At 38.7% G+C, this 144179-nt stretch overlaps 3 protein-coding genes and 2 pseudogenes across 6 annotated transcripts; 3 read left to right on the forward strand and 2 right to left on the reverse strand.

Moving 5' to 3' along the window:
* Positions 1 to 6587: 6587 nt before the first annotated feature.
* On the reverse strand, positions 6588 to 83234 carry LOC112615765 (putative G antigen family E member 3). 3 transcript variants are annotated; one of them, XM_025372634.1, is made up of 5 exons: positions 16066 to 16130; positions 14737 to 14828; positions 14314 to 14422; positions 13442 to 13567; positions 6588 to 6707 (listed from the first exon to the last, which is right to left on the reverse strand). In XM_025372634.1, exons 2-5 carry the CDS (start codon positions 14818 to 14820, stop codon positions 6691 to 6693), a joined length of 336 nt encoding a protein of 111 aa, XP_025228419.1. In that variant the 5' UTR covers positions 14821 to 14828; positions 16066 to 16130; the 3' UTR covers positions 6588 to 6690. The 3 variants fall into 3 exon arrangements, with proteins under 3 accessions (XP_025228419.1, XP_025228417.1, XP_025228418.1); XM_025372632.1 differs by lacking the exons at positions 6588 to 6707; positions 16066 to 16130 and adding exons at positions 12017 to 12139; positions 83113 to 83234; XM_025372633.1 differs by lacking the exon at positions 6588 to 6707 and adding an exon at positions 12017 to 12139 and having other exon boundaries at positions 16066 to 16128.
* LOC112615406 lies at positions 9197 to 9985 on the forward strand (annotated as a pseudogene).
* On the forward strand, positions 27191 to 32565 carry PAGE3 (PAGE family member 3). Its single transcript, XM_025373233.1, has 4 exons — positions 27191 to 27274; positions 27736 to 27844; positions 30431 to 30556; positions 32543 to 32565. Exons 1-4 carry the CDS (start codon positions 27191 to 27193, stop codon positions 32563 to 32565), a joined length of 342 nt encoding a protein of 113 aa, XP_025229018.1.
* Positions 79465 to 83200, reverse strand: LOC112615766 (P antigen family member 5). 2 transcript variants are annotated; one of them, XM_025372635.1, is made up of 5 exons: positions 82923 to 83200; positions 82116 to 82207; positions 81696 to 81804; positions 80833 to 80958; positions 79465 to 79587 (listed from the first exon to the last, which is right to left on the reverse strand). In XM_025372635.1, exons 1-5 carry the CDS (start codon positions 82972 to 82974, stop codon positions 79571 to 79573), a joined length of 396 nt encoding a protein of 131 aa, XP_025228420.1. In that variant the 5' UTR covers positions 82975 to 83200; the 3' UTR covers positions 79465 to 79570. The 2 variants fall into 2 exon arrangements, with proteins under 2 accessions (XP_025228420.1, XP_025228421.1); XM_025372636.1 differs by having other exon boundaries at positions 83113 to 83157.
* A 43117-nt stretch (positions 83235 to 126351) lies between the features above and the next one.
* LOC112616277 lies at positions 126352 to 127161 on the forward strand (annotated as a pseudogene).
* The last annotated feature ends 17018 nt before the right edge of the window (positions 127162 to 144179 follow it).

Genomic DNA, 144179 nt, shown 5'->3' on the forward strand with positions numbered 1-144179 from the left:
ATAATAAGAGCTATTTATTTCAAATGCATAGCCAATATCATAGTGAATGGGCAAATGCTGGAAGCATTCCCTTTGAAAACCAGCACAAGGAAGCCCTCTCTCACCACTCCTATTCAACATAGTATTGGAAGTTCTGGCTAGGGCAATCGGGCAAGAAAATGGGTATTCAAATAGGAAGGGAGGAGATCAAATTGTCTCTTGTTGCAGATGACATGATTGTATATTTAGAAAACCCCATCGTCTCACCCCCAAACTCCTCAAGCTGATAAGCAACTTCAGCAAAGCCTCAGGATACAACATCCATGTGCTTAAATCACAAGCATTGCTATCCACCAATAATAGACAAGCAGAGAGCCAAATCATGAGTGAACTCCCATTCACAATCACTACAAAGATAATAAAATACCTAGGAATACAACTTACAAGGGACATGAAGGACCTCTTAAAGGAGAACTACAAACCACTGCTTAAGGAAATGAGAGAGGACACAACCAAATGGAAAAACACTCAATGCTAATGGATAGAAAGAAATAATATCGTGAAAATGGCCATCCTGCCCAAAGAAATTTATAGATTCAATGCTATTCCCATCAAGCTACCATTGGCTTTCTTCACAGAACCAGAAAAAAAAACTATTTTAAATTTCACATAGAACCAAAAAAGAGCTCGTAGAGCCAAGACAATCCAAGGCAAAAAGAACAAAGCTGGAGGCATCACACTACTTGACTTGAAACTATACTACAAAGCTACAGAAACCAAAACAGCATGGCACTGGTACCAAAACAGATATATAGACCAATGGAACAGAACAGAGGCCTCAGAAATAACACCACACATCTACAACCATCTGATCTTCAACAAACCTGACAAAAACAAGCAATGAGAGGATTCCCTATTTAATAAATGGTGTTGAGAAAACTGTCTAGCCATATGCAGAAAACAGAAACTGGACTCCTCCCTTATGCCTTATTCAAAAATTAACTCAAGATGGATTAATGACTTAAACGTAAAACCAAAAACCCTGGAAGAAAACCTAGGCAATACCATTCAGGACACAGGCATGGGCAAAGACTTTGTGACTAAAATAACAAGCAATTGCAACAAAAGCCAAAATTGACAAATGGGATCTAACTAAAGAGCTTCTGCATGGCAAAAGAAACTATCATCAGAGTGAACATGCAACCTACAGAATGGGAGAAATTTTTTGCAATGTAGCCATCTGACAAAGATCTAATATTCAGAATGTAAAAGGAACATAAATTTACAAGAAAAAAACAAACAACCCCATCAAAAAGTGGGTGAAGGATATGAACACACGCTTCTGAAAAGAAGACATTTATGCGGCCAACAAACATATGAAAAAAAGCTCATCATCACTGGTCATTAGAGAAATGTAAATCAAAACCACAATGAGATACCATTTCACGCCAATTAAAATGGCAATCATTAAAAAGTCAGGAAACAACAGATGCTGGAGAGGATGTGGAGAAATAGGAATGCTTTTACACTGTTGGTGGGAGTGTAAATTAGTTCAACCATTGTGGAAGACAGTATGGCAATTCCTCAAGGAAGTAGAACCAGAAATACCATTTGACCCAGCCATCCCATTACTGGGTATATACCTAAAGTATTATAAATCATTCTACTATAAAGACTCATGCACACGTATGTTTAATGCAGCACTATTTACAATAGAAAAGACTTAGAACCAACCCAAATGCCCATCAATGATAGACTGCATAAAGAAAATGTGGCACATATACACCATGGAATACTATGCAGCAATAAAAAAGAATGAGTTCATGTCTTTTGCAGGAACACGGATGAAGCTGGAAACCATCATTCTCAGCAAACTAACACAGGAATGGAAAACCAAACACCGCATATTCTCATAAGTGGGAGTTGAACAATGAGAAAACATGGAGACAGGGAGGGGAACATCACACACCCATGCCTGTCAGGAGGTGGGGGGCAAGGGGAGGGAGAGCATTAGGACAAATACCTAGTGTATGCAGGGCTTAAAACCTAGATGACGGGTTGATACATGTAGCAAATCACCATGGCACATGTATTCCTATATAAGAAACCTGCAGGTTCTGCACATTTATCCCAGAACTTAAAGTAAAATTTTAAAAAAGAAAAGAAAAAAAACTAAAAGAAAAAATTCATATGGAATCAAAAAAGAGCCTGAATAGCCAAGGCAATCCTAAGCAAAATGAACAAAGCCAGAGGCATCATATTACCTCATTTTATATTACACTATAAGGCTACAATAAGCAAAACCGCATGGTACTGATGGCAAAACAGACACATAGACCAATGAAATAGAATACACAGTCCAGAAATAATGCTGCACACTTCACACCTATTATCATCTGATCTTCAACAAAGTTGACAAAAACAAGCAATGTAGAAAGGACTCCCTATTCAACAAATGGTGCTGGGATAACTGGCTAACTATATGCAAAAGATTGAAACTGGACCACTTCTTATACAAAAATTAATCAAAGATGGATTAAGAACTTAAATGTAAAACCCAAAACTATAAAAATCCTGGAAGATGACCTAGGCAGTATCATTCTGGACACAGGAAAGGACAAAGATTTCATACCAAAGATGCCAAAATCAATTGCAATAAAAGCAAATATTGACAAATAGGATCTAATAAAACTAAAGAGCTTCTGCACAGCAAAGAAACTATCCAGAGAGTGAACACACAACACATAGAATGGGAGAAAATTATGGCAAACTGTGCATCTGTTTAAAGTCTAGTATCCAGCCTCTATAAGGAACTTAAACAAATTTACAAACAAACAAACAAAAACTACAGGCCAGGCGCAGTGGTTCACACCTGTAATCCCAGCACTTTGGAAGGCCGAGGCGGGCAGATCTACTTAAGGCCAGGAGTTCGAGACCAGCCTGGCCAACGTGGCAGAACCTCGTCTCTCCCAAAAACACAAAAATCAGATGGGTGTGGTGGTGCACACCTGTAATCCCAGCTACTAGGGGGGCTGAGGCAGTAGAATCGCTTGAACATGGGAGGCAGAGGTTGCAGTGAGTGGAGATCGCACCACTGCACTCCAACCTGGGCAACAGTCTGAGATTCTGTCTCAAAAAACAAAGCAAAAAAAAAAAAAACACAAACAAACAATACGTTTAAAAAGTGGGCCAAGGATATGAACAGACACTTTCAAAAGAAGACATACATGCAGCCAACAAGCATGTGAAATAAAACTCAACATCACTGATCATTAGAGAAATGCAATTCAAACCACAGTGAGATATCATCTCACATGAGTCAGAATGGCTATCGTTAAAAAGTAAAAAAGAAAAAAAAAATAACAGATGCTGGTGATGTTATGGAGAAAAAGAAACACTTATTCACTGTTGGTGGAAGTGGAATTAGTTCAACCATGGTGGGAGACAGTGTGGTAATTCCCCAAAGACCTGAAAACAGAACTACCATTCGATCCAGCAATCCCATTACTGGGTATATAGCCAAAGGAATATAAATTGTTCTATCATAAAGACACATGCACATGTGTTTTCACTGCAGCACTATTAACAATACCAAAAACATGGAATCAACCTAAAAGCTCATCAATGGTAGACTGGATAAAAAAAAATGTAGCACACATATACCACTGAATAGTATGCAGCCATAAAAATGAATGACATTATATCTATTGATGGAACATGGATGGAGTCGGAGGTCATTATACTTAGCAAAGTAATGCAGGAACAGAAGACTAAATATTGCATGTTCTCACTTATAAGTGGGAGCTAAAAATGAGAAAAAATGGACACACAGAGGAGAATGACAGGCACTGAGGCCTACCAAAGAGTGGAGGATGGGAGGAAGGAGAGGATCAGGAAAAATAGCTCATGAGTGCCAGGCTTAATACCTAGGTGACAAAATAACCTGTACAACAAACCCATGACACAAGTTCACCTGTATAACAAACCTGCATCTGAACTTAATGTATGTATGCCTGAACTTAATATAAAAGATAAAAAAAGAATAAAGAAAAAAATAGATTTCAAAACGAAAACTTTGAGAGGAGGCAAAAAGTCACTATATATAATAATAAAGGAGTCAATTCATCAAAGGAATGTAACAATTTTAAACATATATGCACCCAACACTGGAGCACCCAGATATATAAAACAAATACTATTAGAGCGAGAGATAGGCTGCAATACAACAATAGAGACTTCAGTACCCCACATTCAGCATTGGACAGATCTTCCAGACAGAAACTCAACAACGACAACAAAAAACCAGACTTAATCTGCACCATAGACCACATGGATCTAACAGATATTTACAGAACATTTCATCCAACAGTTACAGAATACACATTCTTTTCCTCAGCACATGGATCATTCTCAGGGACAGACCATATGTTAGGTGACAAAACATTTTAAAAATTGAAATAATATCAAGCTTCTTGTCAGACCACAATGGAATAAAACTAGAAATGAGTAACAAGAGAAATTTTGGAAACTATACAAATACATGAAAACTCAACAGTCTGCTTCTGAATGATTAATGGGTCAATGAAGAAGTTAAGAAGGAAATTTAAAAATTTATTGAAACAAATGATAATGGAAACACAACATACCAAAACCTATGGGATACAGCAAAAGCAGTACTAAGAAAGAGGTTTATAGCTATAAGTGCCAACATCAAAAAAAGTAAAAACTTCAAATAATCTAATTATGCATCTTAAAGAGCTGCAAAGAAAGAGGAAACCAAACCAAAAATTAGTAGAAGAATAAAGAGCAGAGCAGAAATAAAAGAAATTGAAATGAAAAAAAAACTAGAAAAGAGCAATAAAACAAAAGTTGTTTTTTAATAACCAAAATTGACAAACCATTAGCCAGACTAAGAAAAAAAGAGAAAATCCAAATAAATAAAATCAGAAATAAAAAAACTATTTGGGAGGCTGAGGCAGGCAGATCACTTGAGGCCAGGAGCTCAAGACCAGGCTGGTCAACATGACAAAATCCCATCTCTACTAAAAATACAAAAATTAGCCAGGCATGGTGGCAGGTGCATGTAAGCCCAGCTACTAGGGTGGCTGAGGCAAGAAAATTGCTTGATCCCAGGAAATGGAGGTTCTAGTGAGCTTAAGACTGCGCCACTGCACTCCAGCCTAGGCGACAGAGCGCAATTCTGTGAAGAAAAAAAAAAAAAAGAAAAAAGAAATGAACAAGGAGACGTTAAAACTGATGCTGCAGAAAGTCAAAGGATCATTACTGGCTCCTATGAGCAAATATATGCCTATAAATTGAAAAATCTAGACCAAATGGACTAATTCCTAGATACCTACAACCTCTCAAGACTGAAGCAGGAAGAAACCATAACCTGAACAGACCAATAACAAGTAACAACATCAAAGCCATAATAAAAGTCTTCTAGTAAAGAAAAGCCTGGGACTTTTCTTCACTGCTGAATTCACTGGCTTCACTGCTGAATTCTACCCAACATTAAAAGAAAAACCAATACCAATCCTACTCAAACTATTTTGAAAAATAGAGGAAGATGGAATATTTTCAAACTAATTCTATGAGGCCAGTATTGCCCTCATACCAAAACCAAAGACACATCAAAAAAAGAAAGCTACAGGCCAAAAATCACTGATGAACAATGATGCAGAAATCCTCAACAAAATACCAGCAAATCAAATTCAACAATATATTAGAAAGAATATTCATCATGACCAAGTGAGATTTATCCCTGGGATACAAGGATGAGTCAACATACACAAATTAATGTATGTGATAAATCATATCAACAGAATGAAGAATAAAAAAACATATGATCATTTCAATTGATGCTGAAGAAGCATTTAATAAAACTCAGCATTGTCATCATGATATAAACCCTCAAAACACTGGCGATAGAAAGAACATGCTTCACTGTAATAAAAGTCACATACAACAGATCCACAGCTAGCACTGAAATGGCCACATGGTCTGGGGTAACACTGAGAGTTCTTGATCTCACAGACAAGGAAATCAAGGACACGGACACACAAAGAATGAGGTTTAGAGCAGAAATTTATTAGGAGAAAGAAAGAAAACTTTCTGCTACAGAGAGGGGTCCCGAAAAAAGGGTTGCCATCCTGCAGTGAAATGCAGGGGTTTTTATAGATAAGCTAGTAGGGAGACAGTATCTGATACATAGGGTACAAACAACCGGATAGGACCAGGTGTACCATCTGCATAGGGCATGAATCTCTGGCAGCCCCCACCCCAAACTTTTATTATACAGGCAGGTCCTCAGCCTGAGTTACTCCATGTTGCTCATTTCTTTCTTACTGTGCATGTGCTAAAAAAAGGGAAGTGGAACCCTCATGGTGGACATGCCTGGCCCCATGTGGCCTTTTCTATCTGTGCAGCTGCTGGCATCCCCCTATGAAGGTTTCCAGCTTCCTATCTATGTATGATAGAAAATCAATGTACCAACATTTTATCTTTATATACTATCTCAAGCACAGGATTTAAACTTTCATAAAATATACAGTTATCAGGAGTATTAAAAATCTAGAAATAAATTTAACAATAATGTGAAAGAATTATTTGCAGAAAACTGTAAAACTTTATTAAGAGAATGTTAGCAGTCAAATTTCCAGCATAAGAACAACATTCTTGGTTTCAGTCTTCATTTGTCTTGGTTTAAACCTAAGGTTGCCCATCACCTATAATATAAATATAAAATTAGAACACGTTACTCAGCAGATTTTTATTTAGATGACACGAGAGGTATACAAATACTGTAAAATCAGAACCCTAAGGGTGACCCTTTAGCTTACATCCAGTTAGCCTCTGAATAAACTCTGAAGGTAGTTAACATTTTTAATTCACGCCACATTTTCTAGTACAAAAAGGAAAGAAAAAGACAGTTCGAGTTCAGAATGAATGAAATCAAGTGAATCTATTTTATATGTATAAGAGGAAAGCAAAAAACGCATATACCTTCAGTAAAAATTCAACCAAATAAAAACACAGAGACAGATACACTAGATAAAAAGTCAAGACTCATTGGTGTGATAGATGCAGAAGACCCATCTCACGTACAAAGAACACACAGGCTCAAAATCTCAAAATAAAGGGATGGAGGAATATTGACCAAGAAAATGGAAAGCAAAAAAATAAAAAAGCAGGGATTGCAATCCTACTCTTGGACAAAACCGGCTTTAAACCAACAAAATACAAATTAGCTTGGTATGGTGGTGCATGCCTGTAATCCCAGATACTAGGGTGGCTGAGGCAGGAGAATCACTTCAAACTGGGAGGCAGAGGTTGCAGTGAGCAGAAACCGTGCAACTGCACTCCAGCCTGGGCAACAGACTAAGACTCTGTCTCAGAAAATAAAACAAAACAAAAAATAATACCATTAAAAAGTGGCCCAAGGACATGAAGAAACACTTTCAAAAGAGGACATGCATGTGGCCAACAAGCATATGAAATAAAACTCAAAGCCACTGATAATTGGAGAAGTGCAATTCAAACCACAATGAGATATCGCCTCACACCAGTCAGAATGGCTATTATTAAAAAGTAAAAAATAAAATAAAATAAAATAACAGATGCTGGTGACGTTGTTGAGAAAAAAGAAACACTTATTCACTGTTGGTGGAAGTGTACATTAGTTCAACTATTGTGGGAAACAGTGTGCTGATTCCCCAGAGACCTAAAAACAGAACCACCATTCGATCCAGGAATCCCATTACTGGGTAGACAGCCAAAGGGATATAAACTGTTCTATCATAAAGACACATGTACGCATATGTTCACTGCAGCACTATTCACAATACCAAAGACATGGAATCAACCAAAAAGCCCATCAATGGTAGACTGGATAAAGAAAATGTAGTACATATATACCATGAAATAGCATACAGCCATAAACACTAATAACATTATCTCTGTGGCCAGAACATGGATGGAGCTGGAGGTCATTATACTTAGCAAAGTAATGCAGGAACAGAAAACTAAATATTGCATGTTGTCACTTATAAGTGGGAGCTAAAAATGAGAAAAAAATCAACACACAGAGGAGAACAACAGACACTGGGGCCTACCGAAGAACAGAGGATGGAAGGAGAGAGAGGATCAGGAAAAATAGCTCATGAGTACCAGGTTTAATGCCTGGGTAACAAAATAATCTCTACAACAAACCCCCATAACACAAGTTCACCTGTATAACAAACCTGCACCACATGTATGCCTGAACTTAAAAGATACAAAAATAAGAAAAAAAAGATTTCAAAGCAAAACTTTGAGAAGAGACTAAAAGGTCACTATGTAATAATAAAGCAGTCAATTCATCAAGAGGATATTAACAATTTTAAATATATATGCACGCAACACTTGGGCACCCAGATATATAAAACAAAAGCTATTAGAGCTAAAAAGAGAGATAGGTCCTAATAAAATAATAGATGGAGACTTCAGCATCCCATATTCAGTATTGGACAGATCTGCCAAACAGAAACTCAACAACAACAAAACAGATTTAATCAGCACTACAGACACATGGATCTAATAGATATTTACAGAACATTTCATCCAACGGCCACAGAATACACATTCTTTTCCTCAGCACATGGATCATTCTCAAGGACAAGACCATATGTTAGGTCTCAAAACATTAAAAAAAAACCTGAAATAATATCATGGATCTTGTCAGACCACAATGGCATAAAACTAGAAATTAATAACAAGAGGAATTTTGGAAACTATACAAATACATGAAAACTAAATAATCTGCTCCTGAATGAATAATGGGTCAATGAAGAAGCTAAGAAGGAAATTTAAAAATTTATTGAAACAAATGATAATGGAAACACAACATACCAAAACCGATGAGATACAGCAAAAGCAGTACTCAGAAAGAGGTTTATAGCTATTAAGTGCCTACAACAAAACAGGTTAAAAACTTCAAATAAACAATCTAATGATGCATCTTAAAGAGCTGCAAAGAAAGAGCAAACCAAACCAAAAATTAGAAGAAAAGAAATAATAAAGATCCCAATGGAAATAAACAAAATTGAAATGAAAAAACCCTACAGTCAGCAGCTCGGGTGGCGGGAGGAGTGGCAGCGGCCAGGCAGCCCAGTTTCGCGAAGGCTCTAGGCGCGCCGTGGCCCACAGGCACCTGGCACGCGCCTTCCCCGCCGCCAGGATGCCCAAGAGGAAGGTCAGCTCCGCTGAAGGGGCCGCCAAGGAAGAGCCCAAGAGGAGATCAGCGCAGTTGTCAGCTGATAAATCTTCAGACAAAAAAGTGCAAACAAAAGGGAAAAGGGGAGCAAAGGGAAAACAGGCCAAAGTGGCTAACCAAGAAACTAAAGAAGATTTACCTGCAGAAAACGGGGAAACGAAAACTGAGGAGAGTCCAGCCTCTGATGAAGCAGGAGAGAAAGAAGCCAAGACGTATGTACCATGTCTTACCAGTGGTCCCTGTCTCCCTTCTTGTACAATCCAGAGGAATATTTTTATCAACTATTTTGTAAATGCAAGTCTTTTAGTAGCTGTAGAAACATTTTTTAAGAAGGAGAGAATACCACCTCATCCCATTTTTTTTAAGTGTAAATGCTTTTTTTTAAGAGGTGAAATCATTTGCTGGTTGTTTATTTTTTGGTACAACCAGAAAATAGCGTAGGATATTGAATTATGGGAGGCTTTGACTGTCTCGGGTGTCGGCTTAACATTCCATAGATGGGGGGTTAGTTTTATGTCCTATAATACAAAGCACATTAAATGGCAATATGGAGTCAGTCCTGCATTTAATGTCTTGAACATTTTATTTTACTTCTATTCTCATGTTTTTTAGTAGAATTGTTTCCTAAAGAAAACCACTCCTTGTTCATGGCGCTCCCTGTCAGAATTGTGTGCACTCTGTAACATCTTTGGTTGTGGTAGTCCTGTTTTTCTAATAACTTTGTTGCTGTGCTGTGAAAGATTACAGATTTGAATATGTAGTGCACATGCTATTCAGTTGTGAACTGGTGGGCCATACGTAACAGCTGAGCAACAGATTTGAATATGTAGTGCACATGCTACTCAGTTGTGAACTGGTGGGCCATATGTAACAGCTGACCAACATGTGAAGATACTGGTATTTGATAGCCTCTTAAGGAAAATTTGCTTCCAAATTTTAAGCTGGAAAGTCACTGGAATAACTTTAAAAAAGAATTACAACACGTGGCTTTTTAGAATTTCGTTACATATGTTAAGAATTGTCTACAGATTGAAATGTCTGTACTGATCCTCAACCAATAAAATCTCAATTATGAAAAAAAAAGAAAAAACCCTACAAAAGAGCAATAATGCAAAAGTTTCCTTTTTTAATAAGTTAACCAAAATTGACAAACCTTTAGCCAAACTAAGAAAAAAAGAGAGAAACCCAAATAAATAAATCAGAAATGAAAAAGGATTTGGGAGGCTGAGGCAGGTGGACCACCTGAGGCCAGGACCTCAAGACCAACCTGGCCAACATGGCAAAACTCCATCTCTACTAAAAATACAAAAATTAACCAGGCGTGGTGGTAGGCACCTGTAATCCCATCTACTAGGGTGGCTGAGGCAAGAGAATTGCTTGAACCCTGGAGGTGGAGGTTCTAGTGAGTTGAGACTGTGCCACTGCACTCCAGCCTGACGACAAAAGGAGACTCTGTCTCGAGGAAAAAAAAAAAAAAAAAAAGGAAAAGAAGAGAAAAAAAAGAAAGAAATGAAAAAGGAGACATTACAAAACTGATGCTGCAAAAATTCAAAGGATCATAACTGGCTCCTATGAGAAACTCCATGCCTATAAATTGGAAAATCTAGAAAAAAATGGACTAATTCCTAGACACATACAACCTCCCAAGATTGAATCACGAATCCATAACCCGAACAGACCAATAACAAGCAACGAGATCAAAGCCATATTAAAAGTCTTCCAGTAAAGAACACCCAGAACTGATGGCTTCACTATTGAATTCTACCCAACATTTAAAAAAGGACTAATACCAATCCTACTCAAACTATTTTGAAAAATAGAGGAGGAGGGAATAATTCCAAACTCATTCTATGAGGCCAGTATTACCCTGATACCAAAATCAGACAAAGACACATCAAAAAAAGAAAACTACAGGGCAAAACCGCTGATGAATATTGATGCAGAAATTCTCAACAGACTAGTAGCAATCAAATTCAACAATACATTAGAAAGAATCATCATCATGACCAAGTGAGATTTATCTCTGGGATGGAAGGATGGTTCAACATACGCAAATCAACTGATGTGATAAATCATATCAACGGAAAGAAGGTTACAAACCATATAATCATTTCAATTGTTGCTGAAAAGCATGTAATAAAACTCAGTATGTCATCATGATACAAACCCTCAAAACACCGGGGAAAGAAAGAACACACTTCAATGTAATAAAAGCCATATACCACAGACCCACAGCTAGTATTGAAGTGGCCTCGTTGTCTGGGGTAACACCTGGAGTTCTTGGTCTCACAGACAAGGAAATCAAGGACATGGGCACAACAAAAGTGAGGTTTAGAGCAGAAAGTTAATAGAAGAAACAAAGAGAATAGCTTTCTACTACAGACAGGGGTCCCAGAAAAAACGTTTGCCATCCTGCAGTGAAATGCAGGGGGTTTTATGGATGAACTAGTGGGGAGGCAGTATCTGATCATCTACATAGGGTACAAACAACCAGTTAGGACCACGTGTACCATCTACATAGGGCGTGAATCTCTCCCAGGCCCCACCCTAATCTTTTATTATGCAGGCAAGTCCTCAGCTTGAGCTACTCCTTTTCTATCTGTGCAGCTGTTGGCATCCCCCTATGAAAGCTTCCAGCTTCCTATCTATCTATGATAGAAAATCAATGTACCAACATTTTATCTCCATGTACCATCTCAAACACAGGATTTAAATTTTCAAAAAAGATAAAATTCTCAAGAGTATTAAAGATCCAGAAATAAATTTAACAAAAACATGCAAGGATTCTTTGCAGAAAACTATAAAACTTTATTAAGAGAATGTTATCAGTCAAATTTCCAGATTAAGAATAACATTCTTGGTTTCAGTCTTCATTTGTCTTGGTGTAAACCTATGGTTGCGCATCACCTATAACATAAATATAAAACTAGGGCCCGTTACTCAGGAGATTTTTATTCATATGACACTAGAGGCATACAACTACCGTGTTGATGAACTAATATCATAACCCTGAGGGTGACCCTTTAGCTTACATCCAGTTAGCCTCTGAATAAACTCTGAAGGTAGACTTCCAGGCATATTAACAATATTTTTAATTCATGCCACTTTTTCTAGTAGAATAAGGAAACAAAGAGACTGTTCAAGTTCAGAATGAATTAAATCAAGTGAGTCTGTTTTGTATATATAAGTGGAAAGCAAAAAAAAAAAAAAAGCACATATACTTTCAATGAAAATTCAACGAAACAAAATCCTAAGGGAAAAAGATATTTTCAAATTATCATTCAAATATTTTGATATGAAATAACACTCTGAATATAGAACATGCTCAGAACTCCGTAAGTGAAGGAAATAGAATAGTATTACATTTGTTTTGTGTCTCTTACGAAAAAGTGTAAAAACGTTACTTTGGACTAGTTTAGCCATTATGTACTTGCTTTAAGTAGGGCGAACATTTGTCACTATTTTCACCGGAATTCTTGCCTCTTTACATGCCTAAAAGCAGTTCAGTTTATACAGTAAACTGAACACCCGCGCTAGCTTTAAGTCGTTACCATCACAGTTAACACTGCAATATTATATTGATGCTTATTATATATATAATATTTATATATATAAATATATATATGATGCTTATTATAAACATCTTACATAGTTGTTAAAAACAGGCCTCTATAAAAATATCTGAAAATTATTGGCTGTTGGTTAAATGACTTACATTCAAAAGTCAGAACACGTTTTCATATCTTTTTTTAAAAATGACACATAAAATCATATATATTTATCATGCATAACATGATGCTTTAAAATATATATACACATTGTGAAATGGCTATATCAAGCTAATTAATATCTGCATTACTTTACATAGCTGTGAAGACACTCGATATCCTCTCTTAGCATGTTTCATATCTTTCATATCGTAATCCAATTAGCTTTGACCCAATTTTTCTCCATCTCTTGAAGTCCTGGCCTCAAGTGATCCTTCTGCCTTGGCCTTCAAAGTGCTGGAATTAAAAACATGAGCCAGCATACCTGACCCTCTCTCTCTGATAGTGTGTGAGGCAGCCATCTGGGATCTGAACTACCTTCAAAGAATCTTTAGACGTGAAGTATGATATTAAAGTAGCAGTAATTTTACCTCTGTGTCACAAAAATATAATATTGTGAAAACAGACACCCTATAGTTTGCATCTTAATTGAACAACATACCTGCTTCCAGCACTTTAGTGGGATCAAAAGTGGGCAGAGTCCCCTCCCTGACATCAGGACCATCTCCAGGCTCATCCTCTATCTTAAGCAGAGCCAATTCCTGTTGAAAAGCTTCCACGTCAGGCCCTTAAAAGATAAAAAGGTCATCAGTTTACAAATTAAAACATGAACTATGAACAAGGAAATGATAATGTTTATTCCCTCATCATTATGAAATAAAAACCTGTAGGTTAATCATTTAAGGAGTCTGTTGCCAGGAAAACAGGAAAGCAGTGATGTTCAAACATTGCCCTTTCCTTTCCCAAGGCTGGCCCTAGACAACTTGCCCCTTTTGTACTCATTTGCTCTTATTCTTATCACATTAAATCAGTGATTTGTTTGAGTCAGTCTGACTAGACTATGAGCTTTAGGCAAAAATTTGGCACTGACATCTCCAGCACTTAGTATATTACGCAGCATGAGAAAGCATTAATAAATCTGCGTTAAACAGTTTCTTAAAAAATACATGAGATGTCCGCAGATGGCAGACTAGGAAGCTGCAAGCTGCCATTCTTCCACAGAAACATAAAACAAAACAAAGCTAAACAAAAAACAGAATATGGCTGAACAAACCATACAGGAGCTCCGGAAAACACTCAAAGGTTTACAGCAACCATGCAAATACCCAATCAATAAAAAGCCTCTATCAAAATGGCAGGAAAGTTTTGTGACTTTTTATGTATCCTTGTCCCACCCCTCCCCACAGCAGCAGCAGGAAATGTTTAGGATCCCTTCCTAATGTTTTCTGTCCTCCTGTTACTGGTATGTCATAAAATATAAGGCATAAATATACCTCCACCACCCATAAGCATTATTCTCCACTCTCCCTTCACCTTGAACAGCAGGTGTTCCTTCATTTTCAATCTCCCCACTAGGTGCAATACCCTGATTTTCATTTGGTGGTTCCTCTTCTTGACGTTTTTCCTCAGCGGGCTGCTGGACCTAAGGGTGTAAGTGTGTGTGCGAATAAAAAGTCAATAACATAAATACACAAGTGCATATGTGCATCGAATCATAAATCTAAAGGCATATATATATATATATATAGAGAGAGAGAGAGAGGAAGAGAGAGAAATATCCATATCCATACAGGTAACACCAGAATATAATATTCCTGAACCAAAGTTTCCTTCATGAGATGCCATCATCATTTTTTATCAGCATGGAACATCTGTATCAGTGCATGTACACTAGCTCAAAAACATTTTTAAAAATAAACTGTGTTAATAGAAAACATCAAATGTTAAAGGACTCACAATCACAGATTCAACCGGCTGGGAAGACTCTCGGTCATTTCCTCTTTCTGAGGATTGGGATCTTGTTCTTACATGCTCACTCATATTTCCCACTGAAAATAGAATATTGTTATTTGAAAAAAGTGTGTAGCTTAGCTATATATATGAATATTCCATGGCAAAATGGTGATTTGTACTTTTTTAATTTTGAAAATATTTTCAAAATAATTCACAGAGCAATGATAAGTACGCATGTTTTCCAATCAAACTACGGACAGATTTGTTTGTGTCATAGTCGAAGAAGCACAGAAATCACCTTAACGCCATAGCAAAACACAGAGGACTTAGATTCTGAGTTTTGGTTTCACAATGAGACTCTCCATCATGAAGACATTTAGGAAAAAACGGACAGAGAATTCAAACCGAAATGACTACTGCTTTCGTCCCACTTTGATTTACTAGGCGCATTTCCCCCCCTACATACCCCCTACCAAAATCAAGTTTTGTTGGAACGCACAGCCTCACCCATTCCTTCCCATGACGTCCACGGCGGAGGTGAGAAATCGTTAAACAGAGTGAATGTTTTTTTTTTTTTTTTTTTTTTTTTGAGACGGAGTCTCGCTCTGTCGCCCAGGCTGGAGTGCAGTGGCCGGATCTCAGCTCACTGCAAGCTCCGCCTCCTGGGTTTACGCCATTCTCCTGCCTCAGCCTCCCGAGTAGCTGGGACTACAGGCGCCCGCCACCGCGCCCGGCTAGTTTTTTTTTTTGTACTATTTAGTAGAGACGGGGTTTCACCGTGTTCGCCAGGATGGTCTCGATCTCTTGACCTCGTGATCCGCCCGTCTCGGCCTCCCAAAGTGCTGGGATTACAGGCTTGAGCCACCGCGCCCGGCCCCTCAGAGTGAATGTTATGCTCCTCAATGGACACCTCTGCCAGGCACTCTACAGACCTCAGGCCGCAGTCACCAGCCCACAGCGTTCCCAGTTCCCAGGCCCCTTCCTTACGGACCACGCCGTCCTTCCCTCATCCCTACCGAGGAGTCTGGAAACTGTCCTCTCTCAGATGGTTCCAGTTTTAGGGACTCAGATACCTCTAACAGCACCCCCAGCACTCGCCCCACCTTCACATGATCCCTCCCCTCCGCGGCCCACCTTCATCCCTCCTTCCAGCCCAGCCACTATGTCAAGACCCATAGCAGCATCGCGACTTGGGAGGAACCGGACGACGACCGCGAGTCCCCTTTCACTCAGAAGCTACAGACTGTGCCGCAGGACCTGTTCAAAGCCCGCTGGCTCCTCCTCACATTCACTCACAACTAAATTCCCAGGAAGACCGCTCTGAGGACCTACCTGCTGAGCCCCAGTCAGTGAGAAACAATCAAAATGGCGGAAAGAAAGAAAACACAGCCTCTCCTCGCAAAGCTCTGCGTGGACAGCAGGTAGGCAACAAGGCGCATGCGTAACAACAGTCATGCGTAGCAACAGAAATCCACAGCAACAGATCTGTGTAGCGTGTGCACTGAGTGAGGCATTCACCACGTGACTGAAGTTTTCCTGCCTCTGTGGAGAACCTAGACTACAAGCTCTCCTGACACCAAAATTGAACTTACAAAACATTTTTCTTTTTCCCCCTGCCCAACCTTTCTTTCACTTCCAATGGCTTTGGAGAATATGAGCCCCAGGTTACTCTAAGGGAAGAATGTGTTTCAGAAAAATTCACCATCATAGAAATAAATATTAAATATTTTAATACCTATTTTATATCTGCTATCATAAATCATTTTCTTGCCTCCTTCATGAGTCTGCTGTCATGTTTGCAATGAACTTACCCACTCCAATACGATAAGACATTCATAGTTTTTGGTTGCATTATTGTACATTCAAAATCATTGATCCATCTGAACAAAATTAATGTGATAGGGACTCAACATTTTTATTGAATCCCTGTTTCACTCAGTGTTTTGAAATGGCTCTTTTATCGTCACCTACATCCCCACTCAATTTGGTGTGTAACTCTCTACTTTTAATTTTCTTCTATTGAGTTGTTTATAACTGCACCACTACTATATTTTTTAATTGCTGTAGCTTGATTATATTTGAAATGTCAAATAATGCTTGCCCTCCCTCATTCCTTTCTCTTTTTCTATCTATTCTGACACATTTGTCTTTCACATGAACTTCAGAACCATTTGATCAGGTGCTAAAATATTCCTGTTGAGATACTAGCTATTATTTTTAAATTACATCTTAGGGACAATAACTATCTTTCTATTTTAGAATCTCTCTATCCAAGAAAAAGCCACTACTCAATTCCTCAAGTCTTTTTACGTATCCCTCGCAATGATTGTTATTTACTTCATATTCGTTCTTCACATTCAAATTAAATTTATTCTTGGGCACTTTTATTGTTCCATTCCATTGCTGACAGGTGATTGCTTTCACCCCACTATGTTTTTCACAGAAGTCAAACAATCTCTGTTTGCAAACAATATGATTCTATACCTAGACAATCCTAGACTCTCTGCCCAAAAGCTCCTTGATCTAATAAACAACCTCAAGAAAGTTTCAGGATACAAAATGAATGTACAAAACCCAGGAGTATTTCTATATACCAACAACCTTCTAAGCTCAAAGTCAATTCAGAAACACAATCCCATTCACAAATACCACAAAAAGAATAAAATACCTACGAATACAGCTACCTAGGGAGGAGAAAAATCTCTTCTATGAGAACTACAAAACACTACTCAAAGAAATCAGAGATGACACAAACAAATGGAAAAACATTCCATGCTCATGAACAGGAAAAACAATAATGTCAAAATGGCCAAACTGACCAAAGCAATTTATACACTCAATGATATTCCTCCTAAACCACCAATGACATTCTTCACAGATTTAGAAAAAAAAAAAAAAAAAAACTATTTTCAAATTTATATGGGATGGTTGGGGGGGATCTGGCAAGATGGCCAAATAGGAACAGCTGCGGTCTGCAGCTCCCAGAAAGACCAACACAGAAGGCGGGGGACTTCTGCATTTCCATCTGAGGTACTGAGTTCATCTCACTGAGACTGGTTAGGCAGTGGGTGCAGCCCCTGGAGGGCGAACAGAAGCAGGGTGGGGCATTGCTCCACCTGGGAAGTGCAAGGAGCGAGGGTTCTCCCTCTCCCAGCCAAGGGAAGCCATGAGGGACTGTGCTGTACTGCCCAGATACTATGCTTCTCCCACGGTTTTTGCAGTCCACAGACCAGGAGATTCCCTCACGTGCTAACACCATCAGTGCCCTGGGTTTCAAACACGAAACTGAGCAGCTGTTTGGGCAGACACTGAGCTAGCTGCAGGAGTTTTATTTATTTATTCATTTATTTATTTATTTTATTTCATACCCCAGTGGCACCTGGAACCTCAGCATGACAGAACCCTTCACTCCCCTGGAAAGGAGTCTGAAGCCAGGGAGCCAAGTAGTGTCACTCAGTGGGTCCCACTCCCATGGAGCCCAAGAAGCTATGAAACACTGGCTTGAATGTGTCACTGCCAGCACAGCAGTCTGAAGTCAACCTGGGACGATGGAGCTTGGTGGGGCAAGGGGCATCCACCATTACTGAGGCTTGAGTAGGCAATTTTCCCCTGACAGTGTTAAGGAAGCTGGGAAGTTCAGACTGGGTGTAACTCACTACAGGGCAGCAAAGTGGCTGTGGCCAGACTGCCTCCCTAGATTTTTCCTCACTGGGCAGGGAGGGCATCTGTGAAAGAAAGAAGGTTAACAGCCCCAGTCAGGGTCTTATAGATAAAACTCTCATCTCCCTGGGACAGAGCACCTCAGGGAAGGGGCAGCTGTGGGCACAGCTTCAGTGGACTTAAATGTTCTTGCCTGCCAGCTCTGAAGAGAGCAGTGCATACTGAAAAGGTTTTGCAGCACAGCGCTCGAGCTCTGCTAAGGGACAGACTGCCTCCTCAAGTGGATCCCTGACCCCCCTGCCTCCTGACTGGCAGAGACCTCCCAGCAGGGGTCGATCGACATCTCATACAGGAGAGTTCTGGCTGGCATCAGGCCGCTGCTCCTCTGGGACAAAGCTTCCAGAAGAAGGAGCAGGCAGCAATCTTTGCTGTTCTGCAGCCTCTACTGGTGATACCCAGGCAAATAGGGTCTTCAGCAGACCTCCAGAAAACTGCAGCAGATCTACAGAAGAGGGGCCTGACTGTTAGAAGAAAAGGTAACAAAGAGAAAGCAATAACATCAACACCAACATAAAGGACCACTACACAAAAACCACATCCAAGGGGAGGGAGAGCATTAGGACAAATACGTAATGCATGTGGAGCTTAAAGCCGAGATGATGGGTTGATAGGTGCAGCAAACTACCATGGCATATGTATACCCATGTAACAAACCTGCATATTTTGCACATGTATGCCAGAACTTAAAGTACAATAAAAAAGAAAAACAAAAAAGAACAGTGCCCAGTTTATCACATTACAAGAAATGTTAAGAGACATCTTTCTTATAGAAGGAAAATAAAAACAGGTAGAAATTTTGATCTAAACAAAGGAATTAAGAGCACCAAAAATGGTAATAATGTTTAGTATGTAAGATTATTTTCTTCTAATTAAGGGTTGTACTCACGTATGGATGTTTCTGCACTTGGTTTTTTTTTTTTTTTCCCCAAAGTGAAAGCAAGTTGATAAGTTGATTAACAAAGTAAAGGAATAAAAGAATGGCTACTCCATAGATAGCGCAGCCTCAAGGGGTGCTGTTGCCCACTTTTATGGTTATTTCTTGTTGATATGCTAAACAAGGGGTGGATTATTCATGCCCCCCCCCCTTTTTAGACCATATAGAGTAACTTCCTGACAGTGCCATGGCATTTGTAAACTATCATAGTGCCGATGGGAATGAAGCAGTGAGGATGACCAGAGGTCATTCTCATTGCCATTTTGGTATTGGTGGGTTTTGGCTCGCTCCTTAACTGCAACCTGTTTTATCAGCAAGGTCTTTATGACTTGTATTTTGTGCTGACTTCCTATCTCTTCCCGTGACTTAGAATGCCTTAACTGTCTGGGAATGCAGCCTAGTAAGTTTAAGTCTCATTTCACCCAGCTCCTATTTAAAATGGAGTTGCTCTGGTTCACACACCGCTGATGAAGATCCATCTTCTGTAACTTCCTCAGACAGAATAGGGCCTATGATATTCCTGCCTAACCGTGAGGATTTCTTGCATTCAAGGTAGAGAGGAGCTCAGTCAGAAAGCACCAGTATAGTAAGGTCCACTCATAACTCTTGAGTTTCAACAAAAGGTGATATCTGGAAGATTAATAGGTGTTTAAGAAAACATTCAGTAAGCTTGTCCTATATTCCTACACAAAGAATATAACAGCAATATATTCCACAAGAGTGAAGCAAAATAAGTACAGTTATTCCAAATAAACTAAATTAGAAGGCTTTTCATGAACTGGGCAACTGTTGGAACTAAGCTGGTGTGGAGTTGTTAGCTGATTACAATGTGTAATTAGAATACTGATCCAGTATTCTAATTACTGATTAGAATACTGATCCAGATTTTTATATTACCCATCCCTCTTGTTTCTGCTGAGCAACAGTCAGAGACCACTGGTTTGGTTCACAAGAATAAGCAGGGCTACCCTAAATTGCAGAAATAAACTTAAAAACAACTGATGAGACTAGAATCTAACAAGTATACCATAGCTTTTGAAACATAATATTTCCTCTCCAGTTTCCCATTTTTACTAAAGACAAATCATGGTAAGACAGATTTGCTTTATTATACTTGGCATGATTATTTGTATAAAGTGCAGCAAAAATAATTATTTTTCACTTAAGCTCTTTTTAAATTGGCATTGATGGAACTCTGTTCCATAGAAGGAATTTCAGATAAGACTTTTTTAAAGCCGAGCCCAACCATGGGTTTGTACCCTTAAATACCTATGAGTTGGGTAATTTTTTCCTCTCGAGGTCCCAAGATAACTTGGGGCTTCTGGACCTGTCAGAAAGTGACATTCTTTACTCACTACTGGTCAGAAACCCTGCACAGGGACTGTTGTAGGCAAGGTATGAGGCCAGTTCCCCACAGGGCTTTTATTGGCTCTATAAGTCAAGAAATTCCCTAAAGGAAAACACACCATTCTAGTCAAAACCTTGGTAAAATAATCAATTTCTCCAACTGTTTCCTGTTACAAAAGAAAACAGATTCTTACTGCACTTATGCAAATAACAATATTGCCATAAGTTAAGAACACTCACGACTAGTTTCCAAATTCTGGCAAAATCGGGCAGACAGAAACAAATATGCTACAAATTTTGTTCACAGGAGTATATTTTACTCAACTTCTAAAAGCCGTGAATAGCGCAAAAGAAAAGTTTCCTTGACTCTGAAAAACAAAACAAAGGATCAGCAGCATTTTAAGCAAAGTTAAAATATTACTTCAGTTTTTCATTGGTTCAGTGAATTTAGTTAACTCCTGTTTTGGTTTTGCTTGATATTCATGAACATTTTAGCTCTTCATGAGAGTTCTGAAAGTTGTTTCCCGTATTTTAATGCTACAATTTCCAAAGTTATCAGAAAGCTGCATTTAAGAATCCTTGCTAGAGTTCTATAGTGGATTATAAACCACCTTCTAAAGAAAATTAAAACAAGACAACAATTTTCTGTGGATAATAAAGTTTTAGGGCAGCCACTAGTAAAGCCACAATTGATAAGGAAATTTGTTACCTCTGTGGTATACAATGATTTATGTAACAATTATAATTATTAATAACATACATTAAGTCATATTAGAATTATAGGGGTTTCCCATAACTTTGGAACATATACCAATAACATATTTATGCAAATTTAGTCCAAAGAAAGCAAAACACTTTTTCACATTTGATAATGCTTCCTGTATGAATATAAAATAAAAACATTTTTATAAAATAAAAGTATAAAATAAAAACATCCCTCCTTTTAAACAACCAGTCATTTTACTTTAGGACAAGAATTTATCATACAAGATCCTTTTGCATATAAAATAACTTTCTTTATAATCTTCTTTGTATAGCTAGAGGGCATGGCTAATTCCACATGTCCTGAGACCTCATCTAGAATCTAATGGCTTTGAGGTAGGTAAATTGAACAATTATTAAATGTTAAAGAAGCAGTTTATGACTTTAAAGCATTTAACAAACTTAATATCTGACCTGCATAATTTAGACTAAATGTTTTTATCAGTAATTTTTAAAACTGCTTTTATTTCCCAAAGGTTACTAAAGTTACATAAACTAAAAGGCATTACACTTTTTATTTTGCTTTTAAAATATTTGATTTAAATGCTTATTGTTAAGCCAATTAATTAGAGCTCTTTTATATAAATGTTACACGCAACACATATATAGCTACACAGAAAGACAGAAGATGATTACTGCAGTAGTTGTAAGATTTTTCATTTGCCAGTTTTTAAGTTTCTTAATTGGATTACTGGCTTTAGGGTGGAGCCCTTGGAAGAACAGGGCCAGGAAAGGGGTCTCTGGTGCCTCCTGTTTTTCCCAAGGAGTCCTGGCTATTAGAGCTTGAACATCTGCTTTTAGCATGTTTTAATAAAGTCCTTTTAGTATTTCTTATGCCAAACGGCCGATATTTCTGGCTTTTGAACTTTATTAAAGTTAACCTCTCAGGCGTTTAGAGAAAGGAAAATTTAAGACAGTCTGTGGAGAAGAAGATAATTGACAAAGTTACGCAACATTAAACCAGAAACGACTTACTTCCTAGGTGAGGAATATGAACTCAGACCACCACTGCAAAAGTCCCATACCTTAGCTAGTGAGCTACAGCCCGCAGCAGTCTTCAGCTTCTTTCCCAGAAGGAGTCTAGAGTAGTTAATTTTGAGCTTGCAAAGGCTTTTAACTATTCAGTATGAGTTTTAGAACTAACTATGACATGAACCCTAAAATTCCTGTTCCCTGAAGGCAGAGACCGAAAGAAAGTACGGCCACGTGGTTAAAAGGTCAAACTCCCAAGGATGTAAAACGATGTGGATACTTAATCCGTTTTTGTTTGTTTGTTTGTTTCAGGGACCTGCAGCCAAAGTAGTTACTGACCAGCTTGCTGGGTCGTCTTGAAAAGCGGGCTTACAAGTGTTCTAAGCCCATGTTTTATGCTGAAGTACCCCTCAACACAGAAAAATGAATTCATAGAACAAAATACACCAGCTTAAGACTAGTCTTAGAACTAATTCTTTTTCGCATTAATCAAAACTTTACAGAGGAGATAAACACTGATTTTTTTTCAATTCATTCGATCGTTTACAGAGAGAGAGATAAGCCAGAAATCTGACTGGTAAGAAATTCTTACCCTTTTGTCAGCATGCCAGGCTTTTGGGTTCTCTTTCCTTGAGCAGCCCTAGTGATCTGGTTTGCAGCACCATCACCCTGGGGGCCAAGCTGCATCATAAAGGAAAATTATTTTTTTTGTTGTTCTGGCTGGAGCAAACTACGTGTGATAAAACAGAGACATTAGCCACTCTGCTTAGCACCCAATATCAAACTAGCAAGGCTTAAATTTGCCCCCAGATGGGCCCTGTCATCTTTAATCCAACCTCCGACTTAGAGTTTCAACACATGGTCTCTGGGCAAGAGGGTCGCCCTGAATAATAGAAAAGATAAGAAAGGGGGCTGGGCGCGGTGGCTCATGCCAGTAATCCCAGCACATTGGGAGGCTGAGGTGAGCAGATGACAAGGTCAAGAGATGGAGACTGTCTGGCCAACATGGTGAAACCTCCGTCTTTACTAAAAAACAAACAAACAAACAAAAACTTAGCTGGGCGTAGTGGCACACATCTGTAGTCCCAGCTACTAGGGAGGCTGAGGCAGGAGAATCACTTGAACCTGGGAGGTGGAGGTTGCAGTGAGCCAAGATCACGCCACTGTACTCCAGCCTGGCAACAGAGCAAGACTTTGTCAAATAAATAAATTAACTAATAAACAAATTAATAAAATAAAAATAAGAAAGAGAAACAAAAAGTAGAGAAGGAAAGTATTGCCTGTGGCAGGGTAGGGAAAGCAAAATGATCAGGGAGGCCAGAGAAAGACCCACCCATTGCAGCGACATTGAAAAGTTCAGGCGGCTACTGTCGTCTGGCAGGGATCTTTTTCAAGCAGTCCCATCAGCTCTCAAGTTTCCCCTTTTGGAGGAGGAAAATGCTCCCCATGTCCCTCGATCCTGCACGTGCCTAATCCTGTCACCCACAGCCATCAGCAAAGAGTGCAAGCCAGATTAATTCAAAGAGAATAGCAGTTAACATCCCATAGTGCCGAACCTGTTCTTAGCTGAGAGGGACTTTGCCGAGAGGGGCCTCTAACCCCCTAAATCTTAGAAGGGACTCTAACACTCCTAAGTTGGGCCTGTAACCCAAGGTCAGTCAAGTGTCCTTGCCTTTTATGAAGAGGGGCCTCTAATCTACTCTCTCTTAGGAGAGACTTTAACTCCCCTAAGTTGGGCCTCTAACCCAATCCCATCCTTTAGCCTGATACCCTGCTACTTACCCAAAGTCGTCCAATCAGTGCTGCAGTCTATTTCCTTTGGGTTGGGGAGGTTTCTTCAGTATTGTCCTGTTGTGGTTCACGAGAAAGATGCTACCGGACCCCACCACTTACCCAAAGTTAGCCTTTTGGTTGGGGGTGTCTGCAGTATAATCACTTCCGTGGTCACCAGAGAGATGTTACAGGACCCCAACACTTACCCAAAGGTAGCCGTTGGGTCAGGGTTTCTGCACTATAGTCCCTTCTGTGGTCGCCAGAAATATGTTACAGGAAAGGGATCCTGACCTCATGTCCCAAGAGAGGGTTCTTGGATCTCACTCAAGAAAGAATTCAGGGTGAGTCTGCAGTGCAAAGTGAAAGCAAGTTTATTAAGAAAGTAAAGGAATAAAATAATGGCTACTCCACAGACAGAGCAGCTGCACTTGTCTGATTAGTGGTTGTACTCATGTATATATGTTTCTGCTGTTTCTGCACTTGTCTGATTCTGCCTAAAAACTTTCTCTTTATTTTAGATCAGTTTATCAATTTCTCCGAAAAGAACACCCTCTGGGATTTTGATTGGAATTGCTTTGAATCTATAGCTCAGTTTGGGGAAACTGTATCTTAAGCATATTGACTCTTTTGATTCACGAACAAGATATATCTCTTAATTTTATTTCAGTCTTAAATTTTCTCTCAGCCATCTTTTGTACTTTTCAATGTGTTATAGGTCTTGAACTTCCTTATTCAGATTCTTCCCTTTGCAGTTAATATTCTTCAATACTATAATACATACCATTAAAAATGCCAATCCAAGTTTGTATTGATGATACACAGAAATACAATTAAATTTTTATATCGATTTTTAATTCTGCAACTCACTTATTGTTTCTAGTAACTGTTTTATAGAGTCTATCAGATTTTCTACGTGAAAGATTGTTATCTATGAATCATACAGTTTTACTTCTTCCTTTTCAATCTGAATGCCTTTTATTTCATTTCTTGTCTCATTGCACTAACTAGATTCACCAGGACAGTGCTGAAGAGAAGTGAGTAGGACTGATATCCTGGCCCTTTTCCTTATCCGTGTGTGTGTGTGTATTTTATATATATATAAAATTGTGTGAAAAATTGATTCACACAATTATGAAGGCTGAGTCCCACAGTCTGCCATTTACAAGCAAAAAGGAGACCAGAAACCAGTGATGTACTTCAATCCAGATCCAAAGGCCTGAGAACTAGGGAAGCAGATGGTGTAAATCCCAGTTTGAGGGCAGGAGATGTGGACTGAACATAAACATATGTGTGTAAACATGTATGTACGTGTGTGTGTACGCTATGTGTATATCCTAAATGCAGTTCTGATAGTTTCTATTTTATTTTATTGTGTTTCTTTAAAATGCTGTTCTTGCTCATTACATTAAAGATGTAAATTACATTTCATCAACAACTCTGTATTTTGTGGTAACCCTAGTGGCCCATATCAAATATGTCCTTTTTGACTAAAAAACAATGCATCTTTAAAGATTCACATTAAACTTCAGATAACAGTGTTTGTTTTTCAAAAGGCAAGAGTTAATTAATACAAATTAGACCTCAGGAAAAAGGATCAACAGGTACAGGTGCCCTCTTGGTCATTTGCCATCCTGTGTAAGGCTGTTCTTGGGCTGGGGCTGGGGTGCAGTTAAATGTCATATATTTATGATCCCTCTTCCCTCTATTTATGAGGGAAGTATGAGAGTTGTTTTAGGTATGATAGTTAATTTGACCTCGAGCCTCAAGGACCCTTACTTAAGACGTCAAAAAGTTTAGGAAGGAAAAGTAAAAGAGCTGTGCAAGCCCCTTTCAATACTCAAGAAATCTTGTGGCTCCCAGTCAACAGAGGCAGGAAAGCCTCAGTCTACGTAACACAAGCTGCATCCGTATGCATGTCCGTTGCTGGGTGTGTCCATTATTGCGCAAGTGCCTTGCTGTCTGCTGTCTGCGCTCAGAGCTGTGCCCTGGGAGGTGGTCCTCCTGTCCTCTTCATTCTTTCTCACTGACTGGGACTCAGCTGGTAGGTCCGCAGATCAGTCCTCCTGGGAATTTAGTTGTGAGTGAATGTGAGGGGGCGCCAGCGGGCTTTGGACAGGTCCTGCGGCACAGAAGCCACAGTCCCTGGCTTCTGAGGGAAAAGGGCCTCGCGGTCGACGTCCGGCTCCTCCCAGGTCGCTACGCCGCATGGGCCTTTGTCGTCGTGGCTGGGCTAGGAAGAGGGAGGAACGTGGGCCGAAGAGGGGAGGAATCACGTGAAGATGGGGCGAGTGCTGGGTGTGCTGATGGAGGAATCTGAGTGCCGAAACGCCTGGAACTCTCCGAGGGAGGGCAGATTCCCCAGTTCTCACCTGGGCAGTGGCCTGGCGAGGTGGGCAGTAAGGAAGGGGCCTGGAAACTAGGAACACTGCCGCCTGATAACCGCGGCCCCAAGGTCTGCAGAGTGCCCCACGGCGGTAGAGAGTGAGGAGCACGCCCTTCACTCTGCTTCGCAACTTCACACCTCCGCCAATGACATCTCGGGAAGGAATGGGAGAGGCTGTGCGTTCCAACTTAACTTGATTTTAGGGGGGAAATGGGCCTAGTAAATGAGAGTGGGGCAAAAGGTAGTCACTCCGGTTCCAATTCTCCACCTGTATTTTCCTAGATGTCTTCATGATGGAGAGTCTAATTGTAAAACCAAAACTCACAGAGAAGTCCTCTGTCTTGCCGTGAGCCTTGCCTGCTACCAGAGCCATAACATTAATGATTTCGCAAGCAGCCATATTTGGCTAAATTAGATGATACCTGAAAAATTTTGAAAATATCTTAAAATTAAGTCCCAGGGTAATTGTGAGCTTGCATGCTTTCCAGTTTAGCCATGGAAGTGGTCAAATGATACACTCTTACGTACATTTTCTGAATCACAGTATGCCACTTTCAGAGTGAAACATGAGTGGACATCAAAGAACAAGATCCAGATCTAGAGAAAGAAGAGATGATCAAGACTCTAATCATCCAATAGGGGCTGTGGTTGTGAGTATTTTAACATTTGATATTTTCTATTAGAAACTTATTTTTGTGAAAATGTTGTTGAACTAATATTGATATATTAATAAGGTTTTCCATGCTTATAAATGGTAATAATTGAATCTCGTGAAGTAAACATAGATTTGGATGTTTGCATTCTAATGTTGCCTGGATGGTTATGTTTTTATATTCCCCAGAAATATTCTCTATGGCTTCCTTCTCCTGCTTATTCATAACACATTGTATACATCCATTCCAGCGTGGATTAAAATAGCTTCCCAAGTTTTTAAGGGTAACTCTTTTCTTGTAGTAACTATTAAGAATAAGTATATAGAATTGTGTAGGATAAAAAAATGTCTTTAGGCTTATTTATAGTAAGATGTATTTGTATATTGAGTATATGTATGTTATTAACATGCATTATTAATAACAGAGCTTTTTATTTGCACATGCACTCATATTCCTAGGCCCAGGAGCCACCCAGTGATGACCAACTTCAACAACAGGAGCCACTAATTGAAAGTCAGGATTATACACCTGGTCAAGAGAGAGACGAGGGAGCACTGGAGTTCCAAGGTGAAGGGTGGGAAAGAAAGAATGCCTATGAATGGAGGAGGTGTATGTATATATCATGTATTATGATATGGAAGTAAAAGGAGGGAAAAAAGCAATAGAAAGAGATCTCAAACGTTGCCTGAAAATTGGCTGGAAAAGTGAAGAAGGCATAGTTTGCAGCCGGGGGCAGTCCCTTAGTATAATGCATTCGACCTCCAAGACTTACTTGTTACGCTTGCCAGAGCGCTTCATTAGCAAATCCAGGGAAACTATGTTTAATTTTAGTCAGAATTGTATACTATTTCACTAGTTAAATTTGATCTTAGAATATTGTCTGTCCTTTTTAGTGATTATATTAAAAGTTTAAGCAACTTGTAATAGCATGTGTAGAGTGTTAAAGCATTATATATATATACTATAGATCACATATATGAATATATATATCATATATATATCTCATATCCACACTAATTCACACCTTGGATTAAACTAGCTTGCATCGAGATATAAATCTATGCATGATATGTGATATACACATCACATATGTATATCATATATAACACCTTGGGTTAAACTAGCTTGCATAGAAATATAAATCCCATTTGATAAGTAAGAAAACTGAAACTCAGAGATTGTATCTTACCAAAGGGCACTTCACTGGTGGAGAAATAATTTGTATTTTATTCCAAAGTATGTATGCTTCTTACCATCTAGGTTGCTGTAAGAAAAAGTGAATGATTTTGCTCAAACTGTTTAATACTAAAATGTCTATACTGTGAGATAGCTTAGTACTGGCATAGGAATAGACCCAATTCAGTGGAACAGAATGTGATTCCAGAGAATGACTCAATGAATGATAGCCACTGTTTACTTTGATTGAAATTTGTGTATGGAAAGTTTAGTTAATAGCTGAACAATTCAGGATATTGGCATATAGGTAGCTGGTTCAGTATAATTTTTAAGTGGCTTTTAAAAGGTGGTTAAATCCTCTTATGGCTAGAAACATCAAAAGGTTAAGTACCTACAATTATCATGAAACAATTAGTTCTTCCAGGTATGGCATTTTGGAGCAAAATGTTTACATAGCTCAAGCTGTAGATTATTTTAGCAATTCACTGTTGAAAGAGTCCTAGAATTATGATGACAATAGTACCCATTAAATTCTTTCCATTCCACTTCCCATTATTCTTGCTGGAAGTCAATGATTTTGCTGTATTCACAAATAATTTTGCTGTTGTTTTAAGAACTTCGTTGTATATGGAATTCATTTATGGAAAGTAACATATAAGACCTTTGGACCGAAAAGTAACTTTATTTTAACAAAGTAAGTTTCTTGTTACCTCCACAGGTTATGGGTTATGGGTGTCATGACTATAAAATATGTCATATGCTTACAAATCCATTCAGCTAATTCTTCATAAAATTATAATTTAAATGTAATTTAAATCTTATCCATGGTGTAAATTTCTGATTTCCTGGATAATTGATGTTTATTCCCTGATTGCGCTGTGGTAAAGTATAAGGACAGCACATTTTGTGCTTTGTTCTTACAATGTCATTTAAAATGGAGGTTTTTGTAATGCAGGAAAACAAATATATGAAATCCAATCCATCCACAGCCATACCACCCTGAATCCACTCAATCTTGTCTGAAGTCCAATCCTAGTTGTTGTTAATGTTGTCAAAACTAACTCTTGTCTTCCTGAACTCCAACACAGTTGTCATTTATTCTTTTTTATTTTTAATTTATGTTTTGAAAAAATATAAAATTTACAGAAAAGTTGCAAGACTATTATAATCAGCTCATATGCTTTTCACCGAGATTAACTAATGTTTACAGCTTTGCCACATTGATTTCATACCCACTATTCTCTTATATAGCCATATTCTCTTGGATAACCCCTGTATTTTTATTACATTTGGGGAATTCAACAATGAAAAATGCAGTTGTTTAATATATAGCTTATATTCAAATTTCCCCAGTTGTCCCAATAATTTCCCTTATAGATTTTTTTTTTCTGATTCCAAGATCATGCATTACATATAGTTGTCAATCCTATTTAATCTCTTTTAATCTGGACCAGTTCTTCACTCTTTCTTCGTCTTTCAGGACACTGGTATTTTTTAAGAGAATGGACCAGTTGCTTTGCAGAGTGTTCACCAGTATGGGCTGTATTTTTAAATACTTTTTTTTTTCACTCAACATTTATTCACAGTGACTCATGCCATGCAATATGTAGGTTTTAGGGATGTAAATATAATGAGAGAGATGATTTCAGCCTTGAGCTCATAATCTAGTTAGACAGACTCAAATGAATCACTAACTTGAAATGATAAGTACAATAACGTATACCTACAGAGGGTTCAACTAAGCTGTCTGGGGGCAGTTGTGGGAAAAGAAAAGGGTGATAACATTTGGAAAACTTTGTTTTCTTTTTCTGATAAGACTCCTGAAATAATGTTCTTGAAATTCTTATGCATTGCATGTATTACCACACTAGCCTATAGGCTTTTATTTCATAACATTGAGGGAGTGAATATTATCATTCTTTTTTATTTATATTTTACGTTTTACAACTTAAATTGGTAACCTTTTTTATTTTTACATGCTAGACCTGGCAGCCTATCTCTGGGAACTGACTCGGTCAAAGACTGGGGGTGAACGTGGAGATGGTCCTAATGTCAAGGGAGAATTTCTGCCAAATCTCGAGCCTGTTAAAATACCAGAAGCAGGTAAGTTATTCATTAAAAATGCAAATTATGGGGTTTCTGTTTTCAAAAATACTATACATTTTATAATACAGAGGTACCACTACTGCTAATATAATTTAACAGAGTTCGTATATAAAGATTCTTAGAAAGATAGTTCAGTCCCCAAAAGCCTGACTTATAAACAAACAGAATCATAGATTCTACCACATTGGGTCAAAGTCACATTCAATTATAAAATGTGAAGGTACTTTCTTACTTTTTAGTATAAGTTCCTAAACCAACAGCTAATAATATCAGATACTTTTATAAAGGTCTGCTTTTAATAAATACCTAATGAATTTGTAACAGATATTCATTGTATGAAACATGCTGAGGCAATTAAGTAGGCTTTAGTCCAAGCTCTAACAAAATTTCACTGACTTTGGGCAAATTCCTTATCTTCTAAACCCATATTTGCTCTTACAAAAATGGGTCAAAATCAAATATATTAAAATTTGAGTAATCAACTTAAGTATGTTTTATACATTTTTTTCCAAACTTCTAGGCATTAATTATATGAGCTTCTGAATTTAATATAAACACTTAGTGTTTAGGGAAGAAATTATCTTGCATTAGTCTACTGCTTTTGCTCTACATTCCTGATCCATTCCATTAGAATATTTAGATTAAAAGTATTTTTCGGGCTATGTTCAGGAACCTATTGAACATATACTCATAAGAAGATCATTGCCTTAAATACATGTTATTAAAAGATAAAAATATAAAATTATATGAGCATTCAATATAAAAAAATAAGAAACAGGCACAAAATAAACATAAGGGAAAAATATATACTTAATAAAAGATAGGTATAAGTCATTAAGGGAAATAATTCAGCTAGTAAATAAAAGAGATTTTCAACATATCTATGAATAGAGGATCCCCTAGTTTGCATAATCTTGAAGAAAATGGACAAAGCCCAAGTATACACAATAAAAAATAGGAACAAGACAGGACAGATATTGAATGTGTAATATAATTAAAAGTGGATGCATTCTTGAGCTCTAAACAATTTTCACAATTTGATGCAATGTTTGATATGCTAGCAAAACATAAAATTATTTACACAGTAGTACTGAATATTTAAACATGATAACATGGATGAACTTTTAAAACTTGCCAGAATTTTCCATCAAAATTATTTATCATTTAAAAACAACAAAAAAATAAGCTATTGTTTGTTTATTTGTATTTGGCTTTTCTAGATTCCTCAGTCTCTTCTCTTTCTCTCTCTCCTCCTCTCCCTCTCCTTCTGCTCCCCCTTTTGCCAAATTGTGAGAATCATTACTATTTCTTTTCAGCACTTCATCTATAATGATAATGGTTTGCAACCAGTGTGACGATATAATTTATTGGACAAACTGGAATATTTTTAAATGTGCAAAGAGGCATTATTGATAATTATACTAGAACCACAGGTGAAAATAGGGACAAATGGTTAACCTACTTAAAACAACCATATAAGGAGTAAACTCATCAAAAACATTTTAGCGTTTTCCCACAACAGAAACAAAACAAATATAATACTAGCCTTTCTATTTATGTCACTTAAGCACTTTCAAATGTAGCGTTACTGTTTGAGCTATCCTATATTCAAAATATTATTTCAAATTTCTTTTGTTTCCTAAGTTTTATGTTTATGTTTAGCTAGTTGGATTTTTTTCTAAAATTACACGCAGTTTTTCGTTTCTAGTTAAAACTTTCTTTAAATAGGTTCATTTGATCAAATCATTTTGAACTCAAACTCTTTCTCATACACTAGAAAAATGAGTGGGATTTAAAAATATTGTTAATACACCTGAAAGCCTACCTTCGAAGTCTCTATAGAGGTTTAACTGGATATAAGCCAGAGGGTTACCTTGTTATAGTTCATTTCATAAAACCAAAACTATGTCTTCTTTCAACCCGTAGTGTCATCAAAAAAAGTTCTGCTAAAAAATACTCTCAACTGTTATGTTTATCTTATAGGTGAAGGGCCACCATCGGTTTAAATGAAGACAAGCTGAAACCATACATGCAGTCTTTACGTTGGAAACTTGACCATTGAAATTCTCTCAATAAAGTTTCACAATTGTCTGCAAAGAAGTCTTGTGCAGCTTATGTTAAACTAGGAATAATTAGGTGTTTCATGCTTGTTTTTTGAAAATTTATATTCTGTTTGAGCTGGTGTATAGAGAGATAATTTTACGTATTGATTTTTCTCTCCAGAAACCTTGCTAAATATGCTTATTAATTCCAAAAGTTTGTCTCTAGGTCTTTTTTATTGTAAACATATACAATCATACCATCTGTGAGTAATAATACTTTTCAGTCTGCCTTTTAAAGTATTTTACTCTTTATTTCCTTAATTCATTTTATGGCATTGGACAGACCCATCCAGTACAATGTGGAATTCAACTGGTGATAGTGGACACTCTCATCTTATTCCTGATAAGAAATGGAAAATATTCAACATTTTACCATGATTTGGTGTAGATTTTATCTGTAGATGTGCTTTATCAGAAGTTCCTTCTACTTCTAGTTTCCTGAGAGTATTCCTCTTGGATATATGTTGACTTTCCCCAAAGAGTTGTACTTCATCGACTGTGATTATCATAGGATTTGTTCCTCTATTAATTTATTACTGTGGTGAATACACTAAGTACATTTAACTAACTTTGCATTGGTAGGATAAACACAATTGGTTCTTGAAATGTTATCCTTTTTCAATAATCTATGTCCTAATATTTTATTTAGGGTATATGTATATATATATTATGAGTGAGATTAACTTACACTGATTTCTTGTACAATCTTTGACTTTGGTATCAAGATTATGCTAGCTTTTTAATGTGAATTGGGATGTAAAACTTCTTTTTCCATTCTCTAGAAATAAAGTCTCCACAAATTGTGAGTTATGAAGGGCTAGGCTTTCCTACGCTCATCTGTTTCTGTATGGCTTCTGTCTCTTACAATTTTACATTTTAGGACTTCAAAGGCAGTGACAGAAGGGGCAGCTCCAGGTTCCCATCCCTTCAAACCTTATGAGGCACATCTTCTCTGAATGCTTAGATGCCTTTAATGATGCTATCACTCTGAAAGCCACCTGCTCATGTTTTTATGCTGATACTTTTATCAAAGTATATGCTTCTGAAAGTGTTGTATAAGGAACTAACACTGTACATGATGACCTTAGCCAGTAATAGGATACTTTCATAAAAATTTAATCAACATGTGAATATAAAATTGTTTGACTTAAACAACCTTGTTCTGAGTCCTCAGAAATAATACCACACATCTACAGCCATCTGATCTTTGAAAAACCTGAGAGAAACAAGAAATGGGGAAAGGATTCCCTATTTAATAAATGGTGCTGGGAAAATTGGCTAGCCATAAGTAGAAAGCTGAAACTGGATCCTTTCCTTACTCCTCATACGAAAATTAATTCAAGATGGATTAGAGACTTAAATGTTAGACCTAATACCATAAAAACCCTAGAGGAAAACCTAGGTAGTACCATTCAGGACATAGGCATGGGCAAAGACTTCATGTCTAAAACACCAAAAGCAACGGCAGCAAAAGCCAAAATTGACAAATGGGATCTCATTAAACTAAAGAGCTTCTGCACAGCAAAAGAAACTACCATCAGAGTGAACAGGCAACCTACAGAATGGGAGAAAATTTTTGCAATCTACTCATCTAACAAAGGGCTAATATCCAGAACCTACAAAGAACTCAAACAAATTTACAAGAAAAAAACAAACAACCCCATCAAAAAGTGGGCAAAGGATATGAACAGACATTTCTCAAAAGAAGACATTCATACAGCCAACAGACACATGAAAAAATGCTCATCATCACTGGCCATCAGAGAAATGCAAATCAAAACCACAATGAGATACCATCTCACACCAGTTAGAATGGCAATCATTCAAAAGTCAGGAAACAACAGGTGCTGGAGAGGATGTGGAGAAATAGGAACACTTTTACACTGTTGGTGGGACTGTAAACTAGTTCAACCATTATGGAAAACAGTATGGAGATTCCTCAAGGATCTAGAACTAGATGTACCATATGACCCAGCCATCCCATTACTGGGTATATACCCAAAGGATTATAAATCATGCTGCTATAAAGACACATGCACACGTATGTTTATTGCGGCACTATTCACAATAGCAAAGACTTGGAATCAACCCCAATGTCCATCAGTGACAGACTGGATTAAGAAAATGTGGCACATATACACCATGGATGGAATACTATGCAGCCATAAAAAAGGATGAGTTTGTGTCCTTTGTAGGGACATGGATGCAGCTGGAAACCATCATTCTTAGCAAACTATCACAAGAACAGAAAACCAAACACCGCATGTTCTCACTCATAGGTGGGAACTGAACAATGAGATCACTTGGACTCGGGAAGGGGAACATCACACACCGGGGCCTATCATGTGGAGGGGGGAGGGGGGAGGGATTGCATTGGGAGTTATAGCTGATGTAAATGACGAGTTGATGGGTGCTGATGAGTTGATGGGTGCAGCACAGCAACATGGCACAAGTATACATATGTAACAAACCTGCACGTTAAAAAAAAAATTAAATAAATAAATAAAATAAAAGACCTTGTTCTTTCCTTGAAGGAAAGTTTCTCTTGTATGCCCTTCTGTTCTTTCTCAAAGTTAATTTAGAGATTGAGAAGGAGCAGTGACAAATCTCTTTTTTCCTCTATAAAATTCTTTATTGGCCTGATATTCCCCATATCTCGCTAAGAAGCTTCCAAAGCTGCCTAATTCCAGCCTTACACCCTTATTACTGTACACAATGACAGCAGGTTGCATCTCTGAGCCTCATTCATATCCACACACATTTACAGTTATACAAGAAAAGACCCTACCTAAAATCCGCCTTGCTTAGGGAAAGACACAGGATTATAAATAGCAACTATTTCTTCTACTTGCAAGTTAAAAATATTTTCTTGATCCAAAAAGACTAATAATCTATGGTTAAAATTTAAAAATGAGAAAAATGCAGGGTATATCAATTTTCACAAAATATGTGAGAGGTTCCTAGATGCAGGAGCTAACTGCAAAGATTAGAAGTTAGGTAGGAATGAAAGGGGTAGTTGCTGAGGCAAAATGTCTTGGGTCCTACCTACACTGTCTTTTTATAGGCTGTAGCATGAAATAGCCATGGGTTTTCATCCTGGCTGTGACACAAACTGGCTGTGTGATAGTGAGAAAGATACTTACATCCTTTGGAACTGTTTTGCATTACTAAAATATAAATTACAATATTTACATTAAAGTATTACTATGATTAATAAGTGAGATAAAGCCAGGCATGGTGGCTCATGCCTATAACCTCAGCACTTTGGAAGGCCAAGGATTGCTTGAGCCCAGGAGTTTGAGACTAGCCTGGGCAACATAGCAAGACCTCATCACTACTAAAAATAAAATAATAAAAATAAATGAGTGAGATAGCACATATGAAGTAGGCATTACAGTATAAATGGATTTGGTTCACTAGTTATAGCCCATTTTTAAATTGATTTTTTATTTCATTTACTTTTATAATTATATCTCTAGTAAGAGATACTGATTTTGAATTTCAAGTAATTACGTTATATAACCGAATGAATCTGAGCTCAGAAACTAATTTGATTTAAGTAAACATTAACTAAATAGCAGTGTAGTTGGTATCAGACATGGCATTGTATCTAAAGTTGGTTTGTAAATGACAGAGGCCTGGCAAAGGCCACCTTAGGTCATCCTATGTGCTGAAAACTGCTCCTTGCTGTATGTGATGCCATTGAAAAGAAGTCAATGTTCTGGTCATGCAACACCACACAACTCAATATCAGAGTCTGTCTGTCAAGTGGTCAAGCAGTCCCTAAGCAGCCCTGTGGTGGCTAACTAGTGCCATAAGGATCACCACTGCAATTGTTAGATTGGCTTGCTGCACATTCATAGAGTCAGCTAGTAAGAAGACAATGAGTTCAAATAGATCCAAATAGTTTACTACTTACAGACAGCACAAGCAAGATAAGCATTGTATCAGCTTTCTGTTTCCCTAGTCCCACAGTTTGACATTGAATCAGAGGCGCTCGGTAACAGTGCAGGTGGTGGGTCCTCTGCCATTGAGAAGTCCATAATCATACTTAAAGTCAGCAAACAATTTTATACCCAAAACTGTACCCTAAGGTGGGGCAACAAGGAACATCTTGTGCTCAACTACTATGAAGATGGATGAGTAATGATCTCATGTCAGCCTCCAGCAAGATAGGAGGCAAGTGAGAAAATTCCCTGTGGCAGGGTCACCAAGGCACCAAGGCTGAGCCATTCCCCTGGTGTCTGGCATAAAACAAAACACTATACGTATAGTGTTTACGAACATAACATTTCCAATACTGGTTCCACAATGGAGGGGATGCTTTCCCTGTCTGGGTCATTACAAAAGATTAATTCAATAAATATGGCTTGCCGCTGGCTATGCTTCAGGAAATTTCTGGAATGCTGGAAATGAAGAGACCAACAAAATGTGGTGCTTGCCATGGGTGATATCACATTCTCGTGGGACAGACATAAATAAACACAAAAGCAGTTGAAACACAAAGAATGAACAGGGGCAAGAGATCCAGCCAAAAATAAAAATAAAAATTTTAAAAGAGACTGGGGGTGGCACACCCAAGATGGCCGAATAGGAACAGCTCCAGCTTCCAGCTCCCAGCGCGAGTGACAGAGAAGACAGGTGATTTCTGCATTTTCAACTGAGGTACCGGGTTCACCTCACTGGGGAGTGCTGGACAATCAGTGCTGGTCAGCTGGTGCAGCCTGACCAGCGAGAGCTGAAGCAGGGCGAGGCATTGCCTCACCTGGGAAGCTCAAGGGGGAAGGGAATCCATTTTCCTAGCCAAGGGAAACTGAGACTCACAACACCTGGAAAATCGGGTAACTCCCACCCTAATACTGTGCTTTACCAAGGGTCTAAGCAAATGGCATACCAGGAGATTATATCCCACACCTGGCCCAGAGGGTCCCACGCCCACGGAGCCTCCCTCATTGCTAGCACAGCAGTCTGAGATCTAACTGCAAGGTGGCAGCGAGGATGGGGGAGGGGCACCCGCCATTGCTGAAGCTTAAGTGGGTAAACAAAGCTCGAATTGGGTGGCGCCCACTGCAGCTCAAGGAGGATGGCCTGCCTCTGTAGACTCCTCCTCTGGGGGCAGGGCATAGCTAAACAAAAAGTAGCAGAAACCTCTGCAGAGGTAAATGCCCCTGTCTGACAGCTTTGAAGAGAGCAGTGGATCTCCCAGCACGGAGGTTGAGATCTGAGAACGGATAGACTGCCTGCTCAAGTGGGTCCCTGACCCCTGAGTAACATAACTGAAAGACATCCCCCACTAGGTGCAGACTGACACCTCACACCTCACACTTCACACTGTGGGGTACACCCCTGAGACGAAGCTTCCAGAGCAAAAATCAGACAGCAACACTCACTGTTCAGCAATATCCTATCTTCTTCTGCAGCCTCCACTGCTGATACTCAGGCAAACAGGGTCTGGAGTGGACCTCAAGCAAACTCCAACAGACCTACAGCTGAGGGTCCTGACTGTTAGAAGGAAAACTAACAAACAGAAAAGACACCCACACCAAAACCCCATCAGTACATAACCATCATCAAAGACCAAAGACAGATAAAACCACAAAGATGGGGAAAAAGCAGTGCAGAATGGCTGGAAATTCAAAAAATCAGAGTGCATCTCCCCTCCAAAGGAACACAGCTCATCGTCAGCAAAGGAACAAAGCTGGACGGAGAATGACTTTGACGAGCTGAGAGAAGAAGACTTCAATCGATCAAACTTCTCAGAGCTAAATGAGGAACTATGTAACCAGTGCAAAGAAACTAAAACCTTGAAAAAATAATAGACGAATGGATAACTAGAATAATCAATGAAGAGAAGACCTTAAAAGAACTGATAGAGATGAAAACCATAACATGAGAAATACGTGACAAATGCACAAGCTTCAGTAACCAACTCGATCAACTGGAAGAAAGAGTATCAGCGATTGACGATCAAATGAATGAAATGAAGCAAGAAGAGAAGTGTGGAGAAAAAAGAGTAAAAAGAAATGAACAAAGCCTCCAACAAGTATGGGATTATGTGAAAAGACCAAATCTACGTCTGACTGGTGTGCGTGAAAGTGATGGGGAAAATGGAACCAAGTTAGAAAACACTCTACAGGATATCATCCAGGAGAACTTCCCCAACCTAGTAAGGCAGGCCAACATCCAAATTCAGGAAATACAGAGAACGCAACCAAGATACTCCTCAAGAAGAGCAACTCCAAGACACATAATTGTCAGATTCACCAAAGTTGAAATGAAGGAATAAATGTTAAGGGCAGCCAGAGAGAAAGGTTGGGTGACACACAAAGGGAAGCCCATCAGACTAACAGCAGATCTCTCGGCAGAGACACTCCAAGTCAGAAAAGAGTGGTGGCCAATATTTAACATTCTTAAACAAAAGAATTTTCAACCCAGAATTTCATATCCAGCAAAACTATGTTTCATCAGTGAAGGAGAAATAAAATCCTTCACAGACAAACAAATGCTGAGAGATTTTGTCACCACCAGGCCTGCCCTACAAGAGATCCTGAAGGAAGCACTAAACATGGAAAGGAAAAACAGGTACCAGCCATTGCAGAAACATGTCAAAATGTAAAGTCCATCAATGCTAGGAAGCAACTGCATCAACTAGTGAGCAAAATAACCAGCTAATATCATAATGACAGGATCAAGTTCACACATAACAATATTAACCTTAAATGTAAATGGACTAAATGCTCCAATTAAAAGACACAGACTGGCAAATTGGATAAAGAGTCAGGACCCATCAGTCTGCTGTATTCAGGAGACCCATCTCACATGCAGAGACACACATAGGCTCAAAATAAAGTGATGGAGGATGATCTACCAAGCAAATGGAAAACAAAAAAAGCAGGGGTTGCAATACTAGTCTCTGATAAAACAGACTTTAAACCATCAAAGATCAAAAGAGACAAAGAAGGCCATTACATAATGGTAAAGGGATCAATTCATCAGTAAGAGCTAACTGTCCTAAATGTACATGCACCCAATAAAGGAGCACCCAGATTCATAAAGCAAGTCATTAGAGATGTACAAAGAGACTTAGACTCCCATACAATAATAATGGGAGACTTTAACACCCCACTGTCAACATTAGACAGATCAACGAGACAGAAAGTTAACAAGCATATCCAGGAATTGAACTCAACTCTGCACCAAGCGGACCTAATAGACATCTACAGAACTCTCCACCCTAAATCAATAGAATATACATTCTTCTCAGCACCACATCACACTTATTCCAAAATTGGCCACAACATTGAAAGTAAAGCACTCCTCAGCAAATGTAAAAGAACAGAAATTATAACAAACTGTCTCTCAGACCACAGTGCAATTAAAATAGAACTCAAGACTAAGAAACTCAATCAAAACCACTCAACTACATGGAAACTGAACAACCTGCTCCTGAATGACTACTGGATATATAAAAACATGAAGGCAGAAATAAAGATGTTCTTTGAAACCAATGAGAACAAAGATACAACATACCAGAATCTCTGGGACACATTTAAAGCAGTGTCTAGAGGGAAATTTAGAGCACTAAATGCCCACAAGAGAAAGCAGGAAAGATCTAAAATTGACTCCCTAACATCACAATTATAAGAACTATAGAAGCAAGAGCAAACACATTCAAAAGCTAGCAGAAGGCAAGAAATAACTAAGATCCGAGCAGAACTGAAGGAGACAGAGACACAAAAAACTCTCCAAAAAATCAATGAATCCAGGAGCTGGTTTTTTGAAAAGATTAACAAAATTGATAGACTACTAGCAAGACTAATAAAGAAGAAAAGAGAGAAGAATCAAATAGATGCAATAAAAAATGATAAAGGGTATATCACCACTAACCCCACAGAAATACAAACTATCATCAGAGAATACTATAAACACCTCTACACAAATAAACTAGAAAACCTACAAGAAACGGATAATTTCCTGGACACTTACACTCTCCCAAGACTAAACCAGGAGGAAGTTGAATCCCTGAATAGACCAATAGCAGGCTCTGAAATTGAGGCAATAATTAATAGCCTACCAACCAAAAAAAGTCTAGGACCAGATGGATTCACAGCTGAATTCTACCAGAGGTAGAAGGAGGAGTTGGTACCATTCCTTCTGAAACTATTCCAATCAATAGAGAAAGAGGGAATCCTCCCTAACTCATTTTATGAGGCCAACATCATCCTGATACCAAAGCCTGACAGAGACACAAGAAAGAAACAGAATTTTAGACCAATATCCCTGATGAACATCGATGCCAAAATCCTCATTAAAATACTGGCAAACCGAATCCAGCAGCACATCAAAAAGCTTATCCACCATGATCAAGTGGACTTCATCCCTGGGATGCAAGGCTGGTTCAACATACACAAATCAATAAACATAATCCAGCATATAAACAGAACCAAAGACAAAAACCACATGATTATCTCAATAGATGCAGAAAAGGCCTTTGGCAAAATTCAACAGTCCTTCATGCTAAAAACTCTCAATAAATTCGGTATGGATGGAACATATCTCAAAATAATAAGAGCTATTTATGACAAACCCACAGCCAATATCATACTGAATGGGCAAAAACTGGAGGCATTCCTTTTGAAAATTGGCACAAGACAGGGATGCCCTCTCTCACCACTCCTATTCAACATAGTGTTGGAAGTTCTGACCAGGGCAATCAGGAAAGAGTAAGAAATCAAGGGTATTCAGTTAGGAAAAGAAGTCAAATTGTCCCTGTTTGCAGATGACATGATTGTTTATTTAGAAAACCCCATTGTCTCAGCCCAAAATCTCCTTAAGCTGATAAGCAACTTCAGCAAAGTCTCAGGATACAAAATTAATGTGCAAAAATCACAAGCATTCTTATACACCAGTAACAGACAAACAGAGAGCCAAATCATGAATGAACTCCCATTCACAATAGCTTCAAAGAGAATAAAATACCTAGGAAACCAACTTACAAGGGATGTCAAGGACCTCTTCAAGGAGAACTACAAACCACTGCTCAGTGAAATAAAAGAGGACACAAACAAATGGAAGAACATACCATGTTCCTGGATAGGAAGAATTAATATGGTGAAAATGGCCATACTGCCCAAGGTAATTTATAGATTCAATGCCATCCCCATCAAGCTACCAATGAGTTTCTTCACAGAATTGGAAAAAACTGCTTTAAAGTTCATATGGAACCAAAAAAGAGCCCGCATTGCCAAGACCATCCTAAGCCAAAAGAACAAAGCTGGAGGCATCAGGCTACCTGATTTCAAACTATACTACAAGGCTGCAGTAACCAAAACAGCATGGTACTGGTATCAAAACAGAGATATAGACCAAGGGAACAGAACAGAGTCCTCAGAAATAACACCACACATCTACAGCCATCTGATCTTTGACAAACCTCAGAAAAACAAGAAATGGGGAAAGGATTCCTTATTTAATAAATGGTGCTGGAAAAATTGGCTAGCCATAAGTAGAAAGCTGAAACTGGATCCTTTCCTTACTGCTTATACAAAAATTAATTCAAGATGGATTATAGACCTAAATATTAGACCTAAAACCATAAAAACCCTAGAAGAAAACGTAGGCAATACCATTCAGGACATAGGCATGAGTAAGGACTTCATGTCTAAAACACCAAAAGCAATGGCAACAAAAGCCAAAATTGACAAATGGAATCTAATTAAACTAAAGAGCTTCTGCACAGCAAAAGAAACTACCATCAGAGTGAACAGGCAACCTACAGAATGGGAGAAAATTTTTGCAATCTACTCATCTGACAAAGGGCTAATATTCAGAACCCATAAATAACTCAATCAAATTTACAAAAATAAAACAAACAACCCCATCAAAAAGTGGGCAAAGGATATGAACAGACACTTCTCAAAAGAATACATTCGTACAGCCAACAGACAGATGAAAAAATGCTCACCACCACTTGCCATCAGAGAAATGCAAATCAAAACCACAATGAGATGCCATCTCACACCAATTAGAATGGCAATCATTAAAAAGTCAGGAAACAACAGGTGCTGGAGAGGATGTGGAGAAATAGGAACACTTCTACACTGTTGGTGGAACTGTAAACTACTTCAACCATTGTGGAAAACAGTATGGCGATTCCTCAAGGATCTAGAACTAGAAATACCATATGACCCAGCCATCCCATTACTTGGGATATACCCAAAGGATTATAAGTCATGCTGCTATAAAGACACATGCACACGTATGTTCATTGTGGCACTATTCACAATACAAAGACTTGGAACCAACCCAAATGTCCATCAATGAGAGACTGGATTAAGAAAATGTGGCACATATACACCATGGAATTCTATGCAGCCGTAAAAAAGGATGAGTTTGTGTTCTTTGTAGGGACATGGATGCAGCTGGAAACCATCATTCTCAGCAAACTGTCACAAGAACAGAAAACCAAATACCGCATGTTCTCACTCATAGGTGGGAATTGAACAATGAGATCAGTTGGACACAGGAAGGGGAGCATCACACACCGGGTCCTATTGTGGAGAGGGGGTAGGGGGGATGGATAGCATTAGGAGATATACCTAATGTAAATGATGAATTAATGGGTGCAGCACACCAATATGGCACATGTATACATATGTAACAAATCTGCACGTTGTGCACATGTAACCTAGAACTTAAAGTATAATTAAAAAAAAAAAAAGAGACTGAGGTTCCTTAAAAGCAGGAGAAAAGCACAAAAAGAAGACTCATTGTTAAGAGTGAAAGAGGTACACTGGACTTCCCATATCCACCGATCACTGGGTTCATATACTTGCTTCTACTAATGTAAGGCTGAATGGCAATTATAAACTAAAATTTGCCAGATGGGCAGTGTTATTTTCGTTTTAAAAAGTATTTCTTTTCATTTCAGCTACCGGCATAGGTACATAGTAGTAAAATATTGCATTGATTTGCATTTCCGTAATAATTTACGATGCTGAGCACGTTTTTATATACCTATTAGTCATCCATATCTTCCTTTGTGGTGTCTTGTTCAAATCTTTAGCCAATTTTTTAACTGAGTTATTTTCATTTCTTTATGAGATTTGAGGGTACTTTATACATTCTGGAAATGAGTACTTCATTAGAGATGTGTTTTTCAAAATTTTTCTCCCCATATGTGATGTTTTGCAAACATCTTCTCCCCATGTGTACCTCGTCTTTTCTTTCTCCTAACCATGTATTTTGAAGAGCAGAAGATGTTTTTAGTTTTGAAGTACAATGTACCCAGTTTTTCTCTAATGGATTTTTTTAATCCAAGAAATCTTTGCTTCACAGAAGGTAAAAATATCTTCTCCTATTTATTTTTTTCCCTAGAAGTTTTCCAGTTTTAGGTGTTATAATTAACTCTATGACACACACTGGGTTAACTATTGCATGTGGAATAAGGTTTTTTTTCTAAGAAAACCTTCATTTCTCCTTTATTTTATTTTTTTTATTATTATACTTTATGTTCTAGGGTACATGTGCACAACGTGCATGTTTGTTACATATGTATACATGTGCCATGTTGGTGTGCTGTACCCATTAACTCATCATTTACATTAGGTATATCTACTAATGTTATCTCTTCCCCCTTCCCCCTCCCCCACTCCACAATAGGCCCTGGTGTGTGATGTTCCCCTTCCTGTGTCCAAGTGATCTCATTGTTCAGTTCCCAGCTATGAGTGAGAACATGCAGTGTTTGGTTTTGTGTTCTTGTGATAGTTTGCTGAGAACGATGGCTTCCAGCTGCATCCATGTCCCTACAAAGGACACAAACTCATCCTTTTTTATGGCTGCATAGTATTCCATGGTGTATATGTGCCACATTTTCTTAATCCAGTCTCTCATTGATGGACATTTGGGTTGATTCCAAGTCTTTGCTATTGTGAATAGTGCCGCAATAAGCATACATATGCATGTGTCTTTATAGCAGCATGATTTATAATCCTTTGGATATATACCCAGTAATGGGATGACTGGGTCAAATGGTATTTCTAGTTCTAGATCCTTGAGGAATCAACACACTGTCTTCCACAATGTTTGAACTAGTTTACAGTCCCACCAACAGTGTAAAAGTGTTCCTATTTCTCCACATCTTCTCCAGCACCTGTTGTTTCCTGACTTTTTAATGATTGCCATTCTAATTGGTGTGAGATGGTATCCCATTGTGGTTTTGATTGCATTTCTCTGATGGCCAGCGATGATGAGCATTTTTTCATGTGTCTGTTGGCTGCATAAATGTCTTCTTTTGAGAAGTGTCTGTTCATATCCTTTGCCCACTTTTTGATGGGGTTGTTTGTTTTTTTCTCGTAAATTTGATTGAGTTCTTTGCAGGTTCTGGATATTAGCCCTTTGTCGGATGAGTAGATTGCAAAAATTTTCTCCCATTCTGTAGGTTGCCTGTTCACTCTGATGGTAGTTTCTTTTGCTGTGCAGAAGCTCTTTAGTTTAATTAGATCCCATTTGTCAATTTTGGCTTTTGTTGCCATTGCTTTTGGTGTTTTAGACATGAAGACCTTGCCCATGCCTATGTCCTAATGGTATTACCTAGGTTTTCTTCTAGGGTTTTTATGGTTTTAGGTCTAATATTTAAGTCTCTAATCCATCTTGAATTAATTTTTGTACAAGGAGTAAGGAAGGGATCCAGTTTCAGCTTTCTACTTATGGCTAGCCTGTTTTCCCAGCACCATTTATTAAATAAGGAATCCTTTCCCCATTTCTTGTTTTTGTCAGGTTTGTCAAAGATCAGATGGCTGTAGATGTGTGGTATTACTTCTGAGGGCTCTGTCCTGTTCCATTGGTCTATATCTCTGTTTTGGTACCAGTACCATGCTGTTTTGGTTACTGCAGCCTTGTAGTATAGTTTGAAGTCAGGTGGCCTGATGCCTCCAGCTTTGTTCTTTTGACTTAGGATTGTCTTGGCAATGCGGGCTCTTTTTTGGTTCCATATTAACTTTAAAGTAGTTTTTTTCAGTTCTGTGAAGAAAGTGACTGGTAGCTTAATGGGGATGGCATTGAATCTATAAATTACCTTGGGCATGTTTTTTAGATGGAGTCTCCCTCTGTGGCCCAGGCTGGAGTGCAGTGGTGGCATCTGGGCTCACTGCAAGCTCCGCCTCCCGAGTTCACACTGTTCTCCTGCCTCAACCTTTGGAGTAGCTGGGACTACAGGTGCCCGCTACAATGCCCGGCTAATTTTTTGCATTTTGTTTAGTAGAGACTGGATTTCACCGTGTTAGCCAGGATGGTCTCGATCTCCTGACCTCGTGATCTGCCCACCTCATCCTCCCAAAGTGCCGGGATTGCAGGCATGAGCCACCTCCCCCAGCCAGAATAAGGTTTTTTTTGTTTGTTCATTTTGTATTTTTTGTTTTATTGTTTTTGCTTCTAGACTCCAATTATCCAAACACTATTTGTTAAAAAGATTATCTCTCTCCATTGAATTGTTTTTGCATCTTTGTTGAAAGTCAGTTGATCATATATGTATGAGTCTATTTCTGAACTCTCTTCTGGTCCTTTTTTTTTTAACCAATACTACACTATTTTGATTACTGTAGTTTTACACTAAGTCTTTAAATTAGGTAGCATGAGTTCTTCAACATTATTCTTCAGGATCATTTTAGTTATTCTTGTTCTATTGTTTTTCCTATTTTCATTTTTCAAATAAAAATTGTATATATTTAATGTGCACTAGATGTTTTGATATACATAGTGAAATGATTACTATAGTGAAGTGAACAGCCACATCTATCTTCTCATGTAGTTACCTTTTTGGGTGTTTCTAGTGTCAGCAAACTTTCAGTGTACATAACAGTATTCATGCAATATATTATAGCTCTAGGCTTATTCATCCCACATAGCTGTGACTTCATACCATTTGACCAACATCTCCATATTCCTCCCACCTCCCAGCCGCAGGTAATCACTGTTCTACTCTGCTTCCATGCATTCAACTTATTTGGATTACACATATAAGATGCAGTATTTTTCTTTCTGTGTTGGGCTTGTTTCACTTTACATAATACCCTTTAGATTTATCCATATTTTCACAAATGGAAGGATATCCTTCTTCTCTAAGTCTGAATAACATCTCATTGTATATGCATTCCACAATTTATTTATCCACTCAATGGATACTTCAGTCTATTCCATATCTTGGATATTGTGAATAATGCTGTAATGAACATGTGAGTGCAGATATCCCTTCAAGGTACTGATTTCATTAACTTTGAATATATAACTGGGAGAGTCATATAATCTGGACCATATTTGGTAATTCTATATTTAATTGTTTAAAGATCTTTTATATTATTTTCCATAATGGCTTTACCAATTTACACTGCCAGTAACAGTGTACATGGGTCCGCTTTTCTCCACATCCTCAACAACACTTGCTATCTCTTGCCTTTTTGATAATAGCCATCCTAACAGATGTGAGGGAATATCACATTGTGGTTTTGATTTGCATTTCCCTCATTAGTGCCACTGAGCAGTTTTTCCTATAACTGTTGGCCATTTGTATGTCTTCTTTGGGAAAATGTCTATTCAGGTCCATTGCCCCTTTTTAAAAAGAGGGTTACTTGTTTTCTTGCTATTGAGTTGTGTAATTTTCTTGTATATTTTGAATATTAACTTCTTATCAGACATATGGTTTACAGCATTTTATCTCATTCTGTAGGCTGCTTTTTCACTTTGTTGACTGTTTCCATTACTGTACAGAAGCTTTTTAGTTTGGTGTAGTCCCATTTTAAAATTGTTTTCTTTTGTTGCCTATGTTTTTCGTAGCACATACAAAAATTACTGAAAAGGCCAATGTCAAGGAGTTTATTATCTTTGTTTTCTTCAAGGTGTTGTATTGTTTCATGTCTTAATGATTAAGTCTTTAATCCATTTTTATTTGATTTTTATGTATGGTATAAGATAAGGGTCCAATATCATTCTTTGGAATTTGGATATCCAGTTTTCTCAACCCCATTTATTAAAGATAAAATCCTTTCCTTATCATGTATTCTCGGTTTCCACAACAAAAATTAGTTTAATATATATGCCTAGATTTATTTCTGGGTTCTCTATTCTGTTTTATTGTTCCACGTGTGTTTTTATGCAAGTACCATACTGTCTTTACTAACATAGCATTGTACTGCAGTTTGAAATTGGGAAGTATAATGCCTTGAGCTTTGTTCTTTTTCTCAAGAGTGCTTTGGTTATTTGGGGTCTTTTGTGGTTTCACATCAATGACTATCAGTGGATTTCTCAGTAGAAATCTTGCAGGCCAGGTGAGAGTGGGATGATATATTCAAAGTGTTAACTCCCCCTCTCCACATGTAAACCAATAATACTTTATCTAGAAAAGTTGTTCTTCAGAAATGAGGGAGAAATATAGAATTTCCCAGGTAAACAAAAGCTGAAGGAGTCCATCACCATTAGACCCGCCTTACAGGAAATGCTAAAGGGAGTTCTTCAAGCAGAAAGAAAATGGTGCTAACTAGAAACATGAAAATATATAAAACTTACTGGTAAAAATAAGTACACAGTCAAATTCAGAATACTCTAATAATGTAATGGTGGTGTGTAAATCAATTATGTCTCTAGTATGGAGGTTAACATCAAAACTATTAAAAACAACTATAATCACAATAATTTGTTAAAAGATACACATAAAAAGAAGTAACTTGTGGCATGAAAGACACAAAATGGGCTGGGCACAGTGGCTCATGCCTGTAAACATAGCACTTTGGGAGGCCAAGGCAGGTGGATCACTTGAGAACAGGAGGTCAAGAGCAGCCTGGCCAGTATGACGAAACCCTGTCTCTACTATAAATACAAAAATTAGCTGGGTGTGGTGGCACACCCCTGTAGTCTCAGCTACTCAGGAGGTTGAGGCATGAGAATCACCTGAACTTGGCAGGCAGAGGTTGCAGTGAGCTGAGATCGCACCAGTGCTCCAGCCTGGGTGACAGAGAGACACCCTGTCTCAAACAAACAAACAACACACACACACACACAAAATGGAGGGATGAGTAAAAGTGTAGAGTTTTTTAATGCCATCAAGATTAAGTTGTTATCAGCTTAAAACAGTCTTTTTTAAGTATTAGGTTGGTGCAAAAGCAATTGCTTTTTTTGCCATTTCATGGCAAACAAAAGCCTTAATGGCAAAATGTAATGGCAAAAACAGCAATCACTTTTGCACCAACCTAACAGATGTTTTATGTAAGCCTCATGTTAACCAAAAATCAGAAGCCTGTAGCAGATATAAAAAATAGAGAAAGGAATCAAAGAATACTACTACAACAACAAAAAAATCATCAAACCACAAAGGAAGGTAGCAAGAGAGGAAGAAAGGAAAAAAGAACCTACAAAACAATCAGAAAACAATCAACAAAATGGCAGTAGTAAGTTACATGTCTATGATTACTTTGTGAATAGACTGTATTCTCAAATCAAAAGAAATAGGGGCATAATGGATAAAAAGGAAGGCTCAACTATATGCTGTCTACCAGATACTTCAATTTTAAGGACACACATAGATTGAAAGTGACGGGAATACCATACAAAAATCAGTAGTTCCTCTATATGCTAACAGTAAACTATCCAAAATGAGAAATCAAGAGAATAATCTCACTTACAATAGCTGTAAAACAAAATTACTTAGGAATAAATTTAACCAAGTAGGTGAAATATCTATACCCTGAAAACTATAAAACAATGATGAAACAAATAGAAGAAGGCACAAATAAATTGAAAGATATTTCATGTTCATGGATTGGAAGAATTAAAAATATTAAAATGTTAGGCCAGGCGCAGAAGCTCACACCTGTAATCCTAGCACTTTGGGAGCCCGAGGTGGGCCGATCACGAGGTCAGAAGATCGAGACCATCCTGGCTAACATGGTGAAACCCCATCTCTACTAAAAATACAAAAAATTAGCCAGGTGTGGTGGCACACGCCTGTAGTTCCACCTACTTGGGAGGCTGATGCAGGAGAATCACTTGAACCTGTGAGGTGGAAGTTGCAGTGAGCAGAGATCACACCACTGCATTCCAGCCTGGGCGACAGCATGAGACTTTGTCTCAGAAAATAATAATAATAATAATAATAATAATAATAATAATAATATATGTGTGTATATACATACATATATATATATGTGTGTGTGTGTGTGTGTGTCAGATTCAACACAGTCACTATCAAAATTCCAGACTCTGTCTCAAAACAAAATCGAAAATGTCAGATTCAGCGCAGTCCCTATCAAAATTTGAAGGACAATTCTCACAGTAAAAGAAAAACTAATCACAAATTTGTGACACCAAACATCCATAGAAATCTTGAGCGAATAGAACAAAGCTAGAAGCATCACACTACCTGACTCTAAAATATCAATACATAATAAATCCATAGTAATCAAAACAGCATGGGGTTCTTACTGGCATAGAAACAGACACATAGACCAATAGAACAGGATAAAAAACATAGAAATAAACTCATGCATTTATGGTTAATTTATCTTCTTTTATTAAATTGTTTTTCTTTTTAAAATTTTTTAATTTCTAATTTTTGTGGGTACATAGTAGGTGTATACATTTATAGGATACATGAGATGTTTTGACACAGGCATGCAATGCATAATAATCACATCATGGAAAATGGGGTATCCATCCCCTCAAACATTCGTTCTTTGTATTACAAACAATCCAGTTATGCTCTTTTAGTTATTTTAAATGTACAGTTAAATTACTATTGACTATAGTCAACCTCTTGTGCTATCAATTACTAGATCTTATTCACTTTTTCCATTTTTTCATACTCATTAACAAACCCCACCTTCCCCCAACCTCTCCAATACTCTTCCCAGTCTGTGGTAACCATCATTCTACTTTCTATCTCCGTGAGTTTGTTTTGAATTTTAGATACCACAAATAAGTGATAGCGTGTGATGTTTGTCTTTCTGTGCCTGGTTTATTTCACCTAACATAATGACCACTAGTTCCATCCATGTTGTTGCAAATGACTGGATCACATTCTTTCTTAGGCTGAATAGTGCTCAATCGTGTATAAATACCACATTTTCTTTATCCATTCATCTGTTGATGAACACTTAGGTTGCTTCCAAATCTTGGCTATTGTGAACAGTGATGCAACAAACATGGGAGTGCAGATATCTGTTCAATATGTTTATTGCCTTTCTGTGGGGTATATACCCAGCAGTGGGGTGGCTGGATTGTACGGTGTAGCACTGTTTTAAATTTATTGAGGAACCTCCAAACTGTTCTCCATATGGTTGTACTAATTTACATTCCCACCAACAGTTTAAGAGGATTCCTTTTTCTCCACATCCCTGTCAGCACTTGTTATTGCCTGCTTTTTGGATAAAAGCCATTTTAACTGGGGTGAGATGACATCTCATTGTAGTTTTGATTTGCATTTCTCTGATGATCAATGATGTTAAGCACCCTTACATATGTCCGTTTGCAATTTGTATGTGTTCTTTTGAGAAATGTCTATTCATAGCTCTTCACCATTTTTAATTAGATTATTAGATTTTTAGCTATAGAGTTAACTCTTTATATATTCTGGTTATTAATTCTGTGTCATATGAGTAGTTTGCAACTATGTTCTCCCGTTCTGTGGGTTGTCTCATCAATTTGTTAATTTTTTCCTTTGCTGTGCAGAAACTCTGTAACTTAACGTGATCCATTTGTCCATGTTTGCTTTGGTTGCCTGTACTTGTGGAATATTACTCAAGGTTTTGCCCACACCAATGTCCTGGAGAGTTTCCCCAATGTATTCTTGTAGTATTTTCATAGTTTAATATGTTAGATTTCAGACTTTAATTGATTTTGATTTGATTTTTGTATATAGCAAGAGGTAGGGGTCTAGTTTGTTTCTTCTGCATATGGATATCCAGTTTTCCCAGCACAATTTATTAAGGAGACTGTCTCCAGTGCATATTCTTTCCCCAGTGCATATTCTTGGAGTCTTTGTTGCAAAGAGTTAACTGTAGGTGTATGGATTTGTTTCTGGATTCTCTATTCTGCTCCATTGGTCTATGTGTGTGCTTTTATGCCAGTACCATGCTGTTTTGCTTACTATAGCTCTGCAGTATACTTTGAAGTCAAGTAATGTGATTCCTTCAGTTTTGATCTTTTTGCTTAGGATAGCTTTGGCTATCCTGGGTCCTTGTGGTTCCATATAAATTTTAGATTTTTTTTTCTACTTCTGTGAAGAATGTCATTGGTATTTTGATAGGAATTGCATTGAATCTGTAAATTGCTTTGGATAGTATGGACATTTTAGCAATACTGAGTGTTCTAAACCATGAACATGAAATATTTTTCCATTTTTCTATGTCCTCTTCAATTTTCTTCATTAGTGTTTTATAGTTTTCATTATAGAGATCTTTCACTTCTTTGCTTAATTATTAGGTATTTTATTTTATTTGTGGCTATTGTAAATGGGATACCTTTCTTGATTTCTTTTACAGATTGCTCACTGTTGGCATATACAAGTGCTACTGATTATTCTATATTGACTTTATATCTTGCACCTTTACTGAACACTTTCATTAGTTCTAATAGTTTTTTGTGAGCCTTTAGGTTTTTCCAAATATAAGATCATATAATCTGCAAACAAGGATACTTTGACTCCTTCCTTTCCAATCTGGATGCCCTTGATTTCTTTCTCTTACCTGAATTGTTCTAGCTAGGATTTCCAGTGCTATGTTGAATAAAAATGGTGAAAGTGGGCATCTTTGTTATGTTCCATAGGGCTTTTAGTTTTTCCCTCTTCAGTATGATACTAGCTGTGAGTCTGTCACATATGGCCATTATGATGTTGAGGCATATTTCTTCTATCCCCAGATTTATGAGGGCTTTTATTTAAGAAGGAATGTTGAACCTTAAATGCTTTTTCAGCATCAATTGAAATGACTATACATTTTTAAAATGTTTATTCTAAGATGTGGGGTACATGTGCAGGATGTGTAGGTTTGTTACTTAGGTAAACGTGTGCCATGGTGGTTTGCTGCACCCATCAACCCATCACTTAGGTATTAAGGACAGCATGCATCAGCTATTTTTTCTAATGCTCTCCCTCCCTCAATCCCACCCTGGGACAGGCCCAAGTGTTTGTTGTTCCCCTCCCTGTGTCCATGTGTTTTCATTGCTCAGCTCTGACTTTTAAGTGAGAAGATGCAGTGTTTGATTTTCTGTTCCTGAATTAGGTTGCTGAGGATAATGGCTTCCGGCTCCATCCATGTCCCTGAAAAGGACATGATCTCATTCCTTTCTACAGCTGCATAGTATTCTGTGGTGTATACATACAACATTTTCTTTATCTAGTCTATCGTTCATGGGCATTTGGGTTGATTCCATGTCTGCTATTGTGAATAGTGTTGCAATGAACATATGCATGCATGTATCTCTGTAATGGAATGATTTATAGTCCTTTGGGTATATACTCAGTAATGGAATTGCTGGGTGAAATGGTATTTCTGGTTCTAGATCTTTGAGGAATTGCTACACCATCTTCTATAATGGTTGAACTAATTTACACTCCCACCAACAATGGGAAAGTGTTCCTATTTCTCTGCGACCTCACTAGCATCTATTGTTTCTTACTTTTTAATAATCACCCATTATGACTGGCATAAGATGGTATCTCACTGTGGTTTTGATTTGCATTTCTCTAATGATCAATGATGTTGAGCTATTTTTCATGCTTGTTTGGCTGCAAGAATGTCTTCTTTTGAAAGTGTCTGTGTCCTTTGCCTACTTTTTAATGGGGTTGTTTTTTTCTTGCAAATTTGTTTAAGTTCCTTGTAGATTCTGGATATTAGACTTTTCTCAAAATTTTTTTCCCACTTTCTAGGTTGTCTGTTCACTCTGATGATAGTTTCTTTTGCTGTGCAGAAGCTCTTTAGTTTAATTAGATCCCATTTGTCAATTTTGGCTTTTGTTGCAGTTGCTTTTGGTGATTTCATCATGAAATCTTTGCCCATGCCTATGTCCTGAATGGTATTGCTGAGGTTTTCTTCTAGGGTTTTTATAGTTTGGGATTTTATATTTAAGTCTTTAATCCATCTTGAATTAATTTTCATATAAGGTGTAAGAAAGGGGACCAGTTTCAATTTTCTGCATATGGTTAGCCAGTTCTCTTAACACCATTTATTAAATAGGGAATCCTTTCCCCATTGTTTGTTTTTGTCAAGTTTGACAAAAATTAGATTGTTGTAGATGTATGGTCGTATTTCTGAGTTCTCTATTCCGTTCCATCAGTCCATGTGTCTGTTTTTGTGCCAGTACCATGGTGTTTTGGTTACTGTAGCCTTGTAGTATACTTTGAAGTCAGGTAGCATGACTGTCTTGGCTGTACAGGCTCTTATTTGGTTCCATATGAATTTTAAAGTAGTTTCTTCAAATTTTTCGAAGAATGTCAATGGTAGTTTAATGGGAATAGCATTGAATCTACAAATTACTTTGGGCAATATACCCATTTTCACAATGTTGATTCTTCCTATTCATGAATGTGGAATAGTTTTCCATTTGTTTGTGTCCTCTCTAATTTCCTTGAGCAGTGGTTTGTAGTTCTCCTTGAAGAGGTCTTTCACTTCCCTGTTAACTGTATTCCTAGGTATTTTATTCCTTTCATAGCAATCTTGAATGGGGGTTCATTCATTATTTGGCTCTCTGCTTGCCTGTTGTTGGTGTATAGAAATCCTTGTGACTTTTGCATATTGATTTTGTATCCTGAGACTTTGCTGAAGTTGCTTATCAGCTGAAGAAGCTTTTGGGCTGAGATGATGGGGTTTTCTATCATGTCATCTGCACACAAGACAGTTTGACTTTCTCTCTTCTTATTCGAATACTCTTTATTTCTTTCTCTTGCCTCAGTGCCCTAGCCAGAACGTTTAATATTATGTTGGGTAGGAGTGGTGGGAGAGGTCATCCTTGTCTTGTGCCAGTTTTCAAGGGGAATGCTTCCAGCTTTTGCCCATTCATTTTGATATTGGCTGTGGGTTTTTTCCTGTATCACTCTTATTATTTTGAGTCATGTTCCTTCATTACCTATTTTATTGAAAGCTTTTAACATGAAGGGATGTTGAATTTTATCAAGCCCTTTTCAGCATCTATTGAGATAATCATGTGGTTTTTGTCTTTAGATCTGTTTATGTGGTAAATTAGGTCTATTGATTTGGGTATATTGAACCAGCCACAATTGCATCCCAGGGATGAAGTCAACTTATTCATGGCAGATAAGCTTTTTGATGTGCTGGTAGATTCTTTTTGCCAGTATTTTATTGAGAATTTTTGCATCAATGTTCACTAGGGATATTGGCCTGAAGTTTTCTATTTTTGTTGTATTTCTGCCAAGTTTGGTATCAGGATGATACTGGCCTCAGAGAATGAATTAGAGAGGAGTTCCTCCATTTCAATTGTTTGGAATAGTTTCAGAAGAAAGGGTATCAGCTCCTTTTTGTAATTCTGGTAGAATTCAGTTGTAAATCCATCTGGTCCTGGGCTTTTTTTGGTTGTTAGGCTATTGATGACTGCCTCAATTTCAGAACTTGTTATTGGTCTATTCAAGGATTCAACTTCTATCTGGTTCAGTCTTGGGAGGGTGCATGTGTCCAGGAATTTATCCATTTCTTCTAGATTTTCTAGTTTATTTGCATAGAGGTGTTTATAGTACTCTCTGACGGTTGTTTGTATTTCTGTGGGGTCAGTGGTGATATTCCCTTTATCATTTTTTTATTGTGTCTACTTGATTCTTCTCTCTTTTCTTCTTCATTAGTCTAGGAGCAGTCTATACATTTTATTAATTTTTTCAGAAAACTGGCTCCTGGATTCATCCATTTTTGGAAGGGTTTTTCATGTCTCTTTCTCCTTCAGTTACACTCTAAGCTTGTTTATTTCTTGAATTCTGCTAGCTTTGGGGTTTGTTTGCTCTTGGTTTTCTAGTTCTTTTAGTTGTGATGGTAGGGTGTCGATTTGAGATTTTTCTAGCTTTTTGATGTGGGCATTCAGTGCTATAAATTTCCTTCTTACCACTACTTTAGCTGTGTCTCAGAGATTCCGGTACATTGTCTCTGTTCTCATTAATTTCAAAGAACTTCTTGTTTTCTGCCTTAATTTCATTATTTACCCAGAAGTCATTCAGGATCATGTTGTTCAATTTCCATGTAGTTGTGTGGTCTTTGAGTGAGTTTCTTAATCTTGAGTTTTAATTTGATTGTGCTGTTGTCTGAGAGACTATTTGTTATGATTTTAATTCTTTTGAACTTTCTGAGGGTGATTTACTTCCAATTATGCAATTAATTTTAGAGTAAGTGTCATGTGGTGATGAGAAGAATGTATATGCTGTTGTTTTGGGGTAGAGAGTTCTGTAGATATTTATCAGGTTCACTTATCCAGAGCTGAGTTCAAGTCCTGAATGTCTTTGTTAATTTTCTGTCTCAATGATCTAATATTGACAGTGGGGTGTTAATGCCTCCCACTGTTACTGTGTGGGAATGTAAGTCTCTTTGTAGGTCTATAAGAACTTGTTTTATGAATCCGGGTGCTCCTGTATTGGGTGCATATATACTTAGAATAGTTATTTCTTCTTGTTGAATTGACCCCTTTGCCATTATGTAATGCCCTTCTTTGCCTTTTTTCATTTTTGTTGGTTTAAAGTCGGTTTTGTCAGAAACTAGGTTTGCAAGCCCTGCTTTTTTCCATTTGCTTAGTAAATTTTCCTCCATCCTTTTATTTTGAGTCTATGTGTATCTTTGCATGTGAGATGGGTCTCTTTAATACAGTACACTGATGGATCTTGACTCTTTATCCAGCTTGCATTCTATGTCTTTTAATTTGGGCATTTGGCCCATTTACATTTAAGGTTAATATTGTTCTGTGTGAATTTGATCCTGAAATAATGATTTTAGGTTAATATTGTTCTGTGTGAATTTGATCCTGAAATAATGATTTTAGCTGGCTGGTTATTTTGAAGACTTGATGTAGTTGCTTCATAGTATCACTGCTCTGTGTACTTCAGTGTGTTTCTGTAGTGACTAGTAATGTTTTGTTTTGTTTTGTTTTGTTTTCATATTTAGTGTCTCCTTCAGGAGCTCTTGCAAGGCAGTTCTGGTGGTGATGAATTCCTTCAGCATTTGCTTATCAGAAAAAAGACTACTTCTCCTTCACTCATGAAACTTAGTTTGGCCAAATGTGAAATTCTAGATTGAAAATTCTTTTCTTTAGAAATGTTGAATTTTGGCACCCAATCTCTTTGGGCTTGTAGAGTTTGTGCTGAGAGGTCTTCTGTTAGTCTGATGGACTTCTATTTATAGATGACCTGGCCTTTTCCCTGGTTCCCTTAACAATTTTTCCTTCATTTTGATCTTAAGAGAATCTGATGATTATGTGTCTTTGGCTTGTTCTTCTCATGGAGTATCTTATTGGGGTTCTCTGGGTTTCCTTAATTTGAATGTTGGCCTGTGCTGCTAGGTTGGGTAACTTCTCCTGGATGATGTCCTGAAGTGTGTTTTCCAACTTGGTTCCATTCTCCCTGTCTCTTTCAGGTATCCCTATCAGTCACAGGCTTGGTCTTTAAACATAATCCCATAGTTCTCAGAGGTTTTGTTGGTTCCTTTTCATTCTTTTTTCTCTAACCTTGTCTGTCTGCCTTATTTCATCAAAATAGTCTTCAAGCTCTGATATCCTTTCTTCTGTGTGGTCTATTCAGCTCTTGATACTTGTGTTTGCATTGTGAAGTTCTCATGTGTTTTTCAACTCCATCAGGTAACTTATGTTCCTCTCTAAACTGGTTATTCTGGTTAACAGCTCCTGTAATGCTTTATCATGGTTCTTAGCTTCTTGGCACTTAGTTAGAACATACTCCTTTAGCTCAATGAAGTTTGTTATTACCCATCTTCTGAAGCCTACTTCTGTCAGTTTCTCCATCTCAGCCTCATCCCAGTTCTGTAACCTTGCTGGAGACATGCTGAAATCATCTGGAGGAGAAGAGGCACTCTGGCTTTTTGACTTTTCAGCATTTTTGCATTGATTCTTTCTCACCTTCATGGGTTTATCTACCTTTGACCTTTGAGGCTGTTGACCTTTGGATGCGGTTTTGTGGGGCCTTTTTTGTTGATGTTGTTGTCATTGTTGCTTTCTGTTTTTCTTTTAGCAGTCAGGCTTCTCTTCCTTAGGGCTGCTGCAGTTTGCTGGGAGTCCACTCCATACCCTGTTTACCTGGGTCCCTTCTGCCCCTGGAGGTATCACCAACTGAGACTGCAGACCAGCCAAGATGGCAGCCTGCTCCTTTCTGTGAGAGTTCTGTCCTAGAGGGGCACCAACCTGATGCTGGCCGGAATGCTCCTGTATGAGGTGTCTGGAAACTCCTGTTGGAAGGTCTCATCCAGTCAGAAGGAGCAGGATCAGGGACCTGCTTAAATAAGCAGTCTGTCTGCCCCTTAGTGAAGTGAGGATGCTGTGTTTGGGGGATCCCCCTCATCCAGGTTGCCCTAACTCTTCAGAGTCAGCTAGCAGAAAAGATTAAGACCGCTAATCCATGATATTGCAGCCTCCCCTCCTCCTAAGGGTCCCTCTCACGGATATCAGCATTCTGTCCATAAACCCCTGGTTGGGGACGCTGAAATTCCCACAGGGAGGCCCTGCCCAATGAGAAGGAGTGGATCAGGGTCTCGCATAAAGAAGCAGTCTGGCCACAAACTGACCCAACCACTGTGCTATGCTGTGGGGAATTGCTCCTGGTCCAAACTTCCCAGTCTCACTGGCCCTAGCAGGAGGGGAAAACGGCTGACTGGAGCCACAGTGATGGTGGCCACCCCTCCCTGCTGGGAACTCGGTATTCGTAGGCAGTTTCCAGCCTGCTGCACTGGCCAGTGGGAATTCCAAGCCCATGAGTTTTAGCTTGTGAAGTTCCATGGGAATGAGGCTGCTTGGCTTCCTGGCTTCAGCCCCCTTCCCATAGGAATGGACTGGTCTCCTGCCTCACCGGAGTTCCCAGAGCCATAGTTTGCAAATACTTATGTATCTCAGTGCTTGCTCAAGTGGCTGCCCACCCAACCACCATCTTGTGTCTCCACAGCTCTGCACTTGGGCCCCAAGGCCCTGGTGGCATGTGCTCATGAGGGGACCTCCTGATCTGTGGGTTCCAAGGATCCATGGAAAAAGCATTGTTTTAAGGGAGGGGTAGCACAATCCTTCACCACTGCCCTTGGCTGGGGAAGGGAGCTCCCTTTGCTTTGTGCACCTCCTAGATAGGCCCTTGCTCCACCCTGCTTTTTCTCACTCTCTGTAGATTGCAACAACCGCCTAAGCAGTCCCATTGAGAGAACCTTTGTACCTCAATTGAAGATGCAGAATTCACTCACCGTTTTTGTTTTTCTTGGTGGGAGCCGCAGAGCAGAGTTGATTCTCTTTGGCCATCTTTGCTGCTCCCCTTTCCAGATGATTTCTTATTGCTCATTAACATCTTTTTCTTTCTGATTGAAGTACTCTGTTTAGCATTTCTTGTAGGACATGTCTGGTGTTGATAAAAATCCCTCAGCTTTTGTTTGCCAGGGAAAGTATTTTGCCTTCATGTTTGTTTTTTTTTGTTGTTGTTTTTTTTTTTTTGAGACGGAGTCTCGCTCTGTCGCCCAGGCTGGAGTACAGTGGCCGGATCTCAGCTCACTGCAAGCTCCGCCTCCCGGGTTTATGGCATTCTCCTGCCTCAGCCTCCCGAGTAGCTGGGACTACAGGCGCCCGCCACCTCGCCCGGCTAGTTTTTTGTATTTTTTAGTAGAGACGGGGTTTCACCGTGTTAGCCAGGATGGTCTCGATCTCCTGACCTCGTGATCCGCCCGTCTCGGCCTCCCAAAGTGCTGGGATTACAGGCTTGAGCCACTGCGCCCGGCCTTGCCTTCATGTTTGAAAGATATTTTCACCAGATATACTATTCTACGGTAAAAGTTTTTTTCCTTTACTACTTTAAATATGTCATGTCACTCTCTCCTGGCCTGTAAGGTTTCCACTGAAAAGTCTGCTGCCAGACATATTGGAGCTCCATTGTATGTTATTTGTTTCTTTTCTCTTCCTGCTTTTAGGATCCTTTCTTTATCCTTGACCTTGGAGAGTTTGATTAAATGCCTTGAGGTAATCTTCTTTGGGTAAATCTGCTTGGTGTTCTATAACCTTCTTGTATTTGGATATTGATACCGTTCTCTACTTTTGGGAAGTTCTCTGTTATTATCCCTTTGAATAAACTTTCTACCTCATCTCTTTCTCTACCTCCTCTTTAAGGCTAATACCGCTTAGGTTTGCCCTTTGAGGCTATTTTTAAAATCCTGTAGTTGTGCTTCATTCTCTTTTGTTCTTTTTTCTCTCGTCTCATCTGTGTATTTTCAAATAGCCTTTCTTCAAGCTCACTAATTCTTCTGCTTGAGCCATTCTGCTATTAAATGATTCTGATGCATTATTCTGTATGTCAATTGCATTTTCAGCTTATTTCTACTTGAATTATTTGAATTATTTGAATCTCTTTGTTAAATTTATCTGATAGAATTCTTAATTCCTTCTCTGTGTTTTCTTGAATTTCTTTGTGTTTTCTCAACACAGCTATTTCAAATTCTGTGTCTGAAAGGTCACATATTTCTATATCTCTAAAATTGGTCTTTGTTGCCTTTTTTCATGTATTTGGTGAGGTCATGTTTTCCTGGATGCTGCTGATGCTAGCAGATGTTCCTCTGTGTCTGGGCACTGAAGAGTTAGGTATTTATTGTAGCGTTCACCATCTGGGATTGTTTGCAACCATCCTTCTTGGGAAGGCTTTCCAGATATTCAAAAGGACTTGGGTGTTGTGATCAGCTAGCATCCTTTAAGGATGCCCTGCAGACTCGACTGGCACTTCTCAAAAGCGCTCCCTAGGATCTTCAAGTTTTTTATTCTTCCAGAATGTCACTGAATTTTTAAAAAGAACTTCCTTCTAAAACTTTATTTACTTACTTTTAATTAACACATAATAATTGCACATACTATGGGGTACATAGTGATGTTTTGACATGCACAATGTATAATAATCAGATGAATATAGTATATTCATCATAAATATTTATCATTTCTTTATGCTGGGAACATTCAATATCTTCTATCTGAAAATATACAATATACCATTGTTAACTATAGTCATCTTACAGTGCCATAAAACACTAGAACTGAAATGTTATGTTCTTTAACAAATCTCTCTCTATCTTCACCTTTTTCCTACTCTTTCCAGCCTCTAATGACTTCTGCTCTGCTTTTTACTTCTATGAGAGGAACTTATTTTAGCTTCCACATGTGAGTGAGATCATGTAATCTCTGTACTCTGTACCAGGCTCTTTGAATCAGACACATTTCTGGCTCTTAAGGAAAAATCAACAGAATGAAAAGGCAACTTATGGATTGGAAAAAAATTTGCAAATCATTTATCTGATAAAAGGTTAATATCCAAAGTGTATGAAGACCTCATACAACTCAATAGCAGAAAAACAATTTAGGAAAGCGCAAAGGACCTGAAAAGACATTTCTCAAAAGAAGACATAACAAATGACAAATAGGTGTATGAGAAAATGTTCAACATCAGAAAAAGTCTTCTAGACATTGGCTTAGGTAAAGAGTTCATGGCCAAGAACCAAAAAGCAAATGCAACAAAAACAAAAATAAATAGATGGAACCTAATTAAACTAAAATGCTTCTGCACAGCAAAAGAAATAATCAGCAGAGTAAACAGACAACCCACAGAATGGGAGAAAATAGTCACAAACTAAACATCTCACAAAGGACTAATATCTAGAATCTATAAGAACTCAAATCAGCAAATAACAAATAATTGCATCAAAAAGTGGGCAAAGGACATGAATAGACAATTCTCAAAAGACATACAAATAGTTAAAAAACACATTAAAAATACTCAACATCACTAATTATTGGGGAAATGCAAATTAAAGCCATGAGATACCACCTTACTCCTGCAAGAATGGCCATAATTAAAAAACAAAAACAATAGATTTTGGCATGGATGTGGTGAAAAGGGAACAATTTTACATTGCTGTTGGGAATGTAAACTAGTACAACCACTATGGAAAACACTATGGAGGATCCTTAAGAACTAAAAATAGAACTACCATTTGGTACAGTAATCCCACTACTCAATATTTACCCAAAGGAAAATAAGTCTTTATGAAAAAGACAGTTGCACATGCATGTTTATAGTAGTACAATTCACAATTGCAAAAGTATGGAACCAGTCTAAATGCCCATCATCCAATGTGTAGATAAAGAAAAATGTGGTATATCTATACCACAAAATACTACTCAGCTATAAAATGGAATGAAATAATGACATTCACAGCAACTTGGATGGAGTTAGAGACTATTATTCTAAGTGAGGTAACTCAGGAATGGAAAATCAAATATCTTATGTTCTCACTTATAAGTGGGAGCTAAGCTATGAAAACACAAAGGCATAAGAATGATATAATGAATTGTGGGGGCTCAGAGGGGGAAAGGTGGGAGGGGGTAAGGGATAAAAGACTACACATTGGGCACATTGTACACTGCTCAGGCGATGGGTGCACCAAAATCTCAGAAATCACCACTAAGGGGAAACCCCTGTAACCAAAAATCACCTGTTCCTGAAAAATTGTTGACATATATTTAAAAAAACATATACAGTAGACCAACAGCTAGTATCATACTGAATGGGGAAAATCTGAAGTCCTTTCCTCTAACATCTAAAATATGATGAGAATGCCCACTGTCACCAATGTTATTCAACATAGTACTGGAAGTCCTAGCTAGAGCAATCTGACAGGAGAAACATATAAAGAATATGCAAATTGAAAAGGAAGAAGTCAAATTATCCTTGTTTGCTGATAATATGAACTTGTATTTGGAAAAACCTAAAGACTACACAAGGAAACTATTAAAACTGATAAACAAATTCAGTAAAGTTGCGTGATACAAAATAAACATACAAAAATCAGTAGCATTACTATATGCCAACAGTGAACAATGTGAAAAAGAAATTTAAAAAAGTATTTCCATTTACAATAGCCACACATAAAATTAAATATCTAGGAATTAACCAAAGAAGTGAAAGATCTCTTGAATGAAAATTATAAAACACTGTTGAAGGAAATTGAAGAGGATATCAAAAAATGAAAAAAAGAAATTTATGTACATGTATCAGCAGAATCAATATTGTTAAAAATGTCCATACTAACAAAAGCAATCTACAGATTCAACGCAATCTCTATCAAAATACCAATGACATTCTTCAAAGAAATGGAAAAACCAATTCTAAAATTTATGTAAAATTACAAAAGACCCAGAATAGCCAAAGCTATCCTAAGAAAAACAACAAAACTGGAGGAATCACATTACCTGGCTTCAAATTATACAACAGGGCTATAGTAACCAAAACAGCATGGTGTGGGCATAAAAACACACACATAGAGCAATGGCTATGTAACAGAATATAGAACCCAGAAGCAAATCCACACATCTACAGTGGAGTCACTTTCAACAAAGGTGCCAAGAACATGCACTGGGGAAAAGACAGTCTCTTCAATAAGTTGTGCTGGGAAAACTAGATACCCATATGCAGAAAAAAATATGAAACTTATACCCCTATCTTTTGCCATATACAAAAATCGAATAAAAATGGATTTAAGACTTACAACTAAGACCTTAAAGTATGAAACTATTACAAGAAAACATAAGTAAATATCTCTAGGATGTTGGTCTGGATGAGCACTTCTTGAGCAATACCCCACAAACACAGTAACCAAAGCAAACATGGACAAATGGGATCCCATCAAGTTAAAAAAAAAAAATTCTGCACAGTAAAGGATACAATCAATAAAGTGAGAAGACAACCCACAGAATAGGAGAAAACTAAATATCTGCAAACAGCCCATCTGACAAGTGATAACCATAATATACAAGGAGTTCAAACAACTTTATGGGAAAAAATCTAATAATCCAACCAAAAATGATTTGAATAGACATTTTTTAAAAGAAGACATACAAATGGCAAACAGGCACACGAAAAGGTGCTCGACATCATTGATCATCAGACAAATTCAAATAAAAAGTACAATGAGTTATCATCTCACCCCACTTAAAATGGCTAATATCCAAAAGACAGGCAATAACAAATACTGGAGAGAATGTGAAGAAAAGGGAACTCTTATACACTGTTGGTGGGAATATAAACTGGTGCAAGTACTATGGAGAAGAGTTTGGAGGTTCCTCAAAAAAGTAAAAGTAGTGCGGGTGCGGTGGCTCACACCTGTAATTCCAGCACTTTGGGAGGCTGAGGTGGGTGGATCACAAGGTCAGGAGTTCAAGATCAGCCTGGCCAAGATGGTGAAACTCTGACTCTACTAAAAATAAAAAAAAAAAACTAGCTGGGTATGGTGGTGGGTGCCTGAAATCCCAGATACTCAGGAGGCTGAGGCAAGAATTGCTTAAACCCAGGAGGTGGAGAATGCAGTGAGCCGAGATTGTGCCACCGCACTCCAGCCTGGAAGACACAGTGAAACTCCATCAAAGCAAACAAAAAACAAAACAAACAAACAAACAAAACACTAAAAATAGAGCTACCATATGATCTAGCAATCCCACTGCTGGAAATATACCCAAAAGAAAGGAAATCAGTACATGGAGGGAATAGCTACACTTGCATGTTTGTTGCAGCATTGTTCACAATAGCTAAGATTTGGAAGTAATCTGTGTCCATCAACAGATAAATGGATTTTTAAAATGTGGCTATCCAGGCAAGATGACCAAATAGGAATAGCTCTGGTCTACAGTTCCCAGCAAGACCAACAGACCAATGCACAAGGCAGGTGATTTCTGCATTTCCAACTGAGGTACCCAGCTCATCTCATTGGGACTGGTTAGACAGTGGGTGCAGCCCATGGAGAGCGAGCAGAAGCAGGGTGAGGCATTGCCTCACCCAGGAAGCACAAGGGGTCGGGGAACTCCCTCCCCTAGCCAAGGGAAGCCATGAGGGACTGTGCTGTGAGGGACAGAGCTATCCGGCCCAGATACTATGTTTTTCCCAGTCTTCACAACCCACAGACCAGGAGATTCCCTTGGGTGCCTACACCACCAGGGCCTTGGGTTTCAAGCACAAAGCTGGGCAGCCATTTGGGCAGACACCGAGCTAGCTGCAGGAGTTATTTTTTTGTACCCCAGTGTTGGTTGGAACACCAGTGAGACAGAACCATTCACTCCCCTAGAAAGGGGGCTGAAGCCAGGGAGCTGAGTGGTCTTGTGCAGTGGATCCCACCTCCCACAGAGCCCAACAAGCTAAGATCCACTGGCTAGAAATTCTCACTGCCAGCACAGCAGTCTGAGGTTGACCTGGGACACTCAAGCTTGGTTGGGAGAGGGGCATCCATCATCACCGAGGCTTCAGTAAGCAGTTTTCCCCTCACAGTGTAAAGCCACCAGGAAGTTCGGACTGAGCAAAGCCCACCACAGTGGGGTGCAAAGCCCCTGTAGCCAGGCTGCCTCTCTAGATTCCTCCTCTCTGGGCAGAGCATCTCTGAAAGAAAGGCAGCAGCCCAAGTCACGGGCTTATAGATAAAACTCCTATCTCCCTGGGATAGAGCACCTGAAGGAAGGGGTGGCTGTGGGCACAGCTTCAGCGGACTTAAACGTTCCTGCCTGCCAGCTCTGAAGAGAGCAGATCTCCCAGCACAGCGCTCGAGCTCTGCTGAGGGACAGACAGCCTCCTCAAGTGGGTCCCTGATCCCCATGCCTCCTGACTGGGAGAGCCCTCCCAGCAGGGGTCAAGAGACACTTCAAACAGGAGAGCAAACTAACACAGGAACAGAAAACCAAACACCACATGTTCTCACTCATAAGTGGGAGTTGAACAATGAGAACACATGAACACAGGGAGGGAAACATCACACACTGGGGCCTGTCCTGGGGTGGGGGACAAGGAGAGGGAGAGCATTAGGACAAATACCTAATGCATGTGGGGCTTAAAACCTAGATGATGGGTTGATGGGTGCAGCAAACCGCCACGGCACACGTATACCTATGTAACAAACCTGCACGTTCTGCACATGTATCCCATAACTTAAAGTATAATTTAAAAAAAGAAAAGAAAATCAATTAAGCTAAAAGCTATTCCTTGGAAAGATTGATAAAATTAATAAAACTCCAGCTAGAGTAATTTCCTCAAAGAACAAAAAACTTAGAGGTAATAAATTATCAGTATCATAAATGCAGTAGGGAAGGCATCTCAATAGACTTGGCAGACATTAAACTATAAAAAAGGGATAATACAAACACTTTTATGCCTATAAATTCAACAACTTCAATAAAACTTAAAAAAATTCCTTAAAAGACACAGTGTTATCAAGACTCACAAGAAAAAAAAACTCAGAATACCCAGATCTATTAAATTATTTGAATCCATATTTTTTTAATTTCAAGTTTTATTTTAGATGCAACAGGTACATGTGCAGATTTGTTACATGGGAATATTGCATGATGCTCACATTTGGAGTACAGTTTCTGTCACCTGGTAGTGAGCATAGTATTCAATACATACTTTTTTACACCCAACCCCACCCTTCTGTAGTCCACAGTGTCTATTGTTCCCGTACTTATGACCATGTGTGCTCAATGCTTAGCTACCACTTACAAATAAGAACATGTGGTATTTGGTTTTCTGTTCTTGTGCTACTCTGCTTAGGATTATGGCCTCCAGATGCATCCATGTTGCTGTATAGGTGATATTTCATTCTTTTTATAGCTGCATAGTATTCCATAGTGTATTTGTACCACATTTTCTTTATCCAATCTACCATTGAGGAGCACCTGGGTTGATTTCATGTCTTTGCTATTGTAAATAGTGCAGTGATGAATATATGAATGCATGTATCTCTTTGATATGATGATTTATTTTCTATAGGGTATATATCAAGTAATGGAATTCCTGGGTCAAATGGTAGTTCTGTTTTAAGTTCTTTGAGAAATCTTCAGACTGCTTTCCACAATGGATGGTCGAATTTACAGTCATACCAACATTGTATAAGCATTCCTTTTCTTTCAAAGCCTCACCAGCATCTGTTTGTTTCCAATTTTTAAAAAACAGCCATTCCAACTAGTGTGAGATGGTAGGTATATCATTGTGGTTTTGATTTGCATTTCTTTGATGATTAGTGATGCTGTGCATTTTTTCATGTTTGTTGGCCACTTGTGTGTCTTCTTTTGAGAAGCATCTGTTCATGTTCTTTGCCCATTTTTAACGGGATTATTTGGTTTTTGTTTGTTAATTTCTTTAAGTTCCCTATAGATTCTGGATATTAGGCCCTTGTCAGATGCATAGTTTATAAATATCTTCTCTCATGCTGTAAGTTGTTTATTTGCTCTGTTGATAGTTTATTTTACTGCGCAAAAGATATTTATTTTAATTAGGTCCCACTCATCTATTTTTGTTTTTGTTGCAATTGTTTTTGGAGGCTCAGCCAAAAATTCTTTGCAAAAATCAGTGTTGAGTATTTCCTAGGTTGTCTTCCAGGATTTTTATAGTTTGAGGTCTTACATTTAAATCTTTAGTCCATTTTGAGTTAATTTTTGTATATGGTGAAAGATAGAAGTACAGCTTCAATATTCTGCATATGCCTAGTCAGTTATCCCAGCACCATTTATTAAATAAGGACTCTTTTCCCCATTGCTTGTTTTTGTCGACTTTGTCAAAGATCAAATGGTTGTAGGTGTGAGGCTATTTTACTGAGTTTTCTATTCTGTTCCATTAATCTATGTGTCTGTTTTTGTACAAGTACAATGCTGTTTTGGTTACTGTCACTTTATAGTACAGTTTGAAGTCAGTAGTGTGATGTCCCTGGCCTCTGGCTCTGTTCTTTTTGCTTAGAATTGTTTTGACTATTCAGGCTCTTTGTTTGTTACTTATGAATTTTAGAATACTTTTAAAAATTCTGTGAAGAATATCGATAGTTTGATAGCAGTAGCAATGAACCTGCAAATTGCTTTGGGAATTATGGCCATTTTTACAACATTGATTATTCCAATCCATGAGCACGGAATGTTTTTCCATTTATTTGTGTCATCTCTGATTTCTTTCAGCAGTGTTTTTTAGTTTTCCTTGTAGAGATCTTTCACCTCCTTGGTTAGCTGTATTCCTAGGTATTTCATTTTCTTTGTGGCTATTGTTAGTGGGATTCTGTTCTTGATTTCACTATCAGCCTAGAAGCTGGTGTATAGAAATGCTACTGATATTTTGTCATTGAATTTGTATCCTGAAACTTTATGAAAGTCATTTATGAATCCTAGGAGCATTTTGGCAGAGTCTTTAGGATTTTCTTGGTATAGAATTATATTGTCACTGAAGATAAATAGTTTGACTTCTTTTCCTATTCAGATGCCTTTTCTTTCTTTCTCTTTCCTGATTGCTCTGGCTAGGACTTCCAGTATTTATGTTGAATAGGAGTAGAGAAAGTAGGCATCCTTGTCTTTTTCCAGTTCTCAGGAGGAATGTTTCAGCTTTTCCTCATTATTACATTGGATATAGGGTTGTCATAGATTGCTCTTATTATTTTGAGATATGTTCCTTTGATGCCTAGTACATTGATAGAATTTTTATCATGAAGTGATGTTGGATTTTATCAAACCTTTTTCTGGATCTATTGAGATGATCATATGGTTTTTGTTTTTAGTTCTGTTTATGTAGTGAATTGTATTTATTAATCTGCATATGTTGAACCAGCCTTGCATTCCAGGAATAAAGCCTACTTGATCATGGTGTATCAACTTTTTGATGTGCTGTTGCATTTGATTTCCTAGTATTTTGTTGAGGACTTTTGCATCTATGTTCATGAGGGCTAATGGTCTGAATTTCTCTTTTTTCATTGTGTCTCTGCAAAATTTTGGTATCAGGCTGATGCTGGCTTCATAGAATGAGCTAGGGAGGAAACCCTCCTCCTCCTCGACTTTTTTTGGGATAGTTTCAGTAGGATTGGTATCAGTTTTCTTTGTACATCTGGTAGAATGTAACTGTCTACGTGATCCAGAGCATTTTTTAGTTGGCTGGTTCTTTATTGCTGATTTCATTTCAGAAGTTGATATTTGTCTATTTAGGGTTTCAACCTCTTTCTGTGAATCCATATTTTTTGAAGTCCCAGCAAAATAATGCCAGGCATAAATGGCTTCTGTTAAACCCCTAAAGAAGAAATATTGACAATTCATCCAAACTCTTCAAGAAAATGGAACAGACAAAAATATTTCCTGTGATGATTAATATAGAGTGTCAAATTGATTAGATTGAAGGATGCAAAGTATTGTTCCTGGGTGTGTCTGTGAGGGTGTTGCCAAAGGAGGTTAACATTTGAGTCAGTGGACTGAGACAGACAGACACACCCTCAATCTGGGTGGGCACCATCTAATCAGCTGCCAGTGCAGCTAGAATAAAAAGCAGGCAGAAGAAGGTGGAAGGAGTGAACTTGCCGAGTCTTCCAGCCTTCATCTTTCTCCCATGCTGAATGTTTCCTGCCCTTAAACATCAGACTTCAAGTTCTTCAGCTTTTGTACTCAGACTTACACCAGTGGTTTGCCAGGGGCTCTTGGGTCTTCAGCCACAGACTGAAGGCTGCACTGTTGGCTTCCCTATTTTTGAGATTTTTGGAATCAGACTGGCTTCCTTGCTCCTCAGCTTGCAGACAGATGGCCTATTGTGGGTTTTTACCTTGTGATTGTGTGAGCTAATACTCTTTAATAAGCTTTCCTTCATATATACATCTATCCTATTAGTTCTGTCCTTCTAGAAAACCCTAATATACTTCCCAACTAATTTTATGAATCCATCATTACTCTGATACAAAAACAATAAAAGACATTACAAATAAATGAAACTACACACAATATTTCTTATGAATATGCACACAAAAATTCTCAAAAATATTGGCTAACTGAATCCAGCAATATATTAAAAATACAAAAATACAATGAGGAAATGAGACTTATACTGAAAATTCAGGGTTGGTTCATATTTGCATGTTATATGATAATCTTAGTAAATGAGAAAAAAAGCATTTAATAAGATTCAACATCCATTAATAATAAAATCTCTCAACACCTAAAATGTGAAGAAAATTTTTTAAAAAAAACTGACAATACCGAGTACTACCTAGGATACAGTGTAACTAACACTCTTACACATTGCTGGTGGGAATGTAAAATGACACAGACACTTTGGAAAACAGTTTGCCAATTTCTAATAAACTGTCTTAGTCCATTCAGGTTGCTATAACAAAATATCATAAAGTAGATGGCTTATAAACAACAGAAACTTACTTCTCACAGTTCTAGGGACTACAAGTCTGAGATTAGAGTGCCAGGATATTAGAGTTCTGGTCAAAGCTTTCTTCTAGGTTTCAGACAGTTGACTTCTGACCATAAACTCAGATGGTGGAAAGAGGGTAATAGAGCTCTCTAGGGTCCCTTTTATATGGGCACTAATCCCATTCATGAGGGTCCCACCCTCAATACCTAATTACCTCCCAAATATCCCATCTTTTAATACCACTCCATTGAGATTTCAACATATGAATTCGATGGGGACACATTCAATTCATTGCATAGACTTAAATATACACTTTTTATATGATCTAGCAATCCTCCTCCTAGATATTTATTCAAAAAGGAGAAAAGTTATGTCTCCAAAAATCTCACAGATAGATTGTTAGACCATTTTCGTGTTGCCATAAATACCTGAGGCTGAGTTATTTATGATGAAAATAGGTTTAATCGGCCCACAGTTCTGTAGGCTGCACAGGAAGCATGGTGCTAGCATCTGCTTCTGGGGAGGCCTCAGGAAGCTTATAATCATGTTGGAAGGCAAAGAAGGAACAGGCATATCACATGGCAAGAGGGAGCAAGAGAACAAAGTGGGGAGATCCTGGACTGTTAAATAACCACATCTTGTATGAACTGAGTGAGAACTTGCTTATCACCAAGGGGGATAAGTGTTAAACAATCCATGAGGCATCTGCCTCAATGATCTAATCACCTCCCACCAGGGCTCACCTCCAACACTGGGAATCACATTTCAACATGAGATTTAGACCATATCATTCCGCCTCTAGCCCCTCAAATTTCATGTCCTTCTCACATTTCAAAATATAATCATGCCTTCACAATAGTCTCCCAAAGTCTTCACTCATTCCAGCATTAACTCAAAAGTCCCAAGTACCAAGTTTCATCTGGAGATGAGTTCCTTCCACCTATGAGCCTGTGATATAAAAAAAAAAAACAAAAAACAAAAAACATTTATTTACTCCCAAGATAAAATGGTGGTACCAGGTATTGGATATACATTCCCATACCAAAATGGGTAAATGGGACAAAAAAGGGGGCTACAGGCCTAAGTAAGTCTGAAACCCCTAAGTAAGTCTGAAACCCAGCAGAGCAGTCATTAAATCTCAAAGCTCCAAAATAACCTCCTTTGACTCCATGTCCAGCATCTAGGACACACTGCTGCAAGTGGTGGGCTCCCAAAGCCTTAGATATCTCCACCCCTGTGGCTTGCAGGTTTCAGCCCCTGTGGCTATGTTAATGGGTTGGAGCTGAGTGCCTGCAGCTTTTCCAGGCTCAGCATGCAAGCTGCTGGTCGCTCTACCATTCTGGGGTCTGGAGGGTGGCAGTCTCCTTTACAGAACTCCACTAGGCAGTGCTCTGGTGGGGACTCTGTGAGGGGAGGACTCTAACCCCACATTTCTCCTCTGCACTACCCTAGTAGATTTCTGTGAGGGCTCTGTTTCTGTGGCAGGCTTCTGTCCAGGCAGCCAGACTTTCTTGTACATCCTCTGAAATTTAGAGGGAAGCTGCCAAGCTTACTTCAGTCTTGCATCCTGTGTACCCACAGACTTAACACCACATGGAAACCACCAAGGGTTATGGCACTTTGTGCTCTCCAAAACAGTGGCCTGAGCAGTATCTGAGGCCCTTTTCACTGAGGCTGGAGCTGGAGCAGCCAAGATGTAGGAAGCAGTGTCCTGAAGCTGCACAGGGCAGCAGGACCTGGGGCCTGGCCAACAAATCATTCTTTTCCTTCTAAGTCTCTGGGCCTGTGATGGCAGGCGCTATCTCCAAGATCTCTGAAATGCCTTCAAGGCATTTTACCATTGTCTCGGACATTAGCACTTGGCTCCCTTTTACTATGTTAACCTCTCTAGCAAGTGGCTGCTCCACAGTCTGTTTATGTTCTCTCCTGAAAAATGGTCTTTCCTCTTCTACTACATGGCCAGGCTGTAAATTTTCCAAAGTTTTATGTTCTATTTCCCTTTTAAATATAAGTTCCAACTTTAAGTCATTTATTTGCTTTTGTATCTGATCATATGTTGTGAGCAGCAGTCAGGCCACATATTGGACACTTGGCTGCTTAGAAATTTCTTCCACCAGATACCCTAAGTCATCACTTTTAAGTTCAAACTTCCACAAATCCCTCCAGCATAGACACAATGCAGCCAAGTTTTTTGCTAGGGTGTAACAAGGGTGACCTTTGATCCACTTCCCAATAACGTCCTCATTTTCATCTAAGGCGTTATCAGCCTGGCCTTCACTGTGCATATTTCCATCAGCATTTTGGTTACAACCACTTAACAAATATTTAAGAAGTTCTGAATGTTCCCTTGTCCTCCTGTCTTCTTCTGAGACCTACAAACACTTCCAACCTCTACCCATTACCCAGTTCCAAAGCCACTTCTACATTTTCAGTTATCTTTATGGCAATGCCCCACTCCTCCCCAATTTTCTGTGTTAGGCCATTTTTACATTGCTATAAAGACATGCCTGAGGCTGGGTAATTTATAAAGGAAGGAGGTTTAATTGGCCCATGGTTCTGCAGGCTATACAGAAAGCTTGGTGCCCACATCTGCTTCCAGGGGAGGTGTCAGGAAGCTTACAATCATGGCAGAAGGCAAAGAGGGAGCAGGCATAACACATGGTGAGAGGCATCAGTAGAGTGAGCGGGAAGAGGTCCCAGACTTTTAAACAATCATATCTCATGTGAACTGAACAAGAACTCACTTATCACCAAGGGGATGGTGCTAAACAATTCAGGAGGGATCTGCCTCCATGATCCAATCACCTCCCATCATAGCCCATCTCCAATACTGGGAATCACATTTCAACATGAGATTTGGAGGAGACAAATATTCAAACCACGTTATGGATCTTCTTGGAGTGGTTTTATCTCCAAGAAAGGAAAACAAATAAAGTGTCCTTCAATTTGTCCTTTAATCAAATAGTGTTAAATCCATACAGAGAAATACTACTCATCAATAAAGGGGAACAAAGTACTGATAGACAGCATGAATGAATCTCATGCTGGATAGTGAAAAGTAAAAGAAATGTAAAAGAAGCCAGGTGTGAAAAATTAAATACTCTATAATTTTATTTATATGATTCTACAAAAGGCCAAACCATAGTGTTGGAAAACAGATCAGTGGCTGCCAGTGGATAGAGACAGAGGAAGAGGTTGACTTAAAAAGGGCAGAAGACAAAATTTTGGAATCATAGAACTATTCTATAGCTTGATTGTGGTAGTACTTATATACTGCATGCATTTGTCAAAACTCAAACTGTAGAACAAAAGAGTGAATTTTTCTGTAATTGAATTCTGCCTCAATACTAAAAATAATGTCATATAGTAAACTGAGGCACTACAAAGTAATTCAGATGTGACCCAGCTGATTGAACTATTGCACATCAAAGCATCTCATGCCAGCAAATCCATGGTATGCTTGGAACCACACAATCTTTATTCTGGAATAACTAAGAGTGTTGGATGGTATGTTCGGGAAGACAACATAACCTCAATTGAGTTACCCTGGAGGAACAGCCTTCAGTATTCAAAGCTGAGGAGTTATTGGTAAAGGTTTGGCTTAAGAACTGTTGAATTAAGTGAAAAAAGCAGCAGTGGAAAATTAAGCAATGGCTGTTACCAGTACCACCAAAGCAGACATTTTGTGAAGGAGGAGTCCGCCTTACACACAACTGCAGCAAATTCTTATCCTGTGAATCTTGGAATTTTAGGTGCCTATGACTCTGATCGACCTGAGCTGTCTGGTACCAAGCAACGTGGAGGGGCTGCTGCCTCATCATTGGATTCTTAGCCTCGCGTTGCCCAACAGACACATCTGGTAATCTCTGGTCCTCCTGAGGTTTTGTTTCCCTATGTCATAGACTAATTTGTATAATTACTTTCCTCACCCAGAGAAGATTATCTTAGCAGCTGAAATAAATATCTCTTAGACCTCAAGGATCCCTGGCTGATGGAGGTTGGCATCCATCTTCAGTATGGCTTCTGACCCAGCCACACAGTTCCTCACAAAAGTCTATGATCCAAAGCTTGAGCAACAGAAAAACATTTTCAATCACCTTTAATGGGTAGACTTGAGAATAAACAGACCAGACTTTATGGGTTTATCTTTCTCTGTGGAGAAAACAATAATCTCTCCATCTTCACTCATTGCCCAAGTTTTCTGTCTTCCCTTTGAGTGCTTCCATACCCAAATTTCTGAATCAAAGACAGTCATCAGATGACTTGGAGAGAACAGCAGAAATCAGTTTTCCCTGAGTTTCAGCGTGCCCCAAATTGAACTTAGTTCATTCAAAGCACTCCAACCAAAGTCAGTACAACTTAAGAATCCCTACTCCCCATGGGCTATCTTTTATCCTTTTCAAAAAAAATTTAGGTTGTTGTCAAAGTTGGTGGCGGCGGGGGTGGGGGGTAGCAGTGCTTGCAAGTCTATGGGCAACATACAACTCCTACAACTCCAGTGCTGTGTACATCCTTCCACAGTAGAGGAAAAAAATGAGTATCCAATATGTTTTAGGAAGTTGCCTTCACTTTAGTATCAACAGGAGAGCTCAATTGGTTAAGCTGTATACTTATATTTCAGTTATCAATTAAGAAAAAGTAGTTTTAAAGTCTCTTAGAAATTAGGTAGCAAATAAAAAAGCATTCAATGAAAGACAGGAGTGAAACAATTTTAAAAGTTTTAATAAAGGTGATATAGATTTAGATTAAGAAAATCTCTGGATACTGAGAAAAGAGAAAGGCAAAAGAAATTATCAGAGAAATAATGCAAAGAAGGCCGGGTGCGGTGGCTCATGCCTGTAATCCCAGCACTTTGGGAGGCCGAGGCGGGTGGATCATGAGGTCAGGAGTTCGAGACAGCCTGGCCAAGATGGTGAAACCCTGTCTCTACTAAAAATACAAAAATTAGCCGGGCATGGTGGTGGGCGCCTATAATCCCAGCTACTCGGGAGACTGAGGCAGAGAACTGCTTGAACCCAGGAGGCAGAAGTTGCAGTGAGTCGAGATCATGCCACTGCACTCCAGCCTGGGCCACAGAGAGACTCCATCTCAAAAATTTTTAAAAAAGCAAAGAAATGCCCCTAAACAAAGAAAGGCATGATTATCCAGCACAAGTGAAGAGTCTCAGACAAAGGTGTTTCACTGTACACTTTCGTAATACCAAGAATAAATATAAATAGTAAACCCTTAAAACACACACACACTCTCTCTCTTTCTCTCTCTCACACACACACACAAGACATCCAACCCAATAAAATATGTCCAACGCATTTGAGCAGAGAATACATATGTATGACAAACGAACACCTGAAAATGTGTTCAACATATTACAATGCAAATTAAAAGCAGGAGTATATACCACTACACAACTATTAGAATGACCAGAATTCAAACAATTGACTATGCCAAGTGTTCATGATGGCATGGAACAACTATAGCCCTCATTTACTGCTAGTGGGAATGCAAAGTGGCACAGTCCACTTTGAAAAATATTTCACCTGCTTGGCAATAAAGTTCTACAACTGCAAACGAATTCAAGAAAAATAATTTATGGGACAAGCAAAGCAAACTATACATAGCATGTGAATGTTAATTAAAACATAAAACACTATTAAGAACAAAAAGATTATTTAGATTGGTGCAAAAGTAACTGCAGTTTTTGCCATTATTTTTCATTACTTTTAATAGCAAAACCTGCAATTACTTTTGCACCAACCTAATATAATAAAAGGTGCACATGAACTGAAAGGACTGAAAACTGGCTGTTCCACTGGCTAAAGATTTGAACTTGAATAAGATACTTACCTTCTCTGATCCTCAGTTACTTCATCTATAAAATAGAGATGATTAAGTGGAGAGATTTATATTTTTTATGAAAAAGGGAATAACAAACAGAGATTAAAAGTTATTTACAGTGAAACTACCTAGAGCATACACATCATCCCCTGGCAGAAGCTCCTCCCAACCACTCGGGTTTACACGGCCTGCTTCTGTGTTCTGAGCATCCCCTGGCTCATCCCTGTCATTACTTGTTTTACATTTGTATTGTCACAATCTTCTGAATGACTGTCTATTCATTAGACTCTGAGCTCTAAGAACTCTTATCCTGCATGAAACATTCCTATGTCCTTAGCATCTTTCTAGACCAATGCCCAGAGCCTGACTCCCAGGTTATCAGACAAGTTTTGGTTTGTCTGCATGTCTGTAATATATGCTACTCACTTAACCAAATATGCCATTAGTAAACCAACAATTTGCTTACTGTGAATAATACATTGCAAATGACAAATCACAGGAACTATCTTTCCAAACTTCTGTTCTCTTACACAGGGTTTTGTGGCCTTCATCCCACACTTTGTCTGAAAGTGGCTAGTACTGTCGCATTTCCTACTTTTATATTCATAACAAATCTTGGACATCCTGGTCAGATTTTCCCTCAGTTAAGGGCTGTATTGGCCAATTCACTGATCTTCCCATATACAAAGGGGCTGAAAAACAGATCAGTCTATCAGTGAATATTTTTTTGAATCAAGACTGCCTATCTGGTTATTTTAGTATTTATAAGTGTAAGGCATAAATGTCACTCAACCTTATGGCAAAAATAATCAAGAATGTAAACCCAGTAATCAATGGATATGGGAAGTCCAATCTAGTGATTTTACTCTCACACTCACTCTTTTCCCTTTGACTCTTGATTCTAGGCTATGGCATTCATTGTTTTGTTGTTGTTTGATGGGCCCCTTGCCTGTGTTCCTCTTGCTCTTCAACTGCTTTTCTATTTATGTGACTTTCTCCAACTAGAGTGTGGTATCCCTCATGGCAAGTACTTTTCAATTCCAGCATCCCAAATACTTCCTTAATATGGCAGGCATTAGTGCATGTCTATCATAATGACCCTAGCAATGGAAAGCATCTCCCTCACTTTGGAGTCATTATTGTGGATGTTATGTTTGAAGGTCCCACACATACAGCCTTTTGTTTTGTGCCAAACCCTGTAGGGGAACGACTCTGCTATGGTGCCCTGGAAACTCTGCATCTTGCCACATAGGCCCTGGTATACAAGCTTAACTGCAGTCTGAGCTGAGTCTTGGCAGAACACCCAGTGGTTCCTCTTGGCACAAGGAAAGCAAAGCAGCACAGTAAGTGGCTGCAATTAGGCAGTTTCTCACCTACCTCCCTATATTGCGGGAGCCTGACACAAGGCCATTACACTTCCATCTCCCTAGTTTCAGTTGGGCACAGGATGTTCCTTCTTGCCCCAAATTAGGGTACAGTTGTGGGCTACAAAACTGCCTACTATCATAGGGTATGGCTATGGGCTCATCACCAGCAGAGAGACCTACCACCTAGGCTCTCTGTCACTGAGCACGTCTGATTCAGTGTCATGCTGTAGCACTAGGGACACAGGGAGCTAACACAATTTGATCTTGCTTTTTCTTTCTCTGTAAGTTAATAAAATGTTTGGATCCATCAAGCTCATTGTCACCTTACAAGTTAAATCGGTGTAAGTGTGACAAGCCAATCTAATAATACCAGTAGTGATACTTCAGTCTGTTTGACACTGCAGTGCTGCTTAGGAACAGCTTGACCACTTGACAGACTCTGGTATTGAGTTGTATGGTGTTGCATAACCAGAATATTGACTTACTTTCCTTGGCATCACACATCTCAAGGAACAGAGTTTTCAGCACACAGCAATATTTGTGGCAGATTTTGTCAGGTATGGGTAACTTGCAAATCAACTTTAGAATTGATGCCATGTCTGATGCCAACTACATCATTCAATGAATATATTCAATTTAAAAAAGAAAAAGGCAACAAGGAAAAAAAGAAAATGATAATTCAAATCAGTTGAACTCAAATTCATCAAAAAAGTTAACTTAATATCCCCTACTTGAAATTCAAAAGCAATATTGTTTGCTAGAAGTGTAATTGTAAAGGTTAAAAAAAATGCAAAAAAGAAAATTTTAATGAAAAAATGTAATCTAACTAATGAACCAAATCTATTTATACTGTAATATCTAGCCATATATGTTTGCTCACTTATTCATAATAGCAGTAATTTAGTATACACATTACAATTTCTATTTTAGAAATATGGAAGCAGATCCAAATTAAGTATGTTTTCCAGCCAGGATGTTTCAGAACCAGGACAGAAACCCATGGCTGTTTCACGCCTTGGCCAAAAAGAGACAGTATAGATATGACTCGAGAATCTTTGCCTCAGCCTATGGACCTCTCACATATTTTGTGGCAAATTGCGATACCTCTAAATTTAGGCTCATTTTTTATTTGGACCATAGATTTTAAATATTTTTGGATCAAAGAAATATACTTAAACCTCTGTCGAGGTAGAAATAATTGACCTATATAATCCCCTGCGATTCCCTAAGCACTGTGCACTCTGAATGAAGTCCTTTGTTGAAGAACTGTTTTATTGGGTTGTTAAGATGAAAATGGGGGCTCAGAGATCTAATATAGAAACTTATCAATGTAATTCACCACATAAACCAATTAATAAAGAAAAAATTCAGCTGGGCGCCCGTGGCTCATGCCTGTAATCCCAGTACTTTGGGAGGCCGAGGCGGATGGATCATGAGGTCAAGAGTTCAAGACCAGCCTGGCCAAGATGGTGAAACCTCATCTCTACTAAAAATACAAAAATCAGCCGGGCGCAGTGGCGGGCACCTATAATCCCAGTTACTTGGGAGGCTGAGGCAGAAGAATTGCTTGAACCCAGGAGGCAGAGGTTGCAGTGAGCTGAGATTGTACCACTGTACTCCAGCCTGGGTGACAGAGTGAGACTCTGTCAAAAAACAAAAACAAACAAACAAAAAAAACCTATGATCATCTGAATAGATGCACTACAAGTGTTTGATAAAATTCGACATATACTGAAGATAACTACTCTTAGTAAACCAGGAACAGAACTTCTTTACTCTGATAAGCCGCACCTATAAGAAAAGTACACTAACCATTATGGTGAAATATGGAAAATGATGTGTTTCTGATCAGAAACAAGACAAGAATGTCTACAACCACCAACTGCATTCAAATTATACTGGGAAATTCTGTCCACTACCATGAATGAGAAAAGTAAATAAAAGGAATAATGTTAAAAATGGCAAAAAAACACCTGTTATTATTAAAAGATTATACAATTGTGTATGTTAAAAATCCAAAAGGATATAGAGGTAAACTTTTGGAATTAATAAGCATAGTTAGAAAGGTTGCAGGATAGAAAATCAATGTATCAACATGTTCTCTCTTTATATCATATCAAACACAGGATTTAAACTTTCATAAAAGACGCAATTCTCAAGAGTATTAAAAATCTAGAAATAAATTTAACAAAAAAGTATAAGAAGTCTTTGCAGAAAACTGTAAAACTTTATTAAGAGAATGTTTAGCAGTCAAATTTCCAGCATAAGAACAATATTCTTGGTTTCAGTCTTCATTTGTCTTGGTTTAAACCTATAGTTGCCCTTCACCTATAATATAAATATAAAATTAGGGGACGTTACTCAGCAGATTTTTATTTAGATGACACTAGAGTTATACAACTACAGTGTTGATTAACTAAAATCAGAACCCTGAAGGTGTCCCTTTAGCTTACATCCAGCTAGCCTCTAAATAAACTTTGAAGGTAGACTTCCAGGCATATTAAGAATATTTTTAATTCATGCCATTTTTTCTAGTAGAATAAGGAAAACAAAGAGACTGTTCGAGTACAGAACGAATTAAATCAAGTGAATCTATTTTATATGTGTAAGTGGAAAGCAAAAATATGCCTATACTTTTAGTAAAAAGTCAACCAAACAAAAACCTAAGAAAAAAATATATTTTAAAGTATCATTTAAATATTTTGATATGAAATAACACCGAATATAGAATATGCTTAGAACTGCCTAAGTGCAGGAAATAGAAAAGTCAGTATTACTTTTGTGCATCTTGTGAAAAAGTGTAAAAACGTTACTTTGGACTAGTTTAGACATTATGTAGTTCTTTAGGTAGTGAATATTTGTCACTATTTTCATGGGTACTCCTGCCTCTCAACGTGCTTAAAAGCATTTCAGTTTATACAGTAAACCGAAAACCACCACACTAGCTTTAAGCCATTACCATCACAATTAACATTACAATATAAACTGATACTTATTATAAACATGTTACTCATTTGTTAAAAACAATTGTCTGTAAAAACATCTGAAAATTATTGGCTGTTGGTTAAATGACTTACATTCAAAAGTTAGAAAACCTTTTCATATCTTTCTTTTAAAAATGACACATGAAATCATATATATTTATCACATACAACATGATGTTTTAAAATATATACACATTGTAAAATGACTCAATCAAGCTAATTAATATATGCATTACTTCACATAGCTGTGAAGACACTCAAAATCTACTCTCTTAGCATGTTTCATACCTTTAATATCGTAATTCAATTAGCTTTGACCCAATTTTTCTCTGTCACTTGAAGTCCTGGCCTCAAGTGATCTTTCTGCCTCGGCCTCCCAAAGTGCGGGGATTGAAAGCATTAGCCACCAAACCTGGCCCTCTATCTCTGATAGTGTGTAAGGCAGCCATCTGGGGTCTGAACTGCCTTCAAAGAATCTTTAGATGTGAATTATGATATTAAAGTAGCAGTAATTTTGTCTCTGTGTCACACAAAATACAGTATTATGAAAATAGAAGCCCTATAGTATGCATCTTATTGAATAACATACCTGCTTCCAGCACTTTAGTGGGACCAGGAGTGGGCAGAGTCCCCTCCCTGATATCAGGACCACCTCCAGGCTCATCCTCTATCTTAAGCAGAGCAAATTCCTGTTGAAAAGCTTCCAAATCAGGCCCTTAAAGATAAAAAGGTCATCAATCTACAAATTAAAATATGAACTATGAATGAGGAAATAATATTTATTCCCTTATCATTGTGAAATAAAAACCTGTAGGCTAATTATTTCAGGAGTCTGTTGCCAGAAAAACAGGAAAGCAGAGATGTTCAAACACTGCCCTTTCCTTTCCCAAGGTTGGCCCTAGACAACTTACTTGTAGCTTTTGTAGTCATTTGTTCTTATTCTTATCACATTCAGTAAGTGACTTGTTTGAGTCAGTCCAGACTATGAGCTTTAGGCAAAAATTTGGCACTGACATCTCCAGCACTTAGCATTACATGACATAAGGAAGCATTAATAAATGTGTGTTAAAAAAGTATCTTAAAAAAATACATGAGATGTCAGCAGATGGCAGACTAGGAAGCTGCAAGCTGCCATTTTTCCACAGAAACATAAAACAAAACAAAACAAAAAACACAAACTGGCTGAACAAACCATACAGGAGCTCTGGAAAACACTCAAAGGTTTACAGCAACCAAGCAAATACCCAATCAATAAAAAGCCTCCATCAAAATGGTAGGAAAGTTTTGTGGCTTTTTATATGTCCTTGTCCCACCCCTCCCCACAGCAGCAGCAGGAAATGTTTAAGATTCCTTCCTATTGTTTTCTGGCCTCCTGTTACGGGTATGTCATAAAATATAATGCATAAATATACCTCTACCACCCATAAGCATTATTCTCCACTCTCCCTTCACCTTGAACAGCAGGTGCTCCTTCATTTTCGATCTCCCCATTAGGTGCAATACCCTGATTTTCATTTGGTGGTTCCTCTTCTTGACGTTTTTTCTCAGTGGGCTGCTGGACCTAAGGGTGTAAATGTGTGTGCGAATAAAAAGTCAACAATATAAACACACAAATGCATATGTGCATCAAATAATAAATCTAAAGACATTTTCCAACATATATATAGAGAGAGAGAAAAAGAGAGTAAAATGTCCATATCCATACAGGCAACACCAGAATATAATATTCCTGAACCAAAGTTGCCTTCATGAGATGCCATCATCATTTTTTTATTAACATGGAACACCTGTGTCAGTGCAGGTACACTCGTTCAAAAATATTTTTTAAAATAAATTGTGTTAATAGAAAATATCAAATGTTAAAGGACTCACAATCACAGGTCCAACTGGCTGGGAAGACTCCCGGTCATTTCCTCTTTCTGAGGATTGAGATCTTGTTCTTACATGCTCACTCATATTTCCCACTGAAAATAAAATATTGTTATTTGGAAAAAGTGTGTAAGAACTTAGCTATATATATGAACATTCCATGGCAAAATGGTGATTTGTACTCTTTTAATTTAAAAAATGTTGTCAAAATAAGTCACAGAGCAGTAAGTATTCATGCTTTCCAATCAAACTAAGGACAGATTTGTTTGTGTCATAGCCAAAGAGGCATAGAAATCACCTTAACGCCATAGCAAAACACAGAGGACTTTTCTGAATGTTGGCTTCACAATTAGACTCTCCATCATGTAGACATTTAGGGAAAAAACGGGAAGAGAATTGAAACTGAAGTGACTGCTGCTTTCGTCCCACTGATATACTAGGGCCACCACCACCTCCTCCCCACCTCGCGAAAAATCAAGTTTTGTTGGAACGCACAGCCTCGCCCATTCCTTCCCATGATGTACATGGCGGAGGTGAGAAGTTGCGACACAGAGTGAAGGTTATGTTCCTCATGGGACACCTTTACCAGGCACTCTACAGACCTCAGGGCCGCAGTCACCACCCCACAGCATTCCCAGTTCCCAGGCCCCTTCCTTACCGACCACACTGTCCCTTCTTGCCTCCCTAATGAGGAGTCTGGAAACTGTCCTCCCTCAGAGAGTTTCAGGCGTTTTCGGGACTCAAGACACCTCTAACAGCACCCCCAGCACTCGCCCCATCTTCACGTGATCTACCCCCTCCACGGCCCACCTTCCTCCCTCGTTCCAGCCCAGCCACGATTACTGGCCCATGGCGCCTGCATCGCGACCTGGGAGAAGCTGGACCACAAGGCCCTTTTCCCTCGAAGCCACAGACCGTGCTATGGGACCTGTCCTAACGCTGGCTCCTCCACACATTCACTCACAACTGAATTCCCAGGAAGACCGCTCTGCGGACCTACCGGTTGAGTCTCTGTCAGTGAGAAAGAATGAAGATGGCGGAAAGAATGAAGCCACAACTTCTCCCTGCAGAGCTCTGCGAGGACAGAAGATGGGCAGAAGGTGGGCAGAAAAGCACATGCGCAACAACATGCGCAGCAACAGGTCTGTGCAGCATGCGCACTCGGTGGGGCATTTGCTATGTGACTAAAGTGTTCTTGCTTCTGTGGAGAACCTAAACCACAAGCTATCCTGACAACGAAAATGAACTTACAAAGCATTTTTCTTTTTCTCCTGCCCAACCTTTCTTTCACTTCCAATGGCGTTGGAGAATATGAGCTCCAGGTTACTCTAAGGGAACAATGTGTTTCAGATAAATTCACCATCATATAAATAAATATTAAATATGTCAATACCCATTTTATATCTGCTTTCATAAATAATTTTCTTGCGCCTTCACGAGTTTGCTGTCATGCTTGCAATGATCTTACCCACTCCAGTACGATAAGACATCCATAGTTTTTGTTGCATGATTGTACATTCAAAATCATTAATCCCGGCCAGGCGTGGTGGCTCACGCTTGTAATACCAGCACTTTGGGAGGCCGAGGTGGGCAGATCACGAGGTCAGGAGATCGAGACCATCCTGGCTAACTTGGTGAAACCCCATCTCTACTAAAAATTCAAAAAATTAGCCAGGCGTGTTGGCACGCGCCTGTAGTCCCAGCTACTCGGGAGGCTGAGGCTGGAGAATTGCTCGAACCCGGGAGGCGGAAGTTGCAGTGGGCCGAGATCATGCCACTGCACTCCAGCCTGGGCAACAGGGTGAGACTCCGTCTCAAAAAAAAAAAAAAAAAAAAAAAAATCATTGGTCCATCTGAACAAAATTAAGTGGTAGGGACTCTACGTTATTTGTTGAATCCGTTTCACCCACTGTTTTGAATTGGCTCTTTTATCATCACCTACATCCCCACTCAATTTTGTATGTAACTCTCTTCTTTTAATTTTCTTCCACTGAGTTGTTTATACCTGTGCCACTACCATACTATTTTAATTGCTGTAGCTTAATTATATTTGAAATGTGAAATAATGCTTGCCCTCCCTCATTGCTTTCTCCTTTTCTGTCTATTCTGACACGTTTGTCGATGAACTTCAGAATAATTTGATCAGGTGCTAAAATATTCCTATTGAGACACTAGTTGTTATTTTTAAATTACATCTTAACTTAGGGACAATATCTTTCTTTCTATTTTAGAATTTCTCTATGGAAGAAAAAGCCACTCCTCATTTCCTCAAGTCTTTTTATGTATCCCTCACAGTGATTGTGTTATTTGCTTCATATTAGTTCTTAACATTCAAATTAAATTTATTATTGGGCATTTTTATTGTTCTATTCCATTGCTGACAGTGGTTTGCTTTCACTGCACTATGTTTTTCATAGAAGTCAAACAATCTCTGTTTGCAAACAGTATGATTCTATACCTAGAAAATCCCAGACTCTCTGCCCAAAAGATCCTTGTCCTTATAAACAACTTCAGGAAAGTTTCAGGATACAAAATTAATGTACAAAAACCAGGAGCATTTCTATACACCAACAACCTTCAAAGTCAGAGCCAAATCAGGAACACAATCCCATTCACAATTGCCACAGAAACAATAAAATACCTAGGAATGCAGCTAACTAGGGAGGAGAAAAGTCTCTACTATGACAACTACAAAACACTGTTTAAAAAAATCAGAGATAACAAAAACAAATGGAAAAACATTCCATGCTCATGAACAGGAAGAAGCATTTTGTTGTCAAAATGGCCAAACTGCAATTTATAGATTCAATGATATTCCTGTTAAACTACCAATGACACTCTTCATGGAATTAGGGAAAAAAAAAAAAAAACGACTTCAAAATTCATATGGAACCAAAAAAGAGCCCGAATAGCCAACGCAATCCTAAGCAAAAAGAATGAAGCCAGAGGCATTATATTACCTGACTTCAAACTATAATACAAGGCCACAGTAACCAAAACAGCATTGTACTGGTACCAAAACAGTCACATAAACCAATCAAATAGAATACACAGTCCGGAAATAATGCTGCACACCTCACACCTATTACCATCTGATCTTCAACACACTCAACAAAAGCAAGCAATATAGAAAGTATTCCCTATTCAATAAATGGTGCCAGGATAACTGGCTAGCTTATGCAAAAGATTGAAACTGGATCACTTATACAAAAATTAACTAAAGATGGATTAAGAACTTAAGTGTAAAACCTAAAACTATAAAAATCCTGGAAGACGACCTAGGTAACATCTTTCTAGACATAGGAATGGGCAAAGATTTCATAACAAAGATGCCAAAAGCCATTCCAACAAAAGCAAAAATTGACAAATGGGATCTAATTAAACTACAGAGCTTCTGCACAGCAAGGAAACTATCCACAGAGTGAACACACAACACACAGAATGGGAGAATATTTTTGCAAACTATGCATCTAAGGTCTAGTTTCAAACATCTATAAGGAACTTAAAGAAATTAAAAAAAAAAAGAAAAAGACACTCCAGGCACGGTGCCTCATCACTGTAATCCCAACAGTTTGGGAGGCTGAGGCAGGCAGATCACTTGAGGCCAGGAGTTCAAGAACAGGCTGGCCAATATGGCAAAACCTCGTCTCTACCAAAAATATAAAAATTAGCTGGGTGTGGTGGTGCACGCCTGTAATCCCAGCTACTAGGGTGGCTGAGGCAGGAGAATCACTTGAACCCGTGAGGCAGAGGTTACAGTGAGTGGAGATCATACCACTGCACTCCAGCCTGGGCAACAGGCTGAGACTCTGTCTAAAAACAAAACAAAACAAAACAAATACCATTAAAAAGTGGGCCAAGGATATGAATAGACACTTTCAAAGGAAGACATACATGTGGCCAACAAGCATATGAAATAAAACTCAGTGTCACTGATCATTAGAGAAATGCAATTCAAACTACAAGAAGATATCATCTCACACGAGTCATAATGGCTATTATTAAAAAGTAAAAAAAAAAAAAAAAAAAAAAAAAGATACTGGTGATGTTGTGGAGAGAAAGAAACACTTATTCACTGTTGGTGGAAATGTAAATTAGTTCAACAATCATGAGAAACAGTGTGTCAATTCCCCAAAGACCCAAAACTAGAATTACCATTTGATCCAGCAATCCCATTACTGGGTATATAGCCAAAGAAATATAAATTGTCCTATCATAAAGACACATGCATGTGTATATGTGTATGTTCACTGCAGCCAAAGACATGGACTCAACCTAAAAACCCATCAATGGTAGACTGGATAAAGAAAATGTAGTGCATATATACCATGGAATAGTATGCAGCCATAAAAACAAATGACATTATATCCATTGCTGGAACATAGATAGAGCTGGAGGTCATTATACTTAGCAAAGTAATGCACGAACAGAAAACTAAATACTGCATGTTCTCACTTATAAGTGGGAGCTAAAAATGAGAAAAAGTGGACACACACAGGAGAACAACAGACACCGGGGTCTACCAAAGAGTGGAGGTTGGGAGGAGGGAGAGGATCAGGAAAAATAGCTCATGAATACCAGGCTTAATACCTGGGTGACAAAGTAATCTGTACAACAAACCCCCATGACACAAGTTCACTTGTATAACAAACCTGCGCCACATGTATGCCTGAACTAAATATAAAAGATTTTTAAAGAGTAAACAAAAAATAGATTTCAAAACAAAAACTTTGAGAGGAGACACAAATGTCACTATATAATAATAAAGGGGTCAATTCATCAAAAACATACAACAATTTTAAATATATATGCACCCAACACTAGAGCACTCAGATATATAAAACAGATACCATTAGAGCTAAAGAGAGAGATAGGCCCCAATACAATAATGGATGGAGATTTCAGCACCCCACATTCAGTATTGGACAGATCTTCCAGACAGAAACTCAACAACAACAACAACCAAAACAGACTATCTGCACTATAGAGCAAATGGACCTAACAGATATTCACAGAACATTTCATCCAATGACTAGAGAATGCACATTCTTTTCCTCAGTCCATGGATCATTCTCAAGGACAGACCATATATTAGGTCATAAAAAATTTTTTAAAAATTGAAATATCAAGCATCTTTCCAGACCACAATGAAATAAAACTAGAAATTAATAAAAAGAGGAATTTTGGGAACGATACAAATACATGAAAACTCAACAATCTGCTCCTGAATGATTAATAGGTCATAGAAGAAGCTAAGAAGGAAATTTAAAAATTTCTTGAAACAAATGATAATGTAAACACTACATACCAAAACCTATGGGATACAGCAAAAGCAGTACTAAGAAAGACATTTATAGCTATAAGTGCCTACATCAAAAAAGGTAAAAACTTCAAATAAACAATCTAATGACACATCTTAAAGAGCTTCAAACAAAGAGCAAACCAAACCAAAAATTTGTAGAAGAAAAGAAATAATTTGGGAGGCCGAGGCGGGTGGATCACAAGGTCAGGAGATTGAGACCATCCTGGCTAAGACGGTGAAACCTCGTCTCTACTAAAAATACAAAAAATTAGCCAGGTGTTGTGGCGGGCGCTTGTAGTCCCAGCTACTCGGGAGGCTGAGGCAGGAGAATGGCTTGAACCCGGGAGGCGGAGCTTGCAGTGAGCCAAGATTGCGCCACTGTACTCCAGCCTGGGCAACAGAGCAAGACTCTGTCTCAAAAAAAAAACAAAAAAAAAAAAACAAAAAATAAAGCAGAAATAAATAAAATTGAAATGAAAAAAATCCTACAAAAGAGCAATAAAACAAAAAGTTGTTTTTAATATGTTAAGCAAAATTGACAAACCATTAGCCAGACTAAGAAAAAAAGAGAGAAAACCCAAATGAATAAAATAATAAGAATAATAAAATCGGAAATGAAAAATGATTTAGGAGGCTGAGGCAGACAGTGTGTAGCATTATACTACAGAGCTATAGTAACCAAAACAGCATGGTGCTGGCATAAACACACAAACATAGATCAATAGAACAAAATAGAGAACCCGGAAAAAAATCCACACACCCACAGTGAACTCACAGTTTACAAAAGTGCCAGGAACATACACTGGGGAAAAGACATTCTCTTAAAAAAATTTTGCTGGGAAAACTGGATAGCCATACATAGAAGAATGAAACTAGACCACAAGCTCTGGCTATATAAAAATAAAATCAAAATGAATTAAAGACTTAAATGTAGGACTGAAAACTACGAAACCGCTACAGGAAACACTGGAGAAAATCTCCAGGACATTGGTCTGGGCAAAGACTTCTTGAGCAATACTCCACAGGCACAGGCAACCAAAGCAAATATGGACAAATGGTATAACATTAAGTTAAAAGACTTCTGCGCAGCAAAGGATACAATCGACGAAGTGAACAGACAACCCACAGAATGGGAGATAATGTTTGCAAACTACCCCTCTGACAAAGGATTTATAACCAGAATATACAGGAGCTCAAACAACTCTATAGGAATAAATCTAATGATCCAACAAAAAATGGGCAAAACATTTGAGTAGACATTTCTCAAAAGAAGACATACAAATGGCAAACAGGCATATGAAAAGGTGGTCAATATCATCGATCATCAGAGAAATGTAAATCAAAACTACAGTGAGATATCATCTCACCCCAGTTAAAATGGCTAATATCCAAAAGAAAGGCAATAACAAATGCTGGTGAGGATGTAGAGAAAGGGTAACCCTTGTACACTGTTGTTGGGAATGTAAATTAGTACAACTACTATGGATAACATTTTGAAAGTTTTTCAAAAAACTAAAAATAGAGTTAACATATGATCCAGCAATCCCACTGCTGGGTATATACTCAAGAGAAAGGAAATCAGTATATTGAAGAGATACCTGCATTCCTATGTTTGTTGCAGCACTATTTATAATAGCTAACATTTAGAAGCAACCTAAGTGTCCTTCGACAGATGAATGGATAAAGAAATTGTGGTACATATACATAATGGGGTACTATCAGCTATAAAAAAAAAAAAAAAAAATGAGATCCAGTCATTTGCTACAACATGGATGGAACTAGAGGTCATTATGTTAAGTAAAATAAGCCAGGCACAGAAAGCCAAACATTGTATGTTCTCACTTATTTGTAGGATCTAAAAATTAAAACAATTGAACTTATTGACATAGAGACTAGAAGGATGGATACTAGAGCCTGAGAAGTGTAGTGGGGGGTTGGGGGTAGGTGGGAATAGTTAGTAGGTACAAAAAAATCTAGAAATAATAAAATACTATTTGATATCACAATAGGGTGCCTATAGTCAAGAATAATTGTGTATTCTAAAATAAATAATGTTTTTGGATTTTTTGTAACATAAAGGATAAGTGCTTGAGGGAGTGGATACCCCATTCTCCATGATGTGCTTATTTCACATTGCATGCCTGTATCAAAACATCTCATGTATCTTATATACACCTACTATGTATTTACAAAAATTAAAAATAAAAATAAATTTTAAAACATTCAGTGTATGTTGCATCAAGTTGATCTTCATGGTTATTCAGGTTCTAGAGTCTAAATTATGAAATATTAAAACAGTGTTTTAAATTAATGTGTCCTAAAACATAAGAAAAGTTCCAATGAAGGTAAGAACTTATGAGCAATGAATGTAACATGGAAAAAATGATATAATCACAGTGAATGACTAAACCAAAGCTAAAACTAGGCATAGAGCAGAAGTAATGTCATAGCCTTACTGGTTGAACACTGTTGTAGAAACCAGAGGCTCCTCATTCACAGTGGTAAACATAGGCTTTTTAGTTGAGATACTTCGGATGCCAGTCCTTGTGTGCACACACTCCTTTATGTGATTGTATGAATACCATTTTCACACTTGCTGCATAGGAATTAGAGCACATGTAAAATATGTTGGCATTCAGATGTGTATCTTTATTTTTCATGATGCATAGTGGATTATATTGAACACCTAGCTCTTAATAGAGTCCTCTGACAGGCACCCAACACAGATCATAACATTCTTCTGATGGGACAATTCTGCAGAGTCAGTATCCTTACGATGTAATTTCCAACACTGTGCTTTTAGTGACTCATACTACTTTTGTCCCAAAATAAATTATAAAGCTAATTTAACATGGGCTGGAAAGCACCCTTATGACTTCATCAGAGAAAATGAGACTTAAAATTTACATCCAAATGTGTTTGCAAGAAGTCATTACTCCACCCCTCCATCAGTTCAAGAGATATGGTTTGAGATCCTCCATAGGTCATGAACTGAACTACAGTTCACATCTCATTAAAGGAAAACAAAATTACAGTCAGATAGGGAGAATAAGTTTAGAAGACCTTGAAAAATGCTGAGAGTGGATGTTAAGGTTCTCACCACAAAACGATAACTACATAAGGTAATACAACATTAATTAACTATATTTAACCATTCTATAACATATATGTACTTCAAAATATTATGTTGTGCACAATAAATACATACAATTTTATCTATCAATTTAAGAATAAATAAATGCATTTGGAAAATAAAGTCTTCAGCATCAGGGCAAGGGACTCCTGAAGGGACCTTCTTCCTAATTTTGAAACTTCTCTGAGCCCAGTTACTTCCTTTGCATGTTCTTTGACATATTTATCTCCAGCTCATACATAAAATTTCTCAGAGACAACCATGGGTTTTATGAATCTTTTTAGATGGTGTAACAATGGGGTTCTCCCCACTAGCCAAGAGCAAATTACTACAAAATAACCAAATGACGAAATTGCTACATGTCCACTTGAATGGCACTTTTCAAACCGTAAGCATCCCAGAGCAGGAACTGCAACATCTAAGCCTTGTTTACAATGTAAAATTTTGAGGTCAATTTTTTTTATATGTAGGTTGAGCATTTCACTTATTTCTAAGCAAATTTCTAGCCCAATTTATCTGAAGAAAGGAAATGTCTGTGATTCTTTCTGTTTCTAAATTGCTAGAAATATGGCTGAACTTCTTTCAGGTGAAGTAGATTTATGGTAGAATTTGCTCTAAATAATTAGTTGTAGATACAGCTTTAAACATAATGTAAATGTCACAATGAGCCTTGGTGGATATCAACATACAAAAAAAAAAAAAAAAATCAATCCAGACACAGTCCTTATACATTTCATTAAAATGAATTCAAAATGGATCTTAGCGGGGTGGAGCAAGATGGCCAAATAGGAACAGCTCCAGTCTCCAACTCCCAGTGCGAGTGACACAGAAGACAGGTGATTTCTGCATTTTCAACTGAGGTACTGGGTTCATCTCACTAGGGAGTGCAGGACAGTCGGTGCTGGTCAGCTGCTGCAGCCCGACCAGCGAGAGCTGAAGCAGGGTGAGGCATTGCCTCACCTGGGAAGCACAAGGGGGAAAGGAATCCCTTTTCCTAGCCAGGGGAACTGAGACACACAACACCTGGAAAATCGGGTAACTCCCATCCCAACACTGCACTCTACGAAGGATCTTAGCAAACGGGCACACCAGGAGATTATATCCCACACCTGGCTGGGAGGGTCCCACGCCCAGGGAGACTCCCTCATTGCTAGCACAGCAGACTGTGATCTAACTGCAAGGCAGCAGTGAGGCTGGGGGAGGGGCACCCGCCATTGCTGAGGCTTAAGTAGATAAAGCGGCTGGGAAGCTCGAACTGGGTGGAGCTCACAGCAGCTCAAGGAGTCCTGCCTGTCTCTGTAGACTCCACCTCTGGGGACAGGGCACAGCTGAACAACAACAACAAAAAAAAAGCAGCTGAAACCTCTGCAGACGCAAACGACACTGTCTGACAGCTTTGAAGAGACCAGTGGATCTCCCAACACGGAGGCTGAGATCTGAGAACGGACAGACTGCCTGCTCAAGTGGGTCCCTGACTCCTGAGTAGCCTAACAGGGAGACATCCCCCACTAGGGGCAGACCAACACCCCACACCTCAAACGGTGGAGTACACCCCTGAGAGGAAGCTTCCAAAGCAAGAATCAGACAGGTACACTCGCTGTTCAGAAATATTCTATCTTCTGCAGCCTCTGCTGCTGATACCCAGGCAAACAGGGTCTGGAGTGGACCTCGAGCAATCTCCAACAGACCTACAGCTGAGGGTCCTGACTGTAAGAAGGAAAACTATCAAACAGGAAGGACACCCACACCAAAACCCCATCAGTACGTCACCATCATGAAAGACCAGAGGCAGATAAAACCACAAAGATGGGGAAAAAGCAGGGCAGAAAAGCTGGAAATTCAAAAAATAAGAGTGCATCGCACCCTGCAAAGGAACACAGCTCATCGCGAGAAACGGATCAAAGCTGGACGGAGAATGACTTTGACGAGATGAGAGAAGAAGGCTCCAGTCCATCAAACTTCTCAGAGCTAAAGGAGGAATTACGTACCCAGCGCAAAGAAACTAAAAATCTTGAAAAAAGAGTGGAAGAATTGATAACTAGAATAATTAATGCAGAGAAGGCCATAAACGAATTGACAGAGATGAAAACCATGACACGAGAAATACGTGATGAATGCACAAGCTTCAGTAACTGACTCGATCAACTGGAAGAAAGAGTATCAGTGATTCAGGATCAAATGAATGAAATGAAGCGAGAAGAGAAATCTAAGGAAAAAAGAAGAAAAAGAAATGAACAAAGCCTGCAAGAATTATGGGATTATGTAAAAAGACCAAATCTACGTCTGATTGGGGTGCCTGAAAGTGAGGGGGAAAATGGAACCAAGTTGGAAAACACTCTTCAGGATATCATCCAGGAGAACTTCCCCAACCTAGTAGGGCAGGCCAACATTCAAATTCAGGAAATACAGAGAATGCCACAAAGATACTCCTCGAGAAGAGCAGCTCCAAGACACATAATTGCCAGATTCACCAAAGTTGAAATGAAGGAAAAAATCTTAAGGGCAGCCAGAGAGAAAGCTCAGGTTACCCACAAAGGGAAGCCTATCAGACTAACAGCAGATCTCTCAGCAGACACTCTACAAGCCAGAAGAGAGTGGGGGCCAATATTCAACATTCTTAAAGAAAAGAATTTTAAACCCAGAATTTCATATCCAGCCAAACTAAGTTTCATAAGTGAAGGAGAAATAAAATCCTTTACAGATAAGCAAATGCTTAGAAATTTGGTCACCACCAGGCCTGCCTTACAACAGACCCTGAAGGAAGCACTAAACATGGAAAGGAACAAACGGTACCAGCCATTGCAAAAACATGCCAAACTGTAAAGACCATCGAGGCTAGGAAGAAACTGCATCAACTAACGAGCAAAATAACCAGTTAATATCATAATGGCAGGATCAAGTTCACACATAACAATATTAACCTTAAATGTAAATGGACTAAATGCTCCAATTAAAAGACACAGACTGGCAAACTGGATAAAGAGTCAAGATCTATGAGTTTGCTGTATACAGGAGACCCATCTCACATGCAGAGACATACATAGACTCAAAATAAAGGGATGGAGGAAGATCTACCAAGCAAATGGAGAACAAAAAAAAGCAGGGGTTGCAATCCTAGTCTCTGATAAAACAGACTTTAAACCATCAAAGATCAAAAGAGACAAAGAAGGCCATTACATAATGGTAAAGGGATCAATTCAACAGGAAGACCTAACTATCCTGAATATATATGCACCCAATACAGGAGCACCCAGATTCATAAAGCAAGTCCTTAGAGACTTACAAAGAGACTTAGACTCCCATACAATAATAATGGGAGACTTCAACTGCTCACTGTTAACATCAGACAGATCAACGAGACAGAAAGTTAACCAGGATATCCAGGAATTGAACTCATCTCTGCAGCAAGCAGACCTAATAGACATCTACAGAACTCTCCACCCCAAATTAACAGAATATACATTCTACTCAGCACCACATCACACTCATTTCAAAACTGACCACATAGTTGGAAGTAAAGCACTCCTCAGCAAATGTACAAGAACAGAAATTATAACAAACTGTCTCTCAGACCACAGTGCAATCAAACTAGAACTCAGGACTAAGAAACTCAATCAAAACCGCTCAACTACATGGAAACTGAATAACCTGCTCCTGAATGACTACTGGGTACATAACAAAATGAAGGCAGAAATAAAGATGTTCTTTGAAACCAATGAGAACAAACATACAACATACCAGAATCTCTGGGACACATTTAAAGCAGTGTGTAGAGGGAAATTTATAGCACTAAATGCCCACAAGAGAAAGCAGGAAAGATCTAAAATTGACACTCTAACATTACAATTAAAAGAACTAGAGAAGCAAGAGCAAACACACTCAAAAGCTAGCAGAAGGCAAGAAATAACCAAGATCAGAGCAGAACTGAAGGAGATAGAGACACAAAAACCCTCCAAAAAATCAATGAATCCAGGAGTTGGTTTTTTGAAAAGATCAACAAAACTGATAGACTGCTAGCAAGACTAATAAAGAAGAAAAGAGAGAAGAATCAAATAGATGCAATAAAAAAAGATAAAGGGATATCACCACCGACCCCACAGAAATACAAACTACCATCAGAGAATACTATAAACACCTCTACGCAAATAAACTAGAAAATCTAGAAGAAATGGATAATTTCCTGGACACTTACAGTCTCCCAAGACTAAACCAGGAAGAAGCAGAATTCCTGAATAGACCAATAGCAAGCTCTGAAATTGAGGCAATAATTAATAGCCTACCAACCAAAAAAACTCCAGAACCAGATGGATTCACAGCTGATTTCTACCAGAGGTACAAGGAGGAGCTGGTACCATTCCTTCTGAAACTATTTCAATCAATAGAAAAAGAGGGAATCCTCCCTAACTCATTTTATGAGGCCATCATCATCCTGATACCAAAGCCTGGCAGAAACACAACAAAAAAAAAAGAGAGAATTTTAGACCAATATCTCTGATGAAAATCGACGCAAAAATCCTCAATAAAATACTGGCAAACCGAATCCAGCAGCACATCAAAAAGCTTATCGACCATCATCAAGTGGGCTTCATCCCTGGGATGCAAGGCTGGTTCAACATTCCCAAATCAATAAACATAATCCAGCATATAAACAGAACCAAAGACAAGAACCACATGATTATCTCAATAGATGCAGAAAAGGCTTTTGACAAAATTCAACAGCTAAAAACTCTCAATAAACTAGGTATTCATGGAACGTATCTCAAAATAGTAAGAGCTATTTATGACAAACCCACAGCCAATATCATACTGAATGGGCAAAAACTGGAAGCATTCCTTTTGAAAACTGGCACAAGACAGGGATGCCCTCTCTCACCACTCCTACTCAACATAGTGTTGGAAGTTCTGGCTAGGGCAATTAGGCAAGAGAAAGAAATAAAGGGTATTCAGTTAGGAAAAGAAGAAGTCACATTGTCCCTGTCTGCAGATGACAGGATTATATAGTTAGAAAACCCCATCGTCTCAGCCCAAAATCTCCTTAAGCTGATAAGAAACTTCAGCAAACTCTCAGGATACATAATTAATGTGCAAAAATCACAAGCATTCTTATACACCAGTAACAGACAGAAGGCCAAATCATGAATGAACTTCCATTCACAATTGCTTCAAAGAGAATAAAATACCTAGGAATCCAACTTACAAGGGATGTAAAGGACCTCTTCAAGGAGAACTACAAACCACTGCTCAGTGAAATAGAAGAGGACACAAACAAATGGAAGAACATACCATGCTCATGGATAGGAAGAATCGATATCCTGAAAATGGCCATACTGCCCAAGGTACTTTATAGAGTCAGTGCCATCCCCATCAAGCTACCAATGGCTTTCTTCACTGAATTGGAAGAAACTACTCTAAAGTTCATATGGAACCAAAAAAGAGCCTGCATTGCCAAGACCATCCTAAGTCAAAAGAACAAAGCTGGAGGCATCACGCTACCTGACTTCAAACTATACTACAATGCTACAGTAACCAAAACAGCATGGTACTGGTACCAAAACAGAGATATAGACCAATGGAACAGAACAGAGTCCTCAGAAATAATACCACACATCTACAGCCATCTGATCTTTGAAAAACCTGAGAAAAACAAGAAATGGGGAAAGGATTCCCTATTTAATAAATGGTGCTGGGAAAATTGGCTGGCCATAAGTAGAAAGCTGAAACTGGATCCTTTCCTTACTCCTTATATGGAAATTAATTCAAGATGGATTAGAGACTTAAATGCTAGACCTAATACCATAAAAACCCTAGAAGACAACCTAGGTAATATTCAGGACATAGGCATGGGCAAGGACTTCATGTCTAAAACACCAAAAGCAACGGCAACAAAAGCCAAAATTGACAAATGGGATCTAATTAAACTAAAGAGCTTCTGCACAGCAAAAGAAACTACCATCAGAGTGAACGGGCAACCTACAGAATGGGAAAAAATTTTTGCAATCTACTCATCTGACAAAGAGCTAATATCCAGAACCTACAAAGAACTCAAACAAATTTACAAGAAAAAAACAAACAACCCCATCAAAAAGTGGGCAAAGGATATGAACAGACATTTCTCAAAAGAAGACATTCATACAGCCAACAGACACATGAAAAAATGCTCATCATCACTGGCCATCAGAGAAATGCAAATCAAAACCACAATGAGATACCATCTCACACCAGTTAGAATGGCAATCATTAAAAAGTCAGGAAACAACAGGTGCTGGAGAGGATGTGGAGAAATAGGAACACTTTTACACTGTTGGTGGGATTGTAAACTAGTTCAACCATTATGGAAAACAGTATGGCGATTCCTCAAGGATCTAGAACTAGAGGTACCATATGACCCAGCCATCCCATTACTGGGTATATACCCAAAGGATTATAAATCATGCTGCTATAAAGACACATGCACATGTATGTTTATTGCGACACTATTCACAATAGCAAAGACTTGGAATCAACTCAAATGTCCATCAGTGACAGACTGGATTAAGAAAATGTGGCACACATACACCATGGAATACTATGCAGCTATAAAAAAGGATGAGTCTGTGTCCTTTGTAGGGACATGGATGCAGCTGGAAACCATCATTCTCAGCAAACTATCGCAAGAACAGAAAACCAAACACCGCATGTTCTCACTCATAGGTAGGAACTGAACAATGAGATCACTTGGACTCGGGAAGGGGAACATCACACACCGGGGCCTATCATGGGTAGGGGGGTGGGGGGAGGGATTGCATTGGGAGTTATACCTGAGGTAAATGACGAGTTGATGGCTGCTGACGAGTTGATGGGTACAGCACGCCAACATGGCACAAGCATACATATGTAACAAACCTGCACGTTATGCATATGTCCCCTAGAACTTAAAGTATAATAAAAAAAAATGGATCTTAGATCCAAATGGAATACTGTAAAACTTCTAAAAGACAATGTAGGAGAAAATCTAGGTTACTTTGGGTTTGGTGAGATATATATATCTATATATCTATATATAAAATATATAGATATATAAATATATAAAATATATATATATATATATTGTTGTTGTTGTTGTTTTGTTGTTGTTTAGAGGGAGCCTTGCCTTGTCACCCAGGCTGGAGTGCAATGGTGTCATCTCAGCTCACTGCAACCTCTGCTTCCTGGGTCCAAACGATTCTCCTTCCTCAGTCTCCCGAGTAGCTAGGATTACAGGCGTCTGCCATCACGCCCAGCTAATTTTTGTATTTTTAGTAGAGACGGGATTTCACCATGTTGGTCAGGCTGGTCTCGAACTCCTGACTTCATGATCCACCTGCCTCAGCCTCCCAAACTGCTGGGATTACAGGCATGAGCCACCACTCCCGGCCTGGTGATGACTTCTTAAAAATAACACAAAAACTACAAGCCATGAAAGAGAAAATATGATAAATTGGACTTTAATAAAATTAAATGCTTCTGCTTTCTGAAAGATACTGTTCAGAGAATGAAACAAAATGCAGAAGACTGGGAGAAAGTATTTGTAAAACACAAGTAATGAAGGACAGGTATCCAAATATACAAAGAATTCTGAAAACTCAACAATAAAAAAAAGGAAGAACCCAATCAAAAAATAGGCGAGAGATTTGAACAGACACCTGACCAAAGAAGATATACAGATGGCAAATATGTGCATGAAAAGATGTTCAACATCACGTGTCATTAAGGAACTACAAATTAAAACAATGAAATACCAATACACACCTAGTAGAATAACTAAAATTTAAAATACTGACTATATCAAATTGTCACTGGTAGAGGGTCATGACTACAAGTTGTCCAGGTTCTTGGCATTTTGAAAAAAGAATTGGACAAAACGCCCAGCAAAGCAAAGAAAGAATGAAGCAATGAAAGAACAGTAGCAGGGATTTATTGAAAAAGAAAGTACACTCCATAGGGTGGGAGCGGAGCCGAGCAGTGGCTCAAGGGCCTAGATACGGAATCTTCTTGGGACTGAATGCCCCCTAAAAGTTTCCCATTGGCCACTTCATGCTCACCTCATGTAAGGAAAGTGGTAGCCCGCAATCAGTCTGATTGGTTGCAGAAAGCAGCCAACCAGAAGCTGAAGTGAAGTTACAAAGGTCACACTCCTGTGCAAACTTCAGAGGCTAGGGTAAAGTTACAAAGGTCACACTCCTGTGCAAACTTCAGAGGCTAGGGTGAAGTTACAGAGTTATACTTCTATGCAAAAGAAGACTCTGCCCGCAATCAGTCTGATTGGTTGTGGACAGCATCCATTCAGAGGCTGGAGCGGAGTTTACAAAGTTGCAAACGAACACTTGGCCCGCACTCAGTATGATTTGTTGCCGGCAACCAATTTCCCATCTGCCACGCAGAAAAGGTGAAACGGAGTGTCCTTTTGTTACTTAGGTGTGGAAAGTTAGGGTTTTCCTTTCAATTTAGTTCTAGGAAGTCGGAGTGAAATAGCCTTAGGTTCCCTGCCTCCAGACCCTATTCTCCTGCCTCAAAATGCTGGCAAGGATGTGGAAATTGAAACAGCAATGAGATACCAATACACACCTAGTAGAATAACTAAAATCTAAAATATTGATTATATCAAATGATGGTAAGGATGTGGACCAACAGGAACGTTCATTCATTGTTGGTGGAAATGCAAAATGGTACAGCCACTTTGGAAGACAGTTTGGCGTCTTTTTAACAAAACTAAGCATATTCTTACAATACAACCCAGAAATCCTGCTCCTTGGTATTTACCCAAATGAGTTGAAAACAATATGTGAGCCAGGCACGGTGGCTCATGCATGTAATCCCAGCACTTTGAGAGGCCAAGGCAGGTGGATCACCTGAGGTCAGGAGTTCAAGACCAGCCTGGCCAACATGGCAAAACCCCATCTCTACTAAAAATATAAAAATTAGCTGGGTGTGGTAGTGTGGGCCTGTAGTCCCAGCTACTCAGGAGGCTGAGGCAGAGGAATCCGTTGAACATGGGAGACGGCAGTTGCAGTGAGCCAAGATCGCGTCATTGCACTCCAGCCTGGGCGACGGAGGGAGCCTCTGTTTCAAGAAAAAAAAAAAAAAAAAAAAACTTAATATGTGCACAAAACCTACACATAAATGTTTATAGCAACCTTATTAATAATTGCTAAAACTCAGAAGCATTGAAGATATCCCCCAGTGGGTGAATGGATAAAGTATGTATGTACAATGGAATATTATTCAATGATAAGAAGAAATGAGCTCTTAAGCCAAAAAAAGATATGGACAAACATTAAGAGTATACTGTTAAGTGAAAAAAAGCCAATCTGAAAAGGCTATATACTGCACCAATCCAACTGTATGACATTCTGGAAAAGGAAAAATTTTGGAGACAGTCAAAGGATAATAGTTGCGAGGGATTTGGAGGAGAAAGACAGGGATAAATGATGATGCACATGAGATGCTTAGGGCAGTGACACTATCCTGCAAGATACTGTAATGGTAGATACATCTTATATATTTGCCAAAACCCATAGGCTATACAACTTAAAGAGTGAAAACTTAACTATAGACTTTTGTTAATAATTACATATTATTGGCTTATCAATTGTAACAGATTTACCACACTAATGCAAGATGTTAATAACAGAAGAAACTTTGAGGCTGGGGCAAGATGGAATATGGGAAGCATCTGTACCTTCCCTTCATTTTCCTATAAATCTAAAACCACTAAAAATAAATCCTTAAAAACAAAGCCTTGGAATAAATTGTAGGCAATAATTTTAAAAGATAAGTAGTGCCTCTCTTCCTACACTCGCACATCTGCCTACACTCGCACATCATCCCTGCCTCCCACACTTAAACCTCATGCCCCAATCAAAGTGCTCCTCTGGGCTGGAAGGAATGCTCATGTACATGCTTCTGTGCATTCACAAGGACCCCTGAGACAAGCAAATTTGTTGATCCAGCACTGAGGCCTTCCTCCTACCCTCTGCCTACTTAGACCTCAGGCGAGACTGGGAATGTGCTTTGCTAATAGCAAGAGGATAAACATGTGGTAGATGGTTTCAGCAGAGAGGTGAAATCTTGGAACTCCCTAAGAAGGGACTGGGGGAGGGACCCGATTCACCAAGAAAGTCTTCTGTCTAGCATTGAGATCCTAAGAGACAATGACGACTATGAAAGTGCAATCGTTTTAACATGTTCTGTGATTTTCTCCAGCAGTACTCAGTGCTACAACCCAGGCCCTGAGAAATGCAGTCTGTGTCGTTAAAGAACATTGGAGCCTAGCATCACTTGTAAAGGGCAATGACGAGCCTCTAGGAGGCCTTGTTCACTCAGTGACAACTCTCATCAGTTTCTTCATTCTGTGTGTCAGTCTTCTGGTCCTTCCCTCTTTCTGTGCTCTTTTCTGGGGGTCTTTCATGGGCAGTTAAAATTGTCCTGGGTTAACAGAAAACCATATACTGCATGTTCTCACAAGTGGGAGATAAGCATTGGGTACACATGGACATAAAGATGGGAAAAATAGACACTGTGTACTACTACAGCAGGGGAGACAGGGAGACATGCAAGGGCTGAAAAACTACCTATTGGGTACTATGCACACTACCTTAATGACAGAAGCATTCATACCCCAAACTTTAGTATCACCCAATATACCCAGGTAACAAACCTATATATGTATCCCCTGAGTCTAAAACGAAAGTTGAAATTATTTTTAAAAATTGTCCTGGGCAAATAAATTGATTACTAACTCCATCTCCCCTGTGGCATGGCCGGCCTCATGTCTATTAAACTGTTTCTCTATTATAATATCATGTTCTTTCTTGTGCAGCACGCAGGGGGAAAACCCTCAGATGGTTACAAATTTGGAGGCTCCTTTGGGATCCCCTGCCTATGGCTCATCAGCCCTCTATCTACCAGTATGATTGACCCAGAGGTGAGCTCCGCTTATTAAACTGAAGACCATCTCTGGTACTGTCCCTACTGATGAGGTCATATTGACCCATAGTGCTTGGGACTGATTGCAGTGGAGAAATAGTTCCTGGAAAAATACCTTTAAACTGGCCTGGTGGGTATTCTAGGCACTGCCAACACCTCCTTCCTTTTTTTTCCCGATCAGTTCATCTCCTTTCGTGGGGCTCAGTTTGCCTCCTTTGGGAGTCTTGACTGGCTCTCCCTAATTAGTAGGAAGAGTCTTGGTTTGAGAGATTTCTCCTCAACTGGGAGGATTTCAAGGAGATTTCTTAGATGGAGACTAGGAGGTTAGTTTGGAAGAAATACTCTTGAAAATTCTTGGTTAGGGATCTTGGTTTGGAATGCCTTCCATTCGTCCTCTCTCGGTTGTGTGTATTTGTGGAGGGGATCTCTGAAGGAATTGCTGACAGAAGTCCAGCAGACCTAACTCAGAGAACCTTCCTTATTCATCTGGTCACATTCAGTGAGCTCTGAAGGAATTGTTAGCAGAAAGCTCAACAAACCTGACTCAGGGTGACTGTCTGCTCATTACCTTGCCCAGAGACCACCTATTGAATTCCTGGTCAAAGGTCATCCCTCCCTACCTTGAATGGGTCAAAGATGACAAGGACCAACAGAGGCAGGTCGATATTGGGTGCAGTGTCTGTTTTGTTATGTGTATTTTGTGTCAGCTGGGATGGAAAATGTTAACTCAGTTCCCCCATGCAGTCCGTTGGGCGGCATCTTGCAAGATTGAGAAGCTTTTGCCTATGCTTCCATGAAATAGAAAAAGGTGATTTTCCTTTGTGATTATAGTGCAGCAAGCAGGGTCACCAGAGCCACTCAGGGAAAGGGACTCCAGGAACCTGGCATGCTGGCAAAAGGGTAAGAATTTCTTACCAGAAAGTCTTTTGGTCTCTCTCTCTCTCTCTCTGCAAACTGGTAAACTGTAAAAATTACTGTCTCTAAAAAGGATTTGTGAGGCTAGTCTTAGGCTGTAGCAAATCTGGTGCAATTTGTGCTATGAATTTGTCTTTCTGTGTCGTTCTGTCATAAAGAGGGATACCACAAGATACAGCGTTGGCCTAGGACCCTTATCAGCCCACTATTCAAACCCACCCAGCAGACTGGTCACAAACATGGCTGTGGGTCCCTGAAACAAAAACCAAATGAGGTTTCCCTCTCACCTTGTTTTATGTCCTTGAGAGCATGACTTTGTGACCATGTGGAGGCACTCTCTCTTGGTCTCCTCCATCCAGTAGGCAGGAATTTTCGAGTTCAAGTCAGGCGGCCAGTCCAAGACCTGGAGTCTGAGATGAGTCAGCATACTCTTCCTTCCGAATGTCAAGCCCTTGGGTGAATTTTGCCTTAAAAGGTCTCATCCCTTTGGGGTTTTTGTAGTCTTTTGCTATCTTAAGCTCATTTCTAAGAGTGAATTCTTGGGGATCATAAAGATGCCTCCTCTACCCCCTTTCTGGAAATACCTCGTGCTTATATGGTAAAAACCTAGAAAATTACCATCTGGACTTTAACAAGCTTCTTGGATTGAGTTGTTACTGGAACTGAGTATACCACTAAAAGAAAAAGGTTAAATTAAAAGGAGGATGCATAGTAATGACATGGCTAGTGTTAAAAAATTCTCTTGCACAGTTAAAATCTTTTGCATGTTTGAAAATGCTCTATGCTCCTTCTGGGAATGACAACAGCAGTCACCTTGTATCTTAGGTCAGCTGCTAAGGTTTTGCCCTCTCGCAATGGTGGCCAGGGTTCAATTCCTGGCTTTGAGAGTGAATCAGTTGGGGTTTAACACCTTTGGAAGTTTTGCCATTTATTGATTCTTTTCCCCTCCATGGACAACTTCTGATTTCATGCCTTGAATTCTCTTTTCTCTAAACTACCTTTGTGGAGATTCTAGATCTTGTAAAAATTGCTTACTACCCCTTTGGAGACACCTCGTGCATCTGTGATTGTCATCCCCTTTTAAGGCTTATTAATTTCACATAGGAAGTTACTTTTAGTATAAAAATATTCAGAAGCCATAAATATTGGCCATTTGTCCTGGCTGAAATCTGGTAATAAAAGATTTTTAAAGAATTTTTCTTTTGAGAACTTTGTAGTTAGAAATCAACTTATTTAAAGCTGATATTTGGCTGTGTAAATATGTTGTTTTAAAACCCCCACTCTCCCTCTAAAAACTTATCAGTTGATGGAATTTTTTTCATGATTCTCTGTCTCTCCGTGTATCTGTGTTATGTGTGTGATGTTTATATAAAAGAGCTCTAGTTAATTGACTTAAACAAAAATAAGCACTTGAATCAAACATAATGTCAGAAAAAAAGAAACATTAATGCCTTAAGGTCACGTGATTCTGATAATTTTTGAAAAATAAAGAAAGTTTAAAGATAATTGGTAAAGTAAAATAAAAATGTCTTCAAAGTTCATACATTTGATCTACATTAGGCAAGTCAGATACTGTTTGGTAGATGTTTTAAGGGCATAAAATGCTATGACTTTTAGTAATTCTTTGACTTGTCTGTTTTACAACCACTAGATTCTAGGTAAAGCCTAGGGTGTATGGAGTTAGCCAAGTAACCTGGCTAAGCCGGGAAAAGTCATGGGCTCTGCAGTCTTACACACTGTTAAAACTGCTTACCTACCAGGTTTTTCACTAAAAGTGAAAGCTGCTAAGAGTTAACGTTGTAACACGTGTATTTGAGACTACTGGAAAAACAATTTTATATGCAAGGTATAGAAGGAAAGTAGAATGTTTTTGGTGGGAGGTTATAAGATGGCATGGAAATATGGTATTTGTTAAAGGGAATGTAATTTTGTCTAGTTCAGACGTTTTTAAGGATTGTCCTGGCCTAAAAGAGCAATGGGGCAGAACTAAAGGTTGAAGCAAGTTGTAAAGTATTTGTGAAGGGTTGATCTTGTAAAAGAAGCTCTGTGGGTATGGGCAAGTTGGTTAAGATTTGAAAGGGTTATTTAGTTTTTCTGTAGATTGAATATTGAAATAAAAGCACACACATGCTGGGTCAGACCTGTGCCCATGTGACTGAATAACAGGGTTTTCTTAGAGAATTGATCGGCTGTTTAATAGAAAATTGTAAAAGGTTGTAAGAGGTTTATGAAAATTTTACCTCATGGTCAAACCAAGTTAGATTGTGTAGATTTTATTATAAGGGGTTTTTATGGTCTTTTTTTTTTTCTTTAAGACAGGGTCTCTCTCTGTCACCCAGGCTGGAGTGCAGTGGTGTGATCTCAGCTCATTGCAGCCTCTGCCTGCTGGGCTCAAGTGATTCTCGTGCCTCAGCCTCCCGAATACCTAGGATTACAGGCATGTGCCACCACGCCCAGCTAATTTTTGCATGTTTGTAGAGATGTGGTTTTGCCATGTTGCCCAGGCTGGTCTCAAACTCCTGGACTCAAGCAATTCGCCCGCCTCAGCCTCCCAAAGTGCTGGGATTACAGGTGTGAGCCACTGCACCCATCCTATAGGGTTTTATTAAGAACTGCGTTTAAGATGAATAATATACTAATGCAAAGGAGAAATTTGATTTTCTCTTTTAAGCAAGATGTTCATGTAACGTTAAAATGTAATAAAAGATTTTTGTTTGCCTTTTGAATAAGTGACAGAAAAAAAAAGAGAGGAGGAACAGAGAGACAGATTTATTTGGCTTTTTGCTGTCTTTATTGGGTCCCGCTTGGAAAACCGAGTCTCTCCTCTATCAATGAGTAAAGATTTTTGCCTTTAAAAATGTTTTGAGCTATCATTTTGGCAAAACAAATGACTTACAGCAACCTGGGATTTTATATTATAATATCAAGCGTTTAAACCTTTGATACTTGACGAGCTTTCCAAAGTTAAATTCTAAATTAAGCCTTTTTAAAAATCTGGTTAACCATTTAGATATTAGTTACCCCAAAGTCCAAAAGACAAATTTGGCTTATTTGGTATATTAAAATAGTACAAGAAACATTGTCAAGTATGAAATACTATTAGGTTTTCTTTAGATTGCATTTATATGAATGTGTTATTGGTATGTATTCCATAACAATGTAAGACTTTTGTAATTCTGTTATGTCTCAGTATATGTTATCAGTAATAATTATGATCATTATATTAAATTATTGTGTGCCACAGAGATGACTAGACTTTATCATGGCTGTTCTAAGGCTTTTGTCATCTGCAATTGTTTCACTTTGGTTATTTTCAAGGTGGTTTCATTATCAGCTATAGGACTACGACAGGTGCTCCTGAATGCATGTTTCTGATAACTTTGGAGATTGTGACCCTAGAATAGAGGGAAAAAACTTCCAAGAGTCCCATAGAGAGCTAATATGTTCATGAATATCAAGCAGAACAGAAGTTAATTACATAGACTGAACTAATGGAAGACTAAAATAATCTTTTATGGTTTTTTGTTGAAAACATTGCGAATTTTTTGTTTTTCAGAGTTCAGAAAACCTTTATCTCCTTTTAACTATTTATAGATTTTAACAATGGATAAAGTAAATTCCTGGAGCAAAATTTGAAGCATATTTCTTTCTCTCTAGCTGATTTCTCCAGAATTTGAAAACTATCCATAAGTATACTTAATTTATGGTGGTAAAATTATTTGCATATGTTCAATAAATACCTGTTTTCTTTTGTCACAATTGGAGACACTGGCTATTTTACCCAGGCTTTGACTGAAATGGCATACTTTCAGACATAAATAGATTGAAACAAAGTTGATTTATAGAGCCGATAAAAGCCCCCTGGGAAAGCTGGCCTCATATCTTGTCTACACAGTCCTGGTACAGGGTTCCTGACCTGTGGTAAGTAAAGAGTGTCCATTTCTGACAGGCCCAGGAGTTCCAAATTACTTTGGGACTTCAAGGTGTGGAATTTGCCCAATTAATACAAGTATTTGTAGGCACAGAAAAATCCATAACTGAGCTCAAGGTTTTGAAGTCTAATCTGAGATTCCTTATGGAATAAAGTTCCAGCAAAGCCAATTTTTAAAAGAGCCTATAATGGCAAACAATATGCTGACTTTATGCAAATACTCAGGCCAAGTATAATAAAACTAAAACTTATTTTGCAAATGAATTTGTCCCACTGTGATTTGTCTTTAGTAAAAGCAGGAACTGGAGAGAGAAAAATTATGTTTCAGAAAAAAAACTGTAGTATACCTGTTGGTATATTTTAGTCTCATCCACTGTTTTTGAGTTTTTATTATTTTCTGCAACTGAAGTCACCATTGCAAAATTGTAACTGAGACAGTGACAGAGATCTGACCTAAGCAACTCTGTCTTGCTTCTAACCTCTAAGCTGCCCTTGTTCATTCCTGAGTGTAGGCTGAACTAACTGGGAGGAACTTAGTTTATAGTTTAGCTTTGAAACAAAGGGGATAATGGTCCCTTCCCAAAACAAATCCCCTTCCTGCCTGGGGACTAGACTGCCTTTGCAGGACTAACAAATTAGCCACAAGATTAGAAATTATGGTTTAGGAGTCATGCAGCTGGAGATTGCAAGATTCTAAACCTCCCCAAGTTGCTCCCAGGGATAACATCACTATTGTCAAACCTAAAATCAGAGCTTGAGATATTTTGCAGACCCTGTACTCGATGGACCAGTTAGCACCACACAGATAAACTCGTTCATCTGGTCTTGTGGGCCTCATCCAGGAATTAACTCAGCACAAGAGGACAGCTTCAACTCCCTGTGATTTAATCTCTGACTCCACCAATCAGAACTCCTGATTCACTGACCTCCTACCCACCAAATTATCCTTAAAAACTTTGATCCCCAAATTATCAGGGAAACTGATTTGAGTAATAATAAAACTCCAGTCTCCCACATAGCCAGCTCTGCGTGAATTACTCTTTTACTATTGCAATTCCTCTGTCTTGATAAATTGGCCCTGTCCAGGCAGTGGGCAAGGTGAACCCACTGGGTAGTTACACAATTTGGACTGAATCCTGAATTCTTTCTGGGCTACAATCCCCATCCTAATGCTTTCAAATTTTTCTTTTATTTTTCTGACTTTTCCTCAATGAAATTGCTACTCCTGCTTTACTGATGGCCTGCAAGCCGAAGCTTACGCCTTGTAATATAGGCCAGAGAAAAAAGTGTCAGACTGTCACTGCCTTCTTCCTCTATGACTAAAGATATCTGGATAAATTGTGCTCAACATTAACCTTTGTTTTTCTTCTGTCTCTATAGAAATGCCTCTTATTAAAAATTTGTTTGTCTTCATGATATACAGAAGCCTTGTCCATTTGCAATGTCACCTCCTAATGGATACAGCTGTTTAACTGGACTGATCTAGTCTCAGGACTACAACACTGACTAAAAGGATATGGAAGAGTATATTTAAATTTGCCCATTCCTGTTTATCCTGTAAACCAAAAAGTATCTGAGACAAGTCTCAATCAATTTAGAAAGTTTATTTTGCCAAGGTTAAGGATACATCCATGACACAGCCTCAGGAGGTCCTGATGACATGTGCCCAAGGTGGGCAGGGCACAGCTTGGTTTTATACTGTGAAAGGAAAATCTTGGGGGCCCCAAATTACTAAGCTAAGGGAAAAGTCAAGCTGGGAGTTTCTCAGGACAAACCTGCCTCCCACTCTATTCAAAGTCATCCCTCTGCTCACTGAGACAGATGTGTATTCTGATTCCCTCCTTTGGAAAAGCTTATCTGAAACTCAGAAGAATGCAACCATCTGTCTCTCACCTACCTGTGACCTGGAAGCCCCTCCATGCTTCAAGTTGTCCCTGTCTTTCTAGATGGAACCAATGTACTTCTTATATATATTGATTGATGTCTCATGTCTCCCTAAAATGTATTTTAAAAAGCTGTGCCCTAACCACCTTGGGCACATGTTGCCAGGACTTTCTGAGGCTGTGTCACTGGCACACGTCCTCAACCTTGGCAAAATAAACTTTCTAAATTAACTGAGACCTGTCTCCGATATTCACAGTTCACATTTGGTAACTATGGAAGGATTGTGAGTAGAGATGCCCCGACCTGTGACAAATCTCCTGTTGTTGCTTGGTACTAGCATGAGCTAACTTTACAGCTCAAACTAATAGGACAATTTTCTGAGGTCTGAGAGCACCGTCTCCAGAGAATCCCTCATCTCCCAAAATTTGGTTGAGATCTAAAGTTTATTTTGCTGTACAACTCTTCTTTTTTGGAGTTTTACTTGCTTCCCATGACAAAGGCAAGATTTCCTGTTTCCATAACTATGGAAGGCAGGTAGCTCGATTCCAAAATGGAAGATGAGTTGTTGTTGTTTTCTTGTTTTTGTTTTTGTTTTCCTTCTTATAGGATGGTAGACAGCAGTCTACAGCCTGAGACCCATCCCTAGGTAAGTAACTGAATTGGGGTTTGTCTTGGCTAAAGTTAAGATTAACAACCAGCTGGTCTTAATTTCTCCTTACTTTAGAGCACTCAAGTCATCATATAATTTGTTTCATTCATTTGTTTGCTTAAGTGTTTTTCTGCTGTTGTTTGTTTCTGTTTTTGATGTTGTTTCAATCTTTTTCCTATTGAGTTTGGCCAACTCTATCTGACTTCATCAAATCTGAAGGAAAGTTCCAAATGATGGGGAACAAGGCCTCTAAAGTGGCCAAATTCCTACTAAATGAAAGGTGGTGTACTGCAGGGAGAAAAACAGCCAACAAAAGAAAAATAAAAACAAAAGGAAAGATTTTTTATTTTGACTACTTAAGAGGCTTTATTTCCATAACAAAGCCACATTTTTTGGCTAACCATGCCAAACTGAATGCAATGGCTGTCCCCTCTCTCCCCTCAACCATGCTGCAGTTCAATAGCTAAGGTTCTGCCTTCTTTTTTTCCCCCACCATGACAGCCTAGGTTTGGTTCTAAATCAAATCCTTTCTGGTTTGATACTGGGTACTTCTGAAAGAGCAGCAATTTGTTCTAACTGAAATATAGTAATGAGATTTTAAAAGATTTTTTAAAAGGAGCTCAATGGTTAAAAGCTTAATTAAAAACTAACATCCAAGATGTGTGTGTATGTGTGCATGTGTGCCTGTTTGCATTTAAAGGCCTTCACGTCTTTGTGTTTGTTTTTTGTTTTCTCTCCTAGGACCTTGTTTTTTTGAGCAAAAGTTTTTTTTATCTTCTCAGTTGACTGAATTCTGTTTTCTTCATTAATAGCTACTGCAACAGAGGCTACTCCAGAGTTTTTAAGGAAGAGTGCAGTTTAGACACTTAGAAATGTCTTTGTTAAAAAAAAATTAAGCACACTGTAAAAGCATCATGTGGTCTAACCTCAAAATGATTCTCCATTTTTTTGGAGACCCAGGATTCAGACTGGTGGGCTCTGCCCAAAGCTGGGATCTAGTTAACAGATAGGTAATCCCTACCTAAATAAAATTGGTCTCCCTATACAATTCTATGATAAATTTCTGTAATTCTATGTTTAATTTGGCACAAAGAAAAATAAACGTGTCTCCCTCTAGCACCACCAGACTTTTTTTCTCTGTACCTTATAATGTAAATTTTGCTATTTGATTTTCACAAGTTGTTTCCTTTAATATACAAATTTAAGGTTATTTAGCTAATAACTGCCTAGGGTTGGAAAACAGGTTATTAAGAATCTGAAAGTCTAAGATAGGAAAAAAGAAGGGGGGTCTGTATTAATCCATAAGATGTATTTCCATCAGCATGCCTAATATGTCTCTCTATTTATGTGTTGTTTACACAATGTTTCACTACTTTTTGGTTGCATTTATCAACCAAAATCAACCAATTTCGCAATTATCCCTGCCAAATACTATACAGTGGCAAAATTTAGCATAGCAGTTACAAAACTATAAATCCAGCCCAAACCAGAATAATCTTTGCTTTTGCAATTTTTAATAAATCAGACATTGATATTGGTTTAATAAAAATAGCTGCATCTTGAATTTAGTAAGATTACCATAATTTCTAATCCTGTGGCTTTAGGCAGTCTAGTCCACAGGCAGTAAGGAGGTTTGTTTTGGAAAAGAACTGTTATTGTATTTGTTTCAAAGTGAAACTATAAACTATCCTCCCAAAGTCCAGCAATGAACAAGGACAGTTTGGAGGTTAGAAGCAGGATGGAGTTAGTTAGATCATATCTTTTTCACTCTCTCAATTACAATTTTGCAATGGTGGTTTCATAACTTTAAATCATGACTATCACAGTTTTCATAAATAATCTAGGTAAACAATTAAAATAAAATAATTGGGTAAATGTAATGGGATAAATACTTATAAACAAACTTGACATAATTTAGAATATAAAGCTATATTAAATTAAATAATAAATATTTCATTATTTGAGTATTTTCCAATAAAAACATACTGTAGGAAAACATTCTTGACAAAGAAGTGTGTCCTTTTTTAAAAAGATGAACAAGTTTTGTCTAATTCAAAGCTTATTTAAAGGTTATGTGTAAAAGAAGGTAAAGGAACCAGGAAGTAAAAAAGGTGTAAAGAAAGTTATAAAAATAAAGAAGTTTTTTTGTTGTAAGAAAGATTAAAGAGAAATAATTTTATGTGAGAAAGAATCTCGTATGGTAAATTTAGTCCTAAAATAAAATGACTGGTTGTTTAAGAGGAGGGATGCTCAGAACAAACCAGAAAGTCCAAGCATGGCATGAATGGTCTGTGTAAGTCACAATAAGAGGATTTATTTAAAAATTATGTTATCAAATTGTTTATAATTAAAGGAAAATTAAAATGCTGTTTCTAGAGATTGGGTTTAATGTAAAACAGCATTTACATACTAAATTATTGCTTAAAACAATAAAACTTTCTTAACGGGTTAATTTACTTATTTTATTTTATTTTATTTTATTTTTTTGAGACAGAGTCTTACTCTGTTGCCCAGGCTGGAGTTCACTGGCATGATCTCGGCTTATTGCAACCTTTGCCTCCCAGGTTCAAGTGATTCTAGTGCCTCAGCCTCCCAGGTAGCTGGGATTACAGACCCATGCCACCACACCCAGCTAATTTTTGTATATTTTTTTAGTAGACACGGGGTTTTCCCATGTTGGCCAGGCTGGTCTCAAACTCCTGACCTCAGATGATCCACCATCCTCAGCCTCCCAAAGTGCTGGGATTACAGGCATGAGCCAATTTTACTCTTAATGAATTATAAGAGATTTTAACTTTTTTAACCCAAAGTTCAACTTTTATTGCATCTCACCACTTTTCAGCTTTCTCTTCCCTTTTAAAAGGCATGTTTTCTTAAAGGTCTAAAGGAAATGTTTTCTTCCAACACAACATTCTGTGCACTGCTGAAGGTTTTTAATTTTGCCCTTTGGTAACTGGCCTAACAGATTTTACGTTTTATTGAAATGTTTCTATGCCATTATTATTGTTTGATTTTGCTTAGGAAAAAACTGAGATTTAAAATTTTTTTAAGTTAAGGTTATTACATCCCTGTATCTTTCTGTATGTGCTTTTAAAGTACTTGTGACATTAAGTTACAGGGCTTTAACGCCTGGGTCTAAAAAGAACACCAAGTCCTGACAAATCTTGAACACTGACAGCAGTTAGAGCCTGATCTTCAGGCCCTGTAGAAGATGCCAATCAAAATAAACTGCATTCCTGAGACACAAAGCCAGAAATTAAAGCCATTCAACTCCTCAAGGCCCAGGGACTATTGCAGAAGTGGTGAGCATGTGAGATTGTAAGGGTCAGTTTTAAAAGATAAAATAAGTTCATTTTCTCTAAATTAATCATTAATGTTAAAGGCACACTGATGCAAGACCAGCATATGGACCCCTGTGTCAGATTAACAAGGTTTTCTTGAAGCATTAACCAACTCCTGTTATAAAAAGTTTATGGAAGTTATATTTTATAATCAAGATTAAATTGTATAAACCGTGTACAAAATTTTAAAAAACAAATTTAATTGGCTGCATGCTGTTTTTATTAGGGCTTCTTCTTTGGAAAATTGTCTCCTCTCTCAAAGAATGAAGGTTTTCACCTTTTAAAAAAATCCTTGAGTTATCACTTTGGTTAAATGAATGACTTTAAAATAACCTGTAATCTTATTTTGTAATATCAAGTGTTTTAAACCTTTAATATTTAACAAGCTTTAGAAAATCAGATTATAAATTATATCTTTTTCTGACCTAATTAATCCTTTAAGATATTGGGTTCCCTAAGGTCCAAAAATGACATAATTTGGCTTATCTGGTATAAAAATTATACGGGAAGCATTGTCAAATATGGAATGGTGTTTGGTTTTCTTTGGGCTGTATTTTTATAAATATGTTATTGGCATGTGTTCCAAAATTATGGGAAACTCCTATAATTCTAATATGACTTAGTGTACATTATCAGTAATAATTGTAATGGTTTTGTTAAAATTATTGTGTCACAGAGGTAACAAATTTCCTTGTCAATTATGTCTTTCACTATGGCTGCCCTAAAACGTTTGGTCATCCATGGGCAATTGTGTTGTTTTGGTCTTCTTTAGAAGGTGGTTTTATAATGAGCTATAAAACTCTAACAGATTTTATATTCAGGTTTCTGGTAACTTTGGAGACTGTGACATCAAAATAGAGGAAAACTTTCAGGATTCATAGATAAAATGTTCATGAGTATCAAGCAGAACATGAATTAACTGCATGAACTGAACTAATCTTTTGACTTTTTGTTTAAAATGTTCCTGATCCTTTGTTTTGTTTTTCAGAGTCTTGAATCTTCTCTTTTGAGCTATTGACAGCTTTTAACAATTTAGTATACTCCTATGAAAAAATCTGGAGCATATTTATTTATCTCTACCTGATCTCCTTATTTGTTTATATCTACCTGATTTGGAACTATTTGTAAGTATTCTTAACTTACGGCAATTCAGTATTTGCAAAAGTGCAATAAGAATCTGTTTCCATTTGTAACAGTGTACAATTGGAGAAACTGATTACCAAGGCTTTGACTGGAATGGTGTGCTTCCCTTTAAGGAATCAAACTTGACTTGTGGAGCAAATAAAGCTCTTGGAAAAATTGGCCTCATATTTTGCGTGTATGGTCCCTGTACAGAGTTTCTGACCTGTGGTAAGTAAAGAATGTCACTTTCTGACAGGCCCAGAAGCCCCAGGTTTATCCTGGAACTTCAAGAGGGAAGGAAATGTACCCAATTCATAGATATTTGATGGCACAAATCCATGGTTAGGCTTAGCTTTCAAAAAGTCTTATGTGAAATTCCTTCCATGGAACAAAGTTCCATCAAAGCCAATTTAAAAGCCTATGTAAAAATTAATTATTCTTGCTGTGCTATATACAAATAATTAGGTCAACTGTAATAAAGTAAATCAGTCTTACCACGATTAGTCCTTAGTAAAAATCGGAAACTGGAGAAGGAAAAATAATGTTTCAAAAAAACTATAGTACACCTATTGTTAGTTTCTAGTCTTGCCCAGTGCTTTTCAATTTTTATTGTTCTCTACAGTTTGGACCAAATTCTAATTTTCTCTTGGCTACAAGTCTTCAAAATAATGTTTTCAATTTTTTTCCTTCTTTTTTTCCCATTTTTCCTAATTTTGAGTCACCAAAAGCTAAGCTATGCTTTTGTAAAGCCCTGCAAATTGAAGCCAGACAACCTAAACATGAGAAGAAATTAACAGCAACCTATTTACTTACATAAGCCACTTTTATGCCTGCCTACTGATATATGGACTTCAGAGTAATGTGGACTATATCGATTTTCTGGAGTTGTTCTTTTGTTTGTTGTTTTTCTCCCTTCCTCCCCGTACTTTTTTTTCCCATAGGACATGAGACCTCACAACCTTCTAGAAATGAGCTTTCCTAATAACTCTGGACCTACCTGTACAGAAATAAACCATCCTGGCCTTGAGCAATCAGACAAAACCTGGGACAAGAGATTCAATTTCTTTTAAAACGCTTTCTCCAAAAGACTTTAAAAAAGAAGTCAGGGGGTGGGAAAATGTTAAAGGAAATTAAATCTTGGAACCCCAAACTCATTAAGCCAAAGGGAAAATTCAAGCTGGGAACTGGGTCATGCAGACCTGTCTCCCACTTTTGGTTCCTAAATAAGATGGCTACAAGATGAAAAGCTACATGCCTCCCCCATGTTTTGCCCACAAGGAAATTCCTAGTGAGCAGCAAAATCTTTCAAGGTGTTTCTGTTAAAATTTCACCATGGCAATGTAAATTGATAGCTTACCTTTACAGTTGCAGTCACCCCCAGCCCACAAGACACAAATGCATATCTGATTGTTCCCTTGCCCCATTTTTGTCTGTTATCTTATGTAAAATGCAGATTCCCTGCATTTTTCCTCTGTCCTATTTGTCTATGCATCTCATATAAAAAAATGCAGATTCAGTGAGCCAGACAAAAACATGAATGACTATTTTTGCCTTCCCCCCTCTTTCATGAAATTCTGTACGTCTCAGTATCCTGCCCTTTCCCCTTCAAATTTGGGAGTCCTCAAAATCATCTTTGGAGAAAGGCATAGACCTGTTTCCCAGGTATGCAAATAAATCTCCTAAAATGATTGAGACTTATCTCATCATTTTTCTCAATTGACAGTCTTTTTAATTTCACAGATGAAACAACACACAAGCTTCCCTCAGTTTACAGAGACTGACATGTATCAAAAGTACAGTTGTTTTAAGACTCTGGAAAAAGATATTTGCCTCCCTGTAACCTTAAGCCCCCATTGCTGGTAGCCCCGGCCAATCATTCCAACAATCACAGCTGTCCTTGGAAACTTCCAAAATGTCCCAAAGTGGTCGATGATATTCTGCCTATAAACCACAGGTTTACAATTTAAAAGAAGTACCCTCAAACTTTTTATTTACATTGAAAGAATAGAAATGTTTCCGTCAGAACAGAGGGAATACATGGCACCAGGAAGATGGAATTAAGCCAATCAGGCAAAAATAAAGAAAAAAGAATAAAAATAAACCAAGTCTCCAAGAAATAAGGGATTATGTAAAACGGTCAATCCTAAGATGGTCCTGAGGGAGAAGAGAAAATAATGTCTGGAAAACTTATTTAAGGGAATAATTGAGGAAAATTTCCTGGACCTGGCTAGAGATCTAGATATCCAAATCTAAGAAGCTCAAAGAAATCATGCGAAATTCACTACGAAAAGATCTTCACCAAACTATACAGTCATCAGGCTATCTAAAGTCAGCATGAAGGAAAAGAATTCTAAGAGCACCAAGACAAAAGTAGCAGGTAATCTTCAAAGGAAAACCTATCAGACTAACAGCAGACTTCTCAGCAGAAACCTTACAAGCCAGAAGGGATTAGGGCCCTGTCTTCAACCTCCTTGAACAGAATAGCTGTCAGCCAAGAATTTTGTATCCCACAAAACTAGTGTATAAATGAAGGAGAAGTAAAGTCATTTTCAGACAAACAAATGCTGAAGGAATTTGTCACTAGCACTAAAAGCACTATCACTACAAAACATGCTAAAAGGAGTTCTTAACCTTGCAAGAAAAGTCCAAAACACACCAAAATAGGACTTCTTGAAAGCTTAAAACTCATCGGGCCTATAAAACAATAACACAATGATAAAAAAAAAATCTAGGTAATAACGAACATGCTGAAGAGAACAGTACCTCACATCTCAATAATAACATTGTATGTAAATGGTCTAAACCCTCCACTTAAAAGATACAGAATGGCAGAATTGATAACAAATCACAATATAAATGCCTACTGTCTTCAAGAGACTCACCTAACACAGAATGATTCATACAAATTCAAGGTAAAAGGGTGGAAAAAGGTACTCCATGAAAATGGAAATCAAAAGCAAGCAGGAGTAGGTATTCTTTTTTTTTTTTCTTCTTTTTTGAGATGGAGCTTCACTCTTACTGCCCAGGCTGGAGTGCAAGTGTGATCTCAGCTCACTGCAACCTCTGCTTCCTGGGTTCAAGCAATTCTCCTGCCTCAGCCTCCTGAGTAGCTGGGTTTACAGGCGTCCGCCACCATGCTCAGCTAATTTTTTTTTATTTTTAGTAGAGATGAGGTTTCACCATGTTGGCCAGGCTGGTCTTGAACCCTTGAACTCAGGTAATTCACCCGTCTTGGTCTCCCAGAGTGCTGGGATTACAGGTATGAGCCACTGCTCCCAGACAGGAGTAGCTATTCTTATATCAGACAAAACAGACTTCAAAGCAACAACAGAAAAAAATAAATAAATAAGACAAAGATGGTCACCATATAATGACAAAAGGATTAAATCAACAAGAAGATAATAGAATCCTAAAGTTATATGTGCCAAACACTGGAGTTCCTAGATTCATAAAACAATTACCACTAGACCTAAGAAATGAGACAGATAGCAAAACAAAACAATAATAGTGGGAGACTTGAACACACCACTGATAGCATCAGACAGATCTTAGAGGCAGAAAGTCAACAGACACAATGGACTTAAGTGACACACTAGAACAAAGGGACTGAAAAAATATTACAGAAAATTCTGCCAAAGATCTGCAGAATATACATTCTTTTCATCAGCACATGGAACGTTCTCCAAAATAGACCATATGGTAGGTCACAAAACAAGTCTCAATAAATTTTTAAAAATCAAAATTATATCAAGTATCTTCTCAGACCACAGTGGAATCAAACTAGAAATCAACTCCAAAAAGAACCCTAAAAACTACATGAATACATAAAAATTAAATAATCTGCTCTTAACTGATATGTCAGTTAATAATAAAATCAAGATGAAAATTTAAAAATTCCTGGAATTGAGTAATGTTGAGACAAGTTATCAAAACCTCTGGGATACAGCAAAAGCACTGCTAAGAGAGAAGTTTACAGTGCTAAAAGCCTACATTAAAAAGTCTGAAAGAGCACAAATTGACAACTTAATGTCACACCTCAAGGAACTAGAGAAACAAGAACAAACTAAACCTAAAGCTAGAAGAAGAAAAGCAGTAACAAAGATCAATCTATGGATATTTCTGACCCATACACTGTCTAAATGACCTAAAGGTAGCTCTAGAATGGGGATAGAGGGTTGGAACTTTCAGCCCCACCCCTAACCCTCAGGGAAGGGAGAGGGGCTGAAGGTTAAGTTGATCACCAATGGCAGGCCAATGGTTTAATCAATCACACCTACATAATGAAAACCTCCATCAAAACTCAAAAGGACAGGGTTCAGAGAGCTTCCAGCTAGCTGAACACATGAAGGGTACCATGCCCACAGAGGGCATGGAAGCTCCCTCCCCCTTCCAACATACCTCACCCTTTGTGTCTCCTCATCTGCATCCTTTCTCGGGGTAACCCATTTGCCACAAAATATAAGAGAAGTCCCCAGGCTGCAAAGCTGGGTGAAAGAATTAGGGCCTAGGTAGAAGAAAGGGGAAAGTAACCAGGGCAACTTGCTGAGGCAAGATGACTTGGGTCCTACCTACACTGTCGCTTTACAGGATATGGCATGAAGTAGCCATGGGTTTCCCTCCTGCCTCTCACACACTGGCATTGAGGTGTCAGGCAAGATACTTATATCCTTTGGAACAGTTTCCCCATTTCTAAATTAGAAATGAGAATATTTACACTAAATTATTCCTATGAAAAATCAATGAAATAACATACCAACTAGGCATTACATTGCAAATAAATTTGGTTTACTAGCTATATTTCCTTATTTCCTTTAAAATTTCAAAATTTTTTCATTCCAGTTTTCTTTACAATTATATTTCTAGTATGTGATAACTGCTTTTGAATGTCAAGCAGGGATATCTACTTACCTTTTTAAATGAATATCAGTTCAGAAACTTATTTGATTTAAATAAATTATGTTAATTAAATAGCAGTGTAGCTGATGTCAGACATGACATCAATTCTAAAGTTGATTTGTAAATAACCAAGGTGTGACAAGGCCAACCCTAAGTCAATAGTATGTGCTGAAAACTTGTTTGCTGTGTGTGATGCCGTGAAGAACAGGCCAACATTCTGGTCAGGCAACACCACACACCACTGAATACATTAGTGTGTCAAGTGCTCAAGCATTCCCTCAGCAGCCCTGTGGTGGCGAACAGGACCACAAGGATCACCACTGCAGCTGTTAGTTTGGCTTGTCACATATCCATAGATTTGACCAATAGGGAGACAATGAGCCCAGATGGATCCAAGTAGTTGATTGCTTGAAGACACAGCAAAAGCAAGAACAGCATCGTGCCCCATAGTATGATGCTAATTTGAAGGTACTCAGTGACAGACAGCACAGATGGTGGATCTCTCTGCCTATGAGGAGCCCACAGACATATCCTAAGGCAGTGAGCACTTTTATACTTTACAACTGTACCCTAAGATGAGGAAAGGCCTGTGGTTAACTGAAACTAGGAAGATGAATGAAGAATGGCCTCGTGTTGGCCTTCAAGAAGATAGGGAGCTGGTGAGAAAGTACTTGTGGCATCTCCCATCATGCTGCGTATCTCCCTTTGCTCCAACAAGATTCGAGGTATTCTGCCAAGACTCAGGTTAGCCTGCAGCCTGACTTTGCCTATGTGGCCTATGTGGTGACCTGCAAGAGCTCCAGGACACCATGGCAGACCCATTACCCTAGAGTGTCTGGCACAAAACCAAACACCATATGTAAGGTGCCTAGAAACATACCATCTCCAATAATGAGTCCAAAACAGAGGAGGTGATTTTCTGTTAGGATCATTACAGAAGACTGATTAGTCAGTTCAGTAGACATGCATTGATACCTGCCACATTACAGGAAATATCTGGGATGCTGGAAATGGGAAGACCAACCAACAACACATGGTACTTGCTGTGGAGGCTGTCACACTGTGGTGGGACGGACAGACCTTTAAACAGAAGAGCAGTTGAAGGGCAAAGGAGAAACAAAGGGAAGGGACACAGGGGAATAAAAAACAATTAATGTAGTGGCCAAGAAGCATAAGGAAAACAACAGAATTTCTTGAAAAGACAATTTTTCTCCATTGCCTTTGCACATCTTCTGAAAATCAATTTACTATGGCTATGAGTCTGTTGCTGGACTCTATTCTGATCTGTTAATTTTTTCTCCAACAGCACAGTGTCTTGAGTCCTATAGAATTAACATAATTGACATATGGGGCTGGATGATTAAAAATCATATTAATAAAATAAATAAATAAGACAATTAATGTGAATCTTGACATTATGCAGCATGAATTCCCCAAAGTTATCCTTCAGAATTGTTTTGGCTATTCTGGTTCCTTTTCCTTTCCAGATAATTTTGAAAATTGATTCCAATGCAGTGAGTTGTTTTTGTTGATGCAGTTTTGCTTTCAATGGCAGCAGATAAATATGTTAGTAGCTATACAAGGACATGGCAGAAAAAGGTGAGTTTCACCTTAGCTTGGGGAATGATCCAATATAGAGGGAGCAGCTGATGGTTCAGGAGAAAGAAGGACCAAATATGTATTTCACAATATCACACTTGCATACACTAGTTCAATCAGAACACAAAATTCAAAATACTCTTTTCCCTTTTTTGCAGGAACAAAGCCCCCGAGCAGACGGGAGGCATGGGATCCTGAGCCGAGGTGAGGGGGCTGGCTTCGGTTATGAGCAGTGTATGCAGAAGGGTGGCAGAGAATGCCAGGGAATCACTGAAAGTGAGGGTGGCCTTGGGGATCCCTGACACAGTGGCAGCAACAGTGTGAGTCACCAGCAAGGCTCTGACTCACTAAAATATGGTGAAAGCTTTCTTCCAATAAAGGAAGAGTGAAGGGGTAGAGATGATGAAGCTGTCACACCTGGGAGACTATGGATTTCCCCATAACGTGAAGCTGCATCTCAGCTGTTGTCTGTTATGAGAAATATATGTACTCCCAGCATTTAACAATAATCCCTCCAACTGCAAGAGAGCTGGCTCACTGGATCCCTTAACCGCTGTTCTGTGCTGGATGATGGAAAGGGGAAAACTGCAGCCAGATGCTGACTTTGGTTTTTGTCTTCTCCTGCAGGTAGGTAGAGAAAGGACCCAAATATCAAAGAGCTTTGAGTAGCCAAAAATTCCTGAACGTTTGAATTGCACTTTCCTCCAAGTGGGAGGGAAAAAAATCAGTTTCCTTGGCTTGAGTAAGCCTTAGATCAACCTTAAGCCTTAAGGGAAAAAAAAAAACCAGGAAAAACAAGCCAGGTGTAGTGACTCCCACCTGTAATCTCAGCACGTTGGGAAGATGAGACAGGAGATCACTTGAGGCCAGGAGTTCAAGACTAGCCTGGGCAACATAGTGAGACCCACCTGCTCTACAAAATTTTAAAAATTTGTTGGGCGAGGTGACACGTGCCTGTAGTCCCATCTACTCAGGAAGGTGAGGCAGGAGGATCACTAGAGCCCAGGAGTCCGAGGTTGCAGTGAGCTGTGAGCCCCCTGGTGTACTCCAACCTGGGCAAAAGAGCAAAACCCTGTCTCGGAAAGGGGAGTTGGGGATGTGAAGACACATTCCAGCCTTGTTTTCAGCTGGGCTGCAGCTACTGCAGCCACCTCCCAAAATCTGAGCCAGGATCTCTCTTGTCCATGATACTTTTAACTCTGTGAATTTACTGCAAGGGGCTTGAAGGAAATTTCTTGGAGATGAAAAAACGGGGAGTGTAAAACAGCCTTGCGTTTCTTGGTTAATACATCTGGATGTGTGACAATATTGACAGAAGAGGTCCAGCAGTTTGGCTACTCAGTGCAGCAGCCACAAGCCAGGGATTGCAGTTTTCCATGATTCTCTGGATAAATGATAGAGACAAAAGGGATGGAGGTTCTGTAAACCCATTTTTTAATTTTTTAAAAATTCAGAATTTTATCCTGACCATTTCTTAAACTTAATGAATATTTTTACTTAAATTATACTAAAATGTGGTTTCTGAAAATGCTTTTGTCTCTCTTGCATACAACCCTTCCAGAATAGAAAAGTCTGGAGGAGAAAGAGGATGATTAAAGAGATAAAAAGTTTTCATTACAGAAAAGCCCCTCTCCCTTCCCTGAAGTTTGGGGGTGGGGCTGAAAGTCCCATCCCTCTAATTCCCCATCTCAGAACTACCTAGGGGCCGCCAGCCTCAGTCAACTCACTAGCATATAAAAGGTGTCACTTCCTTTGGGAGGCCAAGGCGGGTGGATCACGAGGTCAAGAGCTCGAGACCATCCTGGCCAACATGGTGAAGCCCCATCTCTACTAAAAATACAAATATTAGCTGGGCGTGGTGGCGGACACCTGTAATCCCAACTACTCGGGAGACTGAGGCAGGAGAATCACTTGAACCCAGGAGGCGGAGGTTGTAGTGAGCCGAGATCGTGCTATTGCACTGCAGCCTGGCGACAGAGCGAGACTCTGTCTCAAAAAAAAAAAAAAAAAAAAAAAAGTCACTTCTTGAAGATTCTAAAATTTTCAGTTGTATGCCATCAAACAGGATAGAGGACCAAATATGTATTTCACAATATCACACTTGCATACACTAGTTCAATCAGAACACAAAATTTCAAAATACTTTTTTCCCTTTTTTTTTTTTTTCCAAAACAAAGTCTCCCTCTGTCACCCAGACTGAAATTGCAATGACCTGAACATGATTAACCTCATCCTCATGCTCCACCTCCTGGGCTCAAGGGACCCTTCCACCTCAGCATCCAGAGTAGCTGGGACTACAACTACATACATACATGCAAACATTCATGCATTCCTCATTCATTTTCATAGAGCCTATGTTGCCCAGGCTGGTGTCAGTCTCCTGAGCTCAAGCAATCCTCCTGCTTCAGCATCTCAAGTGCTGGGATTACAGGTGTGAGCCACTACACCCAACCACAATTTTCAATAGTCTCAAATACTTGGAAATAAAATTAACAAAAGATGTGCAAGAATTCTTTGGGAAAAAAACTGTAAAACTTTATTAAGATCTTTTTAAGTCAAATATCTTAGATAAAACCAGTTTACATTGTTTCAGCTTATTTTCGTTCAAACCTGTGGTTGCCCTTCATCTATAATAGAAACATAAGAGGAGGGGACATTACTAGCAGAACTGTATTCAGATGACATTAAAGGTTTGCAAATAACACCAAAGTTTCACTTTTATGCAATGGACTAAAACCAGAAATCTAAGAGTCACCCTTCTGCTTACATTCCGTTAGACCTCTGTAGAGACTTTGGAGATAGACTTCCAAGCATATACAATAAAAAAGTTTTTTAAACACACCCTACTTTCTAGTGCTACAAGAAACCAAAAGACAGTCCAAGGTCAGAACACATTAAATCAAGTGAACCTATTAAAAGGCGGGTTAAAATAGAAAACAAAAATTGTGTATAATTTTACTAAAAATAAAACCAACACTCAAAAAACCTAAGAAACGAATGGAATTTACAAAAAAAAAATGAATAATTTAATATTCTGGCTTGAAACTATGGTCTGGATGTCAAATAGCCTCCTGGAAGTAGCTTGAAAGCTATCTTTAAAGAAAATAGTTAATGTCACGTTAAGAACTGCATAACTGAAGTGAATAGAAAGGCCAGTATTTGATTTTTCCCTCATGTGCAAAAGTACAAAAATCTTGCTTTAGGCTAGTTTATCTTTATGTCGTTTTTCAGGTATGGAAAACATTTGTCCCCAGTTTTCACCTAACAGTGCTGATGTCAACATGAATAATGACTCTTTTTTCACTGGAAAAATTGTACATTGATGCATGTACGATTTCAAGAACTATCTCTGACTGAATCTGCAACCCCCCCTCCCCCATCTTTGACTTTACCATCAACCTAGGTAAATGTACCTTTGCCAAACCCCAAAAACGAAAGACTAAAATGCAACCCAGTCAGAGCCGAGAAATCGTATTTTAACCATGAACACCCCAACAGCTACCCCTCGATTGATGTAATTTTTCTAAAAAATCTAAGACCCTCCCACCAAATTTATCCTCCATTTCATACAATAAATGCAATAACTATACTTCTGCCCTAATACTAATATGATACTTTGAGTATATCCCTCTGAAAACACTGCCCCATATATTATGTCCTAAATCAATTATACTCTAATTATAAGTAACCCTCTTGGCCAAACCTCTGCCAATTCAATTTTAAAGACCCTGAATTTCCAGAACTGTAAACAACCATTCATACTTATTTCTTTTTTATATTTTAATTTTACATTTAAGTATTTATATAGTTAATATAGCTTAACTATTCAAAGCAAGACACTGAAAATGCCTAGATGGGCCCACACAATACCATAAACAGATAGGTTTGGTCCTGGCCTTTTTATTAGCTCTTAGTAAGATTACACATGTGAGCATCCTTGCCCCAGTGAAAATGCCCTCTAGATCACCTGGATCAAAAGAAGCAGGTATCAAGCATGCACAAGTGCAGCTCAAAACACCTTGTTCAACCACACCCCCACGGGAAACAGCAGTGATAAATCTTTAGTAATAAACAAAAGTTTAACTAAATTATACTAATATTTGGGGTTGGTCAATTTCGTGCCAGCCATCATGGCCATACAATTAACCCAAGCTAATAGAGCTCAGCATAAAGAGTGTTTAAGGTCTGCCCTCAATAAAGCTAAACTCCAACTAAGTTGTAAAAAACTTCAGCTGAAATAAAATATACTACAAAAGTGGATTTAATACCCTGAAGACACAATAGCTAAGACCCAAACTGGGATTAGATACCCTACTATGCTTAGCCCTAAACCCTAATAGTTACATTAACAAAACCATTCGCCAGAGTACTACAAGCAACAGTTTAAAACTCAAAGGACTTGGCGTTGCTTTATATCCCTCTAGAAGAGCCTGTTCTATAATCAATAAACCCCGATACATCTCACCACCTCTTGCCCCCAGTCTATATATTGCCATCTTCAGCAAACCCTAAAAAGGTTATAAAGTAAGCACAAGTACACACATAAAAACATTAGTTCAAGGTTTAGCCCATGAGGTGGCAAGAAATGGGCTACATTTTCTATGTTCAGAAACTCTCACAACAACCTTTATGAAATCCAAGGGCTCAAGGAGGACTTAACAGTAAACCAAGAGCAGAGTGCTTGATTGAATAAGGCCATGAAGCACGCACACACCATCCGTCACCCTCAAGTATTACTCCAGAAATCACTACTACTAAAAATTTTCTATGCACATATAGAGGAGATAAGTCATAACAAGGTAAGCGTACTGGAAAGTGTGCTTGGACAAACCAAAGTGTAGCTTAACCCAAAGCATCCGGCTTACACCCTGAAGATTTCATCACGACCTGATTACTTTGAGCCAACTCTAGCTCCAAACCTTGCTAAAAATATAATTAAATTATCTTAATCAAACCATTTACCCTAGACAAAAGTATAGGCAATAGACATTTTTACCCCGGCGCAATAGACATAGTACCGTAAGGGAAAGATGAAAGAACTGTATCAAGCATTAAAAAGCAAAGACAAACCCTTATACCTTCTGCATAATGTATTAACTAGAAATAACTTTACACAGAGAATTATAGCCAAGTTCCCCGAAACCAGACGAGCTACCCAAGAACAGCTGAAAGAGCACACTTACCTATGTGGCAAAATAGTGAGAAGATTCATGAGTAGCAGTGACAAGCCTACCGAGCCTGGTGATAGCTGGTTGTCCAAGATCGGATCTTAGTTCAACTTTAAACTTACCCACACAATTACTTAATCTCCCTGTAAGTTTAGACAGCTCTTTAGACCCTAGGAAACAACCTTCCTGTAGAGAGTAAAAAATATTTCCACAGTAGTTGGCCCAATAGCAGCCACCAACTAAGAAAGTGTTTAAGCTCAACATCTAACTATCTTAAATTCTAGTCACTCTACTGAACTCCTAACATCACAATGGACTAGTCTATTACTTAATAGAAGCAATAATGTTAATATAAGTAATATGAAAGCATTCTCCATTGCATAAGCTTACATCAGACTGGAATAACCCACTGACAGCCTAATATTAATAAATGATATAATAAGCATCTTATTATTTACACTGTTAACCCAACACAGGCATGCTGTAAGGAAAGAATACAAAAAGTAAAAGGAACTTGGCAAATTTTACCCCGCCTGTTTACCAAAAACATCACCTCTAGCATTACCAGTATTAGAGGCACTGCCTGCCCAGTGACATATGTTCAACGGCTGCAGTATCCTGACTGTGCAAAGGTAGCATAAGCACTTGTTCCTTAAATAGGGACTTGTATGAATGGCCACATGAGGGTTCAGTTGTTTTCTACTTTTAATCAGTGAAATTGACCTATCCGCGAAGAGGCGGATATAAACAAATAAGACGAGAAGACCCTATGTATGGAGCTTTAATTTATTAATTCAAATAAAAACTTAAACAAGTCTACAGATCCTAGCCTACTATCCCTGCATTAAAAATTTTGGTTGGGGTGACTTCAGAGCATAATTCAACCTCCGAGCAACCTAAACTAAGATTGCACTAGTCTAAGTAAGTTAATATATATTGACCCAATAATTTGATCAATGGAATAAGTTACCCTAGGGATAACAGTACAATCCTATTCTAGAGTCCATATCGACAATAGGGTTTACGACCTCGATGTTGGATCTGGACATCCTTCCTAATGGTGTTGCTGCTATTAGGGGTTCGTTTGTTCAACGATTAAAGTCCTACGTGATCTGAGTTCAGACCGGAGTAATCCAGGTCAGTTTCTATCTATTTAACATTTCCCCTAGTACGAAAGGACAAGAGAAATAGGGCCCACTTCATAAAGTGCCCTCGCTCCATAGATGATGCTATCTTAATCTAACAAATCATCACACACCCTACCCAAGAACAGGGTTTGTTAAGATGGCAGAGCCCGGCAACTGTATAAGACTTGAAACTTTATAATCAGAGGTTCAACTCCCCTCATTAACAATATGCCTATAATTAACCTTCTCCTACTTATTATCCCTACTTTCATCGCTATAGCATTACTTACACTCATCGAATGAAAAATCTCAGGCTACATACAACTTTGCAAAGGACCTAACATTGTAGGTCCCTACGGGCTGCTTTAACCATTTGCTGACACAATACAACTTTTCACCAAAGAACCCTTACAGCCCTCAACATCTACTATTACCCTTTACATTATTGCTCCAGTCCTAGCCCTTTCTATCACTCTCCTCTTATGAACTCCCCTCCCTATACCAGATCCTCTAATTAATTTTAATATAGGCCTCCTATCTATACTAACCACATCAAGTCTAGCCATTTATTCTATGATCAGGATGAGCATCTAGTTCAAAATATGCACTAATAGGCACATCGCGAGCTATGGTCCAGACAATTTCAAATGAGGTCACCCTAGCCATTATCCTGTTATCAGTTTTACTGATAAGTGGTTCATTTAACTTATATGCACTCATCACAATGAAAGAACTCCTCTGACTGCTCCTACCATCATGATCCCTAGCCATAATATGATTATCTCCACACTACCAGAAACTAACTGAGCCCCTTTTGATCTAACAGAAGGAGAATCAGAGTTAGTCTCAGGTTTCAACATGAAACATGCCGCAAGCTCATTTGCCCACTTCTTTATAGCAGAGTACATGAATATTATCATAATAAATGCCATAACTACCACTATCTTCCTAGGAGCACTACACGCCATATATTCACTAGAACTCTATACCACAAATTTCATTACCAAGACCCTTCTTTTAACCACTCTATTCTTATAAATTCTAAGAGCATACTCTTGATTCTGCTACAACCAACTCATATATCTTCCATGAAAAAATTTCCTACCACTTACACTAGCATTCTGTATATGACATATCTCAATCCCTGTCCTAATTTCTAGCATCCCACTCCAAACATAGGAAATACGTCTGACAAAAGAATTACTTTGATAGAGTAAACAACAGCGGTTAAAATCCTCTTATTTCTAGAACTATAGGAATTGAACCTACCCCTGAGAATCCAAAATTCTCCATGCTACCTATCACACCATGTCCTAGAGTAAGGTCAGCTAAATAAGCTATCAGGCCCATACCCAGAAAATGTTGGTTACACCCTTCCCATACTAATTAATCCCTTAGCTCAACTTGTTATTTCCCTTACTATTTTTACAGGAACTCTTATCACAATGCTAGGATCACACTGATTTCTCATCTGAACAGGCCTAGAAATAAATATATTAGCCCTTATCCCAATCCTAATTTAAAAAATAAGTCCCTGATCTACAGCTCTACAGAAGCAGCAACCAAATATTTCCTTACACAAGCAACCACATCTGTAATTCTCATAATAGGTATCCTTTTCAACAACCTGTCCTCTGGACAATGAACAATAATAAACACTATTAATCAATTTTCATCCTTAATAATAGTGACCCTAATAATAAAACTAGGAACAGCCAGCCCCCTTTCACTTCTGAGTCCCAGAGGTAACCCAAGGACCCTCTCTAATATCTGGTATACTTCTCCTCACATGACATTATGAAGAAACATCAATTATGTTTTAAATTTTCCCATCAACAAACACGAACATCCTCCTATCTATCACAATTCTATCCTTTATAGTAGGCAGCTGAGGAGGGCTTAACCAAGCACAACTGTGTAAAATCTCAGCCTACTCCTCAATCACTCACATAGGCTAAATAATAGCAGCACTACTCTATAGCCCAAACATTACCATTCTAAACCTAATTATTTATTTTATCTTAACAATAACCGCATTTTTAACACTCAACCTGAGTATAAGCACCACAACGCTGTCACTATCACACACCTGAAACAAATTAACATGGTTGACACCTACAATTCCACTAATTCTACTATCTCTAGGAGGTTTACCTCCATTAACAGGGTTCCTGCCTAAATGAATCATCATCCAAGAATTTGCAAAAAACAAGAACCTTATTGCCAAACCATTATAGCTATCATAACCCTACTCAACCTGTACTTTTACATATGCCTAATTTATTCCATCTCAGTGACATTATTCCCCACATATAATAATATGAAAATAAAATGACAATTCGAAAACACAAAACCCATACCATTCTTCCCCCTACTTATCTCTTCTACCCTCCTCTTACGTATCTCTCCATTAATACTAACTATAACTTAGAAATTTAGGTTAAATAAGACCAAGAGCCTTAAAAGCATGCAGATTACACTTAATTTCTGTAACAGACCTGAGGACTGCAAGACTCTATTCTGCATCAATTGAATGCAAATCAACCACTTTAATGAAGCTAAGCCCTTGATAGATTGGTGGAATTCAAACCCAAGAAAATTTAGTTAACAGCTAAACACCCTAATCAATTGGCTTCAATCTACTTCTCCCGCCATTGGGAGGCAAAGACGAGAGAATCCCCTTTCTCCTTTGAATTTGCAATTCAATATGAGAAATCCCCTCAGGGCTGCTAAAAAGAGGCGTTTAGATTTACAGTCCAATGCTTACTCAGCTATTTTACCATTTTTCCCCCTTGTGTTCATCAATTGTTGATTGTTTTCAACTAACCACAAAGACATAGGAACTCTATACCTGCTATTCGGCACATGGGAAGGGATAGTAGGCACTGCCTTAAACCTCCCAATTCAAGCAGAATTAGGCCAATCAGGAACTCCACTAGGAGATGATCAGATCTACAATGTTATTGTTACCACCCATATATTCATCATGATCCTCTTTCTGGTAATACCAATCATAATTGGGGGATTCAGCAACTGATTAGTCCCTCTGATAATTGGTGCACCGACATGGCATTCCCCAGAATAAATAACATGAGTTTCTGACTTCTTCCCCCATCTTTTCTACTTCCACTTGCATCCTCAATAGTAGAAGCTGGCACTGGAACCAGCTGAACAGTTTATCCCCCTTTAGCAGGAAATCTAGCACATGTAGGAGTCTCTGGATCCGACCATCTTCTATCTCCACTTGGCAGGTGTTTCTTCTATCTTAGGGGCCATTAACTTTATTACCACAATGACTCTTTTTTCACTAGGAAAGTATTTCTATTTACATAATTAATTATATAGCTACATTAGTGTTAAGCTATCACTATCGTTTTTGACATCAAAACATCAAATAAGTATATATCATGAACAGTGTGGCAAAAAAGGAAACAGAAATAGAGGGAAATGGAAAAGAAGAGTAAGACACGTGAAGAAGAAAATTTTTGTTTCTAAAAGTAAGTGTTTTTGAGGGACAACTGGCAAATGTCACAAGTACTTCTACAGTCTTTGCAATGTTTAGATATTCAGGTATTATAGGGATATATTAAATAATGAGTGTGTTCTTATATCAGTAATTTCATCCATACTTTGAAAATATTAGAGTTCAAGAATGTATTCATTTTCTATTATGCCCTATATTCAAAACCTGCGTCTTATACATATTCCGTATTCATCTTTTTCCATTTTCTTCTAGATAGTGTAAACTACTATATACTACTGGATACTCTATTCGTAGCTATTTTTCAAAATAACAAGCTGTTAAATTTATTATTTTTGGATTAGTTTGCCTTTTACTAACAATTCATACCTTTCTTTTATTCACTACCTCTTTCCTCTTCTGTTAGGTTTATTCTGTTGCTCTTTTATTATTACTAGTTTTGTTTTTTATTATGATTTTCTTGTATCATGTAATTTGCTATCCGCTTTAATAAGATCTGCATTTAAGGCTATGATTTTCCTAAGAATGCAACTGAGGCTTGTTCAATAGGCTACTGGAAATAGTCTGAAAACTATCCTTTAATGTAAGTCTAATGAAATGGTTCAGCAGTGTAGAGTAAAAACATCTAGGTAATTTCCTCCATAAACATGGAGTGTTTCCTTTAAATTTAGAAGCTCTTCTAATTAACAGTTGGCAATTTAGAAAATATGGTAAAATATGCTGACTATTCAGGAATTAGTGAGCTATGGACTTTAAACTTTATTTTTATTTTTTTTATTACACTTTAAGTTCTAGGGTACATGTGCAAAACATGCAGGTTTGTTACGCATGTACACATGTGCCATGTTGGTGTGCTGCACCCATTAACTCGTCATTTACATTAGGTATATCTCCTAATGCTATCCGTCCCCCCTACCCCCTTCCCACAATAGGACCCGGTGTGTGATGTTCCCCTTCCTGTGTCCAAGTGATCTCATTGTTCAATTCCTACCTATGAGTGAGAACATGCGGTATTTGGATTTCTGTTCTTGTGACAGTTTGCTGAGAATGATGGTTTCCAGCTGCATCCACATCCCTACAAAGAACACAAACTCATCCTTTTTTATGCCTGCATAGTATTTCATGGTGTATGTGTGCCACATTTTCTTAATCCAGTCTGTCACTGATGGATATTTGGGTTGATTCCAAGTCTTTGCTATTGTGAATAGTGCTGCAATAAACATACGTGTGCATGTGTCTTTATAGCAGCATGATTTATAATCCTTTGGATAGATACCCAGTAATGGGATGGCTGAGTCAAATGGTATTTCTAGTTCTAGATCCTTGAGGAATTGCCACACTGTTTTCCAAAATGGTTGAACTAGTTTACAGTCCCACCAACAGTGTAAAAGTGTTCCTATTTCTCCACATCCTCTCCAGCACCTGTTGTTTCCTGATTTTTTTAATGATTGCCATTCTAACTGGTGTGAGATGGTATCTCATTGTGGTTTTCATTTGCATTTCTCTGATGGCGAGTGATGATGAGCATTTTTTCATGAGTCTGTTGGCTGTATGAATGTCTTCCTTGGAGAAGTGTCCATATCCTTTGCCCAATTTTTGATGGCGTTGTTTTTTTCTTGTAAATTTGATTGAGTTCTTTATAGGTTCTGGATATTAGCCCTTTGTCAGATGACTAGATTGCAAAAATTTTCTCCCATTCTGTAGGTTGCCTGTTCACTCAGATGGCAGATTCTTTTGCTGTGCAGAAGCCCTTTAGTTTAATTAGATCCCATTAATCAATTTTGCCTTTTGTTGCTGTTGCTTTTGGGGTTTTAGACATGAAGTCCTTGCCCATGCCTATGTCCTGAATGGTATTGCCTAGGTTTTCTTCTAGGGTTTTTATGGTTTTAGGTCTAACATTTAAGTCTCTAATCCGTCTTGAATTAATTTTCGTATAAAGAATAACGAAAGGATCCAGATTCAGCTTTCTACTTATGGCCAGCCAATTTTCCCAGCACCATTTATTAAATAGTGAATCCTTTCCCCATTTCTTGTTTTTCTCAGGTTTTTCAAAGATCAGATGGCTGTAGATGTGTGGTATTATTTCTGAGGACTCTGTTCTGTTCCATTGGTCTATATCTCTGTTTTGGTACCAGTACCATGCTGTTTTAGTTACTGTAGCCTTGTAGTACAGTTTGAAATCAGGTAGCATGATGCCTCCAGCTTGTTCTTTTGGCTTAGGATTGTCTTGGCAATGTGGGCTCTTTTTTGGTTCCATATGAACTTTAAAGCAGTTTCTTTCCAATTCTGTGAAGAAAGTCATTGGTAGCTTAATGGGGATGGCATTGAATCTATAAATTACCTTGGGCAGTATGGCCATTTTCAGGATATCAATTCTTCCTATCCAGGAACATGGTATGTTCTTCCATTTGTTTGTGTCCTCTTCTATTTCACTGAGCAGTGGTTTGTAGTTCTCCTTGAAGAGGTCATTTACATCCCTTGTAAGTTGGATTCCTAGGTATTTTCTTCTCTTTGAAGCTATTGTGAATGGAATTTCATTCCTGATTTGGCTCTCTGTTTGTCTGTTACTGGTGTATAAGAATGCTTGTGATTTTTGCACATTGATTTTGTATCCTGAGACTTTGCTGAAGTTGCTTATCAGCTTAAGGAGATTTTGGGCTGAGACAATGGGGTTTTCTAAATATGCAATCCTGTCATCTGCAAACAGGGACAATGTGACTTCTTCTTTTCCTAACTGAATACCCTTTATTTCTTTCTCTTGCTTGATTGTCCTAGCCAGAAATTCCAACACTATGTTGAATAGGAGTGGTGAGAGAGGGCATCCCTGTCTTGTGCCAGTTTTCAAAGGGAATGCTTCCAGTTTTTGCCCGTTTAGTATGATATTGGCTGTGGGGTTGTCATAAATAGCCCTTATTATTTTGAGATACATCCCATCAATACCAAATTTATTGAGAGTTTTTAGCATGAAGGGCTGTTGAATTTTGTTAAAGGCCTTTTCTGCATCTATTGAGATAAACATGTGGTTTTTGTCTTTGGTTCTGTTTATATGCTGGATTACGTTTCTTGATTTGCATATGTTGAACCAGTCTTGCATCCCAGGGATGAAGCCCACTTGATGATGGTGGATAAGCTTTTTGATGTGCTGCTAGATTCAGTTTGCCAGTATTTTATTGAGGATTTTTGCATCGATGTTCATCAGACATATTGGTCAAAAATTCTCTTTTTTTGTTGTATCTCTGTCAGGCTTTGGTATCAGGATGATGTTAGCCTCATAAAATGAGTTAGGGAGGATTCCCTCTTTTTCTATTGATTGGAATAGTTTCAGAAGGAATGGTACCAACTCCTCCTTGTACCTCTCGTAGAATTCAGCTGTGAATCCATCTGGTCCTGGACTTTTTTTGGTTGGTAGGCTATTAATTATTGCCTCAATTTCAGAGCCTGCTATTGGTCTATTCAGGGATTCAACTTCTTCCTGGTTTAGTCTTGGGAGAGTGTAAGTGTCCAGGAAATTATCCGTTTCTTCTAGGTTTTCTAGTTTATTTGCATAGAGGTGTTTATAGTATTCTCTGATGGTAGTTTGTATTTCTGTGGGGTTAGTGGTGATATACCCTTTATCATTTTTTATTGCATCTATTTGATTCTTCTTTCTTTTCTTCTTTATTAATCTTGCTAGCAGTCTATCAATTTTGTTGCTATTTTCAAGAAACCAGTTCCTGGATTCATTGATTTTTGGAAGCGTTTTTTGTGTCTCTATCTCCTTCAGTTCTTCTCTGATCTTAGTTATTGCTTGCCTTCTGCTAGCTTTTGAATGTGTTTGCTTTTGCTTCTCTAGTTCTTTTAATTGTGATGTTAGGGTGTCAATTTGAGATCTTTCCTGCTTTCTCTTGTGGGCATTTAGTGCTATAAATTTCCCTCTACACACTGCTTTAAATGTGTCCCAGAGATTCTGGTATGTTGTATCTTGGTTCTCATTAGTTTCAAAGAACATCTTTATTTCTGCCTTCATTTCGTTATGTACCCAGTAGTCATTCAGAACCAGGTTGTTCAGTTTCCATGTAGTTGAGAGGTTTTATTTGAGTTTCTTAGTCCTGAGTTCTAGTTTGATTGCACTGTGGTCTGAGAGACAGTTTGTTATAATTTCTGTTCTTTTACATTTGCTGAGGAGTGCTTTACTTCCAATTATGTGGTCAATTTTGGAATAAGTGTGATGTGATGCTAGGAAGAATGTATATTCTGTTGATTCGGAGTGGAGAGTTCTGTAGATGTCTATTAGGTCTGCTTGGTGCAAACTTGAGTTCAATTCCTGGATATCCTTGTTGACTTTCTGTCACGTTGATCTGTCTAATGTTGACAGTGGGGTGTTAAAGTCTCCCGTTATTATTGTATGGGAGTCTAAGTCTCTTTGTAAGTCTCTAAGGACATGCTTTATGAATCTGGGTTCTCCTGTATTGGGTGCATATATATTCAGGATAGTTAGCTCTTCCTGATTAATTGATCCCTTTACCATTGTGTAATAGCCTTCTTTGTCTCTTTTGATCTTTGATGGTTTAAAGTCTGTTTTATCAGAGACTAGGATTGCGACCCCTGCTTTTTTTTTTTGGTTTTCCATTTGCTTGGTAGATCTTCCTCCATCCCTTTATTTTGAGCCTATGTGTGTCTCTGCATGTGAGATGGGTCTCCTGAATACAGCAAACTGATGGGCCTTGACTCTTTGTCCAATTTGCCAGTCTGTGTCTTTTAATTGGACCATTTAGTCCATTTACATTTAAGGTTAATATTGTTATGTGTGGACTTGATCCTGTCATTATGATATTAGCTGGTTATTTTGCTCATTAGTTGATGCAGTTTCTTCCTTGCATCAATGGACTTTACATTTTGGCATGTTTTTGCAATGGCTGGTACCTATTGTTCCTTTCCATGTTTAGTGCTTCCTTCAGGATCTCTTGTAAGGCAGGCCTGGTGGTGACAAAATCTCTAAGCATGTGCTTGTCTGTAAAGGATTTTATTTCTCCTTCACTTATGAAACTTAGATTGGCTGGATAAGAAATTCTGGGTTGAAAATTATTTTCTTTAAGAATGTTGAACGTTGGCCCTCACTCTCTTCTGGCTTGTAGAGTTTCTGCTGAGAGATCTGCAGTTAGTCTGATGGTCTTCCCTTTGTGGGTAACCCGACCTTTGTCTCTGACTGCCCTTAACATTTTTTCCGTCATTTCAACTTTGATGAATCTGACAATTATGTGTCTTGGAGTTGCTCTTCTCAAGGAGTATCTTTGTAGTGTTCTCTGTATTTCCTTAATTTGAATGTTGGCCTGCCTTACTAGGTTGGGGAAGTCCTCCTGGATGATATCCTGCAGAGTGTTTTCCAGCTTGATTCCATTTTCCCCGTCACTTTCAGGCACACCAATCAGATGTAGATTTGGTCTTTTCATGTAATCCCATATTTCTTGGAGGCTTTGTTCATTTCTTTTTACTCTTTTTTCTCTACACTTATCTTCTCGCTTCATTTCATTCATTTGATCTTCAATCGCTGATACTCTTTCTTCCAGTTGTTCAACTCGGTTACTGAAGCTTGTGCATTTGTCACGTAGTTCTCGTGTTATGGTTTTCATCTCTATCAGTTCTTTTAAGGACTTCTCTGCATTGGTTATTCTAGTTAGCCATTTGTCAAATCTTTTTTCAAGGTTTTTAGTTTCTTTGCACTGGTTATGTAGTTCCTCCTTTGGCTCTGAGAAGTTTGATTTACTGAAGCCTTCTTCTCTTGACTCATCAATGTCATTCTCCATCCAGTTTTTCTCCGTTGCTGGCGATGAGCTGCGTTCCTTTGGAGGGGGAGATGCGCTCTGATTTTTTGAATTTCCAGCTTTTCTGCCCTGCTTTTTCCCCATCTTTGTGGTTTTATCTGCCTTTGGTCTTTGATGATGGTGATGTACTGGTGGGGTTTTGGTGTGGGTGTCCTTTCTGTTTGTTAGTTTTCCTTCTAACTGTCAGGACCCTCAGCTGTAGGTCTGTTGGAGTTTGCTTGATGTCCACTCCAGACCTTGTTTGCCTGGGTATCAGCAGCGGAGGCTGCAGAAGATAGAATGTTGCTGAACAGCGAGTGTTGCTGTCTGATTCTTGCTCTGGAAGCTTCGTCTCAGGGGTGTACCCCACCGTGTGAGGTGTGAGGTGTCAGTCTGCACCTAGTGCGGGATGTCTCCCAGTTAGGCTACTCAGGGGTCAGGGACCCACTTGAGCAGGCAGTCTGTCTGTTCTCAGATCTCAACCTCCATGCTGGGAGATCCACTGCCCTCTTCAAAGCTGTCAGACGGGGATATTTTCCTCTGCCGAGGTTTCTGCTGCTTTTTGTTTAGCTATGCCCCGTCTCCAGAGGTGGAGTCTACAGAGGCAGGCAGGCATCCTTGAGCTGTGGTGGGCTCCACCCAATTCGAGCTTCCCAGTGGCTTTGTTTACCTACTTAAGCCTCAGCAATGCCAGGTGCCCCTCCCTCAGCCTCGCTGCTGCCTTGCAGTTAGATCTCAGACTGCTGTGCTAGCAATGAGGGAGGCTCCGTGGGCATGGCACCCTCTGGGCCAGGTGTGGGATATATCCTCCAGGTGTGCCGTTTGCTAAGACCATTGGTAAAGCACAGTATTAGGGTGGGAGTTACCCGATTTTCCAGGTGTTATGTGTCTCAATTTCCTTTGGCTAGGAAAAGGAATTCCCTTCCCCCTTGTGCTTCCCAGGTGAGGTGATGCCTCGCCCTGCTTCAGCTCTTGCTGGTCGGGCTGTACCCACAGACCAGCACCAACTGTCCGACATGCCCCAATGAGATGAACCCAGTACCTCAGTTGAAAATGCAGAAATCACTTGTCTTCTGTGTCACTCATGCTGGGAGCTGGAGGCTGGAGCTGTTCGTATACGGCCATCTTGGGCGTGCCCTCGGACTTTAAACTTTAGATCCTATTAACTGACATCTCAAGATAGAAATTTGTAATATGTAATCTATGATATAGTTAGAGGTGATTCTATTATATGTGTCTTCAATCTAATTACACACAGTAGCTCATGAAGACTAACAGTAGGGCAAGGAGCATGCTCACTGACCTACATGCATTCTCCCTACTTCATGTGCCACAGAAACCTGTCTCCTGCCATTCTATTATTCAGATATTCAAGGCTTCACTAAAAGCCACCGAATTCAGAAGTTGACAAAATCCAAGAACAGTCATTAAGGTCTCCATATAGAGAAACAAATATCAAGCAGAGTGGTTGTTTATTTTCTTAGGAGCAATGAAGTCTCAATTCAGATATTATAATTGAACTGAAGCTGATTATTATGATAAACAAATCATGAAAGTCGAGTATCTGTGTATTCTACCCAACAAAACCACAGCATGCAGAAATCAGCACTGAAATGGAATTTAATCTGATGTTCATTCACTATTTTCAATAAGAGCAAACGTGGGTGTAGAATTTATGGGATTCATTAAGAATCTCACAAATTATGGTAGAGCTGGTACTAGAATCCTCTTCAGTTCTCAGCACATTTCACACAAACTGTATGACAAATGGTATTACAATGTATTTTTTTAAAGTAGAAATTAAAAACTAATCCGAAAATTGTTAGCTGTTGGTTATACTCAGAAGAAAATGCTTTCACATTTGACAATTCAATATGGCTTTGACCCAATTTGTTTCTGTATCTGATAGTGTTTAAGTCTTGCAGTCAGGCATTCAGGGTCTGAACTACCTTTCAAAGAAAGTCTGCATTTGAGTTCTGTTTTTAAAGGGGCACTAATATTCTCTCTTTTTATTATCAAAAGTATAATTTTGTAGAAAACAGAAGGCACCTAATTTTGCATTTAATGGATAACGTACCTGCTTCTGGCATTTTAAAATGCTCTAGTTTTGGCAGAATCTTCCCCTTGACATCAGGATCATCTCTGCATTCATTCCCAGTCTTTGACTGAGACAGCTCTTGGAGATCAGCTTCCAGGTCAGACACTTAAAAATGCAAAAATTATCAACTGAAGCAGACAAACATAAAATAAAAATAAGGAAATGATAATATTCTTTTCCTCAGGATTATGAAATAAAAACCTGTAGGCTAGTGTCATAATAAATGTGATGCAAAAATGTTACAATTTCATTTTCTCGTATTATGAAGTCTTATTTTATGTATTTAATTGTTTTTTGAGGCAGGGTCTCACTCTGTCCAGGCTGCAGTGCAGTGGTACCACCTCGGCCCACTGCAGGCCCAACCTTCTGGGCTCAACGGATCCTCCTGTCTAAGCCTCACGAGTAGCTGAGCCTACAGGTGAATGCCACCACCAAGTATAATTTTTGTATTTTTTGGTAGAGATGGGGTTTCCCCGTGTTGCCCAGCTGGCCTCAAACTCCTGGGCTCAAGGATCTGCTGGCCTTGTCCTCCCAATGTTGGGATTATATACATGAGGCACTGGTCCTGGCCTGAAATCTTATTTTAAATGACAATCTAAGGATAAACCACACTACACCTACATTTTCCATATGTTACCATTGTGTATTATGAATAGCAAGTATCAACTATCTAAGATATCTGAAGTCTGCCACATAAATAGCATTTTAATCATAACTTAAATGTAATTTTCTGAAAGTTTACATCAATGTATTGGCTGGCTTATGACAAGTCATACAGTCGTGACACCCATCCCTTGTTGAAGTAACTTGAAAATTTTCTGGTTAAAATTAATTAAAGTTATGCTTAGGTCCAAAGGCCCTGTATGTAACTTTCCATAGATGAATCTCAATGAGAATAAAGTACCAACAACAACAGCAAAATCACTGTCCCACAGTGAGAGTACAGGAAGTTGAGTGCAAATAAATAACTGGGTATATGCCCAAAGGATTATAAATCATTCTACTATAAAGAAACATGCACACATATGTTTATTGCAGCACTATTCACAATAGCAAAGACACAGAACCAACCCAAATGCCCATCAATGATAGACTGGATAAAGAAAATGTGGCACATATACACCATGGAATATTACGCAGCCATAAAAAAAAGGATGAGTTCATGTCCTTTGCAGGAACATGGATGAAGCTGGAAACCATCATTCTCAGCAAACTAACACAGGAAAAGAAAACCAAACGCTGCATGTTCTCACTCATAAGTGGGAGTTGAACAATGAGAACACATGGACACAGGGAGGGGAACATCACACACCAGGGCCTGTTGGGGGCTGGGGGCGCTAGGGGAGGGAGAATATTAGAAGAAATACCCAATGTAGATTACAGGTTGATGGGTGCAGCAAACCATCATGGCATGTGTATACCTCTGTAACAAACCTGCACATTCTGCACATACATCCCAGAACTTAAAGTATAATTTAAAATAAATAAATAAATAAATAAACAAACAAACAAACCAGCATTATGGACAGCCATATTCTGGAAACCCCTTAACAGTGAATTGCTAAATAATCCATGGCCCAAATTCTGTCAGTGTTTACCTTGAAAATGCTACCTGTTGAGGAAACAATTTCTGTTTCACGATAATCTTATGGCACTTTAAGTTTTCTAATTATAAAAGTGTTTAAACAACTTTTAAAAGTCCCTCAAAATCATACTAATATAGCTATCCATATGCCAGTGTCCTGAATTATCCAACTTTTACCAAACATACTGTCAAAAACACCAGTGAAAGGAAACAGTGACTGTCATTCATTGAGCTCTTTTCTGGAATTTCTATCCTGCTTCACTGAACCGTGTTTTGTCCTGAGCCAATACTGAAGTACCTTATAGTACAGCCATATTTGAGTATTATGCATCTTAAGCAAAACCAGTCACTTTCTCTTACAGCATAGATGATAGGAAGAATCATCATCTTGAAACGAAATATGAATTCTGTCTCCATGACTCAAGTGTTCTTTGGTAAACCTCAGCCCATGAGCCTCAGTTTTCTTATTTATAAAATGGGGCTAACATCCCTATGCAAATGGGCTTTATTCAGGGTGTTACAAGGTAGGGTGACTTGGCACTCTACGTGCTATTAAAGGGTGCATACAACACTGTGGACACCACAGCTGAGAAGATGATACAACATTCTAAGAAGATCAAATTACACTAGTGAAATAATGTACATTTTCTTACATCAGATGGTTTCAAAACTCAAGTTTTGTTGGAATGCAGAGCCCCTCCCATTCGAATCTCCAGGGTGGAGTTGAGAAGATGCAACACAGTGCTGGGTGCTCTTCACTGGACACCTCTACCAAGCGCTCTACAGAACTCAAGGCTGTGGTCACCTAAGTCCTAATTTAGCAAGGACTGTATTTGCAAGCATACAAAGTAGATCGCAAAGAAAAAGAGAAGATTCATTATATCCAGAGACTGCATAAGATGGCAAACTATACTCTTCACTTTTACAGCCAAATTTCAGCAAATGTTTGCGATCCTTTCCTAATGTTTTCTTTCCTCCCCTTACTGGTCATGGCATAATGCGTGATGCACACATAGGCCTCCTCCCCTTCCCACAGACATCTTTTTTTCCCTTCCCAGCACCTTGAATCTCAGCTGCACCCTGATCTTCTTCTCTTTAGTGACCAGGTGTAGGATCCCGACTTTCAGTTAGTGGTTCCTCTTCTTGAGACTCTTCATGACTGGGCTCCCGGGACCAGGAGCAGTGAGTATGTGTAAACACACTGACATACATCTCAATAATATAAGTATACAGAATACATAGATACTTCTGATCATAAGTCTAAAGACATTTCTCCAACACTATTTCATATTCTTAATGTTTCATAAAGTTACTCTTCCCACAGAGAGTTTACTCTAAGACAGTCACCCTCAAGGGCTTTGGAAGCCATTTTAATCTATCTTGGTACAGATGTGTGCAATCAGTTATCAATAAGCACAAGAAGGAAGTCATGGGCAAAAAACCGGGGAACAGAAGATCATCCATTCAGACAAAACCAGAACATAATCCTCTTGGATTAGTCTGTCCTTCATGAGATGCCATGATCATTTTTTTATCAGCACGGAAGACCTTTACCAGTGTATGTATACTAGTTTAACAACACTATCACAAAAATAACGTTCTGCTAATAGAAAACATTGAATGTTAAGGCACTCACAAGCAGAGGCACAGTCAGCTCAGAAGGTCATAAACTTCATCTTGGTATAGGCCTATATGTTGATCCTCCTTGGTACCTTATATTTCACTCTGCAAACAGAATATGGTGATTGGGAAAATGCACTTGAGAGGATAGCTATATTTGTTATGGACAAATGTTAACTTGTAATTTTTTTTTAATTTGGAAAAACTTTGAAAGTAAGTCCCAGGGGCAAATGTGTGTTTATGTCTTCTGAATTGTATGCTTGCAAAGCAACTTCTTGGTCAAGCTAGCACAGCAATGTCTTAAGGCTCCTGGCAAAGACGCAGGAAATTTCTGATAAGGTTTTTGGTGTCACAATTGAACTCTCCATCACGGAGACATTTAGGAAAATACAGCTAGAGAATTAAAATTTGAGTGACAACGGCTTTTCTCACACACCCATTTGCTAGGCCCATTTGTCCCCTAAAATCAAATTTTGTTGGAATGCAGAGCCCCGCCCATTCAAACCTCCATGGTGGAGTTCAGAAATTGCGACACAGCGTTGGCTGCTCCTCACGGGCCACCTCTGCCAGGCACTCTACAGACCTCAGGGCTGTGGTCACCAGCCCGCGGCATTCCCAGTTTCTAGGCTCCTTCCTTGCCACGCACTTCGTCCCTTCCCATTCCTTCCCACCCACCCAGACTCCCCACCTAGGAGTCTGGAATCTGTCCTCTGTTGGGGGTTCCAGATGCTTCCAGGACTCTGATACCTCCAACAGCAACCCCAGCAGTCGCCCCATCTCCGCCTGACCCCCCTCCACTCCGTGGCCCTCCTTCCTCCCTAGTTGTAGCCCTGCCAAGACCAGAAGGCCCATGGCTGTGGTGCCGCATGAGAAGGACAACGACCTTTAGGCACTTCTACCTCTGAGCCAGGGACCACGCAGCCTGACCCATTTAGAAGCTTACTGGCTCCTCCTCACACTCATTCTCACTTCACCTCCCGGAAGGACTGCCCTGCGGACCTACCTGCTATGTTTCAGTAGGGGAGAAAGAGTTCAGACAGCAGGAAAGCAATCCTCACAACGTCTCAGCTCCATAGCGTTTGCAACGTGCTGCAAAGAGGTCGACCAGAAGAAGCCTAGTGAACATGCGCACTGAGGCGGCCACCCAAGAAGCATGCGCAGTGAGATCTGACTTTGTCCTGTGGGCTGAGTTGCCCCTCCTTGTCCCGCCACGTCCAGTCCTCCTCTCCTTCCCAGGTCCCCACTAAGGAGGTTGAAATCCGTCCTCTGTGGGCGGATTCATATGCTCTAGGGACTCAAAGACCTCAAATAGTGTACCCCTTCACAACTCACTCCACGTTCAGCTGACCCTCCTGCCCTCCAGGGCCCTCCTTCCTCCCTTGTCTGGTCTCCCCACGACGACGAGGCCATGGCAGCATCACTGCCTTTTGGTAGAAGGATGACCACTTTGCAACCCTTTTCTCTATATGGCCATGGATCCAGTCGCCTGATGCACGCAAAGACCACCCGCCCCTCCTCACGCTCACTCCCCCTTCAACTTCTGGGAGGAATGATCTGCGGACCTATTGGCTGGATCCTAGTTGGCAAGAACGAAAGAAGTCACCATCTGTCGCCAGGCCCAGTGGCTCACGCCTGTAATCCTAACACTTTGGGAGACCGGGGCAGACAGATTGTCTGAGCTCAGGATTTCGAGAACAGCCTGGGCAACACGTTGAAATCCCATCTCTCCTAAAATTCAAAAAATTAGCCGGGCGTGGTGGCATGCACCTGTAGTCCCAGCCACTGGGGAGGCTGAGGAAGAATTGCTAGAACCTGGGAGGTGGAGTTTGCAGTGAGCCAAGATCATGCCACTGCACGCCAGCCTGGGCAACAGAGCCAGACTCCATCTAAAAACAATAAAAAATAAATAAAATAAAATAAAATAAAATAAAATAAAATAAAATAAAAAAGTCACCATCTGTCAGGGCTCTGCAGGGACAGGAGACAGACACTAAGGCACATGAGCAACAAAGGACTTGCCCAGCAAGGGGCATGCACACTATTAAGTCAGGCACATGCAGGGCCGGACAGGGTTTTCCTGCTGTCCCCAGACTCACATCCACAGGGTCTCAGGAACATAAAGAAAGGGACTTGAGAGATCTTTTTGTTTTGTTTTGTTTTGTTTTGTCTCTTGCCCAACCATTCTCATGCATCCAGAAACTTTGGGAACAGACAGTCCCATATCACCCTTAGTGGAGGACGTGTCTCAGAAAGACCTTTTGTGAAAGAACTAAATTATTTTCATATCTATATTTATAAATGCTTTTCTTCAGACAGGATGTCGCTCAGTCACCCAGGCTGGAGGGCAGTGGCATGACCATACCTCACTGCAACCTCGATCTCCTGGGCTCAAGAAATCCTCAAGAAGCAGTTCCCCTGAGGGGCTGGTACTACATGTGTGGACACCACACCTGGGCAATTGATTGATTTATTTTTTTAGACAGTGGTCTCACTGTGTTGCTCAGGCCGGTCTTGAATTCCTGGGCTCAAGTGATCCTCCCACCTTGGCCAATTTTTATACATGCTTTGATTAACCAATTTTTATTTGGTTCTGTGTTTTCTGTAATGCTTGCAATGAGTTTAACTAAATTCTAATGCAAACTAAATAAATACACACCTGTTTACTATTTTTAGGTTGTGTTATTGCACATTTAAGTCTCTGGAATAGTAACAGATTTACATGAATATACCTGTAGGTCATTCAGGCAGTGTATAGTTCAGAAATCTCCATAGATGTTGATGGTAGGATCTAGGCTCAGTCTACTGTGACATGATGCACAGCAGTAGTGACTGTGCTCATCATAAACTGTACTCCCCAAATAGCATCCAAATAACCTGTTCATAAGGCAGCTCTGACATTATTTGTATAACACTGTAAGGAAGAGCACTACCTCAAAAGAGCCACTAGTATGTCAGATGTGGACTGGCTTTAGGCACATTTATTCTGATTTTGAAATCTGGTGTAAAGTGGGTCTTTTAAAGTCGGGGACAGTTTTGTTAGAATTGGGTAGGAATCATAATGATTTAGGATTGATGGAGTCAACAAGACAAGGATTTTTAGACTAGGGCTTCAAAGAGTTTTGGGATTGAAAAACGTCATTTGACACTTTTTATTGAGGAGTTGATGGATCTTTCAGGCAGCTGCTGAAATGAACAGTAAAGTTCTTTGCAACGTTTATTTTCCTAAGCAAGAGATTCCTGTATTAGTAAACTTATGTTGATGAAGCTAGTGGAGTATAAACTCACACTAACGTAGACAGTAAGCTGTGTGCATGATTCCTGTTGTCTTTACTTTTATATTACTTAGCAGTTTAATGTGGGAAACAGTACATGAAAAGGAAGCATAGGAAGGGGGCCCTGATCAGACGTAGCTTTTTGTAAGTAAATTAGGAAATATAGTTGAGGTGACTCCTATATATTCCATCCAGCTGGGTTTCCCTTAAGGAAATGCCT

Source organism: Theropithecus gelada, chromosome X, assembly GCF_003255815.1.
Source record: "Theropithecus gelada isolate Dixy chromosome X, Tgel_1.0, whole genome shotgun sequence".
Classification (NCBI taxonomy): domain Eukaryota; kingdom Metazoa; phylum Chordata; class Mammalia; order Primates; family Cercopithecidae; genus Theropithecus; species Theropithecus gelada.

Bases quoted from the DNA above. Each gene is read 5' to 3' on its own strand.
- LOC112615766 (XM_025372635.1), bottom strand. From the start codon at position 82,974: ATGCAGGCGCCATGGGCCAGTAATCGTGGCTGGGCTGGAACGAGGGAG. The intron at 81,805-82,115 runs GTGAGTCCTTTA...TTACACCCTTAG, and splicing joins AGCCAGTTGGACCTGTGATT to GTCCAGCAGCCCACTGAGAA. The intron at 80,959-81,695 runs GTGAAGGGAGAG...TTTATCTTTAAG, and splicing joins AGGAGCACCTGCTGTTCAAG to GGCCTGATTTGGAAGCTTTT.
- PAGE3 (XM_025373233.1), top strand. From the start codon at position 27,191: ATGAGTGGACATCAAAGAACAAGATCCAGATCTAGAGAAAGAAGAGAT. The intron at 27,275-27,735 runs GTGAGTATTTTA...TCATATTCCTAG, and splicing joins ATCCAATAGGGGCTGTGGTT to GCCCAGGAGCCACCCAGTGA. The intron at 30,557-32,542 runs GTAAGTTATTCA...TTTATCTTATAG, and splicing joins TGTTAAAATACCAGAAGCAG to GTGAAGGGCCACCATCGGTT.
- LOC112615765 (XM_025372632.1), bottom strand. From the start codon at position 83,230: ATGTGCTTTTCTGCCCACCTTCTGCCCATCTTCTGTCCTCGCAGAGCT. The intron at 14,829-83,112 runs GTAGGTCCGCAG...TTCTATTTTCAG, and splicing joins CACTGACAGAGACTCAACCG to TGGGAAATATGAGTGAGCAT. The intron at 14,423-14,736 runs GTGAGTCCTTTA...TTACACCCTTAG, and splicing joins AGCCGGTTGAATCTGTGATT to GTCCAGCAGCCCGCTGAGGA.